The 144,179-nt window shown below is 37.0% G+C and overlaps 1 protein-coding gene across 1 annotated transcript; it reads right to left on the reverse strand.

Annotated features, from left to right (window-relative positions):
- Positions 1 to 50,815: 50,815 nt before the first annotated feature.
- CD2 (CD2 molecule) lies at positions 50,816 to 92,137 on the reverse strand. Its single transcript, XM_051992922.1, has 5 exons — positions 91,773 to 92,137; positions 91,166 to 91,477; positions 88,499 to 88,747; positions 67,614 to 67,724; positions 50,816 to 51,656 (listed from the first exon to the last, which is right to left on the reverse strand). Exons 1-5 carry the CDS (start codon positions 91,831 to 91,833, stop codon positions 51,337 to 51,339), a joined length of 1,053 nt encoding a protein of 350 aa, XP_051848882.1. The 5' UTR covers positions 91,834 to 92,137; the 3' UTR covers positions 50,816 to 51,336.
- Positions 92,138 to 144,179: the final 52,042 nt, after the last annotated feature.

Below are 144,179 nucleotides of genomic sequence, written 5' to 3' on the forward strand. Positions count from 1 at the left end.
AACCTCAAATAGGGTCACAAAGAGTCAAGCATGATTGAAAAATGATTCAACAAGGGTAAAGCCAACATGGTGGAGAGCAGACAGGTCTTTATCTGAGCTCTTCCTGGTGTCCCTCAAGATCAACACCAGATCAAGCCTCTGAAGTGGTTTTGGAGTGACAGAACCCACAAATATTTGGAGTGTAATAAATTTCCAGCAGAACTTTGGAAGAACTTCAGAAAAAGTCTGTTCCCATTGGGCATGGGGGTAGGCAGCCAAGTGCAGACTTAGTGCAGGGACCCAGAGTAATATGGCATCCACATAAAGTTGGGGAATCTGCAAGGAGGTTCTTAGCTAAAATACAGTAAGCATTGGATACTCTGTCCTGGTTACAAGCCAATGAATCAGCAGATTAGCTGTGAGGCATCCAATGCAAATACAAAAGGCAAATAGTAAGCCTCTGAACCCCAGAATAATGTGGGACCAGGCCACACCCATCCAGCACAGGAAGTCACCAACACTGGCCCAAGGCAATTTAAAGCTGCTGTCACTTGTAGAGGAAGGTTGGGGCAATTTCCCCTTTGCCTTAAGAGCAGACCTCAACCTTTAAAAAAAAATAAGCAAAAAAGCAAAAAGAGCTCTGATCATAGATAGCTTTTATGGAGAAAGAGGACAGATCTCAAACCCTGAGGATCTTAAAGGCAAATCATCTTCAGACGAAGCCCCAAAGGGTGATATGAGTTGGCTCCCATCTCACAAGGCTCCTAGAGGAAGAATTCAAAAAGAATCTTAAAAGAGAATTAGAAGATTATGTTATGTTAATCCTATTTTAGAAAAAGAAATTGAACAAGCTATTAGTTTTTTGTGTTTTTTTTTTTTTACTGGTATTGCTTTTATTTATTTTTTATCATCATTATTTTTTTATTATAGTTTTTAATATACAAAACATATGCATGGGTAATTTTTCAACATTGACCCTTGCAAAAACTTCTGTTTCAGCTTTCCCCCTCCTTCCCTCCACCTTTTCCCCTAGATGCAGGTAGTCCCATACATGTTAAATATGTTAAAGTATATGTTAAATACAATATATGTATATGTATATGTGTATATATATATATATATGCATATATATACATATCATATATATATATATATATATAGTTACCTTGTTGCACAAGAAAGATCAAATTTAGAAAGAAGGTAAAAATAACCCGAGAAGAAAAAAACAAAAATGCAAGCATACAAAAACAGAAAGAATGGAAATGTTATGTTTGGTAACTCATTTCCCAGTGTTCTTTCTCTGCATGTAGCTGGTTCTGTTCATTACAGATCAATTGGAACTGATTTGGATCCTCTCATTGTTGAAGAAAGCCATGTCCATCAGAACTGATCATCATGTAGTATTGTTGTTAAAGTATATAATGATTTCCTGGTTCTGCTCATTTCACTTAGCATCCGTTCATGTATGTCTCTCCAAGCCTCTCTGTATTCATCCTGCTGGTCATTTCTTATAGAACAATAATATTCCATAAACTTCATATACCACAATTTATTTAGCCATTCTCCAATTGGTGGGCATCCCTTCAATTTCCAGTTCCTAGCCACTACAAAAAGGGCTGCCACAAACATTTTTGCACATTTGGGTCCCTTTCCCTTCTTTAATATCTCTTTGAGATATAAGCCCAGTAGTAACACTGCTGGATCAAAGGGTATGCACAGTTTGATAACTTTTTGAGTATAGTCCCAAATTGCTCTCCAGAATGGTTGGATCTGTTCACAACTCCACCAACAATGCATGAACAAGCTATTAATTAACCCCTAAGAAAAATTCTCCAGTGCCAGATGGATTTACATGTGAATTCTATCAAAAATTTAAAGAACAATTAGTTCCAATACTATACAAACTATTTGAAAAATAGGGAAATAAGGACTCCTACCAAATTCGTTTTATGACACTGACATGGCACTGATACCTAAACTAGGGAGGATAAAAACAGAGAAAGAAAATTATAGACCAATTTCCCTAATGAAAATTGATGCAAATAACTTAAATAAAATACTAGCAAAGAAATTATAGCAAATTATCCCTAGGATAATACACCATGACCAAGTAGGATTTATACCAGGAATGAAGGGCTGGTTCAACTATTAGTAAAATTGACTATATCAATAACCAAACTAACAAAAATCACATGATTATCTCAATAGATGCAGAAAAAGCATTTGATAAAATCCAACACCCATTCCTATTAAAAACACTAAAGAGTATAAGAATAAATGGATTTTTCCTTAAAATAGTCAGTAGCATTTATTTAAAACCACCAGCAAGCATCATATGTAATGAGGATAAACTGGAATCATTCCCAATAAGATCAAGTGTGAAACAAGGTTGCCCACTATCACCATTATTATTCAATATTTTATTAGAAATGCTAGCTTTGGCAAATAAGAGACGAAAAAGAGATGAAAGGAATTAGAGTAGGTAATAAGGAAACCAAATTATCACTCCTTGCAGATGATATGATGGTATACTTAGAAAATCCTAGAGAATCAACTAAAAAACTACTGGAAACAATTCACAACTTTAAGTTGCAGGATACAAAATAAATCCACATAAATCATGAGCATTTTTATATATTACCAACAAAGTCCAGCAGCAAGCAATACAAAGAAAAATTCCATTTAAAATAACCATAGATAATATAAAATATTTGGGAGTCTACCTGACAAGACAAAGTCAGGAACTATATGAACACAATTATAAAACACTACACAAATAAAGTCAGATCTAATCAATTGAAAAAATATCAAGAGTTCATAGGTAGGCTGAACTAATATAATAAAAATGATAATACTACCTAAATTAATCTACATATTCAGTGCTATACCAATCAAACTGTGAAGAAATTTACAGAACTGGAAAAAATAATAAAATTCATATGGAAGAACAAAAAGTCAAGAATTTCAAGGAAATTAATGAAAAAAATGCAATTGAAAGTGACCTAACAGTGCCAGACCTAAAACTATATTATAAAGTAGCAGTCATCAAAATCATTTGGTACTGGCTAAGAAATTGGATAGTCAATCAGTGAAATAGGTTAGGTTTAAAGGACAAAATAGTCAATGACTATAGTAATCTAGTGTTTGACACACCCGAAGACCCCAGCTTTTTGGATAAGAATTCACTATTTGACAAAAACTGCTGGGAAAACTAGACACTAGTATGACAGAAACTAGGTATCGACTCACACCTAACACCCTATACCAAGATAAGGTCAAAATGAGTTCATGATTTAGACATAAATAATGATATTATAAACAAATTAAAAGAACAAAAGATAGTTTACCTCTCAGATCTATGAAGAAGGAAGGAATTTGTAACCAAAGAAGGACTGGTGTACATTATTGAATACAAAATGGATAATTTTGATTATATTAAGCTAAAAAGATTTTGTATAAACAAAACCAATACAGACAAGATTAGAAGGGAAGGAATAAATTGGGGGAAAAATTTTACATTCAAGGGTTCTGATAAAGGCCCTCATTTCTAAAATATATAGACAACTAAACTCAATGGTCAAAGAATATGAACAGGTAATTTTCAGATGAAGAAATTGAAACCATTTCTAATCCTGTGAAAAGGTACTTGAAATCAGTAGTGATCAGAAAAATGCAAATTGAGATAATTCTAAGGTACCACTGCATATCTCTCAGATTGACTAGGAAAAGATAATGATGAATGTTGGAGGGAAAACTGGGACACTAATATATTATTGGTGGAATTGTGAACTGATCCAACCATCCTAGAGAGCCATTTGGAACTATACCCAAAGGGCTGTCATGTTGTACATACCCTTTGAATCCAACATTGTTTCTACTGGGATTATATCCCAAAGAGATCATAAAGGAGGGAGAAGGACCCATATGCACAAAAATGTTTATGGCAGCCTTTTTTTTTTTTAGTAGAAAGAAACTGGAAACTGATGCCCATCAGTTGGAAAATGACTGATAAGTTATGGTATATGAATGTTATGGAATATTATTGTTCTGTAAGAAATGATCAACAGAATGATTTCAGAGAGTCCTGGAGAGACATATATGAACTGATGCTGAGTGAAATGAGCAGAGCCAGGTGATCATTATATATGGCAACAGCAAGATGATGTGATGATCAATTCTAATGGACATAGCTTTCTTCAACAATGAGATTATTCAGGCCAGTACCAATGGCATTGTGATGAAGAGAGCTATCTGCATCCTGATAGAGGACTGTGGGAACTGAGTGTGGATCACAACATAGTATTTTCACTCTTTTTGTTGTTATTTGCTTGCATTTTTGTTTTCCTATTTTTTCCTTTTTGATCTGATTTTTCTTGTGCAGCATGATGATTATGGAAATATGTATAAAAGAATTACACATTTAATATATATATTGGATTACTTGTCTTCTAGGGGTGGAGGTGGGGGAAAGGGAGGGAAAAAATTTGGAACACAAGGTTTTGCAAGGGTAAATGTTGAAAATTATCCATGCATATATTTTGAAAATAAAAGTTTTAATTAAAAAAAGAGAGAAATGAATGAACAACATTAACATTTTATTTATATCTTCAGAGTTAATCTTAGTCTGGTTAATTATTCTAGCTAATTAAGATTTTTTTTTTTTTTGCTGAGACAATTGGAGTCTCAGCCCAGGATCACACAGCCAGAAGGTATCTGAGGCCAGATTATGAATTCAGGTCCTACTGACTTCAGGGCTGGTGCTCTATCCACTATACCAACTAGCTACCCCCCAATGAAGAATTTAAAAAAAAAACAACTTTTAAATCTGTCATGTAGTGTTGAATTATAAAAACTCTGGATTGAAAGGGACTTTGAGTATCATTTCCTAGACCAACTAGTAATGAAACAGGAATCCTCTTCATAATATACCCATAAAGTGTTATCTATCCTCATGAATATCTCTAGTGACAGAGAAGCTACTACCTCTGGAGGAAGCTTCTATATTTTTTTCTTCCTTCCTTCCTTCCTTCTTTCTTTCCTTCCTTCCTTCTTTCTTTCCTTCCTTCCTTTCCATCTTTCTTCCTTTCTTCCCTCCTTTCTTTCTTTTCTTCCTTCTTACTTCCCTCCCTTCTTCTTCTTCCTCCTTCCCTCCTTCCTTCTCTCCCTTTTTCTCCCTCCCTCCCTCCCTTCCTCCTTTCCTTCCTTCTTCTTCTTTTCTCCCTCTTTCTCCCACTTCATTCCTTCCTCACTTTCTTCCTTCTTTCTCCCCTCTCCCTACTCTCTCTTTCAACCTCTTTCTATCTCTTCTTCCTCCCTTCTTTCCTTCCATTTTAAAACTTTTTTCATTATTTATTTATTTTTAAAAGACTGTCTTCCTATGTTGCATAGGCTAAAGGTATAAGGATTACTGAAGGGCCTGGTCTCTCTCCAATCAGCAAGGAAGCTTTGGTCTGCTGCATTTTATTATTTGGGTCAGTTAACTCCTTCTTAGGAAGTCTGATGGCCTCCCATTCTTACTATATTAAGGAAAACCCAGTGTGACCACCTTTGTTGGTGATTGTAATAGAACTCCCAAGCTCAAGAGAAATCAGAATTAACCTGCTTCTATCTGGGATTATAATTATGTACTATCAGGTCCAATTTTCCACTTTATTTTTAACTAGATCTAATGTGTAGGACATTTCCCCTTTCCATGTTCATCCTAAATCACTCTCTTCACAACAACCATGCATTACTCCTAATTCTTCCTTCTGGGGCCAAACAAAACAAATATAATGTCTTTCTATATGACAGCCCATTAGCTCTCATGTCTTTCATGATCTTTTCTTTTTTTGTCTTAAAATCCCCAACTGACCATCCTACAGAAGGAACCAGAAGTCTTTTTCCCTCTACCACTATCGTTCTGCACATTCTCAAACTCAACAGTGTCAGTTGTAAAATACATTCAGCAATTCAAACAGTGATACTCTGGATATAGTTTGGTTTGACCAAGGAAGTGGGCAGAGGAAGTTACTGGAATCCTTCCTGAACACACTGCCTCTCTTGATTCAGCCTAGGATCACAATAGTTGTTTTGGCTACCATCTCACACACTAAACTTATCATTCACCAGAATTATCACATCTTTTGCAGAAATGCTTCTGACTAGCCATGTTTCTCCCATCTTGTACATGTGAAATTGATTTTTTTAAAATCCAACTTTAAGACTTCCCATTTGTCCCTATTGAATTTTATTCTAATAAATTTTGCTCAGTGTTCAAGTTTTCAAAGTTTTTTTTTTAAAAATTCTTATTCTGCTGTTCAAGATGCAGTTCATTCTTTTCCTCTTTCTATGACCTTTAATTTGATAAGGGAGCCATCTATGCCTTTGTCTGAGTTATTGACATAGAAGTCATTGTATTAGAATATCATTCATACATTTGATGTGTGTCGCATATTTCTTTCTGATAATCAGCTTAGGAAACATAGACAAAGCATCATGCTAAATTATGAAGGACTTTAGCAAACAAAGGAATATGAGATATCAACTTTCTGGCTATGATCTACTATATTAATATATCTTATTCATTCATCATCCAATCAATGGACACTCACTTTGCTTCCCAATTTGGGGAAAGTTGGTTTTATTGTAAAGTTGAAAAAGGGAATTGAATGTCCTAATCTAGGATTTAAAAAAATAGCCACCCTCAAACACTCTTGTGTTACTGTAGGTCAGATAATCTAAAGATAATGAAACAAGTCAATAGAATTTCTCCGAATTGGGATCTGTACTAACAGTTGTGTCCAAATCTTCATGATCCCATTTGGAGTTTTTTTTGGCAAAGATACTTGATTAGTTTGTTCTCTAGCTCATTTTACAGATGAGAAATTGAGGCAAATAGGATTAAATGATTTGTACAAAAACACATAGCTAGTTAAGTATCTGAGGATATATTTGAATTCAGGAAGATGAGTCTTTTTGACTTCAGAACCGGCACTTCATACACTGTGCTATCTAGTTTCCCTCTGTACTCATGGACTTATTCATTAATCACTTTAACTGTTCTTATCTATGTTTTTCCTCCTCTTGGTGAGGAGGCTATTTCAGCTATCTTGCACTCAAGGACCATTCATTAATCAGTCTAACTGTTCTTATCTGTATGTTTTTCTTCCTCTTGGTAAAGAAGCTATTCCAGTCATCTTGCTTCAAAATCATTGGTTAAAAATGTTAAACAGTACAATGAAGGCCAGAGCCCCATGGCAAACCATCACACATGTCCTTCTATATCAGGATTTCCTAATAAAAACCATCCTACAGACTGGTAAAGAATCTGGTTTTCTCTACCTTCTGTAGCTTTAGTGTCATAGTTCTAGAAGAGGATTAAGGGTCAATAAGAATGAAGATCTGGGACAGGAAGAGCCAAATAGACGGAGAAAGATGAGAAGCAGAAGTCAATTTTTTTTTTAAGTTTTTGGATTGAAAAAAAAATAAGGAACTTTGATAGTAAAATTGTGATGGCCAATCAAATTTTACCATAGCTAGATGGTTGGATAGAAAAACTATTCTAGAATGATAAGGATCCATTAACAAGCATTCTTTGACTCTGTTTTTTTTTTTTTTTTTTTAGCCCAGATAGATGTATTTATTATCAAGTTCACATTCTTCTCTTCTTTTACATTTGTCATGAGAAATTTTTTTCCCTTGAGGCAATTGGGATTAAGTGACTTCCCCAGGGTCACCCAGTTAGGAAGTGTTAAGTGTCTGAGACCAGATTTGAACTCAGGTCCTTCTGACTTCAGAGTTGGTGTTTTATCCATTGTGCCACCTAGCTACCCTAAGAGATTTAAAAAAAAAAAGAAGTCCATTTCAAATCAAGATACATCATGCCTTGATCATTCTTTTGAACTAAGAGTCTAGTAACCTTTCAAAAAAAAAGAAATTAATTTAGTCTTGCTTGGCATTCTTGCTCTTTGCTTGGTTCTAGTGATCACCTTTATCTTTTCTAAGTCCTCAGACTTTATCTAATTAGTTCTTATAGAATTTTGCAAATGTATTGACATTTTTCTAGATCTTTCTCTTCTTTCTTTAAAAAATGGTAACATCAGTCCTCTTCTACAAAAGCACTTCCTCTTCCTTTTCTTTTGATGAGCTTCCCTTTTTTTGGTTGATTTGATTTGATTTTGATGATCACATCTTCAAGATCTTTCAATAATCCATCATGTAACTTATCTTAATTTGGAGATTTGAACTCATTTGAAGCATGACATCTTACTACTGTAGTATTCCCTCTTCATTCCTCCAATTCATGTTCATACTCCTTAGTTGGGTACCCAAGAGGAAAACTACTACCCCAGGATCTAAAGGTACTCTTTCCTGCTAAAGCTATGGTTCATGAGCTTCCACCAGCATGTTTATCTTTAATAGTCAACTTGTAGACATAATTAGCTCAAAGTATTAAGATGTCATGGTAAATAAATAAATGATTAAAACAATTTAAATAGTTATTAAACATTGTCCCTATAGCCTGGAATGAAATCTCTGAGAAATATGGCATGACAATCATGGGAGGAATGAGAACCCACATAGAATACTCTTTTAGCAAGACACATATGTAGTAAACAGATACCCAGGACTGCAAGATCCAAATACCCTTTATTTTCTTGTGAATGCCATACTATTTTTCCTGAGAAGGTCCCTCAATTGGATTTCCTGAGTCTGCTTCTATGTATAGCTCAATTACTGATTGCCAGTACAGTAACTGTCTCTGTACCTTCATAACTGGTTTTCCTTTCTGCTCCAGATGTCACTCTCCACAGAACTTTCTGTACTGATGTCTTTTTTTAAACTTTGTACTGTCTATGAAGTCTCCTAAAAGACAAATAACCCACTGCAAAGTTTTATAGTCAATGCAGAGGGAGGAGAGTAGAGGAATTCCTTCCCTCTCCCACTGCCCTCTAGTAGAGGTACAAGGAAAAAGGTAAAAAGCAATCCTAATAGCAGTCCTAGCTCAAAAGCTATGCTCCTACTACATAGGTAGCTTTTAAATTTGCTTCTAGGGGTCATACTTTATAAAGTATTCCTTTATTATCTGATTCCATATCTTATGAGCTATCATTTCAAAAAGTCATCATGGACACAGTCAATCTTTAATTATTCAGTGGTAAGCTGTTGTCCAATTCCATCAGAGAAAATATTTTCACACTTTGTAAAGAAGTAGCAGAGTGTATAAGGTGTTTAGCAAAGATTAGTACTTTTGGAGTGAGGGCTTGCTGAGCCCTTTTCAGGACTGCTCATTTACCTTTGATGTCCACCTTTCACCTTATTTTCACCTATGGCTCCAAGAAACTCTAATATATGCAGTAGCTACAGTCCAGTAAAAATTATTTCAACAAATGGCCTAAAACAAAAAGTTGGGGTTCAAACACATTGGTGAAGTTGGGGATGTCTAACCCAAGCATGTGAAGATTTCTCCAGGCAGAATGGGTCAATGAGAACAAAATTTGTTCTAATGGCCATGAAAGTCATTGAGGTAAGCACCATGGAACACGTGGAGCTTGGTCAGACATCAAAGATGTTAAGATCATCCATTGCATCCCAAGTCATTGGTTATCAATGGACTTTGTATTGGCACTGGACTTTGATGACTTGGAAGAGAGCATGAAGCTGATGACTTCTTGCAACTTGGTCTCACTTAAATCCAATTTATCCAAAAGGCAAGCTACTACTTGTGACATCATTGATCCTCTTGGGGAAAAAAAACAACAAACACAACAAAACAGGAGCAGGGTATGGTAATATCTTTGTATTTCCTTTAACCCATTCATGTCCAGTTGTCTCTGTTGTCCATCCCTTCTTTGATTTCATCAACTGGGCTGGAGACCGGGATGAAGGAGAGAGAGCAATTAAGATGGAGTTTCCTTACCAAATAGGTAGGCATTTTTTGGTACCTACTATCTTTTCATGGAATTCAGGTCCTGATCTAAAATGATTAACTCCTCTGAAACTAGGATGAGTGGGCAGAAGTTACAAAGAAATAGATTTAGTCTTGATGTAAGGAAAAACTTCCTGACAATAAAATGTATACAAAATTGGAATGGCCTGCATTTGGAGGTAGTGCCTAAAGATGTTGAGAACCATGCATAAGTGTAAAAGCCTCCACAGCTGTGAATCATAACACACTTGAAAGAATTGTAAATTAGCCTTTATTGATGTCGATGTTGCTTGTGAATTGGGAATAAAATAAATCTGAGGCAAGAGGGAAAAGGAGTGAGGTCAGAGAATTCACATGCCTCTCACTCTCCTTGTATAGTTATCCTCTTACATGAAAAGATCTATTCTGCTGGTCAGAATTAGATCCCCAGCAGCCATTAACAGATTGCTCTCATAACAAATGGTGCCCAATGTGGGGTACAAGAAACACAAGAAACAAAGAAGCAACAGTGCTTGAGAACTATTCATGAGTGGGATCCTCCTAGGAGAGTTCCTTTGGTAATCTGCAGGGAAGGAAAGAGAGAAGAGACCCAGTAATACTTTTTCAGTCAGGGTAATTCAAATGGGCCAATACATCAAAAGGCCGAGCCAGGAGACTGATGAGGGACTTATTAAAAATGCCTACTCTGACTACAATCCTACTTCTCTGTTTGTCAGAAAGTTTGCCTCCATGATGGACTATGCTAGAGCAAATTGCATCTCACAAGATTCAACAGGTGCTATAGCATTTTACCCTGCAATCATCCAGAGGAATAGGATGGAAAAGACTTTGATAGTGCTGTTTGCATTCCTCAGCATGCAGATTCAGATAACAGCTGCTTCACAATATTGGACAAATTTACTGACCATGATGTTGGGGGGAAAATAATCATGTTCCAATAAAACAAAAAATGGGAATTTGTTAAGGACCACGCCTAAGTGTGAAGGGAAAGGTCAATTCTCTGAAAGTCCCCACAGCTGTGAATCATAACACACTTGAAGGAATTGCAAATTAGCCTTTACTGACACAGATGTTCTTTGAAAATTAGGAATGAAATAAACCAGAGGGAAGAGGAGAGAGGTCAAAGAATGCATCTGCCTCTTAGTCTTCTTGTATCATTATCATCCTCTCACATGAAGGGATCTATTCTGCTGATCAGAATTAAATCCCCAGCAGACATTAGTAGATTTCTCCCATAACATAGAGAGGTTAAGATTCTTTCACCTGAGATCTTTAATCAAACACTGAATGTGAAAAGAGTAATATCTAACTTATGTAAGCTGGATTGCTTTTTCTTTAAGGCAGGAGAGAGGCCATCCTTGGGATTTGGATGATCTAGGGGAATTAGGGCTAGAGATATTGATATGATTTCCTTGTCTTCTAAAGCACAAAAAACCCTAGTCTTGGGAAACTAGCATGCTAGAATGTTACCAGAAGTCCAACTACCTTATGATACCTCTTTCTGACCCCAAATTGCCTTGATAAATGCAGAGTTAGAGGGGGAAAACATTCATTGGAGTTATTAATGACCAATTCTATTCTTTTGAATCTCTAAATTTTAAATAAATTTTATTGAATTTTACTACTGGTGATTTCTTTTTATATTTTACTCTCAGCCTGAGTTACAATACCAGCCCAAGATAAACCTGGTCCAGAACATTTGTGGGCATTTTGTAGCAAAGGAATCGGTTAAACTAGATAGACACCAAGGTCCTTTCTTCCAAAATTCTATGTTTGTATTATGCAGTTGGACTAAATGAACTCAGAGGTTCCTTCCTTCCAGTTCTAAAAGTCTCTATTAATTCAGACCAGATGAGCACTGACTACTCTGTCTTCAGCCTCTCCATAAAGGGAGTACCAAGCTGAAGTTCTTTCTGCAAACCACATCTGATTGCAAAGTGTGCCCCCAACAGTGCGGGATTTCTGCCTGTGCTAAATGCTCAGGGATTTGAAAAATCTTAAGAGCGGTGTGGGTAAAATGAGAGAAGAAAGTCAAGTGCCTAATCAAATCAACAAATATTTATTGAGCACTTCAAAAGCTCTTGATTGACTAGAATGTTGGCCCAAACTAACAAGATTAAATTTCTAAAAGGGTAAATGTTAAACCCCTACCCTTAGGTTGAAAGTAATTAGCTGAAGTAAAACAGGATGGGGTGGTCTGTTTTAACAACAATTTGTTAGAAAAAAAAAGTAGAGGCTTTCAATGATGAAAAGTATGATGCTCCCATAATGTTATTATTATACTAACAGTAGTACACTTATTTTTGCTTCCCAATTCCTTCCTTCTCATCAGCTCTGTCCCACCCATTAAGAAAAAATAAAAAAATAAAACCCATTCCAAATATGTACTGTCCAAAAAAAAGTACCCTGAGTCCATCAGCTTCCTATGAAGAAGTAAATAGCACGAGTCTTCTGAAATTGTGGTTGGTCATTATGTTTACCAGAGTTCCTAATTCTTTCAGGTTTTTGTCTACATAATTTTGTTATTTTTATATAAATTTTCTCCTAATTCTACTCACTTCACTTTGTATCAGTTCATAAAAATCTGCCCAAGTTTTTCTGACTCCCTTCCCTTTGTCATTTCTTACAAGAGCATTTTATCACATTAAATACCATTACTTGATCAATAATTTCACAATTAATAAGCACTGCTTTGGTTTCCAATTCTTTGCTATCATGAAAAAAAAGTTGTTACAAATATTTTTGTACAAATGGATCTTTTTTCTCTTCCTTTGAACTCTTTGAGGATATAGAACAAGTAGCAGTATTATTGAGTTAAAGAGTATGCACAGTTTAATAGCTTTTTGGGCACAGTTCCAAATTGCTTTCCAGAATGACAGCCCCCGTTTTAAAAAAATCTTTCAAACTGTGTTCAGGATCTTCTAACTTGTCAAAATAACCATATAATACTCTCCTCCCAGAAGTTCATGAAGTCATGTCCCTTAAAAATTCCAGTAGTGAATCTGTCACAAGTATTGGTCTGTTCTTCCCAGAATCCTTGAGTTAATCTTGGCAAAAACAAATTGAAGAATAACCACAAGTTCACAAGGCAACTCACATCATGAATGAAATCAAAGTATAAACTTTGCATGACGCCAAGAGTAGGTTTATAATTTCCATAACCATATGGGGATTATTTTTGTAAAAATGCCGAGATGTGGTTTTTGAGGTCCTTGCTTACACTGAGGAAGTTGGTTGTTTTGTTTTCCTCTGCTGGTTAGTTTAAAAACATCCAGATGCGAGGCCATCTGTTAACCTTACGAATTGGAGCTTAAGCTTCAGGTTTTTGTTGTAGACCCAGAAAAGGTAGAATCCTCACTGCTAGGGCAGAGGTAATTCACTTAGAAGAGATTCCTCAAAAGCCCGACCACCCACTACCAAATTGGTGGCTTTAGCACTTTTACAAGGGAATGGAAGGGGGAAAAGTAGCTTGAGTCACACTTGGTATTTCCTTCTAGTAGCCTCCCATCTTGAAAACTGAGTAGTAGAGTCAAAAAATGTCTATCACCTCAGTAGAACATCATAAACTCCTTGAAGACAGAGACTGTTATTTTATTAGTTATCTTTGCATGTTGTTGCTGAGCCATTTTAAGTTATCCTTGACTCTCTGTGATCTCATTTGGAATTTTCTTGGCAAAGATGCTAGAGTGATATGCCATTCCCTTCTGCAGCTCCTTTGACATATTAGGAAACTGAGGCAAACAGGGTTTAGTGACTTGATCACATAGCTAGTAAGTTTCTGAGGCTGGATTTGAATTCAGGTCTTTCTGACTCCAAACTCTGAACTCTATCTATTCTTTTACTTAGCTGTCCCTATCTATCTATCTATCTATCTATCTATCTATCTATCTATCTATATGCTCAGCATCTAAGTCACAGCCACCCAGAATACTGCCTTGTATGTAAGAACTAAGGAAATGCTTGTTGGATTAGGTTAGAATGATCTATAGGCAGTCACTCTTTCATATTCACTTTATGTTGCCCTCATATGAACATTTGCCTGGAAATCCTACCTTTCTTCTCCAGATTAATACAAATTTCCCAGACCTTCTTTGGGATTTGAAATGGAGGAGATGAGGTGGATGATGGAGAGAGGACAGAGAAGCTTATGGCTCTGCCAGCAAATTCTACATTTTTTGTAGATCATTTGGATCTCCTTCATTGCATCTTCTTCACCAGCAAGTTTAGTTCCAAAGACAGAGGCACAAGATTGCTGAATTTGGAGTCTGACAACCTGTATCTTGTTCCCTGGATGACTTTAGGCAAATAACTGAACTTCTATGGGCCTCAATTTCCCCATCTGTAAGATGGAAGACTCTAGAATTTGCCCTAGCTCTAGATCAATGACCCAATATTCTTAATAATGAAAATGGTACTAAAGGAAGGAATCAGAAGGCTAGATTTTGAACTCCAGCTCCTCATACTGATGACACGATCTTAAGCAAGATTTTATGTTTTTCTGAGCCTCAATGTTCTCATTCATAAAATGGAGGTAATAATACTTATATTGTCTACTTACAAGAATACTCCAATAAGCATTTATCAAAGGATTACTAAATTCAATGCTAGGTGTAAGGAATTCAAAGACAAAATGAGAAATATCTCTATTCTCTCTTTTTTTCTTTTCTTTTCTTTTTTAAATAATTATAACTTTTTATTGACAGAACCCATGCCGGAGTAATTTTTTTTTTACAACATTATCCCTTGCACTCACTTCTGTTACGATTTTTCCCCTCCCTCCCTCCACCCCCTCCCCCAGATGGCAAGCAGTCCTATACATGTTAAATATGTCACAGCATAGCCTCGATATAATATATTTGTGAAGAACTGAATAGTTCTCTTGTTGAACAGGGAGAATTGGATTCAGAAGGTAGAAATAACCCGGGAAGAAAAACAAAAATGCAAACAGTTTACATTCATTTCCCAATGTTCTTTCTTTGAGTGTAGCTGCTTCTGTCCATCATTGATCAATTGAAAATGAGTTAGATCTTCTCTTTGTTGAAGAAATTCACTTCCATCAGAATACATCCTCATACAGTATCGTTGTTGAGTTATATAATGATTTGGTTCTGCTCATTTCACTTAGCGTCAGTTCACGTAAGTCTCTCCAAGACTCTCTGTATTCATCCTGCTGGTCATTTCTTACAGAACAATAATATTCCATAATGTTCATATACCACAATTTACTCAACCATTCTCTAATTGATAGGCATCCATTCATTTTCCAGTTTTTAGCCACTATAACCAGGGCTGCCACAAACATTTTGGCACATATAGGTCCCTTTCCCTTCTTTAGTATCTCTTTGGGGTATAAGCCCAGTAGTAGCACTGCTGGATCAAAGGGTATGCACAGTTTGATAACTTTTTGGGCATAATTCCAGATTGATCTCCAGAATGGTTGGATTCGTTCACAGTTCCACCAACAATGCATCAGTGTCCCAGTTTTCCCGCATCCCCTCCAATATTCATCATTATTTTTTCCTGTCATCTTAGCCAATCTGACAGGTGTGTAGTGGTATCTCAGAGTTGTCTTAATTTGCATTTCTCTGATCAACTCTTTCATATGAGTGGAAATAGTTTCAATTTCATCATCTGAAAATTGCCTGTTCATATCCTTTGACCATTTATCACTTAGAGAATGGCTTGATTTCTTATAAATTAAAGTCAATTCTCTATATATTTTGGAAATGAGGCCTTTATCAGAACCTTTAACTGTGAAGATGTTTTCCCAGTTTGTTGCTCCCCTTCTAATCTTGTTTGCATTGGTTTTGTTTGTACAAAGGCTTTTTAATTTGATATAATCAAAATTTTCTATTTTGTGATCAATAATGATCTCTAGTTCATCTTTGGGCACAAATTCCTTCCTCCTCCACAAGTCTGAGAGATAAACTATCCTATGTTCCTCTAATTTGTTTACAATCTCATTCTTTATGCCTAAATCATGGACTCATTTTGATCTTATTTTGGTATATGGTGTTAAGTGTGGGTCAATGCCTAATTTTTGCCATACTAATTTCCAGTTTTCTCAGCAGTTTTTGTCAAATAATGAATTCTTATCCCAAAAGTTGGGATCTTTGGGTTTGTCAAATCTAGTGTTAGCTATAATAATTGTCTATTTTGTCTTATGAACCTAACCTATTCCACTGATCAACTAATCTATTTCTTAGCCAATACCAAATGGTTTTGGTGACTGCTGCTTTATAATATAGTTTTAGATCAGGTACAGAGAGGCCACCTTTATTTGATTTTTTTTCATTAATTCCCTTGAGATTCTCGACCTTTTGTTCTTCCATATGAATTTTGTTGTTATTTTTTCTAGATCATTAAAATAGTTTCTTGGGAGAATGATTGGTATAGCACCAAATAAATAGATTAGTTTAGGGAGTATTGTCATCTTTATTATATTCGCTCGGCCTATCCAAGAGCACTTAATATTTTTCCAATTACTTAAATCTGGCTTTATTTGTGTGGAAAGTGTTTTGTAATTTTGCTCATATAATTCCTGACTTGCCTTTGGTAGATAGATTCCCAAATATTTTGTGCTATCAATGGTTATTTTAAATGGAACTTCTCTTTGTATCTTTTGCTGTTGGATTTTGTTGGTGATGTATAAAAATGTTGATGATTTATGGGGATTTATTTTGCATCCTGCAACTTTGCTAAAGTTATGAATTATTTCTAATAGCTTTTTAGTAGAATCTCTGGGGTTCTCTAAGTATATCATCATATCATCTGCAAAGAGTAATAGTTTGGTTTCCTCATTACCTACTCTAATTTCTAGACTCATTGCTGAGGCTAGCATTTCTAATACAATATTGAATAATAATGGTGATAATATCTCTATTCTCAAAGATCTTATTGTGCAAGTAAAGATCTTAATAGTCATGTCTGTGATGATATGGAGAGAAGGAAATATAACAGTAACAGCAACATGAAAGGTTTCTATTAGAGATGAGCACCTCAACTAAAACTGAGATTTTAAGATGCAAAAGTAAATATCAAATGAGACCACTTTATACTCCAAAGAGTTACATAGATACCTTTAATGTTGCTTTTATCACCCAAACGTGTTCCTGATGACTGAAATTTACCATTAAGACTGATTTATAACTGATACAGAATTTTGTAAGATAAAATAGGCTTTTGACAAGTGTATATCTCAAGTATTTGAGATTGGTATTTTTTTTCAACATTTTATCTTTGAGATCTCTCTCCTCGTATCTTCTAATAATATAGAACATTGTGGACACAATGGTCAGAATTGTAAAAGTGATAAAGCCACTAAGATGGTTGTGGCTAGGCCTTTGGGGAATCCCTTCTGAGCAACAACATAAGTTATTGGAGATGGGGAGGGGAAAATTTTTGTTTAAGTCATCTTGGCTTTCTTTTTTGCTATTTCCTGCCCTTCTCACTTCAAGTAATGGCTTCTCTCTATGTGTATCAAAATATATTCCTAGACCTGAAATCTCAATTTCAAAAGAATTCTCCCTATTTCATTTCTTCTCTTCTCCCCATTTCTAATGGCAATTGTCATATGATGATAGCATCCATGCTACTCATCAAAATCTAGGGTACATGACTAATAATCATAAATACCTAATATTTAATTAGCTCCTTGATGTCAGCAAAACAATTTATATAAATTATCTCACTGGTTACTCAAAACAATCCTGTAATATAGGTGCCACAGGTTTAATCACTGGTGGCTTTCATGGGCACTTGTTGAGAGTACCATGCTTATTTGACCAATTTGTACATATACTGCTGGGGTGGAACCACTGAAGTAATATTGTGTTCTCTATGGTTGCCAGAGAATCCGAGACCTTTTATCCTTTGATTCTATCTCTCACTATGGCATTGGTCCTTTTTGAAGGATAAACAACAATATCACCTGTTGATTATGGGTATGTGGAGATAGAGAAGTCCCCAATCAGAATTTTTCTCTGAGTCTGTACACAATGAGTAAACCTACTTTCTTCTGAATATACTGTATTTTGGTGAGGGATAGATACATGAACTTTACATACATGCATGAATCCACAGATAGGTACAGACACATAAATGCACACACACATACACACATATATATATACATGTATATAGTTTCATAGAGAGATACATATATATATGTATATGTATATATATATACAGATGAATAGATAATTAAATACATAGCTATATAGGTAGAAAAAGAGAAATAATGTGTTATGAAAGTTGAAAATATTCATTTAAAGGGATCTCAGTGATTATCAAGTCTGATTTATACTTGCCAAGAATTCTGTAAAATGATTATATAACTTTTGCTTGAAACCCTCTGGTTGGGGGAGTCCATTCCCAAGACTTTCCATTCCCTTTCAGGATAATTATAATTGGCAGTAAATTCTTCCCTACACAGAGACTACATTTCTCTCTCTTTAACTTCACCCTCTACTCCCAGTTCTGCCCTCTGGGACCAAGTAAAACAAGTAGAATTCCTTCCCACATAATAACCCTTCACATACTTGAAGACAGTTAGAATATCCCCCTTGAGTCTTTGCTCATCCAGAGGAACTATTGCAATGTTTATTTTACTCACTAATGGATCGAATGGAAAATGTAATTATTTGCAATTGTTTTATAGACTTAGATTTGTAAGATTAGCACTGAAACTATTTACATCCTTCTAGGCATTTTGTGGGTTGTTGCAAAGTAAATAGCAATACTTTGGTTTAAGGCTGTGTTTGTCAAGCATCTAGGCTTACCTTAGGAGTGGTAATGCTTCATTATCCTAGCCTCAGAACAGCTGTCTGGGCATTAGTGAGTTCATGGATTCTCTTCACTGACAATAATAAGATCAATCATTGGATATGTAGAGTGATCCATGCACTTAGCACCTCTTTCAGAGATGGTGGACAAAATCTGCTCCATGGTCCTTCCTGCTCTAAACCCTGAAAAACCTGGATGACGCAGTTGCACTAGTATGATATAGCTCTTGAAATCTAAGTAATTCTGCCTTTCTCTGGTCCCAAGAGTTCTATGCCTTTTTGGAGGAATGAATGGCTAAATACCAGCAAGGCTTTCCTAAGCTGGTGGTCATGTAGCTTTCTGGTAGCTGACCACAATGAAGTCTCATGCACAGCATCCCAGAGGCAGCCAAGGACTAGAAGACAATTTGAGTCACAACTCTTGGCATCCTTAAGTATCCAGAAAAATGATACATGATTTCCACACTGGGTTTAGTAAGAACTGCCATCCTCCAGACAGATATGATTTGCTCCATTAATATTATGTCATGTCTGAATTCTCCTCTAGGCTACCTTTCTCACTCTTTGGACTTTTTCCACTATGTCACAGCAGCTCCTTGCTCTGATTGTTTGCTCTCCTCCAGGGTCTCTTTGACCAATTGGTCAGTTTCTCAGCTTTTGAGCCCAAGAAACTTAGAAAATCATAAGGAAAAGTTTGTCTCATTGGGGCAAAAGGGAACACAGCCCAAGATAGAAAGCATCCCAGCAAGCTGGCAGCAAACCAGGGGGAGATCCTGAGCCCATTTTGGTAGAACAGGCAAATGCCAAGATTAGGACCTTCCATATTCCTTAGCACAGCTAAGAAAATGGGCAGGCTCCATCTCTGAGAATCCCACATGCTTTAGCATAACTCTGGGCAAATAAGTAGATGTCAATCCTATGGATGCCTAAGTAAACAGGCAACCTCTAGTGGCCAGACCTCCATGTACTTCAGTATATCCTGGGGAAATGCAGAAATAGCCTGCCAGCCTCAGCACACACCAGACATCAACACTAAGAGCTTAGCTCAGCATCAGATAAGCTGCCAGGTACTATAGTCTTCAGCCATTGCTCACCCCACCTTCTCAGCACAAGTCCCTTAGGGGCCTCAGAGTAACATCAGGGTAGTACCAGGTAAATAGTCGAGGCTCAGGAAACTTGAGACAATGCTCCTTCTACCCCAGAAGCAGTATTCATTTTTTTTTAAAAGGGGAGAAAAAGACCAAAAAAGATAAACAAAAAACAACAGAAAAAAATTTGACCAAAAGAAGTTATTGTGATGACAGAGAAAATTAAGACACAAACTCAGAAGAGAACAACAATGTCAATAACACCTATGGGAAAAATCTCAAGTAAAAATGAGAAATGGTCTTAAGTCCAGAAAGAACTCACAGAAGAGTTCAAAATCATGTAAGAGAGATAGAAGAAAAATTGGGAAAAGAAATGAGAGTGATGCAACACGATTATGAAAAAAAGTCAGTAGCATGGAAAAAGCAAACAATTGTTTAAAAGTAGAATACATATAATGGAAAAGGAGATAATAGAAATATGCTCAAGAAAACAACTGCCTAAAAATACATTTGATCAGCACCAGCCCTGAAATCAGGAAAACCTGACTTTAAATCTGGTCTCAGACACTTAACACTTCCTAGCTGTGTGACCCGGGGCAAGTCACTTAACCCCAATTGCCTCGGCAAAACAAACAAACACAAACAAAAAAATCAAACAAACACAAAAGTACATTTGGTCAAATGAAAAAGGAAGTACAAAAGCTTATTGAGGAAAGCAACTCCTTAAAAGTGAATTGGTAAGTGGAAGCTATTGACTCTATGAGATATCAAAAATCAATCAAATAAATTCAAAATAATGAAAAAATGGAAGAAAATGTAAAATACTTCATAGGAAAAACAAGTAATCTAGAAAACAGATCCAAGGAGAGACAATTTCAGAATTGTTGGACTACAGGAAAGTTGAAATTTTGGACCTGGATAGCATCTTTTAAGAAATTATCAAGGAAAACTTCCCAATATCCTGGAAACAGAGGGCAAAATGGAAATTGAAAGAACTGAAGGACAATCATCAGAAAAGAGATTTCCCAAATAAAAACACCAGGGAACATTATAGTCAAATTTCAGAATTCTCCGGCCAAAGAAAAAGTACTTCAAGCAGTTGGAGTAGGGAATACTCAAGCATCATAAAACGAAGGATGTTGGGAGTGAGGAAGGTACTGAAAGGATTTCTTTTCCCTTCTTCCTAGGAGCTATGGGAAAAACTCATACGTGTCAGTGAGAGGACGTGCTTTTCTATGTGAGCCTGAGACAGTATCTCAATATTCTGTCTTGTCTTCTATGCTGTATTTGTTTCCTTGATAACAGGAGTCTAAATAATGACGCTAAAATGGTTGTTCTTAGATGGCTTCCTAGTGATAAATTTGTTAATTCAAGAGGTTAAATGTTTCTGAATCCCATGCTTTCCACAAGATGGTAAAGAGAAGATAATCTCTACCTGAAAGATCAGTTTTGCATGCCTAGCCAGCCATAGCATATGATAGATTACTGAGTTGTTTAGACAGTATAGATCCAAGGTGAAAAATGAAACACCTATATAGCAGTACCATATAGTGGTTTCCCCTCACCCTGAGGCAGCTGGAGTTGTGACTTGCTCAGGATCACACAGCTAGGAAGTGTTAAGTGTCTGAGGCCAGATTTTGAATTCAGATGCTCCTGACTTCAGGGCTGGTGCTCTATCCACTGTGCCACCTAGCTGCTCCTACCATATGGTTTTTATATGTAATATAGTTATTTATAACCATATAGTATTTTAATATGTAGGGCAGCTAGGTGGTACAGTGGATAATCTGGCACCAGGACTGGCATCAGAAATACTTGAGTTCAAATTTAGCCTCAGACACTTCCTAGCTAATGTGAAACTGGGCAAGTCACTTAACTCTTTTTGCCTCAGTTTTTCCCATCTGCCAACAAAACCCCAAAAGGAATCACAAAGAGTCAGACACAACTGAAAAATAAACAGAAAAAGTATATTGGAAGTTGTGTGAATACTATTTTAGATAATTGTTAATCAATTCCAATTTTATGTGCATTGGCTAGAGATATAATCCTTGCTTTGATGACAAAAGGAGAGGAACTCCTTACCACTAGGACATAGGCATTAATACTGAAATGAAATGAAATACTGCTCATGAATCTAATGGCTCTTGATCCAAAAGACATGCTGGAGGGAAATTCCTTGTTATTAAAGCATAAGTTTCAAGTCTTAGCCTTTCTCTCTTCAATGAAGGCAAGGAGACTTGGCCAAGAGATAAAGCTTCTGAGACTCCTTGTGCTGGTGACTCATGGATCTAAGAAGGAAGAAATTACATACTACTTAAACACAAAATTCAGTGACCTATCTCTTCCATTCTCTGGAGAAAACAGAGAATAACAGTGGTGTTCCTCATCCCTCTTCAGTTTGAGACCCTCCAGTTTTGTTCCAGTTTTGGTCAGTGGCTAATAAGTTATATGGAGGTACCAGTGGCACTTTACTACCCATCCAGTGATATCAGATAGATTCTGATGAGAAGAGATGACTCCAAGAGTCATTACATGAGATACTAATAGTAGCCCACTATCAGAGATCAATGGACACAGAGAACAGCTGTATGAAGGGAGAAAAGAGGAATACCTGGAGGAAGGTAGAGTTCTACACAGGCAATTAACTATTACCTAGGGGGAAAAAAGCTCACCCTCATATATTAGCTGAGGGTAGGAGACAGTTATGCTGTCAAGGACCTGACAGTGATTGCTCCATTGAGTGGGGCTTTTTATAAGAGTCTTCATTGAATGAGTTTTATAGGATTTTTCAAGGATGCTTCTTTTGTCCATTTACACAATGATGGTGGTAGTACCCATCTCTAGGGGCAGAACAAACAAAATCTTACCCAGTGTTTCAATCTTGATCATCTTGATGATGATGGTTGAATATCAAAAGACAGAGTAGGAGATGGTCTGATTGCCTTATGCCAAGAAACAGGGTAGGAGATGATTGCTTACCATTATAAACAGAGAAGACCAAGACCCATGAGCATGTATGTTTGGAAAGTAGGGAGGATCAGCAAAACAGTTAGAAAGTTTCCATAGTCAATTAAAACTGTGTCACAAGTCAGAGTTAAAAGGCAAACCCTAAACCACAAAATGGAATCTAAAAGACTTCAAAGGAATACACAATAAGACATATTTCCACTACAAGGTGTCTTTTTAAAAAAAAATGTTTCTTTTGTGATAAAGAAAATTTAAAAAAAACTGCCCTGTGCCACAACTGCTTTGCATGTTGAAGAACTTTTTAGAAGGGATATTATTAGTGCCCTTTGGGGAGATCCTAGAGGTGAGCCCAATCTAAGCTTTAAGAGGTTTTCTCTGAGGCTCTAGAAGTGAGTCTGAGTCAGAAAGAGTTTGATTGTCCCTCTTTGCAGTAAGGGATCACTAGAATTGAAATAGGTGTGTGTGTGAGCCCAGAACAAGAGCTTGTTAGTTGGTGAAGATATCCCAGAAGCTCTTGATCTTCTTTATACTATGACAAAAATTGTGCTGATATAAACATTTATTTATTTCATAAGCCCTTTGTCTCCATTTTTGACTTCTTTGGGGTTACATGCATAGAATTGGTATCATTCTTTGAAACACACGGTGGCTTTGGAAGTCTATCACCAAAGTATTTTTTGGTTGGACCAATCCACAAAACTCTACCAGTAGTGAATTAGTTTATTTGTTTTTCACAAACTGCTAACAAGTCTGAGACTCCACCATCAGAATTGTTTTAATGTACGTTTCTCTTAATATTGTAATTTGGATCATTTATGCTTTTTTCCCCTAGAGGCAACTGGGGTTAATTGACTTACATAGGGTCACACATAGGTTCCTTAACTAGGAAGTGTTAAGTTTCTGATATCAAATCTGAACTCAGGTCCTCCTGACTTCAGGGCTGATGCTCCATCCACTGTGCCACCTCGCTGCCCCTATGCCTTTTCTTTATGCCTCTTCTGACTGAGAAAATTGTCATTTGTAATGTGCTAAAGCCTATTTTTACTCACTACACTGTTTTTTTTTCATTTTATTGAAGTTTTTAATTTATTTTCAAAGCATATGCAAGCATAATTTTTCAACATTGATCCTTGAGAAACCATTACACTATTTTTAATGTGAAATTTTCCAAGATCATAGCATTCCACTATTCACAACTATAGAGCATCAACAGTTAAAAATTAGCATGAAAGAGATGGGCTTTTGTGTTTGAGACACTCTCGAGGTCGTAAAAATACTATATAACATCCCAAATACAATTCAGTCCCATTTTATCCTTCAGTTTAATTCTTGACTATTGTCTACCTGGAAAAACCAGTCTGGAGTTAAGATGATTTGAGTTCAAATTTGAACTCAAAGCCTTACAAACTGTGTGATTCTAGGCAAGCCACTCAATCCTGTTTGTCTCAGTTTCCTAATCTGTAAAATGAACTAGAGAAGGTAATGACAAGTCACTATAATATCTCTGCCAAGAAATGGGTCATAGAGACTTGCTCAAGACTGAAAACAGCTAAATAATATAACAAAGCTGCCTACCATATGCTGGAATAAGTTTAGAGGAAGCCGTATATCACGGAATTTACAATCTGATGAGGGAACATGACATACATACAGAGCTGCAATGATAAGTATATTACAGGAGGCACAAATTTTATGCATCATACAAAGGAAGAAGGGTTGTTACTGTCTAGGAAACACCATGTTAGCTGTGTCCAAATCAGTCAATTAATCTACACTTATTAAGTGTCTACTATGTATCAGGCTTTGTTCTAGTTAGAGGGGATACATGTATAATGAATAAAATCATCCTTACTCTCAAAGAATTTACAATCTAACAGGAATCAACAACAGGAAGATATAAAGTAGCACCGTGCTAAGCACTTTCAAAATACCACTTCATACAATCTCTGGAAGTAGGTTCTATTATCTCCATTTTACAATGGAGGAAATTGAGGTAGTCAGAGGTTAAATGATTTGCCAGGGTCACACAACTAGTACCTGAGACTGGATTTAACTCAGGTCTTCTTGACTCTAGACCTAGTGTTCTATCCACTGAGCTACCTTGCTACCTAGTAACAAGTTCATGTGTAAATATATATAACAAATGTAAAGTGAAAATTACAAATATTTTAAAAGTAGAGTATTTAATTCTAACAACAGATAATCTAGAGCTAACTCAATATTTATCCAATTAGGGGAAACAGTTCTAGGTTGGACCTGAAATGCAGTTTTAGCATTGGTTACTCTAACTCTGGTGTCTTCTGTGTGTGAGCTGTAGAACAAAATGTGTCAAGAACTCAAGATATAGAAAATCATCAGTATACCCCCTTTCACTACAATGAACACACATGGAGAGAAAGAGAGGCTCCAAGACTGCAACCATCAAAACTAAACAATTCTCTCTGTATTTCTCTGTTTCTGTGTTTCTGTTTCTGTCTGTATGTCTCTCTGTCTCTATCACTGTCTTTTTCTATCTTTGTCTAGTCTCTTATGTGTCTCTATGCCTCTTTCTCTGTTCATCTCACACTCTGTCCCCGCCTCTCTCTGCCTCTTTGTCTTCCTCTCTGTCTCTCTGTTTCTGTTAGTTTCTGGCTCTGTCTTTCTCTCTGTTTTTGATACTGTGTCTCTGTCTCTGTCTCTGTGTGTCTGTCTTTCTCTGTGTGTGTCTCTTTGTCTCCATCTTTGTCCAGTCTCTTTTGTATCTCTATGTCACTTTCTCTGTTCCTCTCATTCTCTGTCTTCTTTCTCTCTCTCTCTCTTTCTCTTTGCTGAGGCAATTGGGCTAAGTGACTTGCCCAGGGTTATATAGCTAGGAAGTATTAAATGTCTGAGATCAAATTTGAACTCACGTCCTCCTGACTTCAGGGCTGGTGCTCTATCCACTGCGCCACCTAGCTGCCCTTGTGCTAACTACTTTTTACAAATATTATCTCATTTCATCCTCACAACATTTCTGGGAGATAATTGCTATTATTATCCCTATTTCATAGTTGAGGAAACTGAGGCAGGCAGAGGTTACACAATGTGTAGGATCATGCGTCTGAGACTGGATTCCAATTCAGGTCTTCTTGACTCCAATCCCAGCCCTTCATCTCCTGCACCATTAACCTTGGGTTCCCAGAGAGTCAACCTTGCGGCTATACTTTATTTTGAGGCTCCTTGATATGGGGAGAGACATACATTTAAACTATTCACAACTGTAGCTCCTAAGCCTCAACTGTTATACCTTTCACTTAAAACAAATTATCCAAGGTGACACCATTAACAATCATGAAAACTTACTAAACAAACATTCAAAATCCATCCATCATAATCATAATGATCCTCTCCTAATCTTAGGTCACACTCTCCCACCAGTGTGTACAATTTCCATGGAGAAGATGTCTATAGGTACAGTATCCATGGACATAATGTGTATGAAAAACTAGCAGAGAAACACACGAGAAGGTAGCAAGGTACCAAGGTCCAGGGGCCTTGATGTCCTTGTTTCCCGTAGGGCATAATCTGCCCCACACATGAGCTCCTGGGTGAAGCTGCTCCTTTTCTAAGCATCACTAGTCTCCAGCTAGACAAAGCCATTTGTCTGCTACTCTGGGGCTAATTTTAACAAATAGTCTTAAGTCTGAGATGCTCAGAGTTTCTCATGTTTATTCCCTTTTCTGGGCACCAAAGTCACATCTCACTCTTATGCTTAAAAGCAGCTTCTTTAAGTCTGTGATCACTAATGCCCTTCTCATCTGCACTCTAGTTTTGAAGGATTTCTTCTCTGAAGTCATAGTGAGAACTCAAGGGCAACAGAACCTCTGAGAAGTTTCCATTCTAGCAAGGTAGAAGATTAAAGGCAGCCTTTCCCTTCTCCAATTTTTCACACAGTGAAAAATTCTCTTTTCTTTGATCATCTCCCAGAATCAATGTTCTCTTACAGTCTGATGAGTTCCATGCCTCTGTCACTCTTTAGTCATATTGTATTCAATAGGCCCTGCCTCTGTCAGCTCCTCAATTCCATGTTCTTCTGATGTCTGTATAACACTCCTCAGCTTTTGTTCTTGTTTCTCCAATATCTTCTCTGATTTTTGCTTCTCAGTAACATTCTTGCCTGAAAATTAGCCTCCTTTGTACATAGCAACCTACCTCAGTCTTAGATTGAGAAACTCCAAATCTTCATTTCTGTCAGATTAAGAAAGTAGTCATGAAACAATTTTCCTTAGCTCACCTAAACATTTGGGTATGAGAAATGAGGAAAATGACTCAGACATAACACCAAGGTTTCAAATGTAAAAGGCTGATGAATGGAAATAACCATTGACAGATACTGTAAAGTACTGAAAGGAAGTGTAAGTTTACAGTAAAATGTGCTTAAATATATTTGTGTATAGGTTGAGTTTGAGGTGTAAGTAGGACATCCAAGTAGAGATGCCCTTATGCAGTTAGAGTCTAGAGCTCCAAAGCTGATAAAAAATAACAATAAATAGCATTAAACAGTGCTTACTTACTGTGTGCCAGTCACTGGGCAAAACATTTGCACAAATATTATCTCATTTGATACACATACACATATATCCCCCCATATAAAAAGTATATGTGAGTGTCTCTGTGTGTATGTATATATATATATACATATATATGTATATATACACACACATTTATACATGTATACATATACACACATACACACACATACATACATATACACACAAACATATCTATTTATCTATACACATACACAAACACATTTATTTGTATCTAATGGTAGCCATCTCTATGGTGGGGAGGAGAGGAGAAAAGAAGAAAAAAAAGAAGTTTACATATCTTTATTATATATTTTAAAGGAATAGCAAGTTGTACCCAATAGATTTTCAGTTTCATGTGCAATCATATTTTTAAAGCTTTTTATTTTTTAACACTTTTTATTTTCAAGATATGTCCATAGTAGTTTTCAAAAGCAGTTTGCAGAATCTTGTGTTCCAAATTTTTTCTCCCTCCCTTCCCTCCACCCCCTCTTCTAGGTGGCAAGTAATTTAATATATGTTAAACACGTGCAATTCTTCTATGTATATTTCAACAATTATCATGCTACACAAGAAAAATCAGATCAAAAAAATTGAGAAAAAATGTAAACAAACAACAACAAAAAAGTGAAACTACTATGTTGTATTCACTCCATCCCCAACGTCCTCTCTCTGGATGCAGGGGGATCTCTTCATCACAAGACCATTGGAATTGGCCTGAATAATCTCATTGTTGAAAAGAGCCATGTCCATCAGAATTGATCATCATATAATCTTGTTGCTATGTATAATATTCTCCTGATTCTACTCACTTCACTTATCATCAGTTCATATACATCTCTCCAGGCCTCTCTAAAATCATCCTGCTGATCATTTCTTATGGAACAATAATATTCCATAGCATTCATACACCATAACTCATTCAACCATTCTCCAACTAATGGAAATCCACTCAGTTTCCAGTTCCTTGCTATTACAAAAAGGACTGCTACAAATATTTTTGCACATGTGGATCCTTTTCTCTTTTTTATTATCTCTTTGGGATACAGGCTCAGTAGAGACACTGCTGGATCAAAAGGTATACAGAGTTTGATAGCCCTTGGGGCATAGTTCCATATTGCTCTCCAGAATGGTTAAATCAGTTCTCAACTCCACCAACAAGGCATTAGTGACCCAATTTCCCCATATCCCTTCTAATATTCATCATTATCTTTTCCTGTTATCTTAGCCAATCTGAGAAATATGTAGTGGTACCTCAAAGTTGTCTTAATTTGCATTTTTCTGATTAATGATGATGTAGAACATTTTTTTCATATGACTAGAAATGGTTTTAATTTCTTCATCTGAAAATTATCTATTCATCTCCTTTGATCGCTTATCAATTAGAGAATAGTTTGTATTCTTATAAATTTGAGTCAGTTCTCTATATATTTTAGATATGAGGTCTTTATCAGAACGCTTGAATGTGAACATTTTTCTCCAGTTTACTGCTTCTCTTCTAATCTTTTTTGCAGTGGTTTTTTTATACAAAACCTTTTAAATTTAATGTTATCAAAATTATCCATCTTGTATTTCATAATGTATTCTACTTCTTCTCTGGTCATAAATCCCTTCCTTCTCCACAGATCTGAGAGGTAGATTATCCTTTGTTCTTCTAACTTGTTTATATTATCATTCTTTATGTCTAAATCATGAACTCATTTTGACCTTATCTTGGTATAGGGTGTTAGGTGTGGGTCAATGCCTAGTTTCTATGATACTAATTTCCAATTTTCCCAATAGCTTTTGTCAAATACTGAGGTTTTATGCCCAAAGTTGGGGTCTTTGGGTTTGTCAAACACTAGATTACTATAGTCATTGACAACTTTGCCCTGTGAACCAACCCTATTTTACTGATTGACTACGCTTTTTTCTTTCTTAGCCATTACCAAATGGTTTTGATGACCACTGCTTTATAATATAGTTGTAAGTCTGATACAACTAGGCCACTTTCATTTATATTTTTTTCATTAATTCCCTTGAAATTCTTAAAAAAAAATTTTTATTATATCTTGTTATATATGCATATATACAAGTTATATGCATAGGTAATTTTACAGCATTGACAATTGGCAAACTTTTTGTTCCAATTTTTTCCCCTCCTTCCCTCCATCCTCCCAATGGCAGGTTGACTAATACATGTTAAGTATGTTAAAGCATATATGTCCTAACAGTTAATTCCCTTGAAATTCTTGACCTTTTGGTCTTCTAGCTGTACTTTGTTATTATTTTTTCCTAGATCTGTAAAATAATTTCTTGGAAGTTTGATTGGTATGACACTGAATAAGCAGATTAATTTAGGTAGAATCATTATTTTTATTATATTAGCTTAGCCTACCCATGAGAACTTGATATTCTTCCAGTTGATTAGATCTTACTTTATTTGTGTGGAAAATGTTTTGTAATTGTATTCATATAGTTCCTTTGTCTTGGCAGATAGACTCCCAAATATTTTATATTATCTACAGTTATTTTAAATATAATTTTTCTATCTCTTGCTGCTGAAGTTTGTTGGTGAAATATAGAAATGCTGATGATTTAAATGAATTTATTTTGTATCCTGCAACTTTGCTGAAGTTGTGAATTGTTTCTAATAGTTTTTTTAGTTGAGTCTCTAGGATTTTTTAAAGTATACCATCACATCATCTGCAAAGAATGATATTTGTTTTTTTCATTATCTACTCTAATTCCTTGAATTTCTTTTTTCTTCTCTTACTGCTAAAACAAATAGTTCTAATACTATATTAAATAAGTAATGATGATATTGGGCAATCTTGTTTCACCCCAATCTTATTGGAAATGGTTCTAGTTTATCCCTATTACCTGTGGTGCTTGCTGATGATTTTAAATAGATGCTACTGATCCTTTTAAGAAAAACTCCATTTATTCCTATATTCTCTAATGTTTTAAATAGTAATGAGCATTGGATTTTGTTAAATGCTTTTTCTGCATCTATTGAGATAATCATATGATTTCTGTTAGTTTGGTTATTGATGTAGTCAATTATGCTAATAGTTTTCCTAATATTGAACCAGCCCTGGGCATTCCTGGTATAAATTCTACTTGGTCATGGTGTGTTATCCTAAGGGTAACTTGTTGTAATCTCTTTGTTGATATTTTATTTAATGTAATCATCTTTTTAAAAATATAATGTTATGTAATTGCTTGTTTTAGTCCATAAATTAAAAATAAAATTGACAAAAAAATTTTTAAAAGAGAATAAGTGTAGGTTGTGAATGTATTTTTTTAAATTTGGAAGCAAAGAGGAGAGAAATGAGATCAATTTGGTTGGGAGAGAAGGGTTATGCAAAGATGTTTTAGGACTGGGAAGACCTGAGTGTGTTTGCATGCAGGTGGGAAAAAGCCAGCGGAGAAGAGATTAAAGAAGCAGGAAAGAGAAGGTAGCAGATGCTAACCCAAACAAAGATAAATCAAAGTGAATTAGCCCAAGTGAAGAAGAGGAATAAAAGTTCCTCTGTGACCAGAGAGAAGAGAAGAGTAAGTCTGAGAACTATGAGACTAGGAGTGGATGGGAAAAAATGGGAGTTTCTGCTAGATAGCCTCATTAACTAAGAGGTTAAGTGATGTGCTCTAGCTGTGGGGTGTGGCATTGTGACTGTGAGTTTTTGGAAATATGAATATTCTATAGGGATTGAGAAAGGGAGTCAATCTATTGAACAATTGGTGAAGGACCAGCTGAGGTTATGCAGTATCAGTCCCTACTGGGTAAACCCTTACTGAATTCATGACTTTCTCCAATGATTTTCAGCAGCTCTGCAGCAGGAAAAGAGAAATTGGATGCATTAATTACGTAGGGGTGAGGATTCACAGGTTCAGAACAATGAAAAATCACTAGTATAAAGGATTTCAATGTAGTGGTTAGTGAGATATTCATTTGAGGAGACCCGTGAAATCAAAGTAGGAGGAAAGGACCAGAGCATGGGGTGGTTATAGGATTAGAAGTGAAGTAAGGAAAGGATTGATCATATAAGCAAGAGGGGAAATGAGAAAGAAGAAAAAGATGTTGTCTTTAAGTAATTAAATCATTAAATTTGGGATCTTAGAGTTATTACCTCTAAGACTAAATTGAGGCAGAAAATGAAGCCATGGAGCTGAACAGACTGATAAATTATGTGATTAAGAATGCAAAGAAGATTAGAAGGGAAGCAACAAACTGGGAAAACATTTTCACAGTTAAAGGTTCTGATAAAGGCCTCATTTCCAAAATATATAGAGAACTGACTCAAATTTATAAGAAATCAAGCCATTCTCCAATTGATAAATGGTCAAAGGATATGAACAGACAATTTTCAGAGGATGAAATTGAAACTATTACCACTCATATGAAAGAGTGTTCCAAATCATTATTGATCAGAGAAATGCAAATTAAGACAACTCTGAGATACCACTACACACCTGTCAGATTGGCTAAGATGACAGGAAAAAATAATGATGAATGTTGGAGGGGATGCGGGAAACCTGGGACACTAATGCATTGTTGGTGGAGTTGTGAACGAATCCAACCATTCTGGAGAGCAATCTGGAATTATGCCCAAAAAATTATCAAATTGTGCATACCCTTTGATCCAGCAGTGTTTCTATTGGGCTTATATCCCAAAGAAATACTAAAGAAGGGAAAGGGACCTGTATGTGCCAAAATGTTTGTAGCAGCCCTGTTTGTAGTGGCTAGAAACTGGAAAATGAATGGATGCCCATCAATTGGAGAATGGCTGGGTAAATTGTGGTATATGAATGTTATGGAATATTATTGTTCTGTAAGAAATGACCAGCAGGATGAATACAGAGAGGACTGGCGAGACTTACATGAACTGATGCTAAGTGAAATGAGCAGAACCAGGAGATCATTATACACTTCGACAATGATATTGTATGAGGACATATTTTGATGGAAGTGGATTTCTTTGACAAAGAGACCTGAATTTCAATTGATAAATGACGGACAAAAGCAGCTACACCCAAAGAAAGAACACTGGGAAACGAATGTGAACTATCTGCATTTTTGTTTTTCTTCCCGGGTTATTTATACCTTCTGAATCCAATTCTCCCTACGCAACAAGAGAACTGTTCGGCTCTGCAAACATATATTGTATCTAGGATATACTGCAACATATCCAACATATAAAGGACTGCTTGCCATCTAGGGGAGGGGGTGAAGGGAGGGAGGGAAAAAAAATCGGAACAGAAACGAGTGTCAATATAAAGTAACTATTAAATAAAAATTAAAAAAAAAAAGAATGTTTAAAGGAAACATTGAGTGACCCACATGGTACACAAGTACCCACTCATCCAGAATCCACATGAAGCAAGGATGCCAAACAAATGTTAGAATTAATGTCAAATATTCTAAAATATTTACTATGGAAGAACAATGGTATTATATTTCATGTAACGTATCAGCAGAAGTAGTCAGCAATAGTCAACAGCATTCAGCAACAATGGACAGCTATAGTCAGCGGCAGCAGTCAATGGTAGTCAGCAGCAATCAACTGCAAGTCAGCAGCAGTAATTGTAATAGTAGCCGCAGCAGCAATCAATAATAGTCAGCAGCAATCAACAGCAATAGTCAGTAGCAGTAGCCAATAGGGGCAACAATAATCAACAGCAGTAATAATAGTATTAGGAACAGCAGTAGTCAGTCAACAACAGTCAAGAGCAGTCAAAGGTCAGCAATAGTAGTCAGTAGAAGTCAACAGGAGTCAACAGTAATAGTAGCAGTAGTCAATAGCAGCCAACAGTAGTAACAGTAGTCAGCAGCATTAATAGTAGTAGTAGCAGCAGCAGCAGCAGCAGTTAGCAGCAGTCAGCAGCCATAGTCAGCAGCAGCAGTTAAGAGTAGTAGTAGCAGTAGTAGTAGTCAGCAGCAGACAAGAGCAATAGTCAGTAGCAGTAGTCAATAGCAGCCAACAACAGCAATAATAGTCAACCCAAGTAATAGTAGTAATAGTAAGAGCATCAGTCAACAGTTAGCAGCAGTAGTTAACAGTAGTGGCAGCCAACAGCAGCAGACAGATGCAGTAAGAGTAGTAGTTGCAGCAGTCAACAGTCAGCAGTAATAGTCAGCAGCTCTCAGCAGTAGTAATAGTAGTAGTAGCAGCAGCAGGAGTAGCAGCAGCATGTCAAGGTTTCCAAAGTATGTTGTTTGTGTTATTGATTGGTTCATTCCCATTAACCTGAATTATATGTCTTCTTTCTTTTTTGAATAAACTTGAGAAAACCATCAACCACTGATGCTTCCACTTCCTCTCCTATTGCTCTGGCTTCCAGCCATGTCATTGAACTGGAACTGGTATCTCCAAAGCAGCAATGATCTCTTAATTGTCAAATCTAATAGCATTTTCTTAATTCCCAGCCTTTGAAGTCTCTGTGGCCTTTAAAAAGGTCAATCAATCTCATATTCTGGGTATTCTTTTTCTTTTTTTTTTTTTTTTTTTGGTGAGGCAATTGGAGTTAAGTGACTTGGCTAGGAACACACAGCTAGCAAATGTTAATTGTCTGAGGCAGGATTTGAACTCAGATCCTCCCGACTTCAGGACCAATGCTCTAGCCACTGTGCTATTTAGTTGTCCCTGGGCAGCTTTATCTCTTTAAGTTTTCATAACACTCTCATGAGGTTTCAGGTGGCATTTGAGGTATTATTTCAGACTGGGCATTAGAATCAGGTCAAATAAACCTAAGCCATTATTTGTTTTCATGGGTGACCAGTCTAATCTTAAATAGTAGGTGGTTTAAATGACTGACCCAAGAGAAGCAAGAGGATTATAATAGAATGTTTGCTTATCTTATAAGAGCACAATCGTCAAGCATAGGACAACTATATATGCTGGAATTCTGATTCAGCTGAACTGAGTGCCAAGACCTCTTAGGCAATGCCCTTTCTCTGCATGGAGAGTTTTCTTACATATTAACAAATGAGTCAGAAATATAGTGGAGAATCAATCCACCAGATTTGAGAAGATAGGAAGATGTCTCAGTAGGAGGCTTTTCACAAGGTCAGGGAGCAGGTCACCAATGCAAATCCTTTTTTTATGCATAAAACAAAGACACATTTATACTCTAGCTGCCTGTGAGGCAGGGGCTGCTATCAATCAACATTTTCTAATTATTATGTGGTTTATAATTCTATCTTCCTCTCAGTTTAGTTTCTCCTTCCCTATATCCCACTTTAAAATCCTATTCACACCATAACTTAGGAACTCCCCTCTTAAAATTCAATATTCTTCCCATGTTCTTTCCTTTCCTTTATGATATCTATAGGACTAATCATAACCTAGTATATCACTCTTAAGCCCATGGGTTTTGAGGTTTTGTTTTTGTTTTTGTTTTTTTGACCCCACTTTCTCTCCCTCCTCCCTCTGTTCATAGGATATACAGCCACCAGCTTAGCTGTACCATAATGGCAAAACACTAATTGTCTATGTTTATCTGGGGCTTTATTTGTTAAATTTTCAGTGTGAGCATTTATACCTAGGAAGTTGGCAAATGTTACCAGGGCTTGATTTATTGCTTTGTTGATTGTCTAAACCAGAGGTGGGAAAACATTTTCCTGCCAAGGGTCATTTGGATATTTATAACATCATTTGGGGGCCATACAAAATTATCAATTTAAAAACTCAAGCAGTGGGAGGTTATTGTGCCTAGCTTTCAGCTCATCATCACCTTTGATTGCCTTGGCAGGACCAGATCAAATGATTTTCCAGATCTTATACCACATTCCCCACCCCTGGTCTAGACTTAAGAAAGTGACAGAGAAAATGTTGATAATAACAGATTAAATTTAAAAGTGTTGCACATGCACTTTTTTCAACCTCAGGGAGCTGGTTGTTAAACATTTATCAGCATATTTCTGTTTCTGTGTTGTATGTGTATATAATTAATATATTCTATTATATACTCTATATTAATTCTCTGAGATAATTGTTATATATATACCATATGTGGTATGTGTGTATCCCATATGCATATATAGCTCATATCCATACTCTATATTTGTGAATGTTTATGTGTGTGTATTTATGTGTATATGTATATGTATGTGTGTTTATATAAATGGATATACATTTTTTCTTTAGAATTGATTGTATGACATGGGAGACATTGGCACAGGACTGTCCCCATCAGAGAAAGTTCTGTGTTCTATGAGCAAAATAGAAATGAATTGGCTCAGAAAAAAATGTAAGATGTGCAAAGTTAGAGAAGCACCCCAAATGTTCATAGGGACAATTTGTGTCTGACCTTTGCCAACATTTCCACTTACTATACATACATGTTTTTAGAATCTAGAAAGGTCAATAGGTATCTACCATGATCATTCTAGATTGTTGTTTCTTTTCTTCTCTATGACAATGGTTTCTCTTTGTAGCTTTAGATTTTCACTTTTGAGATTTTCTTCTCCCTCTTAGGCTTACTTCCGCCATACAATTTTAGGTTTTAACTATCCTTCCTCTGAATTCCCTAATGTCTCCTCCCCCAAATTCCTAAATATGTGCTTATATATGTGTTCAGTTTTCTTTCTTCTTATTTATCATAAACTTAGTTATTAGAACCCCAAAGATCCCACCATTTCTATTTCATAAACTAGTTTTTTTTTGTCAGTCAAAATCAGTTCCTAAATGCTCATTCCATTTCCTTTCTTTGTAAAAATGCAACCATTAGAAATGCTGAAAATCAGAGAAGAGATTAATAAAATGGAAAGTACAAAAACTATTGAACTAATTAATAAAACTAAAGAGTTGCTTTTATTAAAAAAAACAAAATAGATAAACCTTTGGTTAATTTGATTAGAAAAAGAAAAGAAATAAACCAAATTACCAGCATAAAAAATGAAGAGGGTGAACTTACCACCAATGGGGAAAAAAAAAAAACTAAAGGAATAATTAAAGGAGCTATTTTGCCCAACTTTATGCCAACAAATCTACAATCTGATTGAAATGAGTGAATATTTATAAAAATATAAATTGTCCAGCTTAACAGAAGAGGAAATAAATTACTTAAATAACCCCGTTTTAGAAAAAGAAATTGAACAAGCCATCAACGAACTCTTTAAGAAAAAAATCTCCAGAGCCAGATGGATTTACAAGTGAATTCTATCAAACATTTAAAGAACACTCAATCCCAATACTATGTAAACTATTTAGAAAAACAGGGGGGGAAAAGAGTCCTGCCAAATTGCCTTCCATGACACAAATATAGTGCTGATACCTAAACCAGGAAAAGCCAAAACAGAAAAAGTATTTGAGAATACTAAAATTAGAATGGGATGATACAATGTTTTGATTGGTCAGTTTCAAAAAGGGAAAAGTTACATGACTAGTCAAGGAGAAGAAGTAACCAAAGGAAAGAATTCCCATATTTTGTTCAAGTTAATGTTCATCAATACATAATGGGTTAATTAATCATAATTCTTATCCTAACAGCATTAACTATCAGAATTTATTTAAATTTAAATCTAATGCTACTTAATTCACCAGTACAATTACTGGTACTTATTCAATTATAATTACAATACCAATTAAATTACAATGAACTTATCAAATTGAGTATAAGTATAAAAACTCTCACATTAGAGGTGACCAGCATATAACAACAGAAGAGGGAGCTTTGAGCGTTCCTGCCTCATTGAAATGAAAGAAACGAAGTGTAAAGAGAGGTATCAGCAAGAGAGGTTGAGGGTAGTTTTTCCTTCCTCAGAAACAAGGCAGTAAAATTATTATTGATCCTTCTGCCCTGAACAAAACAACCAAAAAAAAATCTCTCTTTGTCTCTGTGTGTGTCTGCCTGTCTGTCTTTCTGTGTCTTTCTGTCTCTGTGTCTCTCTATCTCATTGTTTCTCTGTCTCTGTCTCTGTTTCTCTTTGTCTCTGTCTGCCTGCCTATCTCTGTCTCTCTCTCTCTCTCACCACTGACTGACTCCATCCTGTGATGAGAAGAAATTAATTCTAACCAAAAGCATGGGTAAAGAAGAGCTAGGAACACGTATAGTACAATGGGAAAAACACTCTTAAAGTCAGGGAACTTCAGATTCAAATATCAATTCCTACCAATACTAGCTGTTTGAACCAAGTAAATAATTTCCCATCTCTGAGACTTACTTTTCTCATCTGCAAAATGGGACAATAATGCACTGTGTACATGCCCGGGTAGCTCTGTGAACCTTCAAGCATGGAACCCTATAAATATTCCTTCTCCTATTGCTATCTTTTTCCATAGGGTTCAGATCAAGACAACTCCAGGACAAGACAACTCCAAGTTATTCTCTTGTCAGTGTTAACTTTTGTTATCTTCCTAACAGGACCTTTTTGCCCACTAAGAAGTTTCTTCTCAGTGCCAATAAATCCCTTTTTCCACACAGATTTCGGGACTGCAAATGCTTTTGCATTGGACCTGTGCCTCTGACCACAGGGGATTTCCCAATTCTCACACCTTTTCACAACTACCATTCACCCCATCATTTAGTTCCTTACACCTCATCATAACTATCTGGCTATTTAATGTTTTAAAACTAACACACAGCTGGATAAAATAATTGCTTTTTGTAGTTTAGTAAGAGTATTTGAGTGTAAACTTGTCTTCTCTTGACTCATTGGAAGCCTTCCTATTTGTTACAATGCTAATAGCAGAGAAGCTAACAGGGATGATGGATCATTATTCTACCATCAGCTTCAGAATCTCCAGCAGTCCAGCTCCTGGCAGACTTCCCGAGGTGCCTGTCCAGAGGCGACTACAATGCACTGCAGCTGAGAGGAGTTTCCAGAATGAAGTTGGGAATGGGTATCTTCAATAGAAATGTGAATAACAGTATTGGGTATTGTGGTGAATGGTTTTTCTTGTCTGCCTATTTAAAGATATAGGGGAGGGTCCTGCAAAGTGACTTCTGTGAAAGTAGAAGGAACTCACTGGGGATTCTTTTAATTCCATGTGTCATTACTCATCATTTGGTACTTTCTTGTCACTCCTGATTCTAGGACATTGGTGGCTTGGAACTCTTCGCCAACAGCTCCCAGTCATAGTTTTAGTTGCATCTCGTAGCCAGTGCAGTAAACAAATATATTCCTCTCATGGAAATTTTGGCTGTGTTTCCACCTTGACAACATCTCTTATATAGGTCTTCTTTCTGCTCACACAGCCATCTTCCTAGTTCAGGCTCTCATCACTTTTGATCAGGGTTATTGCAGTAGCCTCCTAATTGTAGTAGCCTCCTGGCCTCAACCTTCTCTTCAGTCCAATACATTCTCCACTCAGCTGCCAAAATAAAAGACATGACCAAGTCTCTCTCTCTCTGTCTCTCTCTTCCTCTCTCTCTTTTCTCTGTGTCTCTCTCTCTTTCTCTCTCTCTCTCAATCTGCCTTCCTCTCTCTATTTCTGTCTCTCTGTCTCTCCCTCTTTCTCTGTCTCTCTGTCTGCCTTTCTGCCTCTCTGTATCTGTATCTCTCTTTCTCTGTGTGTCTGTGTGTCTCTTTTCTCTACCTGTTTCTGTTTTTCTGCCTCTGTTTCTGTTTCCCCTTCTCTCCCCTCTCCTACACACACACACACACACACACACACACACACACACACACACACACACACTAAACTCCAATTACTTTCTATAATGATCAAGGTTAAATAAAAATTTTTCTGTTTTGCATTTAAGGCACCTTTATCTGACTCCTTATTGCCTTTCCAATCTTGTTCTTCACACCCATGTGGTGGAGTGAATAGGGCACTGGCCTTGGAATTAGGGGGACCTGATTTCAAATCCATGCTCAGATACTGAATAGCTATGTATCTTGGGTAAGTCATTTAACTGTTTGCTTCAATTTTCTCATCTGTAAAATGAGCCAGAGAAGAAAATGGCAAACCATTCCAGTATCTTTGCCAAGAAAGCTCTAAAAAGGGTCTCAAAAATTGCATGTAACTGACAGGACTTAGCAACACAATCCAGTCATAGTGCCTACTTGTTCCTCAAACTTAACACTTTGTCACCCAATTTTGCTTTGCTTTTGATTGACTGTTCCTCATACATAGAATGTATTCCCTTTTACTTCCACTTCTTTTTATTTTGTTTTTTTAACATCAACTTTTATTAATATATTTTGTTTTTCAATAACCTAAATACTCCTCTACATTCTTCTCCCCTTCCATTTTAATATAGAGGGTTCTTTTTTAAGAAAAAGAAGAATATTTTAAAAATCAGCAAAACTGATTCAGATATTTGAAAAAAAATCAAGATAATATATATGTATGATCCTGGTTTCCAGCCAAGCCTGGAACATTTTTTTCATGAGATTCTCTTAATTGGTGGAGAGAATGCTGACTCAACACTTCATGCCTGCATGAGGGATGGAATTGACCCAAAAACTTTGGTGAAGAGAGATATTCTTTATTCTTTGGAAGAATCACTCATAGTCTCAGCCTTTCTTTCCTGCTTATTCGAGTTTCAGCAAAAATCTCACTTTCTCTAAGACCCTTTCCCAATCCTTCTTTATTTTAGTGCCTTCTCTCTTCTGATAATTTCCTATTTATCCTCTACATAGTTGTTTGCATGTTTTTTCCCCATTAGATTGTATACTACTTGAGGGCAGGGACAGCCTTTTGCCTTTTTATGTATCCCGAGTGCCTAGCATACAATTAGCATAAGTGCTAATTGACCACCTTTCAGGATAAATTTTAGATTCCTTTTAACCATTAATGTTCTTTACCAGATTAAGAATGATTCTTCCTGGCTGTGAAAACAGAGGCAAAATAACAATTGAATAATAACACTGTCTTTTCATTATTTTTTACTATTCTACTATACCGCCTAAAGTGATTCTCTTCCTTCTTTGAAGTGGGAGACAAGATTGCCACACCTCCACCCAAGATCTTTGAGGGATAGAAAAAAGACAGTGGAAAGAAATGTCACAATATGAGACAGACAAATATTGTCCCAATTTAGAAAAAAAAGTACAATAGAATTTGAACACTTGAAAACAGTCAGTAAGCTTGACTTTAATTCCTGGCAAAATGGTTTATTACAGGAATGGCTTTTGAACATTTAGATTGAAAAGTAATCATCCCTAAGAGCCAGAGTGAATTCAAGAACAAAACATGTCATTTCCTTTTTTTTTAAAATAGTTGCCAGATTAGAGAAACGTTGTAGATATAGCATACTTTGTTTTTAAAAGAGCACTTAAGAAAGTTTTTCATGCTATCTGTGTTTTTTGAAAGGCATAATTTACAGAAATAAGAAGCTAGACACACTGTATTCTGGACCACATCTATGGTACTGTAATGAATTATGGGCATCATATTTTGGGAAGGACATTGATAAGGTGAAGAAAGTCTACAGGAGGACCACCAGAATGGTGATGGGCCTAGGGTCAATGCCATATCAATCAATCAAAAGATATTTGTTAAGTATCTATGATATTAGATGCCAGGGGGCACCTGGGTAGCCCAGCAGATAATAGTATCCGGCTGGGAGGCAGGAAGACTCATCTCCCTGAGGTCAAATACAGTTTCAGACACTTACTAGCTGTATGATCCTGGAGAATTAATTAACTCTTTTTGCCTCAGTTCCCCATCTATAAAAAGAGCTGGAGAAGGAAATGGCAAATCCTTCCAGTATCTTTGTCAAGAAAACTTCCAAATGGAATCATGGGGAGTTGGACACAATTGAAAAATAAATTAACAGCAACAAAATATGTTAGGTCCTATGCTAGATATGTGAAATACATAGTCCCTGCCCTCAAGGAGTTTAGATATTTGTCAGGAACGACAACATAGGAACATATAGTTCCTGCCCTCAAGGAGTTTAGATTTTATCAGAAATGACAACATAGGAACATAAAATAAAAATAAGATAATTTCACATGAAGATAGGTTGAAGGAAATAGGGATATTTAACAGAAAGAAGAGAAGAAAAGATAGTTATCTTCAAATATTTAATAGGTTGTCACATGGAAGAGAGATTAAATTTGTTTGTCCCCAGGAGGCATAACCGAGGGATAAAATAGATAAAAATTATAAAAGTCTAGTTTAGGATTAATATCAGGAAAGATTTCCTAACAAGCAGACCTAGCTGCTTTGGAAGTGGAAGGGATTGACTTGAGAATAGTGGATTCTTTCTCACTGGAGGTCCTTAGATGCTAGATAACAACTTCCTACATGTTTTGAATTAGGGATCCCTTTTTGGGACATGAATTGAACTGAGATCACCTTTGAACGCTGAAGTTATATGATTCTGTTCTCGCAAAGATGGAAATATGTAGCCTCTATGACACTAAAGGTAGACTCAGAACTGGCTGAATGGCCAGAGTTAGAGTTGATGTTAATGGATTGAGGATTTTATTGGAGTACCCCAAGGATTTGTTCTTAGCCCTGTACTGTTTAAATTTTTGTACCAGTGACTTAGATTCAGTCTCAAATGCCAATAAGCAGGTGACTTGAGGAGCCCACAAGTTGGATATCAGAGTTAGGGTCTAAAAAGTCTTTGCTAGGTAACATGGTATTATGGAAAGAGGGTTAGTTTTGGAGTCAGAAGATTGAGATTCAATTTCTAGTTCTGCCACTTACTACTGATACAACTCTGAGTATGTCACTTAACTGTTTTGGGCTTACTCTTCTGAAAAAATGAAGAGGTTTGACTTTGATGGACCAACTCTAAATCTATGATCTGTGCTTTTATGAATGAAAGATGAAATCTAATAAGATGCAATTTAATATTTTTACCCCAACTAAATGTTTATTGTTATTCTTTCCTTTATGCAATTTAATATTGATAGATGCAAAGTCCTATATTTCGATTAAAAAAGTCAACTACAAGTATAACATGGCGAATATATGATTATATAATAATTTATATGAGGAAAAAAGATCTAAGAATTTTAATAGACTGAAAACCCATAAGATAATTTATAATATGGCAGTCCAAAAAGGACATGTGAGCTGTGATTGAATAAATGGAAATATATCCAGAATGAAAGAGATGATGGTCCCTCTGTACTCTACCCTACTCAAAACATACCTTGTGTTTTGTTTAGTTTGGAACTAGAGGAGTGCTTTGGTAATAGGATCCTAGTGTAAGATAAGGCTCAGAGGATCAATTATGACACACAAAAATATCCCTAAGGGGTGATCTCAAGGCAAGGAACAGGGATGGTAGATGCTGTGAAATGGGTGATTGTTGGGATGGTGCCTCCTGGAAAATAAACTTACTTCTCTTGGTACCCTGAGCAAGGGTAATCTCTTCTAGTTATAACTATATGACCTACTAGTATGAGTGATATGCAAAAGGGCTCAATATAAGTGACATGTCCTCTAAAGAGAACCTGCTTGTGAATGTCTTCAGATAGATTTATATGTAAAAGCAAATCTCATTCAGTTATTCAGGAAGAGACAGGACATGAAGGCAAAAGAGGTAAGTGGAAGAGAGAGGAAGCTAGAGAGTTAGATGGGATGATGAAGAGGACCAGAAGGAAATGGAAGGGTACCTCTCTTATTCTTCCCTCCCCCCATATCTTTCTCCCCCCTTCAAGCATATTATATTGTTATTTCTTGGCAGCAGAAGATCCTCTTGAGAGAATTGTTTTATTCTGAGCAATGAGGATTTCAATAAGGATGAAAACAATGGGGAAGATGAGGATACAAACAAGACCAGCTGCCTCTTTCATATGAGGAAAAGGGGCTGTAACTTCCCAGATCTCCCTATTCAGGAGATGCTTCTATCTTTCTTGGGTAGCAGGAAGATGGATGGCCATGATTTGAGCCTCATGTTCATAAGCAGTATCATTTTCCCCATGATCTCCAGGGCTCCCCTTTAATGGTAATAATGAAGACTAGCAATACTTATGCTAAGTACTGCCTGTTTGTTATGTGGACAATTTGGCTGGTGAAAGAGTCAGGAAAAAGGAATATTTGTGTGTGAAATACTTAAAAAAAATAAAATTTAGAAAAAGCACAACCCATCAAGTAAACATCCTTGTAAGAAGACATCAATTGTTCTGAGAACAGTCTCTCTCACAGACAAAAGTCTGAGCTTAATATGGGAAGGGCTACAAAGCATTGTTGCCCAACCATTCATTTATATATGGCTGTTTTCAGAAGTTTTGAAGGATAAAACTGAGAAATATTAATCACAGAACTACCTGCATCCCATGACATTTTTTTTTGTTGTTTGTTTGTAATATACCTAATGGAATTGTGGATTTTTAAATCTAAGTTAGAAATGGATCACTATTTATGAATAGGCCCCTGATTTGAAGTATTAGAGGTCACAGGTGACTAGATGAAGATTGAATATGAGAAACCAGAGAGCAGTAGAATGAGAAGATATATTAGGTATCTGAAGAGAGAAGCTGACAGAAAACTGCCCCTTGTCACTGTGAAGAGAACAGGAACATCACAAAATGATAGCTGTTACTTTGGATGTGCTCTCTGACACTATGTGCATCAGTGAGAGAATATGACCCAGGTTTATGAATGGACCGTGTTCAAGTTATTTCTAATTTTGCTTTCTATTGAGTAAATGTTAGGCTTTTTTCTTATGTTTGCATTGTCATTTAGTCAATTTCTATGTCTAATGATTGATACAATGATGTCACCGTGATTGATTTTGTGCAAATTGAAGCACATTAATGGGGGCTCAAGAGCTAAAATGTGTATTGGATACACATAGGGAGGGGTTATCCTCCCTAGACCCTGAAAATAGATAGTTGCTCTTTGGCTACCTTAATGGGAATACCACTCTGACCCTCTAATATTGGCAAACTAGTTCCAAGCCCTGGGAGAGAGGATTTAGGGTAAGTGGAGGTTTTATTTGTAGGCTATCTATATACAATCAGCAGTCTTGTAGGTTATCAGTTACACTAATCCCTTCAGAGTGTGCTAAAGAGTTTTCCTTAGTCAAAAATGAGTATGAATTCATGCTTGCAGCACCGGGCCTGGGGAGGAACTCTCTGCTCTGCCTCCCTATTTGATGGCTAAGCCATCATTCCTAAGCACATTCCTCGTCCTATGAATTGCTTAATATATTCTTCTCCTGGTGAGAGTTATTGACACTCAGTAGTCTAGAGCATGTAAACCTTTCTTCTTTCTAGGGGAGGTAATGCAGCTGAAACCACAGGGACAGAAAGGGAGTACACGTGGACATTGTCTCTGGATATTGAAATGGTATTTCTGCCTTTGCCAAATTTCCATCCAGTCTGCATATTTAAGTGATGGGAGAACAGTCAATATTACTGTTGACATTCTAAAGCTGATCCTACTGAAGGTCTTAGGAGGCAGAATAGTTTAGGGATTATTAAATCAATCCACTTTCCAGTCAAGGCTTTTAGGGTGAATTATTTTCTCTATTTCATTTTCCTCTTCTGTGAAATGAGGGTATTGGCCCTCATTTTCCACAAAAGGCAGATGAAGTCTGGAAAGCTCATAGGACTTGTTCAAAATCACACAGTAATTTTAGAGACAGAGCTGGGGCTTGCAGAGGGGTTTCCCAATTCCTGGTCTAATCCTCCTTTAAATGAATGAATAAGCATTTTTGCATACTATTTGTTGTTGTTCAGTTGTGTCCCACTCTTCTGGACCCCATTTGGGGTTTTCTTAGCAGAGATACTGGAGTGTTTGCCATTTCTTTCTCTGGTTCATTTTATAGATGAGGAAACTGAGACAAACAGGGTAAAGTGACTTGCCTAAGATCATAGATCTAGGAAGAACCTGAAGTTGAACTCAAGAAGATGAGTCTTCCTGATTCCAAGCCCAATTCTCTATCCACTTGGCCATCTAGCTTCCCAAAATGAGCTCCCAAATGCTAACTGCTAGGGATAGAAATAAAAAGACTGCCCTCAAGGATCTTATGGTTTTTTTAATATAATTTTTTTTATTTTTTTAAACAAATGCATAGGTGATCTTCAACATTCACCCTTGCAAAACCTTGTATTCCAATTTTTTTCTCCTTCCCCTAGATGGCAATCAAGGGAATCTTATGTTCTGCTGGAAACAATATATATATATATGAATGAAGGGCAGGAAAACAGAAGGACATTATGAGATTTTTAAACACATACACATTTCATAAAATGATATTATTAAAGACCAAGGAGGACCAGGTATGAAAAATAAATTTGGCAAAAAAAATTAATAATAAAAAATTAAATGAGGGAATTCAAAGCTTTGTAATGATCTTTCCAACTCTGACAGTTGTATTGTCTGTACTACTGAAGTACTGTACTGTTCTGTACTCTGTACTGAAGCTCAGTAATGGGATGGAAAGCATGGAAGATTCAAATCCAGATTTGTCTGGACTTCAAGTCTAATATTTCACTGTCACCTAAGTATAATTGATAATAGAAACATGGCAAATAGGGACTCAGACAATTCTTTTATGGACCATATGACCAGTTCTCGCCAGCAACAAGTCCTTCTAATCAGACTGATAAAGCAACAAATCAATAAGGATTTATTATGCACCTACTATATTCTAGGACTGTTATTAATATCTTCTATATTCCAGATACTATGCTAAGCACTGAGGATACAAAGAAAGACAAAAGACAGTTCCTGTTTTTTGGAGTTCACAGTTTAATGGGGAGATAACATGCAAAACAGCCATATGAAAAAGATACAAGATAAATTGGAAGTAATCTTGGAAGGCATTAAGATTAAGGATAATGTGCTGCCAAGGGAAAGTCAGGAGCTCTATGAACGTGACTACAAAACACTTTACACAGAAATAAAGTCAGATCTAATCAACAGAAAGAATATCAAGTGCTTATGGATAGACTGAGCGAATATAATAAAAATGACATTACTACCTAAATTAATTTACTTACTTAGTGCCATACCAATAAAACTCCCAAAAAATTATTTTACAGAGCTAGAAAAAATAGTAACAAAGTTCATCTGGAAGAACAAAAGGTCAAGAATTTCAAGAGAATTAATGGAAAAAATGCCAGCAAAGGAGGCCTACCTGTGCCAGACCTAAAACTATATTATAAAGCAGCGGTAATCAAAATGTTTGGTACTGGCTAAGAAATAGTCAATCAAATCAATAGATTCACAGGACAAAATAGTCAATGACTATAGTAATCTAGTGTTTGACAAACCCAAAGACCCCAACTTTGGGGATAAGAACTCATGATTTGACAAAAGCTGCTGGGAAAATTGGAAACTAGTAAGACAGAAACTAGGTATTGACTCACACTCCTAACACCCTATACCAAGATATGGTCTAAATGGGTTCACAATTTAGACACAATAATAATTTAGACATTATAAGCAAATAAAAAAACAAAGGAGTGTTTACCTTTCAGATCTATGAAGAAGGAATGAATTTGTGGCTAAAGAAGAACTAGAGTCCATTAATGAGCACAAAATAGGTCATGTTTATTATATTAAGGTAAAAACTTTTTATATAAACAAAACTAATGCAGACAAGATTAGAAAGGAAGCAATAAACTGGGAAAACATTTTTTACATTCAAGGGCTCTGATAAAGACCTCATTTCTTAAATATATAGAGAATTGACTCAAATTTATAAGAATTCAAGCCATTCTCCAACTGATAAATCGTCAAATGATATGAACAGACAATTTTTAGTTGAAGAAGCTGAAACCATTTTTAGTTATATGAAAAGGTGCTCTAAATCACTATTGAACAGAGAAATGCAAATTAATGCAACTTTGAGGTACCCCTATACACAAATGGGAGAAAGGGGGGAGGGAACCTTGGAGCACAAGGTTTTGCAGGAATCAATGTTGAAAAATTGTCCATGCATATGTTTTGAAATTAAAAAGCTTTAATTAAAAAAAGATTATGGAAGATATCTAGAGGAGAGAAAGGAGAAAATTACAGATTTGGGGTAGCTCCAGGGAAACTGAGGGAAAATTGTTAGACCTAGGAACCAGAGTGTCTTATGCAAGAAGGTCATTGTGGCTGGATTACAGATATTTCTAAGACAAAAGTTTTGTGAATGAAGATCAAAAATAAGTGCGAGATCCAAAAATAAGTCCTTGTCTAAGAAGGGACATTTGAGGTGATCACTAAAGATACAATGGGTAGTTAGTCACTGGGAAACTAGAGTATGTGTCAGGAATCCCATTTTTGTTGTGAAACAGGGCATAATGGGATCTGAATTATGGCTAGCTTAATGCTAAAACTTGTCGTAAAGAGTTCTTATACATGGCTTGTCTGCCCAAGGCCAGGACTAGTTCTAAAGAAGGCTGCAACTATCACGTCCTTCATTCTGGATGTGAGGGATAAATAGAATTTATGTAGCCAAAGTTCAGATTAACTTTATTGGTAGTCATGGGATATCAATAACTCAAACTGATTTTCAGTTCATTGATATTCTTAGGTGTTTTTCATAAACAATTGAATAACTTTGCCTCTTTCATTCTGTACATGAAACTGATTTTTTGAACTCAAGTGTTGGTTTTCATATTTACAAATATTAAATTGCCATTAAATTAATGGCACAGTGGATAGAAGGCTTATTTACCTCAGTTATCTCAGTTGTAACATGGGCTGGAGAAGGAAATGACAAATTACTCCAGTATCTTTGCCAAGAAAACCCCAAATGACATCATAAAGAGTTGGATATGACTGGAAAAGTGACTGAACAATAACTAACTGATTAACATTAAAACTGAAAGATCTGAATGGAAATTTAAAAGATGGAGAGTTAGGCAGGAAATTATAGAAACTAAGTCTCTTTTTGTTCTTCCATGCCTTTGCATGGACTGACAAGTCTCAACAAATTATGAAAAAATTTCAAAATGTGGCTGACTTCATTTGAATTGTGCTTCATTGCCAGAACAGTGCTGGATATTTTAGATTCTTTTTTTCTTTCAGAACTACACAGTCAACATGGTAAAAACTCAGAGTCTGGCCATTTGTTTTCTTTTTCTTTTTTGCTAAGGCAATTGGGGTTACGTGACTTGCCCAGAGTCACCCAGCGAGGATGTTTTAAGATTTGAACGCAGGTCCTCCTGACTTCAGGGCTGGTTCTCTATCCACTGCACCACCTAGCTGCCCTTAACCATTTGTTTTCAATTGGCATTGTAACCACTGGACTATAAGATGGGATAAGTGGGTCTACAATTGCCACCCAGATTTACTGTACTGTGTTAAGCAGTGGAGGCAGAAGAGATAGTAACTTCAGATCAATATGAATCTTATTTCCAAAGATCTTTTTAGTCTGTTGAGGTGGATGAGGTTTGAAGAGAATTAAAAATAGTTGGGTAAAAAAAAAATAAAAATTATCTTTGTCTAAAAAAAAATACTTGGGTGTGGTTGACTCTTTGCAAAGCAAACTCCAATGGGGCAGTGACTTTCAGTATTTACTGTGATGCTGTGACTTCAAAACTGACAGATATGATGTATTAAAGTTTTTGTTTCATATGAATGATGTTTGTTCACTTTAAATCCTTAATAATAAACATTTAGATTTATTGGGCTGGGTAATGTGGGCAAATACAAATCTGGATGATAGTCTCATCCCTTGAGAAGTTACAGTTTAGCTTGAAAGATCAGAAAGGAAGGTAAATAATATGAAGGAGTGAATCAATTAATCAACAAGCATTTATTAAGCAATGACTATGTGCCAGGCACTAAAGGTATGTAGATAACCAGGTGTTCTGAGAAAGAGAGAGATTTCTGCATGTTGATGGATTACAGAAGACTTCTTGAAGAAGGTGGAGTTTGATCTGGGTCTCAAGGGAGGGGGAGGATTCTTCCTTTGCAGGAGAGAGGATCTAGGGTCCTCTTGTATCCAGCTGAGCAAATGATTGGCTTAATGTTGTTATTTTGTTGGTTCTTGTCTTTGCATTCCAAATGAATAAATGTGGGGTTTTAACTTTTTTAATGAGCGACTCTAGATGTTCAAATTGGAGACTCGTATCAAGTGGGCAAAGCACTCAACACATACCAGGGCTCTTACAGGAAGTTTTAAGTGCACAGAGAGCTTGTGGTTTAGACCTCAGTATTTCCTGGCAAGGCTGAACAAGTCTGAGAAACCCAGGGAGAGATGGGACCACAAATATCACACTGCTGTTTCAAAGAACTGACTTTATTGTCTCCATTTTAGAACTTTAACTGACAATTTTTGCTCTTTCCTGTTTCTTCTCTCCTCCCTGATCCAGGGTACCTGAATATCAAGTCCCATATGGGAGTGAGCAAAGACATGCAGAGGGCATGGGGTCAGCCCCAAGCTCTCTTCAGGCTTGGCTAGGGTGGGGAAGGCAGGAAGGGAGGCTTTTGACAATGACCCATTAAGGCTATTTGATGGAACCAAATTCATTCTCATCTCTGCTGCCAGCTTCTTGCCCTGAATTCTAGTCCAGAGTGGACTTGAGTTAGTTCACAAGAAACAGTGGTACAATGAAAACATTACTGCATTTGGAACCAGCAGACCTAGGTTTGATCGTCACCTGTGCTGGTTACTGTCTATGGGCTCTAGAGGAATCCTACTGTCTCAGGCTTGGTTTCTTCACCTGCAAAATGAAACAGTTGGACCAGGTGACCTTTAAGATTCCTTATAGTATCAAAGTCCTTTCAAAGTCCTGCTGCTTTCTACTAGTATGACTTTGGGCAAGTGATTTCATCTCTCTGGACCTCAGTTTCCTCATCAGTAAAATGAAGGGGTTGGGTTAGATATCCTCCAAATTCCCTTCCACTTTTTTGTGTTCCTGTAAAAAAAAAACTATGATTTTCCACTTTGTAGAATTTTTGTGCAGGGCAGCTCTTAACAGCACAGGGGAACCAAACTTAAACTCCAAGTGATGTTGCTCCCAGCATGCTGTGGTTTATCTATGTAGCCAAGCTGGGAAGCCAACACCTCCTGTTACAGTTTCATGTCACAGGATGTGTGTGTGTGTGTGTGTGTGTGTGTGTGTGTGTGTGTGTGTGTGTGGTGGAGAGGGGGGATATTATAGATCTACTGATTAGACTAGGACACCAGTTTTCTTCTCCTGTTATACAGACCTGGTCTGTCTTGATTTTATTCTAATATCTTAATGCTGGAATCTGTCTGACAAAAAGCAGATTGAGAATGTCACAACAATGATTTCTTTCTCACAAAATAGTAGATAAACACAAACTCTTCAATAGGAGGCTTTTCTCATTTAGTTACATGTATTCACAACATCTGCATGGTGTATTAAAGCTTTTTTTTTTTTTTTTGAAACCAATATCCATTATTCTCTATCTTCCTTCAAGGCTTAGTTTCTGTACTATCTCTTAGGAGAAGTATTTTTTTGATACTCAGTTCAAGGGTTTGTAACTTGGGGTCTATAAGCATTTTTGAAATGTTAATAACCATTTCAATATCACTGGTTCCTTTTGCATTTCTCTTTGTTTTATCTCATTCATTTAAAAACATTATTCTGAGAAGGGTCCATAGGTTGCCCCAAACTATCAAAAGAATCCATAACACAGAACCCCTCCCTTACTTGGTTTTCTCTCCCTTTTCCTTTCTCCTCAAATGACCATGTATTTCCTTGTCTATGTGTTGTATTAACCCAAAAGGATCTATGTTTCTAAAGGACAAAGAGCATTTTGTAGTTTATTTTTTGTCACACTAGTGCCTAGCAAAGTAGCTTACTTGTTGGATTGAACAAGAAAACATCAAGGAAGTCTCTTGTCAAGGGCAAGAATTGCTGCTTGGTCATCCTGGGGTCCTTTCTATGTCCACTTCAATGATGTCAGGATCCTTCCTCTTAATGGTTGCAACATCAACTGCTTTTTTCTCTTTGATATCAAAGTAGTCCTGTCATAAGGCCACGTTACTCTGGGTCAGATCAACAAGTCTTCGATCACTCCGGTTTCCATCATTTCATATTTTTTTCTCTCTCCCTTTCAAAAGAGTAGATAAGCCCCCACCTGTGGTTCATGACCAGTGATACTTAGAAAAAGGAGTAGCCCAACTGTAGAAAATTCTCATAGGAATTTGCACCATGAATAGGTACTTTTGCAGTATTGTTTATTTGGAAAGATCTTTTTTTTCTGTTCAGAGGTGGGGCAAAGAGAAATTTCCCTCAGGAGAGATAATTATTATTTTTCCTTTTCCTGATGAGAAGGTTTTTGCGGATTCCGAGGTCTGGGCAAGGGAGGGCCAGTTTGCTGCTGGACTTTTGGAGATCTTTTCTGCTGTGGCTGAGGACGATGACCAGGTACTGCAGGGCTGTGGCCAGGTACCTGGAGACGGTGACCAGGGCCCTGGGGATGGTAACCAGGAGTCTGGGGACGGTGACCACCTGATTGTTGAGGATGGCGACTACTAGGTGGTTGTAGATGTTGACCTGGACTCTGAGGAAGCTTTTGTCCTCTCCCTTCCACTTTTACTCTGGAGATGTTCATCTCAACATTTTGATCTGTAATAAGAAAAAAATATCAAGCTTTTAAAGAAATAGAATATGGAACAAATGTGATATAATATAAAGCCCCAAGGGATGCAAGTAGGAGAACTACAATGGAGAATTGTTATGATGCTGCTTCTAGGGACTATGCTATTAGACTTCCCAGAGTCAGGGTTCGTAGCCTAGAATTATTCTGATGACTGCATTTAAATGTAATTGTTTTTCTTCCTAATTCTATGTATTTTATTTTATGCATTCAAAAACGTCATTCTGATGAGCAGGGTGCTTTCAGAAAAATATGGAAAGATTTACATGAACTGAAACAAAACAAAATGAACAGAACCAGAACATTGTATGCAGTAATGGCAATACTGTTTGATGATCTCCAATGAATAACTTAACTCTTCTCAGCAATGCAATGATTCAAGACAATTCTGTAGGAACTTATGATGAAAAGCGCTATCCATCTCCAGAGAAAGAACTGGTAGAACCCGAATGCAGATCAAAGATATTTTTTCTTTACTTTTTCTTTGTTATTCTTGGAAATTTTTCTTGGTCTATGTTTTTTTTTCACAGAATGACTTACATGGAAATGTGTTTTGCATGATTATTCATGAATAACCTATGTCAAATTGCCTTTCTTTGTTAGGGGAGGGAGAAGAGAATTTGGAATTAAGAATTTAGGGGAAAGAAAAGAATGTTAAAATAACTGTTTTTACATGTTATTGGGGAAAATTAGCAATTAGTGAGATTAAAAAAAAATAAAAGCAGAAACATTATTCTGAAAAGAGTTTTTTTTTGGTTTTATGAGAATACCAAAGGGGTCTATGACACACACACACAAAGAATCCCTTATTTAGAATAAAGTAGGATTTTATGATTTGAGAGCTGCAGGAAGTATTAGAGATAATCAAGTTTATTTTTTTCATTATCTATATTTCACTTCAAAATATATTTTCATTATATTTATTTTTTCAGGAGGAAGCTAAGAGATAGATTGAGCTATTCGCAAACTCCATTCTATAACGTGTTCCAGGTTGGAGTGTGTTTGTTTGTTCAGGGTATTTTTGATTGGCTCATAAGATTTTTATTTGTTTGTAGGTTTTTTGCATGCCATTGGGGCAAAACAGCTTGCCCAGGATCACACAGTCAGTTAAGTGTCAAATGTCAGAGGCAGGATTTGAACTCAAGTCCTCCTGATTTTAGGACCAGTGCTCTATCTACTGTGCTACCTTGCTATTTCACAAGTTTTTTCTCTTCACTCAGTCCTCAGAAGGTCACAAATTATTTCAGTTCTGAGGTTCTTTCCCCTCTCTTCCTTGGAGTAAGAGGACTTCTAAGCTTCCAGTATGATTTCAGGAATAACAAGTAAAATCCACAACAGAAATCTGGTGACTGTCATCAGAAACTACTACTGTGGGCATCTTGTCCTCTGTGCCATAGAGATTGAAGATTAAAGTTTATCATATCCATAGCAGTACCAGATCATGGTGCCCCCCCCTTTGTTATTTCCAAGAATAACAAAGCTGTCTCATCAGCTTTCATGAATTTGATTATCTTCTCTATAAAGTTTCCCAAATCTTTATATCTAGCCCTCTCTTCTGGGATCCATTCAACTAACCAGTTGTACAACAGAGCTGGATGTCCCATAGCCATCATTCATCTTCTCCCATCGAAATCTTCCTCTCTTCCAAACTTCCCTATTATCTTCAAAGGCCTTGTCATCCTCCCAGTCACCCAGGTCCGGAACCACAATCATTATACTTGATTCCCCATTCACACTCATCCCACGTATCATATCTGTTGCCAAGTCTTGTCATTACAACATGTACTACATGCCTCCTACGTGTCCCTGTCGCAACTCACACAGCAAACATTGTGATGAGAGTCCCCGTCACCTTCCAGAGTCCACCCATTGGTCTTCCTGCCATCCTCCACTCAGCTGTCAAAGTGATCTTTCTAAAGTATGGTTTGACATGTTACCATCTCACCAATACAATAAACCCCAGGAGTTCTCTTCAAGATTTTCAGATTCAAATATCTACTTGACTTTTTGGACAGCTAGGTGGTACAGCTGATAGAACACTGGTCCTGGAGTAGGATCTTAGTTTAAATCTACTTACAGACATTTACTGTGTGACCCTGGACAAATCACTTAATCCTATTTGCCTCAATTTCCCCATCTGTAAAATGAGCTAGAGAAGGAAATGACAAACCATTCCAGTATCTCTGGCAAAAAAACCCAAACAAAACCCCAAATGGAGTCACAAACGGTCAGATGTGACTGAAAAAATGACTGAACAACAACATGGTGATGTAGCTTTCTCCTGACATTAAATCTAAATTGGCTTTACTGAAATTTCCCCCCATTGTACCTGCTTCTTCCCTCTTAAAAGAAATTGAATGATAGCTCCTCAGATCTTTGAACACAATAATCATATTTCATTCCAGAAGGTTGGGAACCTCCAGTTGCTTCAACCAATCTTCAGGTGGGGGGATTTGAGAATTGTGCTTCTCGGTAAGCTCTCTAGCTTATCAATGTCCTTTCTAAATTGCACACCGATAATTAGGCACAATATTCTAGGTGTGGTCAAGTTATTAGGGAGCTCTCATCATCTTGTTCCTAGAAACTGTGACTCTACCTATATGGCCCCAGATTGCATTTTTTTTTGGTTGCCACATCACAGTCCTGACTCATATTGAATCTGCAGTCCATAAAACCCCCTGATATTTTTTCAGATAAAGTGCTGTCTAATCATTCCTCCCCCATATTATACATGCAAAAAATTATTTTTTCTAAAAAAAAAAATAAGCCTTAGCATTTACTCTTATTGAATTTCATTTTCAGTCCAATGTTGTAGCCAATTAAGATTTTTATGGATGCTGGACCCATCATTCAGCATGTTAACCGTTCTTCCCAGTTTTGTGTCATCTGAAAAATCTGACAATCTTGCCATAATCATTAATAGGATTGAAGGCAGCACGAGGTCAAGGGCAGAGCCCTTTGGCACTCACATGGAGACTTGCTGCCAAATTGTCAACAGCTGCTCTTTGTTCTTGGCCTTTCTGAGAATTAGAATCCTTTGGATGGTGTTATTACCGAGTTCTCATCTTTCCCACAAAATAGCACAAGATTCTTTATCAAACCCTTTATTAAAATTTAGGTGAACTATGGGCAACAAAGTGGCAACAGCTGGAGTTAGGAAAACTAACTTTTGTGAGTTCAAATCCGACTCCAGACACTTACTATCTGTGTGACACTAAGCAAGTGACTAGTTTGCCTTAGTTTCCTCATCTGTAAAATGAACTGGAGAAGGAAATGGCAAACCATTCCAGTATCTTTGCCAAGATACCACAAATGGGGTTACAACTAAAAAATGACTGTGACAATAAAGGTAAAATATATCTAGGTAATCTCTTGGGATACCAATTAATTGTCAAAAAATAAGGGTTTTTTTGGTCAGACACTATCTGTCCTTGTTGAAATCTTTCTTGTTTTGTTTTGTTTTATTTATTTTTTCTTGATGAAGTCTTGATAGTATTTTATAATCATCCTTTCAAGATGTGTTCTGCTACCAGTCTTGCCTTTATTCTACCATATTGAGTTCACCTCCCCTCTGATGCCAATCTTAAAAAGGCTTCCTTTTATGTTTTAAAAAATTTTGGGGGGTAGGCAATTATGGTTAAATGACTTGCCCAGGATCACATAACTAGTAAATGTCGAAGGCCAAATTTAAACTCCGGTCCTCCTGACTCCAGGGCTGGTGCTCTATCCACTGGACCATCTAGCTGCCCTCTTTTGTTATACTTTAAAAGCAAATATCATCATTTTTACCTAGTACAAATTACCTCAATTCCCTCATCCTCCTCTTAGAATTTTTATTTTCTATTCCATTATCCATTTCTTTAATTTTCACTGAATCTAGTAGAATTTTAGAGGCAATATGGCAAAAGTGCTGAACTTGGGAGTCAGAGTCAAAGTCCTGACTCTTGACACTAATTTTAGCTGGGTGACCTTGGTTTTTTAATTTGCAAAATGAGAATAATAATACTTATAATCCCTATCTCAGAGTTTTTGTGAGAAAGCGTTTTGTAAATCCCAGAGCAAGATAGAGATGAGTTATCTTTTACTCCCTTTAGCCATCTCAAGAAATGAAGCTAATACAATTAAGTTTATATTATCTAGAGGCTGAAAATTATTTTGTATATTGCTCTTTGCTCCCTCTTCCCTGTTTCTATTCCCTACATTTTAAGGTATTTATCACAATAAGTAAATTGTGTAAAAATACTCTGCCCACAGCTAGTCAGTTCTAGGTAAAAATTAACCACAAGATTTTGTTTGCCCAAAGACAATGTGTTCTAAACCACATAGCGAATACAAGTGTTGCTCTGAGCCATTGGGAAGTTCCTTTAGAAGTTGGATTTTGTCTGAGAAAAACCTAAGAAATCCAGCTACACAACTGGGTGGCCACAATGATTAGAACATCAAACCTGGAAGACCTGAATTCAAATGTGACTTCAGAAGTTTACTAGCTATACATTCCCAGACAAATCACACAATCTTTGTCTCAACTTCTTCATCAGTAAATGAAAGTATCAACAATAGTTACTTCCTACAGTTGTGAGGACAAAATGAGATAATAGACACAAAGTGCTTTACAAAACTTAAAAGCTATATATAAATGCTAAATATTATTAAAGTAGATCTTTCTTTGTTTTTTTTTTATTTGTTCATTCATTATTCATTTAATGAAAGGCAAGTGGGGTTAAGTAACCTGTCCAGGATCACACAGAAAGTATTAAGTGTCTGAGTCCAAATTTGAACTCAGATCCTCTTGACTCCAGGGAGTGCTCTATTTACTGTGCCATGTAGCTGCACCGGGGTTACCTTTCTTTGGATCTATCCAGGTGATGCAGTGGATAGATCTGGAATCAGGAAGATTCACCTTCATCACTTCAAATCCAGCCTCAGACACTTACTAGATGTGAGGTCCTGGGCAAGAATTTTTTTCTCATTTATAAAATGAGATGGGAAAGGAAATGGTACAAATTACATCCGTATTTTTGTCAAGAAAACTCCAAATGGAGTCAGAAAGAGTCAGAAATGGCCAAACTGGGTCTGACTGAATCAGGTTTAAAATTCCAAAGACATTTAGAGGATTATGAACTATGGAAGGTAAGAGTTGGAAGCCTCTGGGAGGGCTCTAGCTCTTCTATAACATCTCCCACAAAAGGTCATCTACCCTTTCTTTGAAGATACCACATTTCCTGAAGCAGCCTATACTACTTTAATTTCTAATTAACAGGAAGTTTTATCTACCTTAATATGAAAGCCACGTTTCTACAACCACCACCCATTGCTGATCCTAGTACTGATTTCTAGGACTAAAAAAACCCAAACATCTAGTCCCTCCTTCACGTGGTAGCAGTTCATATACCCAAAGACAAACATTGTTCCCCTATCTAGTTCTTTTTTAGATACTCTCAGTTCTCTTACTTGTTCCTTTTATGACATAGACTCCAGTCCACATCACCATTTTGGTTGCCTTCTTCCCGAATTGTCTTCTGATTGTCAATATCCCTACTAAAATATGGTGGTAATGACGGTAATGATAATAGATAATTTTTATATTGTGTTTACTATGTGTCAGACATTGTGCTAAGTGCTTTATAAATATCCTCATTTGATCCTCATCACAACCCTGGGAGGTAGATACAATTACTATTCCCATTTAACAGATGAGGAAAACTGAGGTAAGACGTTAACTGACTTGTCCAAAGTTACACAGTTTGTAACTTTTTGCATTTGCAAAATGACTTTTGCATTTGATTTTTGCATTTGAACTTGAGTCTTCTTGACTCTAGGTCTGGTGTTCTATCCACTGTGTCACCAGCTGCCTTTCAAATCCAAATTAAACACAATATACCAAAGACTTGAGATAGAATGTCCTATGATCAATATACCATATGATCAAGATAAAATACAGAGGAACTCTCACTTCATTCAAAACACCATGTCTCTCAATACAACCCTAACAGGGGAGATAAAACTTTACATACGTGTGTGTGTGTGTGTGTGTGTGTGTGTGTGCTCTGCTGGAGATCATAGAAAATAGCAGCTGTAAATTAAAAAGAATGGAAAGAAAAATTCCCATTAAGGGGAATTTTAAAAAACCAAGAAAGAAGCTAAAAATAAAGTCTAAAACCTTAGCTGTCTACACACAAATGCCCAACATATTAGTAATAAGTAGAGTAAACTAGAAAACCTAACAGAAGGAGGCATATTTAACCTCATCAGTGTCACCGAGACTTGATAGAATGAGACTCATGGCTGACATAAGGGTCTGAAAAAACATACTTTATCCATAAAAAATGATGATGATTCTCAGTCATTTTTAATATGCGTCCAACAACACTCTGTGACCCCATTTGGGATTCTCTTGGCAAAAATACTGGAGTATCTTTTTATAACTCATTTTACAGATGAGTAACTGAGGCGTACAAGCTTGACTTGCCCAGGGTTGTACAACTAGTCAGTATTAGAAGTCAGATTTGAACTAAGAAACATGAGTCTTCTTGATTCCGAGACCAATGCTCTATTGTATCCTCTAGCTGCCCTGTCAACCAAAAAAAAAAAAAAGGAATAGATAAAATGGGAAGTGAATAGCATTATATATTAAGAAGGTATATTTGTGTGAAGATATCAAGGTATCAGGGTGGGGAGCCTAGCGGGAAATTTGGTTGAAAGTCAAGAAAGGGACAACCTGAAGAGATATCCTGAGAAGGCGGTTACTATATTCCAGTATAATGAAAGTTCCTTTAGTAATAAACTATCTTGATATTTATTTGTTTTTTCATAGCACATAGTAAATGCCTAAGAAATGTTTGTCACTTTTTCTGCAATTCACCTCCCAAAATGTCAACTATTACACTTAGGGTTCAAAATAAAAGTAGGTAAACTTTAATAGCTCAAAACCCCACCAGCGAGCTTCCCATCAGCAGTCAATCAATAGACACAATTAGCTCCTAGAGAAGGCATTTACTAATATGATGCAGTAAGAACACTAACTAATTACAAAAAAGTCCTTTATAAATCTGGGACACATTCTCCCTTACATACACACAAGGCCTATGGAAAAAGCGAGGGGACACTTAGAATATATTGGCAATAAAACATGTAGGAAACAATTGTGGTATTGCAGGGGCCTGAGAGTTTCTCTCTTCTTAGGGTCTTCATATACCTCCACCCTAGTACAGTATCTCTGGTAAATGGGCTACATAATCAAGTTCCTAAGGTCTTTCCCTTCTACTGTACTCCAGAACTCATTATTTATTGCCAAGCAAAGCTCTCTAAATCCACAGCTCTTCTCTACTGCTAAAGGTCCTACTCTTGGAAGTTGTTTCCTCCTTCAAGTTATTAACTCTGTTTCAGGATTGTATAGCCTACATCTTGAAGCAGTGTCTCCTATTCATTGAGTAGCTGCTCGATGAATGCCTTATAACTTCCAAGTTATATGGCTAATGAAGGGATGGTGGGAAGTTATCTCTACCCCCTACCTACCCATGATGGTCTCCTCTATAGGTAGCTTCTGGTATATAATACTTCTGAATTAATCCAGGGTTTATTTATCTAAAGTCCTATAAAACCAAATCCAATGATTACTCCCTTTAATTCCATTATAGAAAGGTGTTCACATTTCACAAAGGTATCACTAGATGCTAATGCCTTCTTAACATATTAATACACTATTACTTGTGTTATACTTGCCTTTTGAGACTATATTAACTATGACTATTAATTCTCTTCCTTCCCTTATTTGTCCATTGATTATATCATGGACTGATCATTGAGTTATCAGGAAATCTACTGATCCTTAAAGGATGAATGATCTTTCTTTTCAAGAGAGCTATATCATTGGTCTTTGGAGTCAAGTCAACAAATATTTAATAACTACTTACTGGGTATCAATCAAGGCAGTTAGGTGGGGCAGGGGTCATGAAGCTCAAACATTAACTGAAATAAGTGAACTACAATAGATGCTTTCTATTTATTATTGAGCATATCAGCAAAATATTAACAATCCCTGCCCTCAAAGAACTTACAGTCTAATAAGGGAAGAGTAACACTTTAAAAAGAGATAAATAGTGGAGGAGGAGAAGGTGCCACATGAGGACATGGCAGAGAAAGAAGTCTGCCAGCCAGCAATGGAGCCCAGAGAGAAATGGAGGAGTGACCATGGCTGACCTAGTCACCTTTCTTACAACAAATTCTGAGAGGAACAAACAGAACACTCAGAGGAAGGCATGCAAGTTTAGAATCTTGTTCTAAGGCAAGAAACGGTTTCCTCCTCAAAGTATCCAGTAACCATTGTGCAAGAAAAGTCTCACACCTCATTTAGCTGGTCTATTCTACTACTTCTAATATCCTGACATGTTTCAGATCTTCCTTCTGTCTCCAGATTCCTTTTTTTTTTTTTGAGTTTTTTTATTAGGACTGGATTAGAATCCTGGCCCTACTAGCATCTATCTTTATCATCTTGGTCAAGTCCTTTAACCTCAGGTCCTTAACCCATGAAATGGAAATGGATTTAGCTTAACCTGCTGAATTGTCCTTCCAGCTCCTGGTTCTATGACTGGGTGATCCCTATGGCCTTGAGAGTGGAGAGACTCTTCTCTAGTCTTTTTGCTTTCTCTCTCTCTCTCTCTCTCTCTCTCTTTCTCTCTCTCCCTTTGTTTGTCTCTCTCTGTCTTTCTGTCTCTCTGTCTCCATATCTCTGTCTCCTCCATCTCTCTCTATCTCCATCTCTGTGTGTGTGTGTGTGTGTGTGTGTGTGTGTGTGTTTCTCTGTCTATGTTTCTCTCTATGTCTCTGTTTCTCTCTATTTCTATCTCTGTCTGTCTATCTCTCTCTGTATATGTGTTTCATCTCTTTCTCTCTGTGTCTCTCTTAGTGTTTTATTAATGTTCTTTTTATGTCACTATCACTTCACAATGATTTCCTTACCCTACTTAAAGTCATCTTTCTAGCAAAAAAGTACAGTTAAGCAAAACAAATGAACAAATTGGACATATCTGACAATGGATGCCTCATTGTACAGCTAGAGTCCTCTCTTTCCTGATAGGAAGGAGGATCACTTTCATGTCAGTCTCCTGGAGTCATGATTGGCCAATGCATTGATCAGAACTCTATTTTCTCTCAGTGTTGGTTTTCTCCCCCTTGCATCATTTTAGTTATGCTATGATTTTTTTATCCTGGCTTCTTTCTCCAACTGACCCTTTGTGCTTTATTATTATTCAGTCATTTTAGTCATGTTGGACTCTTCATTACCCCATCTGAGGTTTTCTTGGCAAGGAACAAGAGTGGTTTGCCATTTAATAGATGATGAAACTGAGGCAAGGAGGATTAAGTGTCTTGCTCAGGACCAAAGTCAGATGTGAATTTGAGAAGATGCCCCCTAAAGACTGAGGCCAGAGTTCTATCCATGGAATCACGGAGAAGCTCTACTTTGTGCCTATATAGCAGTTCTTTGACAATAGTAGTAAGATAAATATCACTCTCTTTTTACACTATTGCAAAATTTCCCTTGTCTAATAATAATAATTTATGTAGTACTTTAAGATTTACAAAGAACATTACAAATTTCATTTCATCTGTTATTGAGTCACTTCAGTCATATCCAACTCTTCGTGACCCCATTTGGGGTTTTCTTAACAAAAATACTAGAGGGGTTTGTCATTTCCTTCTTCAGCTCATTTTACAAAGGAAGAAACTGAGGCAAGGAGGACTAAATGTCTTTTTCAGGGTCATACAGCTAATGTTCAATGTCGGATGTGAACTCGGAATGATGCATCCTCCTGAGTCTGGAGTTCTAGCCATTGAATCACCTTTGTGCATATATATAGCAGTTTTTTGATAATAGCAGGAAGATAAATATCACTCTTTTTACTCTACTGTAAAATTTCACTTGCTTCATAATAATAATTAGAATTTATGTAATACTTTAAGATTTACAAAGAACATTACCAATTTCATTTTAGCACTTATTGAGTCACTTCAGTCATGTCCAACTCTTCGTGACCCCATTTGGGGTTTTCTAGCAAAGATACTAGAGTGGTTTGTCATTTCCTTCTCCGGCTCATTTTACAGATGAAGAAACTGAAGCAAACAGGATTAAATGACTTGTCCGGGATCACACAGCTAGAATTTGAAGTCATAAAGTTGAGTCTATTCACCGCACCCTATCTACCTGTAAATGCTATTATTATACTCATTTTATAGCTGAGGAAACTGAGGCAGGCAAGTGCAAAGTGACTTAGCTCAAGGTTACACAGTTCTGAAGTTGGATTCGAACTTAGTTCTTCCCAATCCCCAGCCCAGTGCTTCGTCCACTTGCACCATTTTGTGCATCTTCTTTCTTTCTGGAAGTAAAATTGTTAGTTCTCATCCGTCTGTGTTCTTGTGCACAGACTCATGGAAGATTGCTGTGATGAATTAACTGCCTTTTACTGATAGCTTATTCAACTACCTGAATGCAAATGAGCATTTCCTTCCAAATTCTTGCCGATGGATTAATATCACAGACTGATCATTGAGTTATAAGGATGTCCTATGTGATACCAAATGAGCAAAAATCCTGCCCATGAATCATGAGGAACCGACCCCGGCTGATGTGTGTGTGAAGGGGTTTCTCACTGAATCCCGTGACCGCCACTTCATTCCTCTTCTGACCTTTTCTATCATCTCCCAATGACTGGAGAACATCTTTCTGCTCCTTTGTTGCTCACCATCTGTTCTCTCCTGGAGAAGCAAGTCACACTTGGAAGAGGACCGGTAGTGGATTCTGAACCAAAACCCTAAGGGAGAATCAGTTAAACATTGATTTATTTATTTTTTTTCCCCTTGGATCAGTTGGTTCAGAAAAGTTTTCACTCCAGGCAGTGATGAAGTGCTATCACCTGGCCACTATGGGGATATTTGAATGAATAATGCATTACCCAGTCGCATCTTCTCTCACACCTCAATATTCCTGTTCTCACATCCTTCCTTAAGCTCTACATGCATATATAAACAATAGAGAAGCCTTTAAAATCTTGCTCCAAGGAAGTGAAGATGGGATCATAGAGAGAGTGTCTTATGTGAAGCCATGGAAAGCTAGATTTGAATTCTAGCTCAGATACTTGTTATCTATGTGACCTTAGTCTTATGAATCAGGATGCTATGGTTCAGAGCAACCAGAAGTACCCCCTTCCTTCCCCCCACCTCACATCTTTTAATCCCAGATACTGAGGAGCATCCTGGGAGGATGCTCACCATCCCTTCCTCACCCTAGGATTGTTGAGAGAAGGACAAGTGGAACAAGTCCGGGACAATCTTGAGTTAATTTTGCCACCATTCAGAGTAACCTAAAACACAGCTGCTGTGCCTTTGGGCAAAGAGTATAGAAGGACTACTGAAATGCTTGATTTCAATTAGAAGTCAGTGAAAATAAAATATGTAATTTTTTCCTTTCCAAATTTGCAGATCCCCTGAAATCTACTGAGGGATCCCTTTGGGGGGGGGGAGTCTGTGGACTCCAAAGTAGCAAACTCTGCCTTAAAGAAAAAATATATTTCAGCAGATAGAAAAGTGGGGGTTATATGGAAGAGACCATTTCAGGAATTCCCTTTGTTACTCCCAGATCTTTGCCACTGTTCCCCATTTCAGGAATATGGGGAACAGTGGCAAAGATCTGGGAGTAACAAAGGGAATATTAGTTGGGGGAACAACAAGCTCCATGGCTTTCTGCCTAGCCTAGCACTGAAATCTCCCACCTTCTCTCTTTATAGAATTATCTCCCACTCACTCCTCTCTTATTCCTTGTACTCTAAGCACCAGAAAAAAATGGATAATTTACCACTCCCTGAACACAATCCCAAGCTTTTTCACCTTCTTGGCTCATAACGTTCCTTACATTTCCTTCTCTCTTTAAATTTTCATTTTTCCACGTCTCAGATCAAATGCTATTTCCTCAATGGAAGTTTCTTTGAACTCTTCCCCTGCCCCAGTCAAAGCTGGAAAAAATCTTTCTATGATCTGAGCTCAGAACAAAGTAGCATATTTTATGTTCTTGTATTTCAGTTTTATTGTAGTCATTTGTATACATTTAGGGATGAACTATTTTGATTAGTGACTGAGTACAAGCTTCCATAGCTTATGATATCTAGCCAGGTCCAGACCAGACCATGATTCACACATCCCATTCTGGCCGTCTTCTTGCCATTTGTCCTGCTGAACCCTTCCCTGTTCCCATGTGCAGCTAGACAGTGCAGCGGATAGAGAGGGCCTGGAGTCAAATCCATCCTTAGATATTTATTTAGTAGTTGTATCATCCTTGGTAAGTCATGTAACCCTGTTTGCTCAGTTTCCTCATATGTAAAATAAGCAGAAAAAGGAAATGACAACCTACTCTGGTATCTTTACCAAGAAAACCCCCAATGGGATCAGGAACAATCCTTCTCCCATTTCTTTTTTACTTCTAGTTCTGGTCAAAGAAATTAGATCAAGATTATCATTACGTCTAGTAAATGTGTGTCAGTTGACTAGTCCTATAAATCAACTCACCATCCCTGTGATTCAGAATTAAAATTCCTGTTCCTTTACATTTATGTGTGGGTGTATATGTGTATGCATGCAGAGTATATACTCCTCTTAGAATGCATTAAATCCAGTGGCTCTTTCACTTTTCGTATTCACATCCCTAGCTTTTAGCAACAGCATCTCACTCAGGAGACATTGGCGCAGGACCATCCAACATGGCGTGCTCTCTCAGAGAAGATGCTGTGCTCTATGAGCAAAGCGGAACTGAAGTAATTCAAAAGAATCACAAGAAGCTCAAAGTTAGAGAATCCAACCCAGATGTTCATATAGACTCTTTGTGCCCAACCTGTGTAGAGCATTTCAAGTTTATATTAGTCTGATCAGCCATAGTTGGACACGCTGTGTCTCTAACACTAGAGTCTACACTGTGGACTTGAACATACTTATGTCATTTTGGTCTTCTTCAAGGATGAAGGGCACTCAATTATTAATTAATCATCTTCATCATATATTATCAGTCTCCATGGCTCAAAAGAAAAAAAAAAGGCCGTCAAGGTGTTTGCCTTCTTCTGGAGGCATCCAACACATATCCAGATAATTAAATGCAAGATAATCTGAGCAATGACAGACAGAGCAATGGCAACTGGGGGTCCTGGGCAGGTTTCTCATCAGAGATATCATCAAGAGCTGAGGTTTGAAGATAAAGATGTGAGGAAAGGAGGAATGCCTTCCAGGGATACAGAATCTGGGAATAGCTGGTAAGAAGATAATTTGGCTGGAATATAGAGTACAGGAAGGGGAATATCACAAAATAAGTAAATGAAGGGCTTTAATTGGTAAGACAAAGTGTTTGTATTTTGTAAGTCAAGCCCTGTTTTTGAAAGGTAGACAGCACAGTGCATAGAGTCCACAAAACCTGAATTTGCATCCTGCCTTAAAGATTTAGTAGCTGGGAAAATCATTTAACCTTTCTCAGCCTCAGTTTCCTCAGCTATAAAATGGAAATAATCAGAGCATCTTGTGAGACTCGAATGAGGTAACATATTTAAAGTGTCTTGCAATTTAAAGTGTAGAAATCTGTCTTCAGACATTTACTAGCTTTATAACCCTAGTCAAGACATTCTCTGTATACCTCAGTTTCCTAATCTATAAAATGGGAATAAAAATAGCGTTTACCTTCCAGGGTTGTTGTGAGGATCAAAATGACAAAATGCTGTTGCTGTTACTTGAGCTTCATGAGATTACTTAGGCAGTGGTGGGGAAGATGGATTAGAGAGAGCAGATACTCAAGCTAATGAGAATAATTAAGAAGCTATTGTGATAATCCAAGTAGTAGGTAATGGGGATCTGGATGAGGCTAGTTAGTCCTGTAAATGGACAGAAAAGGACAGATGCAAGGTGTGGTGTAAAGGTAGAATTCACGAGATTTGAAAAGAGATTGTATACAGCAAGTGATGGGGTGACTGAGAGCACCATAATATCTGAATAGAAATAGAGAAACCTAGAAGATGCATAAACTGAAGGGAGAAGTTGATGAATTCATTGGACATGTTGAATTGAAAATGTCTACAAGACATCCGGAGCAGTTAGGGCACAGTAGATAGAATGCTGAGTCTGGAATCAAGAGGGTCTGAGTTCAAATTCAGCCTCAAGTACTTACTAGCTCTGTGACCCCCAGGTAAATTTAAGCTTCTTTGCCTCAGTTTCTTCATCTGTAAAGTTATCTGAAAAAGGAAGTGGCAGACCACTCCAGTTTTTTTTTCTTTTTAGGAGACTCAGGGAAGGCTTCCTGAAGGAAATGACATTTGAACTGGGTTTAGAACATAGGTAGAATGACGGCAGGAAGAGATGCAAAAAGGGAACATTTCAGAAAGAAAGTAACCTAAATAAAAACACAGGTAGAAAGGCCGAGGGCATGTATGGGTCATGGCAGAAAGCCTGATTTCATTGGATTGTAGAGTGCTTGAAGAAAAAGAATTGGGAAATAAGATTGGAAGGGTTGACTGGGGTCAGCTCTGAATGCCAGACTTTGCATAGTACTTTATAGATCAAGCCTTAAGTGTGTAGCAAAATTGAATCTCCTAAAAAGAAGCAATCATTACCTCATACAACCTCACAAGAGCTTACTTTTTTCTTATCTACTTATTTTCATCCTGTATATCAATAAGTGACTTATTTTCCCCACCCTCACCCCAGATCATAAACTATTCAAGAACAGATATTATATCTTACTTATTTTCCTTTAGTACCTAGCATAGTGTATTACTCATAAAATTACTTTACAAAATTTTAAAAATAAATGAATGAAAGAATTAATCAAAGTTGTAGTTTATTGCAAAAGTCCAGCCACCAGACATTTTGACTGGTCTGAGACAGTGAGGAGACTGGGAAAGAGGCAGAGTTGGCCAGAACCTTTATGCCAAGGTGGAATTGAACCCGACCTACATTTTGAGACGTGTGGAAAAAAATCCCTCTAATACTCTCTACTATCTTTAGAATCTATGGCATTCAAAATTTTACCATGAGCAATACAATGACTAAACACAAGTCAAGACTACTCATAGTGAAACATGCTACCTACTTCATGATAAAGAACTGATGGAGTTAATGCAGGGGAGGGAAGAGGAAGGGAATAAGTACTGAATTCCCACTTTGTGTTAGGCACTCTGCTAAGTGTTTTAGAAATATTATCTCAGTTAATTCTGTAGATTGAAACATATTTCCTTCCCCTTCTCTTTTCTTTTTCTTCCTTCCTTCCTTCCTTCCTTCCTTCCTTCCTTCCTTCCTTCCTTCCTTTCTTTCTTTCTTTCTTTCTTTCTTTCTTTCTTTCTTTCTTTCTTTCTTTCTTTCTTTCTTTCTTTCTTTCTTTCTTTCTTTCTTTCTTTCTTCCTTTTTTCCTTCCTTTTTCTTTCCTTTCTTTCTTTCTTTCTTTCTTTTCTTTTTTAGAAATAATATGCAGGGGTTTGTTTTATTTGGCTAAACATATTTACAACAAGTTTTTTTTTAATATTGTCAATGTCTGGAGGGGGGGAAAGTTGGAGAGAATATTTAGAGTTAAAAATAAAATAAAATTCAGTTTAAAAAGTAAAAATCTTTTAAATTATTTTAAAAACTTTCTTCTCTTTTTCTCTCTGCCTAGGAGTAGAAATAAGTCATCTGCTATTCTGGATCTCATTTAAACTTAACTTTTTTTTAAAAATCTGCCCCACCATTACTTATAAATACTTGATTTTCACAATTAAGTAAACTATACAATGTCCTACACAATCACAGTTGCCAGCCCCACCAGTCAAAGTAGCCCAGCTCACCCATCTTTTCTTTATCATTCCTTTTCATCACAGGGAGTCTGCTAGCTCAAGCAGGTGTTCAACAAGTGTATTGAACCAAAAGCTTACCATTTTGGTTTTTCCTCCTCCGGAAATAGAAAATGAGCAGAACTGCGGAGATTGACAGGATTATCCCACCTCCACAAATACCCAGGATATGATAAATGTTCAGAGTTTTCTCTGTAAGAAAAAAAAGGATAGTTCACTGGAGATAGGGGTATAGGGACAAAAGTCATCATTTAATTACTCAGGTTGGATGCATGTCATCTCTTTCTTAAATAAGTCAATGAGAAAAAGTTGCTTCAATTTCATTCTGGGCTGGTTGAATCACATAAGAGTGAGTTAATGTTTCAAAGTATCTTGACAGAGTCAACATATGGAATACAACCCTAAGAATCCTCTCTTGGGCATTGTTCTTGGTGACTAATAACATGTTATTTATATTGCAAACTGAAACTACTGGACAGTCAACAAGTAGTGAGAGTATTTGCTACGAGTTGTTTTCCAGCAGGGATGAGATGTGGCAACGAGCCATCCACTTTCCTGCCTCCACATGATCCATTTGTGAGGTAGCCAGCTGGGGTCAGGAGGAAAAAACATGGCTACGTGAATCAGATCAAAGCTACTGGGGAGGTAAAGAGATCGAACTCATAACCTTGACCTTAGCAGAATCATTTTACAACTAATACAACTATCAGTCTAATAATGTATCATGAAATCTGATCCAATAAGGTATCAAAACAGAAATAGCTTCTTCAGCTAAACGTTTTCATGAAAATCAATATGAGAAAGAAATTTGCTTACTCTTTTGCAGGAAACATGATGGACTCCAGAGGGAAAGTTAAAGGAAAATAAGTCAGATTTCTTACAGGATTTTCCTTATGAAGAGAAATCCCTTCCAAATAGGAATTCCAGTGGCTTATTAATTGTGGCTTTGCCTTTTTAAACTCTTGCCTTTTGCCAACAAGCTCTATTATGTCTTAGGTTATCCAATGGGAAGAAGAAAATAAAACTCATCCTAAGCTTTGGTGAAACTGGGCTAAAATATTAAGGATCTTTTGAGTAGAGATAAGATGAGGAACTAGGGTTCCTCATTAACTGAACCCAACATTAACTGAAGGGAAATGGTTAGCTTGCTGGACCCTCCAAGACCTTTATCTCATCCTTGGAGTACTCTATTTCATTTGGTTACTGTAGTTCTGGTTTTAAAGAATTCAGAGGTGGGCTTGGTCCATGACTACTGCACTCTCATTGGAGCTGATAGCTCTATATTGATCCAGATTCTTAGATTTTCCCAATCTGAACCTAGAGTCCAGGAGCAAAGCTAAAAGCAATTTAAGTAGAAGGATGGGGAGCAGAGAGAGAGAGCATTGCTAACTACTGTGTGTTGTCTGCTAATCATAGGATGAAAAACTTAAAGACAGAAGACACTTTAAGGATCATTTAGTCCAAACTCCCAATTTTACAGATGAAGAAATTAAGACTTGGAAAGAGCTTATTGAACATCACACAGGTAATAAGTGATTGAAACTGAGTCTGGGATTTGAATTAAAACTAGGTAATAACTAGATAACTTAAAAAATGAGATATATAAACCTACTCTTTTTTTCCCACTGTACCAAGCCTCTGGTTTGGGATGATGATCAGGGACTACTATGAGTTTAACTTACAGTACAGAGGGCAGGAGAAAAATTCAAATAAACTTACATACGTTAAATACTGAGCCTTTAAGAAAAAATAAATATTTTAAGAATCTATTATCCCTACATAACCCTAGAGAAGCATTATGGCATAGCATAGAATAGGCCTTTGAGTGGAAAAGATCTGGGTGTCCTGTCTTTTGTATGCAATGGCTGTGTGACTTTGGACAAATCATTATCCTTCAAAACTGAACTGATTTCACCTTCTATAGGCAAGATTCCTTGGTTTCCGCCAGATGCTAGGGGAAAATTTCCTCTGAGATTACTTTCATCTACTCTGTATACATAGGGTACATACCTAGGTGTTTACATGGTATTTCAACATTAGAATCTACCCTCCTTGAGGTGAGAGACTTTATTTGCCTTTGTGTAGAGATGGGATAATTGACTTACTCAGCCTCACTTCACTGAAAATAAGATGTTCAATCCATTAGGTATGCTTTAGACATTTAGACTTTAGACAAAGTGTGGGGGAAGTCATTCAAATTGTAATGACATTACTTAAAAATGTTTGAATATGCCAAAGAAACTTAATGATTGTTAGTGTATAAATTAACCAGGTAGAGAACTGGAATAATTCTAGAAAAGCAAATATGGCCTTCTAGAACACTCTTGAGGAAGAATCACCTTGGAGTAGGAAGGAAGGAAGGAAGGAAGGAAGAGAGGGAGAGAGGGAGGAAAGGAGGAAGGGAGGAAGGAAGGAAGGAAGGAAGGAAGGAAGGAAGGAAGGAAGGAAGGAAGGAAGGAAGGAAGGAAAGAAGAGAGGGAGAGAGGGAGGGAGGAAGGAAGGAAGAAAGGAAAGAAGAGAGGGAGAGAGGGAGGGAGGAAGGAAGGAAGGAAGGAAAGAAGAGAGGGAGAGAGGAAGGAAGGAAGGAAGGAAGGAAGGAAGGAAGGAAGGAAGGACGAGAGGGAGAGAGGGAGGGAGGGAGGAAGGAAGGAAAGAAGGAAGGAAGAGAGGGAGAGAGGGAAGGAGGAAGGAAGGAAGGAAGGAAGGAAGGAAGGAAAGAAGGAAGGAAGGAAGGCAGGAAGGAAGGAAGGAAGGAAGGAAGGAAGGAAGGAAGAAGGAAGGAAGGAAGGCAGGAAGGCAGGAAGGAAGGAAGGAAGGAAAGAAGGAAGGAAGGAAGGAAGGAAGGAAGGAAGGAAGGAAGGAAGGAAGGAAGGAAGGAAAAGCTTCAGATTTAGATTTTGCTACTTTATTTTCTACATCCTGTATGATCAGGACCTTGAGAGTTTTTAGAGTCTGGAAAATGTTGGACTTTTTTTTCCATTGATGTTCTTGATGAATCCCCACATCAGCCAAAGCCAAATTAACCTAGCTCCATTACATAAGAGAAGCTAACTGAACACTTAATGAATGAGAGAAAAGGACTTCAAAAATCAGTCACAAATACTTTCTAAGCTTGAGTCCACTTTCCCATGGATTCTGCATGTACCTGTGGGGTAATGTGTCACAGACATTTGGATGGGATGTATGTATCATATCACCTGAGTAAATCTCCTTTTCTAAAAGCTATTTAACACTGGCAAACTAGAGAACTGTCAGCCGATATTCCTAGTTGAAATCATACTGGTGGGGGTACAAATCAGTGACATTAAAGAATCACTCCTACCTTCTCAGAGGTATTCTTAGAACCCTGAGAAAGAAATATAGTAATGCTCTGGAAATTCCAATCATTGGTGGCAGTAAAGTTTAGGCGAAGGATGTTTCAGAGCTCATCGGGCTACAGTTCTATCACCAGAGTTTGACATGGCACAAAGCAGGCGTTTTGGGACTGCTTATAGACTGACTAATACATGTTCTCACTGCCACAAGCTAACAAGAGTTATTATAAAAAGCTTTGTCCACCTTTATTAATTGAATTTTTTTATTACAAGAATTTTCGACATTAAAGAAGTTACATGTCTGGACCCTCTCAATAATCTCCCCAAACAAGTTTAAGTTCTAAGGTAGAAACAATATATATGTATGTGTGTACGTATGTATAACCCTTACATTTTAAAGTTTGTAAATACTTTACTTGTTATCTGATTTGATCCTCACAACAATTCTATGTGGTAGATGCTATCATTACTTACATGTTATAGATGAGGGAACAGATAAGATTACCTAAACAGGGTCAAATAGCCAGTAATGTCTGAAACAGGATTCAAACAAGAGTGTTATTGATTCTGTGTCCCTGATCACATAGAATATGTTATTCACATTAGAGATGAGATTTGAATCCTTGTCCTCCAAGCTTTTTCCTCTGTACTGTACCATACTTGGGACTGAACTCAATAACTGCAATAGTTACTGAAATAAAAAGTTGATGGAATACTGAAGCATGCTGTGGACAAGAACAGTCGCTGATAATTAGCTCTTTTTTTGCCTCCTAGCTAAAAGCAGCTAAGAGTGGAAAGACCTCAGGGCTTGAAGTTAGGAAAACCAGAGTTCAAATCTGGCCCCAGACTGTTACTAGTTGTGTGACCCTGGACAGGTCACTTATGTCTGCCTCAGTTCCCTAATGTGTAAAACAGCACCTGTAAAAATAGCACTTATCTCACAGGTTTATTATGAAGATCAAATGATATAATATTTATAAAACCCCTGGCATATATTTAATAACATTTAATGCTTAATAAATGTTAGTTCCTATACCAAAGAGCTATAAAATTATGCACACACTTTGATCCAGCAATACCGTGACTAGATCTGTATCCCAAAAAGATCATAAAAATGGAAAAGGAAAATATACAAAAATATTTATAGCAGCTCTTTTTGTGATGGCAAAGAATTGGAAATTGAAGGGATGTCCATCAATTGAGGAATGGTTGAACAAGTTGGAAGGCATGTTTGTGAAGGATACTATTGTTCAAAAAGAAATGAAAAGCAGGTATATTTCAGAAAAACCTGGAAAGATTTACATAATTAATGTTGAAAGAAGTGAGCAGAACCAGGAGAACATTGCACACACTAATAGCAATGCTGTGTGATGATCAGGTTAGACTTAACTCTTCTCAGTAATGCAGTGATCCAAGAGAATTCCAAAAGACTCAGAATGGAAAATGACATCCACATCCAGAGAAATACATATAGAGACTAAATGTGGATTTAAGCATACTGTTTTCACTTTTTTTTGTTTTTTGTTTTCCTTTTTCACGGATTTTCCCTTTTGTTCTTATTCTTCTTTCGTAACATGACTAATATGGAAATATGTTTAATATGATTGTACATGTATGACCTATATCAGATTGCTTGCCATTTGACAGAGGGAGGGAAGGAAGGAAGTAAAAATAGAATTGGAGCTTAAAAACTTATAAAAGTGAATGCTGAAAATTATCTCAACATGTAATTGGAAAAAACAAAACACTATTAAGAGGGGAAAATTAAAAAAATAAAACGTAAAAAAGCTTAAAAAACAAAAAAAAATACTAGTTTCCTTTCTCTTTTCACTCTGCATAGATTGACAGATTTAAAAGACTAATAGCATGAGGGGAAGAGAAAAAAAGCTCTTTGATCTTGGCTATAGATGCCATGATTAAATACATGTGGCCACTGTGTCTAGATATAAACCTAAACACAGATCCCCTAAATGAGTGAGGGGTGGGAAAGGGTTCAGGCTCTTTTTCTCTACCAGTTCCTCTTGCACGGGAGAAAAACATATATTAAAAAGTACACACTCCGAAACAAAGACATCACCACACTGAACCAGGCTCATGGCCAAGTAAACTCCGTTTTCTTTCATCCACAGATGCTCCATGGGGCATGTTCTGGAAGAAAAGGCCTGTCGATACTAATGCCCACCTCAAAAGCTCAGTATATAACAACAATGCCCGTCTACAAGGTACATCACAATTACAAAGCACTTTACAGACATTTTCTCATTTTATCATTCTACAACTCTGAAGTAGTGAGTATGCTCTGTGGAGGAGGGATTCCTTTTACTAGAAAATTTGTCCATTGCTGAGCACAAAATGGTCATTGGTGCCCCCGCTCATCCTAGAATTATGCGATATGGTCAATAGCCATAGCATTCATGATTTTCTCGATGTCCTCTCTCAGATGTTACGGACTGAAGGAACCTAATCTTGCAAGTCTGACTCAGTATTGTAATTCTCTTCTCTTAGTAGCCACTAGTTAGCTGCTTCTCTAGTTTCATTTAATTATCTTGAAAGGCAGCCACCAGTACTATAAACACTCTTCCATGAAACCAAAAACATACACAGATAGGAATAGAAGCTCTCCAACATAGAGAAAGAAAGAAAGAAAGAAAGAAAGAAAGAAAGAAAGAAAGAAAGAAAGAAAGAAAGAAAGAAGAAAGAAAGAAAGAAGAAGGAAGAAAGAAAGAAAGAAAGAAAGAAAGAAAGAAAGAAAGAAAGAAAGAAAGAAAGAAAGAAAGAAAGAAAGAAAGAAAGAAGGAAGGAAGGAAGAGAAAGAGAGAGAAAGAAAGAAAGAAAGAAAGAAAGAAAGAAAGAAAGAAAGAAAGAAAGAGAGAAAGGAAGGAAGGGAGGAAGAGAGAGAGAGAGAAAGAAAAAAGAGAGAAAGGAAGGAAGGAAGAGAAAAGAAGAAAGAAAGAAGGAAGGGAGGAAGAGAGAGAGAGAGAGAAAGAAAAAAGAGAGAAAGGAAGGAAGGGAGAGAGAAAGGAAGGAAAAAAGGAAGGAAAGAAAGAAAGAAAGAGTGGAGAAAGGGAAGGGAGAAATGAAGAAAACAAGCTGGTGGGTAGATAGAGATTCAGGGGATGTGGATCAATGGAAAGGATGCTGGCTACAGTTAGTCAGGAAGTGGATTCAATTCCGCCCTCTCATGCCCAGTATGTGGATAACTTTGACCTACTCACTAAACCCCCCTGTGACACACATTTTTTCTCTTGACTGCTTCTCATGGTGTCTGTATCCCCTCTAAACCCATGTGCTTAATTTGCATTCTGGTCCATGATTTTGGGCTTGCTGACTTGATACTATGTAAATGCTCTCTTATTTCATGTGCTAATACATTGCCTCTCCAATCAGAAGCAGAGACAGTGTGGTATAATTAAAACAACATGGAAATGCAAGTTGAAGGCCTGCAGCCTAGCTCTGCCTCTGTCGCTCACCTAGTACTGTGACCTTGGGCAAATGATCCAGGCCTCCCAGAGTCCCTATTTCCTTAAGATCATCTCCAAGACCCCTTGAGCTCTAACACTCTATGACACAAGACACATAAGGACATTTTATGTTCCTTCCCCTTTCCATTATTTTATCTTCCTTTCCCGTGTCTAGGACAGAGCTCCAAGCCTTAAGAAGTTGCTGGAGCCCTGGGCAAATAAAAACAGACTTTGTAACTGGGCCCCAAACCTCCAGGGTCATCCAACATTTAAAATGAACATAAAAGAGCAGTTTTGGAGGAAAACTATATATGGAAGCTCTGAGTGAGGGAGAACTCACTCCAATCCCAAGCCTTCTGGAGGAAATAATCTTTATGAATTAAAGACCCTCCCCTTCTAATTCACCCTCAGGGAGTCAATTATAGGATCATAAATTGAGAGCTAGAAGGGGGCCTCAGAGACCATATAGACCTTATATTTTATACATAAAAAATTGAGGTCCAGTGAAATTAAATAATTTACCTAATGCTGCCCAGGAAGTAAGCCTGGGAGATGGTATTTGAACCTATCCTGACTCTTGTGGGGTCTGGACTCCAGGCCTTTACAGGCCCTTTATAGGAAGGGGCCAGCATTCTCAGCCTGCTGGGATGGCTTGTGAGAACCCAGAGTCACATCCGTGCTAGGATGAGTTGTCAAAATATGAGTTGAGAGAGGCTGAGAGGAAGCCACAGAGCTAAGGAGAGGTAACTCACTCCATCTTAGTGACAAAGGGGAAGGGGAGCGTTAGAGGCTGATGATGTGATCCTTTTATGAATCGTCAGTGAAGTCTTAGAATTTCCACCTGGGCTGCCTCTACTCTCTTGTTGGCAACCCAGAGAGTACCCTAAAAGTCAGACCAAAAAGAAAACACTGCCCCTGGATCCGTGATTGCATTTAATAATAAGGAAACTGAATCTTAGTGAGATGAAGTGGATTGGAGAGAAAGGTAGCTTGGGCTGCTGGATCAGGCGTCCAGAAGACCTGTGGTCAAATGCCATTTTGGACATTTGGAAGATCATGTGTAAATGAGCATTAGCCTTGCTCATTCTCAGTTTCTTCACCTAGCATTCTCAAAATTACTTTTGGTTGAGAAAAAAAAAGAGTTTTTCAGATTCATCTTGCAAAAGTGACCAATTCTTTATGATACAGGCTTGGTTGGAAAGCTAGTTAAGTCTGACTTCCTCTTATCATATCCCCTCAGCAACTTTGTGCAAAAGGAAGAAGAGCGTGGTTCCAGTGTCTGCCAACAACCCCTCCCAAATTTCTTCATACACTTTCATCATTTCTTTTTGGAAACTGACTCTATCTTCTTGGTTTGGAGAGGGGACAGTATGGTCTGATCCTTCCCTCTCTAGAGTCCATTAACCCCAGTGTTCGTATAAAGCTTAGGAAGGAAGAACAACAATCTACTCTTCAATGCCTCCCATTCCTTTGTGAAAGTGGGGGTCCACTGGTGTGGAACATAAAGTATCAAGTCAAATTTTTTTCAATCACTTTTTCTGAATTACTTGTCTTTTCTCCTATTTTTCTTTAAAAAAAAAAGTGAGAACATGACCAACATGGAAATAGGTTTAAAAGAATTGGACATATTTATTCTATATCAGATTGCTTGCTGTCTTGGGGAGCAGGGAGGGAAGAGAGGGAAGGAGAAAATTTTGGAACTCAAAGTCTTACAAAAATGAATGTTAAAAACTGTCTTTACATGTATTTGGGAAAATAAAATGTTACTAAAATGTTTTAAAAAGAAGTGAGGAAAGATACTTTTTTGTGAATCCTTCCTTTTCCCTCCTTTTAGGGGACTTGCCTTCAGCACATCCAACAAGCAGATATATAGACTTTGTTTGAAGCTCTCCAATAGAGACTCTATCGACCAATCAATCAATTAATACTGATTGATAGATTTTTCATCACTAATATCATCTTTACTAGCATTTAGATAGTTCTTTAAAGACTGCAAAACCTTTACAAATATGATCTCATTTTATCCTCACAAAAATTCTGAGATGTAAATGCTATTATTGTTCTCCAGAAGAGGAAACTGAGGCAAGTAGGCTCAAATAGCTAATAAATGTCTGAGACTGGACTTGAACTCAAATCTTTTTGAATACAGAACCATCTAGCACTTTCTCCACTGTCTCACCTACATTTCCCTTATGAAAGCTATAATACTTGCATGACCTTGGACAGGTGTTAGGATTTTTACAAAGTGATGTCAGTTATCTAATTTTAGCATCATGCTTAGCAGTTCTCTAGCTCAGAATTCACAGTCCAAGGGTCCTCAAACTTTTTAAATAGAGGGCCAGTTCACTGTCCCTCAGACTGTTGGAGGCCGGACTATAGCAAAAACAAAAACTTTGTTTTGTGGGCCTTTAAACAAAGAAATTTCATAGCCCTGGGGGAGGGGGATAATCGTCCTCAGCTGCAACATCTGGCCCGTGGGCCATAGTTTGAGGACCTCTGGTTCACACCTTTCACACCTTTAAGAGTTCACACATTAGTTCACACATTAGCCTTCGAGATTCACAAGTCAGGAATCCACAATCCTACTCTCTCAGAGGAGGAGTCAACCTTTGAGTTCACACCTCTAAAAGAGCATATAAAAGGACAAGCATTAGAGACTTTGAGAGATTGAGAAAGCAGGAGTCAGTTGGAGAGATTCAGAACTGGAGATTCAGAGGGAGCTGGAGGCTGAAGCTGGCAGAGGCAAAGGACAAGCAAGAAGAGCTCTCGGAACCAAGGAAAGCTTACCAGGCTATTTTGAAAGAAACAATAAAGGATCTGAACTTTTAATAACTGGCTGCATTTGAGGTGATTATTACTTGGAACTGAAACTAAGGCTGCCTCCAGAAGCCCCCCAAGAAACCTGCTCCCAGAGAACGATCATATTTTAGAAAAGAAGAACACTACAGACAGGTCATTTAATCTTTTTTTTTTTTTTTTTTTTTTTTTTTTTTTTTTTGCTGAGGCATTGGGATTAAGTGACTTGCCCAGGGTCACAGAGCCAGGAAGTGTTAAGTATCTGAGACCAGAGATTTGAACTCAGGTCCTCCTGACTCCAGGGCTGATGCTCTAACCACTGTGCGAAGTCACTTAATCTTTAAGGGTTCTTAGTCTAAAGCATAAAATGAAGAGACTATTTTTGGTTCTGTTCTTTGGGACTAAGTGAGAATAGATTTATCTATCTTTTTAAAAATGAGGGCCCTTTATATCCTTGAACACAGCTATCACATTCCCCCTCCTAAATCTTCTCTTCCCCCTAAACCAAACATTCCTATACCTTTACTTGACCCTCATAAGACATGACTCAAACTGACCTTTCTAGAAATCCACATCTTAACTCCCTCAAGCTTCTCTATATGCTTTGCCAAACGTGATCCCTAGAACTGAATATAATATTCTAGACACAATTTGATTAGGGCAGAGCATACCTTCCTCTTAGTCCTGGATCTTTGGCTTTTTTCATCGTCGGCTACTATCACTTTAACTTTTGTAGCCACCGAGTTTGCACCCACTGAATTGTGGTCTCCTCCAGCCTAGTTCCTGTAAAGTTGACTTTTGGAAAATAAGAGTAATACTCTCCATTCGTGATTGTTTGATTTCATCTTAGATTAGCTCATTGAGCTCTTTCGGATCCTGACTCTGTCATCCACAAATTAGCTCTCCCTCCTAAACTGGTACTATATACAAACTGGAGAAGTCACTCACCCCTGGCACTAGTCATGCCATTGATAAAAATGATAAATAATACTCAGGACCCCAGGCATTTCTAGCTATTTTCAATTTTGTTCAATCCCATTCAAAAAGTATTTAGTAAAGGGGCAGCTAAGTGGTGTAATAGAGCACCAGCCCTGAGTCAGGAGGACCCAAGTTCAAATCTGGTCTCAGACACTTAACACTTCCTGGCTGTATGACCTTGGGGAAGTCACTTAATCCCAATCACCTCAGGAAAAAAAAACAGTATTTAGTAAGCTTTGATCATATGTCAAATACCGCAAGACTCCAAGGATGCAAACAAAAATGAAAGCCACTATGTTTAAGGAACTCAAGTGGAAATCAACCAGTATACAAATAAATTGTTGTCATTTAATTATTTTAGTCATGTCTGATTCTTCTTGACTTCATTTGGAGTTTTCTTGGCAAAGGTACTAGAGAGGTTTGCCATTTCTTTCTCCAGGTCATTTTATAGGTGAACAAATTGAAATAAGTAGGATTAAATGACTTGCTCAGGGTCACACAGTTAGTAAGTATCTGAGGGCAGATTTGAACTCAAAATCAGACCCAGCACTCTATCTACTAGGTCACCTTACCACCCCACATAAGAAACTACATAGGAAATGTATACAAAAATAAGTAGAAAGTGAATATTCCATGGGATGATCATGAGACCCCCTGCTCAATCTGATAAGTCTCCCTCAGTCTCATCTCCTTGATGGGATTATAAGGCATGGACTTTTGTTTTAAGGACCTCATGTCCCATGAAGTTACATATGTAGGTGCTGGAGAGACACAAGTTCCACTCAATGGGTAACAAATGACTAAGCTGAGAGGTGAGATTTGAGCGAGGCAGCAATTGCTGAATCACATCAGAGGGAATGTCCCTACTTTGTGGCCCAGAAGGAAGTGCTAGGAAAGAATTCTGCTTCTGCCATTATCAAAAGTTTTCTTTCCCTTAGACTGTTAGCATGGCTATGGCCTACGTCTAACTCCAATTGAGAGACATCCTATTATCTCATCAAGTATATTGAAAGGACTCCTAGAATTGAGGTCTGTGTTATCCTGACCACCCCTGATATAGTACAGGGTGTCCCGAATGTCTTCATGTGATTTTAAGAATGTTTAAAACTTCACTAAAGTCTTTTGGGACACCTTGGATAAAGTAGATAGGTGGGGATTAGGAAGTTGTGTTAACATAATTTGTCAGAGAAATAGTTTTTAATTATCCTTCTTTTATTTCATAGAGAAAAGGGGTGTGATTGGGCAAAGACATTTCCTAGGTGCTTGTTAGTTTGAGTGCTATAGGGAATTTCCAATAATAGTACCTATAACAAATTTGGCAAGCCATTTTCCTTGCAACTTGCCTTAAATATTTCATCTCATATTCCAGGCAAAATGATAGTTCAAAACAAGAGCTCAGTCATGCCCAAAATCGTTAGTCATCTTCAATAGAATGTAAATTTCCTGAATTTTGTGTCCCTTGTACTTAGCACAATGTCTAGCAAAATAGTAGGCACTTCATAAAATACTTGATCACTTGATTGATCGAAATTGGCCTTTCCAAAGGGATGGGCATGTTGTCTTTGGGGACAAAAAGGCAACAAGATATAATGGATAATAGACTAGTCTTGGTCCTGAGTTCAAATCTTATCTGTGACATAAACTAGCTGTATCATAATTCATTCATTCTCTCAATATACCAGACAACTTTCAGTCTATAAGAGGCAGGAGGGGTAAAAAAAAAATGGAGCCAATTATATCCCAAAGAGATCTTAAAGAAAGTAAAAAGATCCCCATGTGCAAAAATGTTTGTGGCAGCTCTCTTTGTAGTGGCAAGAAACTGGAAACTGAGTGACTGCCCATCAATTGGAGAATGGCTGAATAAGTTATGGTAAATGAATGTTATGGAATATTATTGTTCTGTAAGAAATGACCAGCAGGATGATTTCAGAAAGGCCTGGAGAGACTTACAAGAACTGATGCTGAGTGAAACAAGCAGAACCAGGAGATCATTATACACGGCAATAACAATACTATATGATGACCAATTCTGATGGCTGTGGCTCTCTTCAACAATGAGATGATTCAAACCAGTTCCAATTGTTCAGTAATGAAGAGAGCTATCTACACCCAGAGAGAGGACAATGGGAACTGAATGTGGACCACAACATAGCATTTCCACTCTTTCTATTATTGTTTGCTTGCATTTTTGTTTTCCTTCTCAGGTTTTTTTTTTTCTTTCTAGATCAGATTTTTCTTGTGTAGCAAGATAACTGTATAAATATGTATATATATCTTGGATTTAACATATGTTTTAATATATTTAACATGTATTGGAGTACCTGCCATCTAGGGGAGGGGTGGAGGAAAGGGGGGAAAATTAGGAACAGAAGGTTTTGCAAGAGTCAATGTTGAAAAAATTACCCATACACATGCTTTGTAAATAAAAAAAGTTATAATTAAAAAAAAAAAAGATGGAGTCAAGATGGCAGAGGAGAGATAAGAACTCACCGGAACTCTCCCAAATTCCCCACCAAATAACTTTAAAAGAGCACCTCAAATAGAATACTGGAGTTGCAGAGCCTACAAAAAGTTGGGATGAAACAATTGCCCAAGAAAACTTAGGAAGTCAGCAGGAAGGATCTGTCATATCTGGGTGATAGTCACTGACTTTCATATCAGTACCCTTACAATGAATGGTAGTAGCAGCTTTGGAAACTCTTAGCATACAGTTGGTAAGGGAGGTCAGACAACTGGTCAAAAAGATTTCAAGGGATCCTTTACAGGAGCTGGGTGCAGAATCCTGATTGCCCAGATGCAATCACAAGTTGAAGTTCAAGGGTAAAGAGCAGTGACTGCAAGGACCAGGGAACCTGGTCACAGTTTCAAGGCAGAGAAGGGTGCTTGTAGTCACTCACAAGGGAGCAAGGGCCGGAGTCTCAGTTCTAAGGCAAAAGGGAACACTATAATTAGCAGCTATGGGACATCAAGGGCCTAGTTTCAGGGTCTAGACTGCAGGGATCCTCAAACTAGGTCGCGGGCCAGATGCAGCAGCTGAGGACATTTATCCCCCTCACCCAGGGCTATGAAGTTTCTTTATTTAAAGGCCCACAAAACAAAGTTTTTGTTTTTACTATAGTCCGGCCCTCCAACAGTCTGAGGGACAGTGAACTGGCCCCCTATTTAAAAAGTTTGAGGACTCCTGGAGAAGAATAATTGCAGCTGGCAAACTCTCTTTCTGGATAAAGACTAGAGCACAGGCCAGGAAAGCATCAACTCCATTCTTCCTTGGATCATAAAAATTTAGAAGCACAGAAAAGTTACAGACTCCTAGAACTAGCTCTAAAAACAGTAGCATGAAAAACCTGAAACTTGGAACAGTGGCCCTTATACACTGAGAGCGGGACTCAACTTTAACATATAGTTAAAAGTCATGAAATAGGCTAGAAAAAAAAAAAGAATAAACAATAATAATAATAAAGAACCTGACCATGGTGAAAGACAAAAGCAAGACACAAACTCAAAAGATAATTAAATAAAAAACAGCTACAAGTAAACTTCAAAGAAAAAAAACCCTGTGAAATGGCCATAAACCCACAAGAATTCCCAGAAGAGCTCAAAAAAGATTTTTAAAATTAAATAAGAAAAATAAAGGAAACATTGAGAAAAGAAATGAAAATGATGCAAAGAAATATGAAAAGGAAGTTAACAACTTGGTTTAAAAAATTAATAAAAACCCAAACAGAATTGGCCAAATGGAAAAAAGAAGTACAAATATTCATTTATGAAAAAAAAAACTCCTTAAAAAATAAAATTGGCTAAATAGAAAAAGAGGCACAAAAATTTATTTTAGAAAATAATTCCTTAAAAATTAGATTGTGTAACCAGAAGCTAATGTCTCCATGAGACATCAAGAAACCATAAAATAAAGTTGAAACAATGAAAAAAAAATGGAAGAAATGTGAAATATTTTGTTGGAAGAACAATTGATCTGGAAAGTAAATGAGGAAGAAATCATTTAAGAATTATTGGACTACCTAAAAACCTTGATTTTTAAAAAGACTAAGACATTATTTTTCAAAAAAAAAATTATCAAGGAAAATTCTCTTGATATCTTGGATCTAAGTAGAATGGAAATTGGAAAAATCCACTGACAAGCTTCTGAAAAAGATCCCCCAGTGAAAATAGCCAAATTCCAGAGTTCTCAAAAAAAATATTGCAAGGAGTCAGAAATAAGCAATTCAAATGTTGTGGAGCCACAGGCAGAAACACAAAAGATTTAGCAGCTTCCACATTAAAGGATCAAAGAGTTTATAATATGATATTTTGAAGGGCAAAAGAGATAGGATTTTAACCAACAATCACTCACCCAACAAAACTGAGTATTATTTTTTAGAGAGAAAAAAAGAATATTTAATGAAATAGAGGAATTTCAAGCATTCCTATTGAAAATCTCAGAACTGAACAGAAAATTTGGCATTTAAAAAAAGATTCAAGACAAGCATAAAATGGTAAACACAAAAGAGAAATCATTAGAGATTCAATAAGGTTAAACTTTTTACATTTCTCTATAAGAAGATGAATATTTATAATTCCTAAGAACTTTATCATCATTAGGGCAATTATAACGAGCAAGACATGGGACAAAGGTATAAGTTAATTATGATAAGATGATTTAAAAAAATAATTAAGGGGTGAGAAAAGGAAGAGATGAAATGGGGAAAATTATTTATCTTAGAAGAAATGTGAAAAAATAATTAAAAAGTAAAAAATAGCATTGTAGAGAGGAAAATGGGAGTGGGTGGCAAGCAATACTTGATTGAATTCATCAAAATTGAGAAGGGTGTGGAGCTGATAGAAAGGAAAGTATATTAAAGAAGACAGTAATGAGAAATAAAATAGACTTTTGAGGAGGGATGGGACCAGAGGTGAGGGAGAAAAGGAGGGATGGAGGAAGAGACAGAGGCAGAGAGACAGAGAGAAGGATAAACAGGAGAAAATAGAATGTAGAGCAAAATATAGTAATCATAATTATAAATGTTGTGGTGTTCTCTTCTTTTGTATAATATACAATGATTCTCTCTGGGAGCAGGTTTCTTGGGGAGGTTTTCTGGAGGCAGCCTTAATTTCAGTTCTAATTAATAATCATCTCAAATACAGCCAGCTGATAAAATCCAAACATTTATTTTCTCCTTCCAAGTCTTATAGCTTTCCCTGGGCCCAGTTAGCTTTCTTAGAGGCCTATCTCCCTCCTTGGTTCCAAGAGCTCTTGCAGTTTGTCTTTTAACTCTTCCAGCTTCTGCCTCTAGCTCAACTCCGACTCATGGCTTCTCAGTCTCTAACTGACCTCTCAATCTGTCAGTCTTCCAAATTGACTTGACTTCATTAACTCAGCTCCTTTTTATGCTCTTTTAGAGGTGTGAACTCAAAGGTTGACGCCTCCTCCGAGAGTGGGCTTATGGGAGGTGTGAATTCACAAAGTTACAAAGTTAACTGTGTATCTCTCGTACTTGTGAACTCCAATGTGTGAGCCAATGTATGAACTCTCAAAGGTGTTAACTTAAGCATTGTTTCTACCAATACTAGTGACTTAACACCTTGTAAGGATTTGCTCTAATATGTGAACCAATAAGCATTGTATTAATTTCATTGAGTTAACACTGGGATTCTAACTAAATATGAATGGCATGAACTCACCCATAAAATGAAAGTGAACAGCAGAATGGATTAAAAGTTAGAATTCAGCAATATATTGTTTTAAGAACCCCACATAAAAGAAAGAGACACCCAAGAGTAAAAATAAGACTGGACCAAAATCTATTATGTTTTAGATGAGACTACAAAAATCGCAGAAGTACAATCATGACTTCAAACAAAGCAAAAGAGAACTAATTTTAAAGGATAAAAAGGGAGACAACATTTTGCTAAAATGTATCATAGACAATGAAGTAGCATCAATACTAAACATATATGCACCACATTTTTAAAGGAAAAAATTAAATGAGTTACTGGAGGAAACTATTGTAGTGGGGGATCTCAACTTTCCCTTTTCAGAACTAGATCAATCTAGCAATAAGATAAAAAGAAACCAGAGAGAATAGAACTTTAGATATGATATACCTTTAGAGAGAATTGAACAGGAATAGAAAAAGTATATTTTATTCTCAGTGGTGTACGTGGCACATTACAAAAGACTTAAAAACCTCAAAACCAAAAGCAGAATGTATCCCTTTCACACCATAATGCAATAAAAATTACATTCAATAAAGAGCCATGAAAACATAGATTAAAAACTAATTGAAAACTAAATAATCTAATACCAAAGAACGAATGAGTCAAAGAACAAATCATAGAAACAATCAATAATCTCATTAAAGAGAATGACAACATTGAAAAGAGAATGACAACATTGAGACAGCATACCAAAATTTATGGAATGCAGCCAAAGCAGTACTTGGGAGAGAGGAGGAGCAGGAATCTATGTCTCTAAATGGCTACATTAATAAAATAGAGAAAGAACAGATCAATGGATTGGGCATGCAATTTTAAAAATTAAAAAAAAGAACTAATTAAAAATCCACAATTAAATACCAAATTGAAAGTCCTGAAAGTCAAAGCTGAGATTAATAAAATTGAAAGTAAGAAAATCATTGAACTAACAAGTAAAATTAGAAGCTGATCTTAAAAAAAAAAAACAGATAAATTCTTGAATAATTTGATTAAAAAAAAACCCAACAAATTACCACTATCAAAGATGAAAAGGATGAATTTACTATCAATGAAGATGAAATTAGGAACTATTTTGTCCAATTATATACCAACAAATCTAACAATCTAAGTAAAATAGATAAATATTTACAAAAACATAAATTGCTCAGATTAACACAAAAAGAAATAGAATACTTAAATAACCCTGTTTTTGGGAAAAGAAATTGAACAAGCCATAAATGAGCTCACTCAGGAAAAATCCCCAGGACCAAATGTATTCACAAAATGAATTCTACCAAACATTTAAAGTATGATTAATTCCAATACTATGTAAATTATTTGGGGAAAAAATAGGCAACAGAGTATTACCTAATTCCTTTTATTCACAAATATGGTGCTGATAACTAAACTAGGAAGAGCAAAAATGCAGAAAGAACATTGTAGACCAATATCCCTAATGAATATCAATGCAAAAATTTCAAATACTAGCAAGGAGATTACAGAAATATATGATGAATATATATATGCATATGATGAAGAATATTATATTATGATGATATTATGACCAGGTGGGATTCATACCAGAAATGTAGGGCTGGTTCAATTAGGAAAAAGTAGCATAATTGACCATATCAGTAACAAAAACAACAGAAATCATATGATTATCTCAATAGATCTAGAAAAAGCCTTTGACAATATTCATTCCTACTTGAAAACAATAGAAAGTATGAATAAATGGAGCTTTCCTTAAAATGATATGTAGGATCTATATGAAACCATCAGCAAGCAATATTTATAATGGGGATAAGCTAGAAACTTTCCAGTAAGACTGGGGTGAAGCAAAGATGTTTACTCAATTATTCAACATTGTACTAGGAATACTAACTATCGGAAAGGAGAAGAAAAAAGAATTGAAGGAAGTAGAATAGGCAATGAAGAAACAAAAGTATCACTCTTTGTAGATGATATGATGGTATATTTGGAGAATCCTAGAAAATCAACTAAAAAACTAGTTGAAGTAATTAACAACTTCATCAAAGTGACAGGATATAAAATAACACATAAATCATCAAAATTTCTATGAATCACCAACAAAGTCCAGCAGGAAGGGATAAAGTGAAATTCCAGTTAAAAAACCTGCTGACAACATTAAGCGCTTGGGAGTCTGCCTGACAAAACAAAACCAAGAACTGTATGAACACAATTACAAAACACTTTTTAAACAAATAAAGTCAGATCTCAACAATTGGACAAATGTTAATTTCTTATTGTCAGGCCAGCCAACATTATAAAAATTCTATCTAAATTAATATATTCAGTGCCATACCAAAATACCAAAAATTATTTCACAGAGCTAAAAAATAATAATAATAAAATTCATCTGGAAGAACAAAAGGTCAAGGATACCAAGTACATAAGTAAAAAATGTGAAGGGAGATGGTCTAGTAATACAAGGTCTCAAACTGAATTACAAAACAGTAATCATTAAAATAATGTGTACTGACTAAGAAATAGAGTGATGGATTAGTGGAATAGATTAGATATACAATACACAGTAGTATTGTGAACATAGCAATCTGATATTTGATAAACCCAAAGATCCAAACTCTAGGAACAAGACTTACTATTTAACAAAAATTGTTGGGAAAACTGGAAGTCAGTTTGATAGAGACTAGATATAGACCAACATCTTACATAGTTATCCCAAATAAAGTCAAAATGGATACATGATTTAGAAATGAGAGATGATATCATACACTAATTAGGGAAACAATATTTTACCTATCAGATATATGGATGGAGAATCAGGAAAAATCCCCAGGATTTTATTTGATATTATGATGAAGGAAAATTTCACAGCTTTCTCTGATAAAGGTCTCATTTCTCAAATACATAAAGAAATGATTTAAATTTATAAGACTACAAGTTATTCCTCAATTGCTAAATAGTTAAAAGATATAAAAGCTATTTTCAAAAGAAGAAATTACAGCATAGTCATATGTATATGTTCATATAGTCATGAAATAGAGTTAATCACTACTGATTAGAAAAAGCTAATTAAAACAACTGAGTTACCACCTAACACCTATCAGATTTGTTAGTATGACAGAAAAGAAAAATAATAAATGTTAGAGAGGATATGGAAAAACTGGGACATTAATGCATTGTTGGTGGAGTCATAAACTGATTCAAGCATTTTGGAGAGCAATTTGGAGCTATGCCCTTTGATTAACTAATACTACTATTAGGTTTGTATTCCAAAGAGATCAAAGAAAAAAAAAGAAAAGAATCTATATGTATAAAAATATTTATTAAAAAATCTTTTTGTGATGGCAAAGAATTAGAAATTGAAGGGACATCCATCAAGTGGGAAATGGATGAACTAAGTGTAAACAAATATGAACAAACATATGATTATGATGGAATACAATTGTACTATGAGAAAGGGTGAGCAGGATGATTTCAGAAAAACCTGGGAGGCTTATAAATATGATAGAAAGAGAAATGAGTAAAACCAGGAAAACACTATACACAGTTACAGCAATATTGTACAATGAACAGCTGTAAATGATGTAGCTATTCTCAGGAACACAATTATCCAAGACAATTCCAAAAGATTTATGAAGAAAAATGCTACCTATTTCCAGAGAAAGTACCGATGGACTCTGAAAACAGAGCAAAGTATAGTTGTTTTACTCTATTTTTCTTTGGTTATTGAATTTTGGTTTTTGTTTTTGTTTTTCTGTCTGTGTCTTTCACAATATGGTTAATATGGAAATATACTTTGTATAACTTCACCTGTATAATCTATATCAAATTACTTGCCTTCTCAAGGGATAGGAAGGGAGAGAGGGAGAAAACTTGGAACTCAAAAATCTTGTCAACATATATTAGAATTTTACATGTAATTGAGTAAAAAATAAAATAAGAGAGATAAAAATTAAATTTAAAAAGATTACCAGAGACACAATATTGTTAAGACAGATAACTTCAAAAAGACTTAGGAACTCTGATCAACTCAGTGGAATCAACCACAATTCCAAGGCACTCATGATGAAACATTCTATATAGAGCTAATAGACTCACAATGAAGATTAAAGTATAATTTTCTTATTTTTTTTTTACTTTTTTTACAAGGATAAGATTATTGAAGGAATTTGTTTTGCTTGACTATATATGTGTGTATTTTGTTTTTCTTGTTTCCTCAATTAGTGGGAAAGGAGGATCTAAAGAATTGAAAATAAAATGAAATTGAATTTTTTTAGTGACTATGAGAAACATAACTAGCTGTTGATCTACATAAAGTTTCACTATCAGGAGACACAGGTCTAAACCCAAAGGGGAAAATACTAAATCTGCTGGCATAGTGGATAGAAGACTACATAGAGAGATGCAAGTCTTAGTGCAGTAGCTTGACCTTAAAGTCAGGAAAACTTCGATTCAAAATCTGCCTCTGACATTTACTAATGCTTAGCCTCCAATTCTCCACTTCTTCATCTGAAATATGAGGATAATAATACCTGAAAAGGCTCCAATTAGATAAAGTATAGAAACTGTTTTTACTTATTTAAAAGTATTATCTATCTTTATATCTATATTTATACACACATATATTACACATATATCTATAAACTATATAAATGTATCTAAAACTATACAATTATATAAATGTCAGTTGCTATGATTATTTATGAACATGGTTATTTCATACCCACTGTCAACTGCACACCTGTACAGGGGTTTTGGCTCACAGCCCAGTCTTCGCTGACTCGGTTTTTCACCACACATTTGAGCTCCTTTAGTGGTAGGTTTCTCCAAGTGTACTTGAGATGCATTTTCTCTGTTTTTAAGGTCCCCTTCTTCAGAGGCTGCATTTCATTGTCAAACAAGGTCAGCTCGGCATCAGATCCATTCTGAACCTCACAAGTGACAATTTTTTCAGTGCAATTCCATGTTATTTCTGGCTTTGAAATAGCCTCTTTGAAAAGAAAAATAAAAAAAAAATCCCATTTACTTTGAGAACTTCCCTGAATGGAAAATGTTTTCTAGCTTTTGTAGCCCATATGGGGTCCCAGAGCAGGGATTGATATAATAACTCTCAGGCTATAGTTAGGTGTGAAAATCCTGTTGGTGACAGACCACTCCAATTCCATTTTGTTCAACAAATATTTTAATGTCTGCTGCAGTGAAGTAAATTCTAAGTTCCACGAGGACAGGGATTACTTATATTTGTTTTTGTAGCTTCAGCATCAAGCAACTATGCTCTGCATATGATAGATGTTTAATAAAGGTTTGTTGAATTAAAATTTGAGAATACCAAGCTACGTGCTGTGAGTGATGAAAGCTTTAGATAAATCAAGCTTTTCCTCATGAAACTTACAGTCTAATCTGGACATTTAAGAATAAGTATTTCCCCACACCTGTTAGACTGGCTAGAATGACAGGGAAAGATAATGCGGAATGTTGGAGGGGATGTGGGAAAACAGGGACATTAATACACTGTTGGTGGAATTGTGAATACATCCAACCATTCTGGACAGCAATTTGGAACTATGCTCAAAAAGTTATCAAACTGTGCATTCCCTTTGATCCAGCAGTGTTTCTACTGGGCTTATATCCCAAAGAGATACTAAAGAAGGGAAAGGGATCTATATCTGCACGAATGTTTGTGGCAGCCCTCTTTGTAGTGGCCAGAAACTGGAAACTGAGTGGATGCCCATCAATTGGAGAATGGCTGGATAAATTGTGGTATATGAATAATATGGAATATTATTGTTCGGTAAGAAATGACCAGCAGGATGATTTCAGAGAGGCCTGGAGAGACTTACACGAACTGATGCTGAGTGAAAGGAGCAGGGCCAGGAGATCATTATATACTTCAACAACAATACTATATGATGACCAATTCTGATGGACCTGGCCATCCTCAGCAATGAGATGAACCAAATCAGTTCCAAAGGAGCAGTAATGAACTGAACCAGCTACGCCCAGCAAAAGAACTCTGGGAGATGACTAAGAACCATTACATTGAATTCCCAATCCCTATACTTTTGCCCACCTGCATTTTTGATTTCCTTCACAGGCTAATTGTACACTATTTCAGAGTCCAATTCTTTTCATACAGTAAAATAACAGTTTGGTCATGTATACTTATTGTGTATCTAACTTATACTTTAATATATTTAATATCTACTGGTCATCCTGCCATCTGGGGGAGGGGGTGAGGGGAAAGAGGGGAAAAATTGGAACAAGAGGTTTGGCAATTTTCAATGCTGTAAAGTTACTTATACATATAACCTGTAAATAAAAGGCTATTAAAATAAAATAATTAAAAAAAGAATAAGTATTTCCCAAGACATAAAATGTAAAGAACTTAACTAGAATGTGAATGTATATCTATAATCAAAATTAAGATTGTTTCCTATAGTTTCTAGGGAAAGAAATGGTGCTTTGAAAGTAGAAATGTAAAGAAAGAGGTTATCTTGTACTATTAAAGGAGTAGAGGGGAGTGATAGGGGAAAGGATAGGTAAGAAGCTTTAGAGAGAAAATATAACACAATGTTTCATGAAATAATAGACTTCTAAACCTGGAAGAGTAAGAAGTAGTTGAATGACTATATATTAATGAGGTTATAGAAGGGATGATATCACAGATATGATATTGAACTAAGTGACCTATAATGTCTTTTAATTGAGATTATTTGATCCAGGGAACACATTGTGTAATAACAGAGAAGGTTGACTTTGGAGTGAAGAAAATCCAAGTTCAAATGTTGCCTCTGGGGCAGCTAGGTGATGCAGTGAATAGAGCACCAGATATGGAGTCAGGAGACCGGAGTTCAATTTGACCTCAGACCCTTACTAGCTGTGTGACCCCCAAGTGCTTCCCCCCTACACAAAATGTCTTGCCTGTATTTCATAATGAATTTTCAACCCTGGACAAGACACTTAGGGGTAACTCTGAGACTATTAAACACAGATGAATCAGCAATCTTCCTTAGTATAGAGAACATCACAACAGCACTTTCTGTAGCTGATGGAATCATAAAGTCTAGGGAGATTTAGGGAATTACATTCTTCCTTCTATAGCTATAAGTTGCCTCTTGTAGAAACCTAGGATTAGGTTAGTGAGAATTTAGGAAAACAGACCAAGACAAGAATGGGGAAGGGAGAGACTACATCAGGAATCAGACCACTAGAAGATAGCTTCTTTGTGAAGTACCTGATGTAAAATTTCAGCCAGAACATCTGTCCCTGGACAGCATTTTACCTGCCTCCCACTTGCTTCTCCACTAACCAGTCTTTTATTAAATTCCCTAGCAGGTAGAGACCATAGAAATGTCCACAGTCTGATCGGCAACTACCAATGAAGGAGACAGAGAAAAAGACTACTCACCTAACACATACAGAATCAATATTTTGTCCAACAGGTTTTTCCCATCTTTATCATACACTGACACCTTGTATTCTTGCCCAGAGTCTTTCTCCAGCTTTTTAATTTTCAGGGTTCCATTTTTGAATATTTCATAGTCTGTGTTCTCATTCAAGGGTTTGTTTTCTTCTCCATTTAGTTTTATTTTTGCAATCAGAGTCTGCCCTTTAAACCACCTTATATCATCTACGTTTTGGTACTTCAGGAAATCAGGGATATCCAAAGAGATGGATTTGGTCAGCGTCCCCCAAACCACAACATCTTCTACCATGGCATCTGTTAAAGAAATCAGGGACATTGTGAAATCATCAAACATTGGAGTACCATTGGGAAGAGTGAGTCCCTGCAAGATCTCAAAGCCAAAGAATAAGAGATTAAACTGGATCTAGACTGGGTCTTCTGACTCCTATTCCAGTTCTCTAAAAAAGAAGAAGACATTCACACAAGGAAAAGAATCAGTTTTAGACCCATTTAGATTTCCACACTCAGAAGTCTGATAGAAGTTTTAAAAGCAGCTTGTTAAAATATGGCAGGAAGAAGGAGACATCAGAGGTCCAAATAGTTTACTTACCTCTTGGATAAAAGAACAAAAGAAGCAGGTGACTGACTAAAAAATGACTTTGAAAGTCCATCTTGGGAAAGTGCCTCCAACTTGTGTTATCAAAAGTTTATAGAAGAGAGAAGTGGCAATTCTCTAGTCAGAGCTCAAGCACTGCTTCCTCTTGTCTTTCTGCTTCTTCTATATTTGTATTCAAGAGTTCAAACTACACATAGTACAGTATTCTAATTCAGCTGGGTGGGGATTGGAAGGTGGAGATCAGGGGAAGGATGACAGCACATTGTGGCCTCAAAGGAAGAAAAAGAGTTCTCTAAGCACAAAACTGCCTTCAAATTTTCAGTAAAGGGAAGCAGCAGGATTCTGGGAAGGAAGTAGGGTGTTCATGTGCTTCCAAGCTCATTTTCTCCTCCTACTCCCCTATTGGTCCTTTCTTTTTTCACATGGGCAAGCAGGAAACAGAGCTGGGGGGGGGGGGCACTGTGGTCTCACAAGACTTGATCTGTTTAAAAAGTATTTGAGTGTTAGAAATGACAACATTGGTGTCCGCAGGATACTTACTTGTTTCTGTGGCTTCTTACCTTTAAATGCTTAAAAAATCCTTAACTCAACTGTAAATCCCTAGAAGATGAAGGAATGGTCTATTATTTTTGTGAATGGTCTTACTAATAACTAATATTTAATGTAGAGTTTGCAGTGTACTTTTCACATTGATTTTATTTGATCCTTACAGCAACTTTTTTTTTAATTTGGTGTAGCATATTTTTGGTAGTACATTTTTGTTGTACTGTACATACTATTCATAAGCACTATATTAATCCCTCTAGTTATTTAAGTCATTCTTGTAATGTTGCCTTAGCTTAATATATATTTTTAGAGCAGGGATTCTTAACGCTTTTTGTTTCGTAGATCCCTTTGGTAGTGTGGGGAAGTCTAAAGAACTCATCTCAGAATAAGAAATAGCAACATTTTTGAAGTAGAAGTAGCAGGTATTATTTTCAATATTTTATAGATTGAAAAACTGAAGGTCAGAAAATTTAAGTGACTTGTTCCATGTAAGTGTCAGAGATGGAATTTGAACTCAGGTCTTCCAAATTATATCTCCTACATTCTATCCACTATTAAATTATATACTGCTTTTGTATCCTCTCCCTCACTCACCCATACTGTCCTCACTCACAAATACCACTTTGAAAATCCCCTGTCAGACAGGGTCTGTATGCTAGCTTTTGACCAAAGGTTTAAGCCATGGGTTTTTAACCCTATTTGTGCCATGGATTCTTTTGACAATCTTGGGGAGTTCATAGACTTCTTCTTAGAGTGATGTTTTTTTAAATACGTAGAATAAAATACATGAATTACAAAGGAAATATGAAAATATGGTTATTAAATAAAAAAAAAACAAATACCATGATCTCAGGTTAAAAATCCCTAAGCTATAGCATTCCTTTCATGTCAATTTGGCAAATATTAAGGGCTTCTCTGAGTACTGAGTTACGTGCTGGGGACAGTTGCACAGTATAAATGGAATAATGACACTCAAGTAGGGGAAATATGATAGATGACCAAATAATTATAATGCAAAATGATAAGTGATAAGTTCCTAAGAGAGATGCAAAAGTTATGTGATGTCGAAGGGAAGAAAAGTCAACAGTGACAGGGAGTATCATGGGGCTTTCTGGAGGAAATAGGCCAAGATTCTTCTGTGTTGCCATCAGAGAAAAACTAGCAGATCAAAGGATTACAGATTTAATGTTGCAAGGGAATTTAAAGGTCATCTAATCCAATACCATTCTTTCACAGAAAAGGGAGCTGAAGTCCGGAAGGTGTTTTATTTGTCACCCACACAGTTATTAAGAAGAAAAATCATCATTTGAACCCAAGTCCTCTGATTCTGAAAGCAGTACTCAGCCTGGAATGCTAGGATTAGCTTCTGCCCTTGGTAGAAACTTAGAACTCAAGCCAAAGTCTGTGTATACACACTAAGCTCCAGGAGCTTCCAGAGGAAGGGGAAGCATAGTAAAATGCTACTTTTACTAATGGCAAAAAAGCAAATGGCTGTGGATAGAGAGTGGGAGATGAATATACCTGGAAAGCAATCAAAATCAAGAAATCTAACTCCTTAAGATAATAAACCAGCTAGACCCCAAACTTCCATTTTAATTTACTCAATTATTTATTGGATGTCTCGAATATCTAACATGGTGCTCCTCACAAAAAACCCGCTGGGATACAAAATTGGGAAATCATTTTTTGATATCACTATGGGCTACATGAGCAATCGACAGGTGCCAGAATTGATAGAATCACAAAAGTTTAGAGTTGGAAAAGTGCTCAGTGACCTTAAATAGAAGTCTGATTCAGGCTCAAAAAGAAACTCTTCTAACACAAATCCCCCAAAGTGTCATCCAGCCCTTGAAAACTCAATGTCAGGGACACCTGCAGCCACCCACTCTGGCAGGCCATTTCTGCTTTTGGATAGCTCTCTTAGGAGATCTTCCCTGACATTAGACCTAAATTCACCTCTTTCCTACTTTTGCTTATTGCCCCTGGTCCTGTCTCCTGAGGTCAAACAGAACAAATTGAATCCCTCCTCCACTTGGCAGACCTGAAAATATTTAGTGATCACATTCCCCACTGAGTCTTCTCTTCTCCAAGTTAAACAGTCCTAGTTCCTTCCACTTACCCTGTCTTTGATAAAGCATGGATTAAATCAGAAAGTTCTAAAAGAACAAGAGAGGAATAAGAATGTAGTTAGAATCTAACCCAGATGAATGAGCATGTAAAATGAGCTGCCCTTGAGTCCAGACATCATCCAAACAAACTGCCTAGGGCTTTTTAAACTTTTTCCCCTTATAACCTCTTTTCAGCTAAAATTTTTTACATGAAACCAGGTATATATAGACATATAAAATAGATATATAGGTATATAAAATACACTAGGTATATAGTATATTAAATAGATATAGGTACATATAGTATATACCAAGTATATAGGTATATAAAATAGATATACAATCAAACATTTACTGATAATAAATTTTGGAACCCCCAAATTCAGTTACAAGACCCCAATATCTACAGTTTAGAAGCTTTGCTCTAAAATAATTCATTAGATAGAGCTCCTTTTTTGAAATCTCTGAATGTATTTAGTACTTATAAGGGAACTGATACCCATAGAAAATCTCATTTAACGGGGGAAATAATGAAACGAAAATCAAAACTCGGGGTTGATTGTACATGGTGTATCAGGAACTGCCCCTGGCTGGATCACCTTGAATGTATCAGAGGACTTGGCTTCAAATCTCTGTGTGACTGTGAACCTCCCTTATCCTTTGTTTTACTCATCTTTAAAATGAACAGATTTAACCAAACAGTTTCTGAGGTCTCTTCCATTTTAAAATTTATGATCCAATGAACCTTTTTCTTCCTTTGGCTCAATTTTTTTCTCTGTAAAATGAGAGGTGAACTCAATCACCAAAGTTCCTCATGTCTGAGATGTAATAATTCTGTGATTCAGTTCACCTAATCTCCTCAACTAAAAAGAAAAGGTTTCTTCTCTACTTATCATTTGGACTATCTTCATCTGTGTAGGAAAGCTAGGAAACATCAAAATAATAATCATAACATGAGCAGACATACTCTCAATGCTGCTGATCTATTCAATGGTCTCCAGATCATTTTCTCTTTAGAAAAAGGAAGATTTTTAGGGGGAGATTCAGGAAGGCCACCTGGGATCAATCAATACACATCTTTATTAGGCACTTTACATATGTGTTTATGGGTAGGTAAAGGTGTAATAATATAAATATATATACACAATCACACATAGAGCTGGGGGGCAGCCAAAAAACTCAGTGAATAGAGTCTAAGGTCTGAAGACAGGAAAACTTGAGTTCTAATCCAGCCTTAAAGACTTACTAGCTGTGTGATGCTGGACAGGTCATTTAACTCTGTTTGCCTCATCTGTAAAATGATCTAGAGAAGGAAATTACAAAACTCTCTGGTATCTTTGCAAGAAAACCCAACATGGAATATCAAAGAGCTGAACACAACTGAAAACAACTAAACAACAAATCTCCCCAAAAGATCTTGGGGAAAAAAAGATACTTAGTTTTTTGTTGAATTAAATTGAATCCTGTGTCTCTGTGGCTCCCTCTACATTGTTCCTCTATTCCTTTCTACTTCTATCTCTATCTGTCCTATACCTTTCTTTACTTCTCTTCTCTATTCCCCTTAATTAGCCATAAAATAAAATTGAAGCATATTTTTTAAATTATTTATTATATAACATCAATATGTTGCATATTTTATTATATGTTTTTTAAAATATCTGTTCTGGTTAGCAAGCACTTATTATGTGCCAGGCACTGTGCACACACATAATACTAATATTTTAAAATTATCTGTTGTATAAGATTAACATCCTCTCTCTATGTTGCATTTTACAAAGTGTTTTTCTCACAACCTTATATTGTGAAGAGATTATTATTATCATCCCCCACCTTCAGGTATGGAACCTAAAGTTCCAAAAGGAATGTTATTTGTTCTTAGTAAGCCAGATAATATTTGTTAGAGTTAGTTATGGGCCCTAGGTCTTCTAAAATGAATTCAATGTTCCTTCTAATGTATATCACATAGTTTCTCCAGAATCACTTATATAGTTATTTATGTATTTAAATTTTATGTTTCCTATCCTTAAAAATGATCACGTTCTCTGAGAGATAATCAAAGGATATGAACAAACATTTCTCAAAAGACAAATTGCAAACTGTTAACGACAATGTGAAAAAATGTTCCAATTCCCTTTTAAGAAGAGATATGCAACCAAAATCAAAACAAACTTAAGGTTTCACCTAATATGTAGCATGTTGGCAAAGATACAAAAAAAAAAAAAAAAGAATACCAAAAGTCATTGTTGGAAGAATTGTGGAAAGACAGGTATACTTAAACCAGAGGTGTCAGATATTCCAGGTGGCCTCAGATTCCCTCAATACTCTCAAGTGCCCCCACTCAGATTAAAATGTAATTGAAAAATTTTTAAATTCTTTTTGTTTTTTTATTTTTTTTAATTGGGAAATTTTAATAAAATAAATAAAAATACAATAAAATATGGCTAACATTGCATTTTTTATTATAGCTTTTTATTTAGAAGTTATATGCATGAGTAATTTTATAACATTGACAATTGCCAAACCTTTTGTTCCAATTTTTCCCCTCCTTTCCCCCATCCCCTCCCTCAGATGGCAGGATGAGCAATATATAACATTGCATTTTAAAACTAAGTCAATATGTGCTGCTATCCCCAACCAGGAATACTTTTCAATGGATGAATGACCCTTAGTTTCTATTTTAATTTAATAATACTGTACTTATGTATTGCTGGTGAATCATTTTGGAAAATAATTCGGAATTATACTAATAAAATCATTCAAATGTTCATACCTTTTGACACAAAGTTTCTAATGCCAGGATTATACATCAAGGAAGCCATTAATAAAAAAAAGTCTCCAACAGAATATTTATAATAGCAAGTTTTGTGGCAGTAAAATATGTGAAACAAAGTAAATGTTCATTGATTAGGGAATGACTAAAAAGATTGTGGTGCATAAATATAATGAAATGTTACTATAATATTTAATTTCTTTAAATCCCAGCTAAAATCTTACCTTCTATGAAAAGCCATCCTCAACTTCTTTTAATTCCAGGGACTTCCCTCTGCTAATTATTTCCTACCTATCCTGTAGATAACTTGCTTAATACATATTTGTATGTTGTCTTCCCCCATTAGAGTTCTTTTGCCTTTTTTTTTTTATTGTATCCTCTGAGTTTAGCACAGTGCCTGAAACGTAGTAGGTGCTGTCTAGTGGAGGGGATGGGGAGAAGGGAGGGAAAAATTTAGAACACAAGATTTTGCAAGGGTGAATGTTGAAAAATATCCATGTATATATTTTGAAAATAAAAAAAAAATAATTAAAAAAATATAAGACCTGAAATTAAATTGTCTTTTACTTATGCATGGTGCAATGCAAAGATCACTAAGGTTAAATCAACATTATTGATTAATTACTGTGCTCTAAGAAATGGCTAATATGATTAATAAAGAAAAGCATGAAAGACTTACATTAACTGATTCTGAACATACAACTGCAGCAATATAAATGGGGAGAATGACACAATTGAAAATGACTACTACCAGATGATAGAGTACAAATATAGCAACAAAGCAGATAAGAGAAAATAGTTCCCCATATTCCTTTGCGGAAGTATAGGTCTCCAGACATGAAACACTTCATATATTTTACAAGTTTTTAAATACATTGATTGATCAATTTTGTTATTGTTTTTTCTTCCTTTTTACTTTTAAAAATAGTGTTTATTATGTGGTGTGATTTTTCTGGGACATATTTTCAATAAAAACAAACAAAAAGATATCTATAATAGTGATTTCTTAAAAAGTTGATTAAGTACAATTTCTTCCTCAAAACATAATATTTACTGCCACACACCACTCAGATTGGTTTAGATGACAAGAAACATCAATAATGATGAATGATGGAGAGGATGTACAAAAACTAGGACATTAATACATTGTTGGTTAAGTTGTGAACTGATCCAACCATTCTGGAGAGCAATTTGGAATTATGCCCAAAGGTCTATCAAACTGTGTATGCCCTTTGATCCAGCAGTGTTTCTACTAGGCTTGTATCTTAAAGAGATCTCAAAGGAGGAAAAGGGACCCATAGGTGCAAAAATGTTTGTGGCAGACCTTTTTGTAGTACAAGAAACTGGAAATTGAGTGGGTACCTATTATTGGGGAATGGCTGGATAATATGGTATATGAATGTCATGGAATATTATTGTTGTATAAGAAATGACCAGCAGGATGATTTCAGAGAGGCCTGGAGAGACTTACATGAACTGATGCTGAGTGAAATGAGCAGAACCAAGAGATCACTATACATGGCAATTGCAAGATTATATGATGATCAATTCTGATGGACGTGGCTCTTGTAAACAATAAAGTAATTCACCAATTCTCCCTGTGCAACAAGAAAACTGTTCGGTTCTGCACACATATATTGTATCTAGGATGTATTATTACCTATTTAACATGTAAAGGACTGCTTGCCATCTGGGGGAGGGGGTGGAGGGAGGGAGGGGAAAAGTCGGAACAGAAGTGAGTGCAAAGGATAATGTTGTAAAAAATTACTCTGGCATGGGTTCTGTCAATAAAAAGTTATTTTAAAAAAAACAATAAAGTGATTCAGAGCAGTTCCAATGGCTTTGTGAAAGAGAGCCATAGACACCCAGAGAAAGGACTGTAGGGACTGTGTGGATCACAATATAGTATTTTTACTCTTTTTTGTTATTGTTTGCTTGCATTTTGTTTTCTTTCTCATTTTTTCTTTTTGATCTGATTTTTCTTGTGCAGCATGATAAATGTAGAAATACGTATAGAATTGCACATGTTTAACATATATTGGATTATTTGCTGTCTAGTGGAGGGGATGAGTAGAAGGGAGGGAAAAATTTAGAACACAAGATTTTGCAAGGGTGAATGTTGAAAAATATCCATGTATATATTTTGAAAATAAAAAAAATAATTAAAAAATATAAATATATATTTATATAAAAATATAAAATATAAAATAAAAATAAAAAAATAAAAAATAAAATATATAATGAAATTAAATTGTCTTTTACTTATGCATGGTGCAATGCAAAGATCACTAAGGTTAGAGAATGTCTGAATCCAAACTCTGCCTCTGATGTTTTTTTACCTGTGTGACTTAGGAGCCACTCATTTTATCTCCCTGAGCCTCAGTTTCCTCACTTATACAGAATGTTGAACTTCATGATCTCCAAGGTTCCTTCTAATTTCAGATCTCTGACCCTTTAAGTGTTCAGTTCACCTCTGACTTTTTTGATGGAAATTAAGTAGGAATATGGGAAGTGCATGTCGCCCATTGGGTTACAGAGCTGAGATGTCCTTGGCACAAAGTGGGGGAAAAAGTCTCCCCCTCCCTCTTTCCTATTCGTTTTAGCTCCAGCCTACTTTCTCCCTTACTTTCCCAATGCCAAGGTTAGCTTCAGATAAAATTGTTCAATAAGCCCTCTAGGAAGGGGAATCACCTCATGGCTCTCTGCTGCCCTCTCCTGGGATCAAGCACTATTACCTTACCAACACAGGTTGTCTCCTAGCTGGCTAAATACCTGGCTCCCAGGAATAAAGATTTAGAATGGGAAAAGGTTTGTAGATGTGAATAAATCCAGCTTCTCATCTGATGTACAAGGGAAATCGTGTGTTCGAGGTAACACAGCAGTATAGCCAAGATTCATTTTTACCCTCATTGTGACTCCTGTTTCATCCCTATCAACCTCTGACCTTCCTTTCCTCCCTGATCAATCTTATCTTCATTGATCTCTCACTTTGATCATGACTTCTTCTCCACTCCTGCCTTCTGCTTCTCTTTCTGCCTTTTCTACTCCAACTCTTATTCAACGGCTATCATTCATTCACCTTTCCTTCCTAGAGATAGGTAAGTAGCTCGCGGGGGGCAGCTAGGTGGTACAGTGGATAGAATGCTGTGCCTGGAGTCAGGAAGACCTAAATTCAAATCTGGTCTCAGACATTTTTTAGCTGTGAGGTCTTAAGGAAGCCATTTAACCCTGCTTACCTCAGTTTACTTATCTGTAAAATGAACTGGAGAAGAAAATGGTAAACTGCTTTAGTGTCTCTGCCAAGAAAACTCCAAATGGGATTTCAAAGAGTTAGACATGATTAAAATGACTCAAAAATAATAGGTACTCAGTGGAAAGAGCACTGGACCTGGAATCAGGAAGACTTGATCAAATCTAGCATCGAATGCTTACTAGCTAATGTGATTCTGTCTCTCTCAGTTTCCCCAACTGTAAAATGGGGAAAATAATGTTGTGGGCATCAAATGAGTTAATTAGTAAAATGCTTAGTATAGTGTTTAGTATATAGTAGATACTTAATCAGCGCTTCTTTCCTAGAATTTTTGTGAGGATCAAATGAGCTAATTTGTAAAATGCTTAGTATATGGCAGGTACTTAATCAATGCTTTTTTCCTAGGGTTTTTGTGAAGATCAAATGAGATGATTTGTAAAATGCTTAGCATAATGCTAGCTCTCTCTCTCTCTGTGTGTGTGTGTATGTGTGTGTGTGTAGAAAGAGCAAGAGAGAGACAGAGACAGACAAAGAGATGTGATATGCACAATGACACACATAGTAAGTGCTTCCTATTTCTACTTTGAAGTTGTCCAGTTCTGCTAGGGGAAATTATGAAATTGTGCTGACTGGGTCTGCTACAGATTTAACATAAATCAGAAACTCATTGCTTTTTGACAATTCCTTCAAAACAGCTGTTCCTAAAACCTTCTCCTCTCTTCTCAAGCATCCAGTTCTCCCCTTTCCCCAACTTAATCGTAGCATATGACTTCACCTCCCATTGTAATGAGATGATGAAAGTTATCTGAAAAGAACACCCTCAATTCTTCTCCTCTAACAAATCAAGGAATTGACACACATTTATTAAGCACCTACTACATAACTGTCACCCTTCTTCTCTAATCTTACCAAAGTCCATGGCCATCCTCTCTTTTCTCTAGCTTCAGAGAAAGAGGAGGTCCTATTCTTTGCTAAAGCTAACCTGACCACCAGTACTTTTGATACACCTCCTACTTATGACCTTATTCCAACCTTCCATCTCCTGCTTTCATGCTTTTTTCCTGAAATGCTCTTCCCCCTAAATTGGGTCTTTTAGAACTCCTTGCTCCCTCAAGGCCCAGCTCAGGTTTTTCAAAAGGCCTTTTCTGATTCCTCCAATTGTTAGTGCTTCCCCCTCCCAGGGGATTGTGTATTTATTTATCTATGTATATGTTGTTTTGCCCTAACACAGTAGGGCTAAACTTTTTCTAAGTGTGATAGACTGTTTTGGCAAGCTGGTGACGCCTATAGCTTCCTTCTCCAAAGAAAATCATGTATATCGAAATTCAGCTATTTTTTTTTTTAATTTACAAACCCTTTGTAAGCTCCTTGAGAGCAGGGCAAGTTTGATTTTTATTCTTGTATGCATAGCTCCTAGAGATTTATTTAACTGGGCTTATGATTTTACCTATACTGAAGTCATCATCAGCATTAGCCCTGCTATGAAAAATCCCCACTCTTCCCCTTGGGTCACTGAGAAGTCCAAAAAATTGCCCAAAGTCACAAAGCTCTATATGTGTCAGAGAGGGGATTTAAATCCAAGTCTTCCCTATTCCAAGACCAGCTCCCTCTCAGTTTTACTTTCCAGTGCTTAATGTATATTTGAATTGAAGTTGAATTGAATTATCACTATTCCCAAGCATTTTCAATCATCCTCTCTCCATTCCTTCCCCTCAGTTTACAAACCTGCTCATGAAAACCTCCCTTTGACTTTTCTACCCTCTTAAAATATGATTCACTTTGCTCTTTGTTCCTGCCAAACCATTAGAAAGAATAATTTGTTCTCACTATTTTTTTTTTTACCATCCCCAATCCTTCACTCTTTGTAATCTAGATTCTCTCCCTATTTTTCTATTAAAAACAACTGGATCCTAGGTCGCTGGTGATCTCCTTATTGCCAAATTCAGGGCTTTTTCCTTTTTCTGTGTTCCATGAGAATTTGCTGAATTGTTGAGAGCAGTCACTGAGCAGGTTGACAATGTGAGATCTGCCTCAGAAGTCAATAATCACAGCATTCAGAAGTCTAGGTCAGTGTCTGGTACAGTCATTGAGGATAGTAATGGCAATGAACCGAAGCTGCCAAAGTCTCAGCACGTCTGCTTTGTAGCTTCAGGGAAGGCTCACCCACCTGGGATTTGCCTCTGAATGGCAGAACACCTCCCACACAGAATGACACTCCCTGAGCCTGTGGCAACCTGAGGGCAACTGCCTCTCCCATCTGGGACTGGCAGTGCAGCTAGTAATTGTGAAAACTAGATCTAGGAGCCTTCCATGCTGGTTACTGAAAAACTGGCCTCTCTCCAGAGGCAAATGAGAGAAAGAAAGGCAGTGGGGATGATTGCAAATGATTGCTTTGGGAGCTATGCTCCATATAACTTCCTCCCAACCCCCAACTTGAACTGGGGTTGGAAACCCAGGTTTTCATATTCTAAGAATCTTTCCTCTTCATCACATAGCCTTTGCTGGCAAGTCCCTCCCATCTCTTACTGTGAGACTGTGTTTTTTCCTGGGTGAAATTGTCTGCCCTTCTGTATCCCTGGGGAGAAACTGGGAGGTCTCTGGCTTGACTGAGTGTTATTTCATGACACCAAAGGGTTCTGAAGGTAGTTCTTGAGCTGATCCCTTGGACCAAGGGTTAATGATTGCTGACAAGAGTTGACCTCAGCTTAGCCCATAGACTATTGAGTGTTCTAAGTACCATCTCCCAGTAATATTCAGGGAAGATCCAGCTTCCTTATTTTGAGATTTCTCTAGGAGGAAGGTTACCTTTCTTTTTTTCCTTTTATTCGCCAGACATGTTCTGTTCTATGACCACTTAGCATAACAAATATGAGGGCTGTGTCTTGTAAGCACTTACAGAGCACATGCCTGGGAAGTGAATCTAAACAAGGGGGAAAAAATTCAGGATCATTTTTGGTGCCCTGCTTGGCCAAGACCATTCATTGATATTATGGTTATTATTATTATTACCATTAATTATAATGATCAATAAAATAACAACATATTTCTCTGATGTTTTGAGAGCAAACACTTTGGCTCTTTTCCCAGTCCCAGTCCTAGGGTGATTCTACAGAACCATGGCCAGCTGCCAAAGATAGTGATGATGCAATAGAAAACCCCTTAGCTTTTTAGAAGACCTGCATTCAAATCTCAGCTCTGTCACTTAGGCCTTTGATCCTAAATCTGTGCTCCTGTAACACTGCTCTTCCTCTGTTTCTGTTTCCTCACCTACAAAACAAGGGAGTTATATTCAGTGACCTCTAAAGTCTCTTTCAACTATAAACCTATACTCCTACTATGGTACCTCATTTAGGGTCTCTCCCCCAAGTGGGCACTCATACTCAATTTGGGGTCCTGAGAAGAGGACTAAGTATGCCTTGCTCTCTTTTTATGATTCTAGGAATATCCTGCAGTGGCTGGTTTCTAGCTCTGTCATTCACAAGTCTCCACTATTATGCTTTCCATTGATAATCAGCCACTGGCTCAATCAATTTTTGGCAAAAGCATTTATGAAGTATAATAATAAGCATAATAAAGCATTCCACCAAAACCTGGGGCTCACTTTCCCACAAAATGATATAATACCCATGAGAAGAGCTCAAACTTAAAATACAATGATAGTAAGATACATGTATAAAGAATATGTGTTATATTTTAACATATTTAACATGTATTAGACTACCGGCTAGCTAGGGGAGGGAATGGGGGGAAGGAGGGGAAAATTTGGAACAAAAGGTTTTGCAAGGGTCAATGCTGAAAAATTTCCCACGCATATGTTTTGTAAATAAAAAGTTTTAATTTAAAAAAAAAAGAATATGTGTGACCATGGGGATGCTTCCCAAATCCTGGTCTTAAAAGCTCCTTTCTCCCTTTTGAGAGTATTCATGAAGTTAATCAGTCAACAAACATTCATTAAGAACCTATTATCCTTCACAGGTTAAGGGTACATTATTTCAAAGTCTGATTCTTCTTGTGCAGCAAAATAACTGTATGGACTGTATGGATATACATATATATATGTATATACATATATTGTATTTAACATATACTTTAACATAGTTAACATGGATTGGTCTACCTGCCATCTGGAGGCGGGGGGAAGGAGGGGAAAAATTGGAACAAAAGGTTTTGCAACTGTCAGTGCTGAAAAATTACTCATGCATAGATCTTGTAAATAAAAAGCTATAATAATAATAATAATAATAATAATAACCTATTATGTACCAGGCACTGTGCAAAGCACTGATACAGAAAAAGACAAAAATAGCCCTTGCCTTTAAGGAGCATACAATCTAACAGGGGAGTTCCTCTTAGATATAGCTCCTTCCTGAGTGGATAATCCAGTTAGACTGTGAGGGTTTGGCCTACTGTTTAATTCATAGGCAATACTCTCCAAGAAATCACGCTCTCTGAAACTTTCTTCCTACTGGTGGCTATTGGTCCTTGTCCATATGTCCTTAGTGTAACTCTTTTCCTGCTGGAGACAAACTGATCTTTTTTTCATTCGCAAAGGAATTTTTCATTTACCTCATTTCATTCAAAATGAATTTTCATTCATTCATTAATCACTGATGGCAGCCCTGATGAGTCCTCTGAATCTTCCCAAACTCACAAGTTACCCTGAGCACTTCCTTCTTGGAATGCTAATTTATTTAAGATCAAGAAAAAATATATACAATATTCTTAGAGATGCCTCGAGCAGTTAAGAGACTATGATGCTCTTCCCTCTATCCAGCTCTCAGAGACATCTTAGAATTGTCCTGTCTCCCCACATTTGTGAAGGAAACAGAAAGATGAAAAGAATGGATTGCCCATTTTATTTACTTATTCAGCAACAGCTCTAAAGTCACTATCGAATTCAGTGACTGAGCTCCATTTCACTAATTCACAATCTACCCTCGTCCGTTTTCCTGCAGAGACCACTCAGCTTTGTTGCTTCCTGTGGCCCCACACTGGAGTTTTAATATTGATCAGTCAGAATATAGAAGAATAAATATAAATCCATCCATTATTCCTAAAAAAATCAAGAGCAGCCTCTCAGTGGAAGGTAAATAAATTAATGAATATCTAAAAGAACATTTATTTGTTGTTGTTTATTCATGTCCAACTCTCCACGAATGCATTTGGGTTTTCTTGGATTGGTTTGCCATTTCTTTTTCCAGCTTGTTATACAGATGAAGAAACTGAGGCAAGCAGAGTTAACTGACTTGCCCAGAGTTAAGTGTCTCAGGCCAAAATTGAAGTCAAGAAAATGAGTTTTCTTGATTTCAGGCACAGCACTCTATTACATCTCCTAGTTTCTGGAGCATTTAAGTGTTCACACTGGGAAAACAGATACAAAAAGATAATGCCTGTCCTCAAGGATCTTACATTTTAATTGAAAAAGACAATGCTTTTGGTGGCCAGGAAAGTGTGTTTTGCATATTTAACATGTATGAGATTGCCTGCCATCTAGGAGAGGGGGTGGAGGGAGGAAAGAGAAAAGTCGGAACAGAAATGAGTGCAAGGGATAATGTTGTAAAAAATTACCCAGGCATATTAAAAAGTTAAAATAAATTAATAAATAAATAAAACTGAAATGAAGAAGGAAAAAAAAAGAAGAAGAAGAAAAGAAAGTATGTTTTGGCTTGAGAATTGATAGGGATGATGACTGAAATCATATGGTAGTTAATTGATATATACACTCCAAGGCTGTCAATAGAGTCAGTTTGACTAATGTTCCCAGAGCTAGAGCTGGAAAATGAATTAGGAGTATACAGAGATAGCCACAAGCCATGAAGATTGCTGGAGAACAGCCTAGTAGGTTTGTTTTGGATTAGATAGGGTAACTCTCACTTATCATGATGCCCTACTCAAGGTAGGGAATGGAATGCTGGGTTACTGGTAGAAGGAAACTCTGTAGCTGGGAGAGCAACATCATCATCCCACTGACATTATTACTGTGTGTAACAATTCAGTACTTCAAAGAACCAGGATTTCTTCATGTTGGGTACTCCCTGATGTGAAAGGGATCACAATGTTTCTATAATTTCATACATAGTATTTGAGTCATTATTTGATTTTTAAAATCGTATCTCCCTGTGACCATGATCAACAACAACAGTCACACAGTCCAATAGTGGGTCCAAACTCTAAACCTTTTTAAGTTCATAGAACTTACCAGACCTGGCAAAACCACCTAGGGTCATCTCTACTCTATAATGAAACATTAATGTAGGACCTTAGCAGAGGTTTTGTGTACAAATCTTTATTAAATTCTAGAAGCACCATGACACCAAAAACTACTTTGCACCACACTTCAGGGCTTGGTTATGAGTCCTGAGCGATCTATTTAAAGAGATAGCTTTTCTTCTATTCCATCAGAGCTCCTTCAGCTTAGATCTCCCACATTCTCCAGCATGTGAGCACTGGGGAAAGCTCTGGTAGAAGCAGGACAATTAGGTGTCTGGTGGAGAGAGGGCTAGATTTAGAATAAGAAAGGCCAGTGTCCAAAACTTGCTTCAGACACTTAGTAGTTCTGTGACTCTGGGTAACTTATTTGACCTCCCCATGTTTCAGTTTTACTATCTGTAAAGTATGGCTATTAATCCTAGTAGGATTGTTGCGAGCATCAAATAAGATAACATGGATAAAGCACTTTGCAAACTTCAAATGCTATATAAATGCTAGCCATTATTAATAATAATAATTAAGTAATTAGGTGGTACTATAGGTAAAGTGTAAATCCTATTTGCCTCAGTTTCCTCATCTATAAAATGAGCTGGAGAAGGAAATGGCCAACCACTCCAGGATTTTTTTCCAAGAAAATCCCAAATGGAGTCCAGAAGACTGAAAATGGTTGAGCAACAAGTTAGGAATTGAACTCAACTAAAATTTAAATTCAGGTACTTTGACTTCAAAGCCAGTAAGAAGCATGGCAACTGTGAGGTTGTTCGAGAATCCAGTTTTTGTATTCGATTTCCCTTCTATAGAAAGGTGGGCCTTTTCCTTGCGGGCCATGGATAGTATAGTCCAGAAATGGGAAATAAACTAGGGGCCCTGATCACACGTAATATGAGGGGGAGACCATGGAAATGGAGAATTAATTTCATGAATAGGCTTAGGACTTCCATTGGGTGGAAGGTCTACTATAGAGGAAGAAGTGAACCAAGTTGGTTAGGGAATGTACCTCAACAAAATGAAAACAAACTCCATGATACAGTCCAATGTTATTATCAATCAAAGATGGAGGGGAAGACAACAGAGTTTACATCAATATGCTTGACGTTTTCTTAGGGATTCTTAGCCCAGACAGATAAGTGCATTAGATGATGGATAGATGTAATGTTGTATTCATGGTCACATAAATTCCAGGGTGATGATATGCAGCATTTCTACATGAATTAATAATAATAGCTAACATTTACATAATACTTACTGTGTACCAGGCACTGTGAAGATCGTTTGATCCTCATGACAACTCTAGAAGGTAATTGTTTTATGATTGAGGAAACTGAGGCAGACAGAGGTTAAGTGACTTGTCTAATAAATGTTAGAGGTCAAATTTGAATTCAAGTTTTCCAGGCACCAGCCCCAGGTCTCTATCCACTGATCACCTAATGGCTCCTAAATTACCACCAGTCTGCCACAGCAGAGACAGAGTACAATCTATTAAGCTTCACCAGAGTTTGAAGAAAGAGATGCAGGAGCTGGCAGAGGTTCTGGAACCTAGCAGAAATTAACTTTTAGGGGCAGGAATCATACTAGCTCGTCTGGCCTGGTCTTTGGAATCTTGTTCATACTGCTAGAGGCCTAGAATCCAGAGAAAAAGAAGGACACAGGAGGAAAACAATGATGAGGTGGAAGGGAATAGGTTAATCTCATTAGAAAATTGGATTTCATTTTATATTTTTGTGAGAATTAAATTAAATTTTATGTGCTTAGAAAATAAGACTTCATGTCCACTCCATCCTCATTCTCTTTTCTCAAGAAGTAAAGGACATTTAGGGAAACAAAGGGCAATATCTAGAGATTATCAACAGAGTAAAAATGGTGTGAATAGAGCCATTGGTTTTCCTAGCATTATAGATTTTTAGAGCCAGAAAAGATCCCAGGAATCACCTAGGTCAAACCTCTATTTTACAAATAACAACACTGTTCTACCTAAAAGCTTCTGGTACAACTGGTAAGAGTGCCAGACCTGGAGATAGGAAGATCCAAGGTTAACACTTGAACACTTTTTAGTTGTGTGACCCTTTGCAAATCATTTAAATTTGTCTGTCTTGGTTTCCCTATCTGTAAAATGGGAATGATAATAGCACCTACCTCCCAGAGCTGTTATTGAAAATCAAATGAGGAAATATTTTTAAAACTCAGCATAGTTCCTGGTATATAGAAAACACTTAATAAATGCTTATTTCTTTCCTTTCTTTTCTTCCTTATTTTCTTTCTCTCTCCCTCTATCCTTCCTTCCTTCTTTCCTCCCTCCTTCCCCTTATTCCTCCCTCCTTCCTTCCTTCCTTTTTTCTTTCCTTGCTCCCTTTCTTCCCTTCTTCCTCCCTTCTTTGATGCATCTTTTTTTCCTTTCTTCCATCTATCTGGACTAACTTATTCCGAGTCATAAAGAGTAAGTGGCCAAATCGGATATCAAACTTAGTCTTTCAACTCCAGGCCCAGTGGACTTCCCATTACGACATGTTGACTCCTACATCTTGAGTGCTTATATCTACTAAATAAATGAAATGCTTCCTCTCCCCTTCCCCCTATTTATAACACACACACACACACACACACACACACACACACACACACACCTCTATGCACACAGTTGGGGAAAGCTTATTGCCTAAGGGATTGATGGAGAGGATCTGGAGGGAAGCAGCAAGGTGAAAAGAGGTGGGTAGATATCATTAGCTTCCTGTCTGACTTCTTGCAGCTCAGAAATTTTGTGAGTTTGTTAAAGTGTGTCACAGCAGTTAGCCAAAAAAGTGTTACCAAAAACGAACAAAGAACTGCCAATCTTGCTTCAAGCAAGTGTGGAGGGCAAGGAAAATCTTGCAATTACCTGTCGAGAGTATATTATGTTTGTGTTTCTGCCAGTAGCAAGTAACACCTATGTGCATCTGCAAAGTTCAAGTTTGTGTCAAAATGAAAGAACTATAGGAACACATCTCTGCTCTCTAGGTTGTCAGGATGAATGAAGTGTTCTTTGAAAGAAAGGAAGAAATGCTTCAAGGCAAAAACGATGAAGAAAAAAGATGTGAGGCAGAAGAGAATTTCAGACACTGTATCAGCTTGGTACAGTGACTTGCGAGGGCTTTGTAGAAGAACTGATTGAGCTATTCGACTGCTGAACACAAATTTGGGGCATGTGCATATATGTACATGTGTGAGCATGTGCATATATGTACACGTGTGAGCATGTACATGTGCGTATACATTGTTTATCTTTTACTTTGACATACAATATTGGAAGTATAGAGTAGAGGGCAGGGACAAGAAAAGAAAAAAAAACAGAAGAGCATTAACTGCTATTTAAACTAAGACAGAAGCCAACACTGTAAATAGAACCCAGCAGGGTAGGAATGAGATATAGCCAGACATTTTGGTAGCATCTCAGGTATGATGGCTTTGAAACCATCGCAAGGGAAATGTCCATTATGCTCCTTTTGATAGACTACAATCTATCACAGTTGGCCCACAGTTTCATCACTGTGAAGTTCCACTTCAGTGGGTAGGACCCCTGGATCAAGTATCCCTCCATGAATCCCAGACTTTCAAGGATGCTGAAGACAACTAGATGTTTGTTGGGGAAGGGTCAGATTTTGCCCAATTGGTTAGGAGTTTCTAACATAAAAGTTCCTACCTAAAAATGAGTCAATAATAATAACTAATATTTATACAGGACTTAAAAAGTTACAAAACTTTTTACATGTCTAATAGAAATTAGAACATGTACAGAATTGCTTGAAGACATCTCCCAACAAGGAGAACTTAGAAAGACAATTGGCAAGACCATAGAGTATCTATAGACAATCTCAATCTGGTCTAACATATTACTCCAAAAATTGTTCTATCCATCAATGCATGAGTATTTTAAAACAATTTCTGATTTAGGATCTGAATGTTTGATCCTCTGTGAATCAGGGATCATGTGTGAGAGCAATCAACTTTTGAGAAGGGGAGAATTTGCCTGATCAAAAGAGGCAGAATCTAAATAGGTTGAGAAAACTAAGTGTAACTAATAGACTGGTTGCAGTCTAACTACATAGTGGATGATAGCCTCTTTAATTGGCTATAGTTGAGGAACCGGAACTAGGTGTGCCTCCAAAAGATCTTTGGGGGCTTCAACAATCCTCTTTGGGCTATGTTATTTTCAGTTGCTTTCTCTTGGATTGATCCCCTTACCGATAGTGTCTAATGAGAGAATGCTTTAAGCAGAAAGGTCTTGGATCTTCCCTCTCGGGGGCTCTGTCCATTTGTCTTAGCGTTTATTCTTTTTCATTAGGTGAAGGGGTTAGAAATTCCAATACTGTGAATTGGAAAAGGTCAAGAAAGCTAGCATACTAGTTTATTAGTGTTCTAGTATCCCAGAGTCAGTTTTGTAGCCAGCTCAGAATCAATGTTCAAGGAGCAAAGAAAGACCTGTGAGACTCATCCCGCTAATAGCTGAGGTTGGAAAGGGCAATGGTATCAGGATACCTAGAGAATTGTCCCAACTCAGCTTGGTGCTCTCATACCAGGAGAAAGGGCGACTTGGTGACCAAGAGGATCCTACTGGCCAGAACCCAGCTCCTGAGAGGAAGATAATTGAACAACTGGTTGGCCCAATTCTCTCCCGGTAGTGCTAAAAATACTCTGGCAATCATAGTCATGGGAAGGAGACTCTGTTTTCATGGGAGCCAGAGATGGATGGAATGTATCAGCCCCAGTCAGTATTTCCAGCAACGCTGGAGGCAGATTATAACCTTCTCCAGATCCTGTGCAATGACTTCATCATTCATGACCAATCAGGGATCCCTAGCATCCTTGAGAAAAGGAGGGGTTGAGTCATATTTAGTTTGAATATCACAGACCCACAAAGTTTTAGAGCTGAAAGGGACCTCAGTCTCCATTTAATTCTCCCTAACTCTCCATGACATACCTAATAAATGGTCATTCAGACTCTGAACACTTTGAATGAGGAGAACTGGCTGTTAAATTTTTAGTGAGAAAACTTCTATTTCAGAAATTGATAAACACTACAAATCAGAGCTTGCCTTATTATTTTGTTGATTGTCTAGACTTTAAAAAGTGATGGAGAAAATATTAATAAGGGGAAGCAGAGAGAAAGAAAGAAACAGAAATTTATGAAGTGCTTACTATGTGCCAGGCACTATGCTAAGCATTTTAACAACAGCAACAATAGCTAGCATTTTCGTAGTGCTTGTATATGCCAGACCTGATCTCTATACTGGTTAGTATGAAAGTTTTAATCTGCAATTTTTCTGACTTGGACTTAATCACTCCATCCTTCCCCGGCCTGGCAGCCCTTTATTCTCAGGGACTTAAGTCTAGTACCAATATGCAGTATAGATATCAGGCCCATGAATGACTGCTGCTGTACATCTAGTCTGGGCAAGATAGGGAAACTTAATCTCAAAAAAAAGTTTTTTTAATGAACCAAAGTCATGTTATAATCATCGACAATAAGTAAGAATACTTTATCCCATTTTTTGTGCTTTGATAAGTAAGCTAGTCTCTGGATAGTTTGATGCCATAGATTGTTCAGACTCTAAGTAGCAAGTGGGAGAGCCCAAGATGATATTCTTTGAGCTTCATAGGCAGATCCCCATAGTGTTTTAAGCTGTTGGCAGTTAAGCTGGGAGAATATTACAGAAAACACCCTCAGCTTCAACTATAAATGAAGCCAGATCGCAATCTGGCCTAACATATAACTCCAAAAATTGTTCTATTCATCAATATATGAGTATTTTAGAACAATTCTTGGGTTAGGATCTGAATGTTCGATCCTGTCTGAATCAGGGACCATGTGTGAGAACAATCAACTCCTTTTGGGAGGGGGAGGATTTGCCTGGTCAAAAGAGGCAGGCACTAAATAGGTTAAGAAAACTAAGTGTAAACTCAAAAATCAGATTGGTTTGGTCCCAGGATATCTGCAGAGTGATAGAATCCAAGGGATTATGATAAATGGGAAGATTAATCACTGGAGCAGTGATTCAAAATATTAGATCAAGAAGTCAAATTACAGAAGGTTCTAGAGTGCTGTTTGTGTGACTCAACCTATCTCCCCCAATCATTGGTTTTTTGATAACTGTTTCTTGCCCCTACCCAACTTCATATGGTCAGGAGTAGGAAGTATGTCACTTCCTGTTTAAATCAATGCCATCAGAAGTCCCAAAATTCATACAGTAAAGATACTAGCATATTCTACAGACCCTTGTTCAAACTGCTTCCCAATAATCCTTCCTATCACCACAGCAACCCCAACTTAGAATGCTTTTTACCTACATGAAAAAGATTCCTACTTGTAACTCTGTCTAGCAAGACTCTCCCATTTTCTTTGCCTTGTCTTTCTGGTGAGAGGCTGACTCTATTCTAGATACTCCCTTTTCCTCTGCCTGATACCTTCTCTCTTTTCTATTAGCCCATTTGACATAATAGGTAGAAAAATAGTATTGGAGTCATGGCAGATGAATTCAAATCCTCTCTCAGATATTTACTACCTGTGATCCTAGACAAGTTACTTAATATCTGAATCTGAGTTTTCTCATCTGAAAAACCAAGAAACTAAAAGTAGGGTTATTATAATGATGAAATGAGGTAAGATATATGAGATAAGTACATCATAAGCCTCAAGGTATTACATAAATTTTAACTATCATTATAGTTGAATTTTTTTATTCTTGGAAAATTTCAGACTAGAATCATCTATTCCCTGGGAATTTTGGATTAAGGGTAGATGTCAAATGTCTCTTTGAGGCCCTAGAGCAGGTCACAGATCCCCACTGATTCATGTATAATCTGTCATGGATTATAGGGGATCCATGAGGATGGATAATGGAAAAATTTATATCTTGGTTTCCACTAACTTATAAGTGAATTATAGCATTTCCTTCAGTTATGAATGTAAGTAACAAACCACAGCACTAACAGCAGTGTCTGTGACTTTGTCACCAATGGAAATCACATATATTTTCAAATCACATTACAGCTATTAGACCAACTGCCAGCTCCCACATGATTGCAGCTTGCCTGCCTAAAGATGCTTGAGAAAACTGTATCCTCCCCTTGCAAAAAGAGCTAGGGGAGCTTTAATTCTATTTGCAAAATGGGATTTTCAACACTTGTAACCATCAAGACAAAAACCAAAATCAACTTGACGTTTGTTACCATAACAAAAACCACCCTACAATTGAATGTTCTCATTTAAGCTAAACAACAATGGCCTTCACACTGCTGTCTTGAAAAAAATTTTTAACTTCAACATGACTATATTTTAAATGTATTATTGTTATTTGAATGCATTAATACAGAAGCACATAGGTTACTATTTTAATATTTTGATAACTGTATTTCAAGATAATTGTGTCCAGTGAGGTGGTACAACAAATAAAATGCCAAGCCTGAAGTCAGATTCATCTTCCTGAATTCAAATCTGGACTCAGACACTTACTAGTTTTGTGACCCTAAGTAAGTCATTTAACTATTTGCCTCAGTTTCCTCTTCTGTAAAATGAGGTAGAGAAAAAAATGGCAAACTACTGCAATGTCTTTGCCAAATAAAACCCCAAATGCTATCATAAAAATTCAGATATGACTAAAACTACTGAACAACAAGAAATTTCAGCACAGTTTTTTGGTAATCTTTTGTATTTTGTTCATTTAAGAACATTATTCTGAATAAACATGACCCAAGGACTTCACCAGTCTACCAATAACCCTAGAAAAATTAAGAACCCCTATCTTAGGGGAATCTTCACATATTATTCAACAGGGAGCTCTTTTCCATGAGGTAAGGCTGGCCCAGTGAGTAGTCTATATTATTAGACTGAAAACTTTGAAGGCCCCCTTTCTTCGGGGTCATTGGGTGGGCTATAGAGACTGGTAGAATTGGAGATTAGTGAAGAAGAGGTGCTAGTGTAACCCCTTTGCTCATTACAGAAAGTAGGTGGTTCATGAATGATTCCATACATAGTGTTCAGAGCTTAGCCAGCAAGGATGAATTAGACTCAATATTTTTATCTCTAGTCCAACAGCTGCAAATGTCCTATTCTATGAGAATTCTCTGGGAGTAAGAGTCATAAACAGTTTGTTTTAGAAACCCTGGGATATCTTCTATCCATACTGTGAAATATTGTGTGGGGCCAGTAAGCAGGCCCTGCCTATGACTACTTATTCCTTCCCTCTGAGGTATCAAGTGTTGCCTAAGAGCAGCCAACCACTACATCCTGAGCCATAACCAGTCTTCCAGACTTTTGACTTGCCACTAGACTTCCAGTGATTCTGGAAGAGAGAATGAGATTGTCTGTCTCACTTAAATCTAATTGCAAGAGTCAAGATCACCCTGTGATATCATTAATCCTCTGAAAATAAAAAATGAACAACAGAAAGGGAAGCCAGATCTACCAGAAAGTGGGAGGTGGGAGGTTGCCTTGCAGGAAGGCAAGTGCCTGAGCCATGTTTGAATAAACTAAGAATCTACTCCCTAGAGAGAACATAGGGTAGAGAATGGGGATTTCAAGATATAATGGTGAATGGAAGAACTTAATGTTTCCCAAGGAAAAGAATCATCCTGGGGAAAGGGGGAATGGAGCAATAATTTGAGAATGCAAACAAACAAAATTGAGGCAAACAATGATTCTAAAGCCAGGAAGCTAGCACAGAGTTAGGTAGAGTTCCCAATGAAGAACATCAGTAGACATCTGTGATATAATGGTTTGTCTCCCATAGCACCTAATCCTGCCTCTTTCCACCTATGGGAGCCCAAGCAATTCATCTCTTTTCTCTAGGCTTCAGCTTTCTCAACTGTAATATAAAATTATTGTACTAAATTCTTAACCTGGAGTCAGTGAAATTGTTTATAAAACAATATCTTGATAATTGTGTTTTTCCAGTATAATTCTTTTCCTTTGTAATTCTATATATTTTGTTTTATGCATTTTAAAATATTATTCTGAGAAAGGATCCACAAGAGGCTTCACCAGGCTACCAATGGGTCTATGACCATCAAAAACATTAAGAACCCTTGTATAAAATGTTCCCTGTTTCCCTCACTGACTCTGCTTCTATAATTCTTATTAAAAAGAAATTTTAAGATTGTTGTTTCATCCCAGTTAATGAATCTCCAAACAGTTGCTTGTGACCTTTTCAATTAATTGATAAGAACTAATTATCTACTAAATGACAGGTGCTGGCCAAAAGAGACTTGAAGACAAGATTGAATAGTCTCTGCCCTCAGGGAGATTATAGTCTACCAGGAGAGGCTATAGTTGTGTGTGTGTGTGTGTGTGTGTGTGTGTGTGTGTGTGTGTGTAAAAACAACAACAAAAATACAAGGTGGAGGTCAGGGGAGAGAAGGACAGGGAGGCATTAGTAATTGGAGGATCAAGAAAGGCTTCATGTAGGGAGTTGCTCTTAAGATGGATCATTAAAGAGACAAGAGACTGTAATAGGTGAAGGTGAGAAGACATGAGAGACAATGATACAAAGTCACAGAGACAAGATATATAGTGTCATGTATGAGGAATAGTAAGAAGGCTGGATTGACAGGAAAGGACATAATACATAACAAGGCTGGAAAAGTAGATTGGAGGTAGGTTGTGAATGGCCAAATGGAAGAATATGAATTTGACCTAGAAGGAAAGGGACCAAAGGAAACCAGCATCTATTTTATAATACCTACTTTATGCCACGCATGGTGCTAAGTTCTTTGCAAATGTTATCTCGTTTGATTAGAAATTATTGCAAACCACTGGAATTTATTGAGCAACTAAGTGACATAGTCCTGAATCAACATCTGGTGAATTTAAGCTGAATCAGCATTGAGAATCCTTTAATATTTCTGTGTCCCCTGACACTAGTTGGCTTAATTGTCCATCAGCACCTAGTCAGTGGCAAATGTAGGGCAACCAATTACAATCATTGTCGAATGGCCAGATGCTGATGAACAAATTAAGCAGCCAGTGACAATGCTGAAAAAGGAGAGCGGATGTGGCCTATTTCCACTGCATCTTTAAGAGGATCATTGTTCTTCCTGGGCCCTATCAGGAACAGTTATAATTCGTTAGCACAGAACTTTACTCACAAAAGCCATGTGAGAAACGGTGCAAATATTATTATCTTTGTTATACCAATGAGAGCAACTGAGACCAAAGGGATTCACTGACTTGCTCACGTGCACATAGCTAGTAAATGTCAGAGCTGTGCCTTATTCAAGGTTCCTAGGTCCCTCCAGTGCCAAGGAAACACTATTGATCAAGCAATAAATGAAGTGGCAAGGAAGTGTAGTGTATACTTGGCCACCAGGTGGTGCTGTCATTAATCATTGTGCATGTGTCAGCTTCAGCTTTCCCAAAGAAAGGTGCCATTCTCCCTGTTGTTCAACAGAGGACCTCCCATCTACACTTAATTCCCTTTTCCTATCACTCTGCGTTCACATAGCTTCTGATTTGACCCAGGATTCAAGATACTGATCTAGAATATGTTCAAAAGTAACCAAAAAAGGATTCTTTTTCATTTTTTTCACTAAATCCCTATATCAGATCTAGGAAAATTTTTGCATTTTACTTATGAACCTCATTTATAAGACAAAAAATGATATTTTGGTGGTTATAGAATTTCTTTTCTTTTTTGTTTCTTTCTTTTTTTTTTTTTTTTTTTGGTCTCAGAACTAGATATGATTTATTGAAGTTGCAAAAGGACAAATTTAGAAATGATATTGAGGAAAACTTCCTAACAATTAAAGTCATGCAAAAGTGGAATGGATTGCCTTAATAAACAGGCTGGCACTCAAAGGTGCACATTATTTCTTTTTTTTTTTTTCATTTTAGTAGCATTTTGTTTTTCCAATAATATGTAAAGATCATTTTCAGGTTTCATTTTTTTAAGATTCTGAGTTCCAAAACTTTTTCTCTCCTCCTCCCTTATCTCTCCATTTCCCAAGACAAAAAGCAATACATGATTTATTTTCAAAAAAACATACAGTAGATGTAACTGTAGAACAGCATCCACAGAACAAAAAATGTTAAGAAATCACTTTATCTGATCATTTCCTTTTCAAAACCTTCTGTTTCTTGAAAAAGAATTCCTGCACTCGCCACTTTTTGTCTCCTGTAGTAAAATAATTAGAGACAGGAGATCTGTGTTTGAAAACTCTTTTCAAAGACCAGGGACCTCAATTACCTGGAGCAAGGAAGTGTCAAGGGAAGGGAATTTGTCCTCCTTCCTGCTTACTATCTGCCATGGGCTTTCAAAAACTGTTCATCCAGGTGCCCTGGAATCTGTCTTCACTATGGATTTCACTCCCCATTTCTTTCCTCACCAATCCCCTCCAGATCTGACTGATATAGCCCCAGATGGAAACTAATGTCTCAGATCCAGATCCCCTCTGAGCTCTGGCTGGTTCCAGTCACGGAAGGTACAAATGCTGGGTATTTCTGGCATGATGGACACAGCTGAAAGTGTCAGTCTGTGAGCTGGGGTTGCTTGCTCCCTAAGGCTGGTATTGGTGATCAGCACCCAGCTTCACATATGTCCTCTCCAATACCAGCTGTATAGGAAGAAAGGAAAGGAAAGGTGGAAAAAGTGTTCACCTGTAGGGAAAGTCCTAGAAAAACATCTTAAGGGGAAGGCGAAAATTGAGCAGCACATCCCTAAATAAACTCTCCTCCTACATCCTGACTCTAATGTGCCTTCATACCAGTCTCAAGCTTAGAGGAAAGCATCATCATAGACCTTGCTACCCATACTTAGGTGAAGGATAAAGGTAAGAAGTTTTTATTAAGTGCCAACTTATACCTAGTGCTTTACAAATTTTATCTCATTTTGCCATAGCCCTTTGAGTTAGGACAGCAATGAGGTAGGTACTTTTGATATTCCCATTTTACAGATGGGAATAATGCTATTAAGTATCTGAAGTCAGGTGTGAATTCAGCTCCAATGTTTTAACCAGTGTACCACCTTTTTACCTCAGAAAAGGAGAAAAGAAGGAAGGAAGGAAAGAAGGAAGGAAGAAGAAGGAAGGAAGAAGGAAGGAAGGAAGGAAGGAAGGAAGGAAGGAAGGAAGGAAGGAAGGAAGGAAGGAAGGAAGGAAGGAAAGAAGGAAGGAAGAAAAAAAGGAAGGAAGGGAGGGAAGGAAGAAGGAGGAAGGGAGGGAGGGAAGAAGTAGGAAGGGAGGGAGAGAGGGAAGAAAGAGGAAGGAAGAAAAAGAAGGAAGAAAGGAAGGAAAGAAAGAAAAAGGAAGGAAGGAAGGAAGGAAGGAAGGAAGGAAGGAAGGGAGGGAGGGAGGAAGGGAGAGAGGAAAAGAGGGAGGGAGAGAGAGAAGGAGGGAGGGAAGGAGGCAGAGAGAGAGGGAGGGAGGACAAAGAGAAGGAGGAGAAAGAGAGGGAGGAATGGAGGGAGGGAGAAAGAGACAGAAAATAAGCACTTATTAAGTGACTACTATGTGCCAGGTACTAAGTGCCTTACAAATATTATCTCATTTGATAAGGGAAGGCAAGACTATTAGAGACCTAGTTCTTAGAATTCCCATAAGTCCTAGAAACGCTCTGGTTTTTATACATAACATTCATCTTGATGTATCTCTGGGGACAGGTTAGGGTTAATACATCCCAAAGTTTTATAGAGTAGACTCCAGCATCCTTTCTCATAGCACCTGACTGAAGGTCGAATATTTTGTCCAGGCTGCATAAAATGCCCCAGCAGTCCCTGAGTAGAAGCAGGTCTGCCTCTGTCCTTGATCCTCTCTCCATGCTATATTAATATACATATGGATCCCCCTCCTCCTTCCCCCCCTTTGCCACCCCCAGGGACTGTGTGCCAAACTCATTGCTAAATATATATTAATAAACTCTGATCCATTATGACTGTCTCATGGTTTCCCCTGCCTTTTGCTGCCTGCAAAACATTTTCCCGATTAGAAGGCCACCTGCTGTTTCGTCTATTACTAGTGAAACTGGATGAGTCTCCTTGGGTCCACTGGGGGTTGGCAAGTAAAGCTATTGTGCAGGGTTGAGAGGGAAAGAATTAAAAAGGAAGTTAATGCCGTCACAAGGGAATAGCTGGGAAAGAAAATGCCACTCCAGGAAAAGCAAAGCCACATGGTGATTTTCTGAACCGTGTAGCCTCACATGGGACAGTCGGACTTTGAGGGACCTGGAGATTCCCAACATGACGATTGTTGCAGAGAATTACACAATGGGAAGTGACTTGAAAGGGGGCAGAAATGGGGCATGGAGACTTCTTAATTGTTGGTTAAGATTTCATGGCATCCATATATATGATTTTCTTTCTTTCTCTCTCTTCCCCCCCAAAAAGGCCAATAATATAAAATAGGAAGCTTTTTAAATTACATTCATCACTGGAGAAATTGTATCATTTGAGACTAAATCAATGTAGACCCATTGCTTAATGCTGCCTTGTGGATTAGGAAAAGATCTGTGCTATAGGCTTTCTGTGTCATGAGAAGAGATTATCTCTCTTTACGTCTGTCAGTCTATCCAACATAGGAAAAAAGAGACTGGGCCTGGAGTCTCGGGGCCTGACTTTGAGATCTAGCTCCCTTGCTCACTAGCTTTGTGCACTGGACCAATCATAGAATCAATCAGTTAATCAATCAATCGTCATTCCCATTATCCTATCTCAAAGATGGACTTTCAGTAGGTTTAGGGAAGACAAGCATACATTTTAATACTTTGCACATGCATAATCTAAATAAAAGGAATTGCCTTTGCAAGGCAGGGAAAGAAGAGGGAGAGAGGGAAAGAATATAGAACTCAATTTTTAAATAATGCTTTTATTTAATTACAAAAAAGTCATTTTATCCAAATGCTCAATGGTCTACCAAATAATCAACCTAAAAAAGTTAGATAGTGATTTGTCTGAGGGATATTTCTATCTAAATTTTGTAGAATACAAAATTGAAGGCATAAGAAAGTAATAATTATCAAAATCATGTGGGAATAGAATGAAATATATTTTGACAGAAACAGCTAGGAAACATAGTAGATACAATGATAGACCTGAGATACCAAATTCAAATCTAAACCTAGATTTCTAGCTGTGCAACTCTGATTAAGTCACTTTAATCTCTGCCTCAGTTTCCTCATCTGTAAAATGGGGGTGATAATAGCATCTGCCTCCCAGGGTTGTTATGAAAATCAAATGAGATAATTTTGTAAAGTACTATAGGATCACTGGTTACCATTGTAATCTCTGACATCTTATCAGTCACTGGGGTTGTACCAAAGATGCTTTCAGCAAAACTACAAAAGATGAGCTTCCATACTAGTATTTTTGAAAGCAGTTGTTTAACTACTCATTTAATAGTTCACAGAACATTGAATATAAAAAAATAATAGCAGAATAGGTATTTGTTCCAAGATTATTATTAACTGAATTCCATTAAATAAGATGGAAATGAATGATTTTCCTATTGGTCAATGTAGATTATACAAAGAAAAAGTAGGCAATGTGTGAAAAATCTCTGCATTAACCAAAATTTAACACCTGTCAAATATTTAGAGAAACAACATCAATCAACAAATATTAATTAAGCACCTACTATGTGCCAGGGATGATGCTAGGCACTGAGGATAAACATCCAAAAAATAAAACAATCACTACTTTCAAGGAGTTTATATTTTAATAGGGGAAGAAGTACATATAAGTATATGTGTGTGGATATATACATATATTTGTATATATCCACACACAGTGTGACTAAATATAAGGTAACTGGAGGGAGAGAATTAGCAGTGAAGGGATTAGAACAGGTTTCATGAAGGCAATGATAATGCTTGAGGTTCTTCTAGAAGGAAGAAAAGGGACTTTAGAACCCACAGGAGCACTCTGTCCTTCACAAACTAACAGATGACAACTCCTCATACTATAAATACAGACAATTAGTCCAGGTAATTAGTTACAAAAGAGTTGTTGATATGAATCACTGAAGGGAAATTGCCCTGCAGAATTTCCTATGCTGATGACATCTTGGGTCTGGAGTTAAAATGAAACAAAACAGTAACAATAATAATATGAGATAATAGAGTATAATCTTGTATACACACACACAGGAAGGAAGGAAGGAAGGAAGGAAAGAAGGAAGGAAGGAAGGAAGGAAGGAGGGAAGGAAGGAGGGAGGGAAGAAAGGAAGGAAGGAAGAAAACAAACTCTGAATGGAGTCCCAAAGAATTGAATAGGATTGAAAATGATTGAACAGCAACAAGATCATTGCCACTTTCCAAAGTGACATGCTTTGTCAACCAGGTTTTGTTGTATTTATCGAACAACCAGACACTGATTATTCATGGTAATTGACCACAGAGTAGTGTGGAGAACTGTCATCCTTTTAGCCATTAGCTTTCCTACCATGACACGCAAGCAATTGCTAACTAAATGTCAACTAATCTGGACTTCCTCTCTCCTCTCTGGTTGCCTCTGTCCCTGCAGAAGGAGGTCAGTCCTCCCTATGGGTCTGGCTGTGAGGAGGGCTAACTCAGCTGGCTCCTGAGGGGAGTGGGTTTCAAGTGGGAATGTGTCTGAGGAAAATTAAGGCCCAGTCCAGCACTTCTTGGGAACAGAGCTGCAAAATGCCACTACTGCAACTTCCCAAAAGACTAGTGAGAGATCAAGGGAGAAAGAAATACCGTTCTGAGTGTGAGAACTCAACAGAATATGCTATGTCAGTTAAAGCTTCCCAGGAAAAAAGAAGAGTGGAGAAAAATCAGAAGTTGATAATGCTAGCCAAAGCAATTAAGGAGAATAAGATGTGCTTTTACAAATATCATGGGGAAAAAAGATTATAGAGAGGAAATAAGACTTAATAAATGCAGAGGACCATGAAATTGATGAGGACCATAAAATGGCTGAAATACCCAATTCATTCTTTGTTAGCCTTTAACTGGAAAAACAAAGAAAAGACATTTGGGCAATTAGGAAGTAACTGAGACTTGAAAAAAAAATAGTTAACAATAAAATCCTGATGAGGGGATGTTTAATCTGTGTCTACCCACCAGTGGTCTTCAAACTTTTCAATCTGCAAGCTACCTCAGTGGGCAAAATTCACCACCATCAATACCCTCCCCAAACACAAATCACTTCCCATGGGGCTATGTCCTGTGATACACTCCCAAGTTAGAGAAGTTTTATGGCTATTCATAGAGTTAGATGCAATCCATAACTAGGACAGAGTAATGGGGCCTTTGCATCAAGGTGGCAAAATTTAGAGGGTGAAAAAATTTAGCATGTCTTCCTTTAGCGGTACAGAAGCCACTAAATGCACTAATTCTCTTTCCCTCAACTAAATTTGTCTTAATTACTCTTTGTATTAATTTTTAATCATGAATTTAAAAGTCTATATGAGGATGCTGCAGTTTGCCCTGGGTGCCTTTTATACTGCTTGCCTGCCTCAGTCACCAAAATTCCTATTTAGGGTTTATTAGAGAAGCTGGAGTTCAACTTCCTCATTTCAAATAGAATAAATTACTCAAGGTCACACAGTAAATCAATGGCCAATCTGAGATTAAAACTGAAGTCTCTTGACTCTAATTTGGTGCCATATTCCATATTATAGAGTCATTTTTCTATATGAGGAATGAAAAAAACAGAGGAAGGAAGACACAAGGGGAAAAGAAGATAAGTCTGTCCAATATTCTTTTTCCTTTTTTAACATTTTCAATATTATTTTATATTCTCCAAATACACATAAAGATAGTTTTCAACATTCATATTTGTAAGACTTTTTGTTCCATTTTTTTCTTGTTCCTCCCTAACCTCCCCAAGAGAGCAAACAGTCCATCTACCCAATATTCTATGTTATTCTTTATTATTATTAATTATTATTATTATTATTATTATTATTATTATTATTATTATTATTATTATTATTGCTGAGGCAATTGGGGTTAAGTGACTTTCCCAGAGTCACCCAGCTAGGAAGTATTAAATGTCTGAGGTCAAATTTGAACTCCGGTCCTCCTGACTTCAGGGCTGGTACTCTATCAACTGTGCTACCTAGCTGCCCTCCAATAGTCTTAAGTATTATATAGCAGGTCATAGGAAGTTGGTTCACTGACTATTCCAAATTCCCTAAAACCTCCAGGTTTTACCATGTATTTTTCATAAAATCTACAACTTTCTCATCAGAAAAAAAAATGCAACCTGAAAAATAAATGTTTTACCTCTTCTAAGAACACTAGTAATTTTTTTTAAAAGTCCGATTAAGTAAGGTTAGGCTTACCAGTAAAAAAAAAAAAAAAGTATTCTACAATGGGGAAAGACAGGAGAAAATCCTCTAAGACTATAAATTATAGAGTAGTTGTCAATCTGCATTGATGAATGACCTTTCTACCTCAGAGAAGGAGGAAGGAAGAAAGGAGGAAAGAAGGAAGGAAGGAAGGAAGGAAGAAGGAAGGAAGGAAGGAAGGAAGGAAGGAAGGAAGGAAGGAAGGAAGGAAGGAAGGAAGGAAGAGAAGGAGGGAGGGAGGAAGAAAATAAGGAAGAAAGGAAAGAAGGAAAGAAGGAAGGAAGGGAAGACGGAAGCAAGGGAGGGAGGGAGGGAGGAAGGCAGGTAGAAAGGAAGGAAGAGAGCAAAGAAGGAAGGAAAGAAGGAAGGAGGAAGGAAGGGAGGGAGGGAGGGAAAAAGGGAGGGAGGAAGAAAAGAAGGAAGAAAGGGAAGAAGGAAAGAAGGAAGGGAGGGAAGAAGGAAGCAAGGGAGGGAGGGAGAGAGGGAGGGAGGAAGGCAGGAAGGAAGGAAGGGAGCAAGGAAGGAAGGAAGGAAGGAAAAGGAAGAGAGGGAGGGAGGGAAGGAGGAAGAAGAGGGAAGAAGAAAGTATTTTGACTGCTTATTATCCCTTGTTGAAAAGCCTACCAGACACAGATTTTACATGTTTATTATAAAAAGGAGCTTCTTTTAAAATTTCATTGTAATATATTTACAGATTATCATTTTCTACTATACTAAAACTTTTATATTTTTCTTCACTTTCTTTCATTTCTTTTATAACATAAATTGTCTTCTTAATGAAGTCACATATTATCTTACTCTGAGAGTTCATTATTCATACTCTCCTGTAGTCTTTCAATTACTATCACATTAACTAATCATATTTCCCCTCATTCTTCTTTTTAAAATATTAGTCAGGCAATTTATAATTATGCCATTGCCCCTTTCTTTACACAACAGTTACGTTCATCAAGAATTTCCTCCTTTTTTGGTCAATTGAACATGATTTCATATGCCTTATTACAACAGAGATCAAAATTAGCACAAAGCTAGAAGAATTAAAAAAAAAAAAAACCCACTGCGTACATTTAAAAAGACTCAATCACTGCTGACCTATTCAAACAAGTCATTGAAAATGAAAATGGCACCAAACAGAAGAATGACTATAAACATTAATCATAATAATTTCTTACACTAATTTGATCACTGTAAATTAATTGCCTAACAAGGAAACCTAAAAAGCCCACCAAGCATTGAAGGTGGCAAACATTTGACTTATTGGTCAAGTAGAAAGAGATACTGGCAAAGGTAACACCACTTTAAGATATAAACTCATTGTAAAATATTATAGCAAAGGATAATGGATGATTATGAACAACAACACTACATAAAATAGAAAAAAGCTGTGAAGGGAAAAACCAATTTAAGAGAGCCAAGTGAGAGGCCCAATTAAGGATATGTTACCCCAAGGACATCAAGGATGAAAATGGACAGAAGAAAACGGAAGAAAACTTGAAAAGATCTACAAAAAATTTCCCCAACAAGATGTTTTCACCAGCAAGGTCACAAGAACCACCACAGAATTGCATTCTACTGTCACCATCTTGGATGTGCTTATGGAGAACAGAGATGGAAAAGCAACTGGATTAAATAAAATGTAAACAGAGAAGGTGTGTATGAGAGATAATACAATTGTCCTGGTGACAAGAGACAGGTTTACAAAGTGTCTGAAGGAGAAGAATATAACAAAGTGTTGGAGAAAAAATATATACCTGATTAACAACAAAAAAGAGCTATTAGGTGATACAGTGGATACACATCCAGGCTTGGAGTCACGAAGACTAGAGATCAAATCTGGCCTTAGATATTGATATGAGCCTGAGCAAGTCACTTCATCCTGTTTGCCTCAGTTTCCTCATCTATAAAAGGAGATGGAGAAGGAAATGATAAATCACTCCAGGATCTTTGTCAAGAAAATCCCAAATGAATACTCACTAAGAGTTAGACAAGACTAAACAATGGCTAAACGACAGCTTAAAAAGATGGCTGAAAGAACATCTGAAACTACTGATGCACATAATTATATTCTCATCACTACACAATTTCTACAAGAATCAAGAGAATTCTAGATAAGGGCATTAGAAGAAAACACAGGATCTCACAATGATGGACCTTGTAATATTGTATAATTGTATAATATTGTATATTATATAATTATATAATATTGTAATAATCACTTAAGTGATTGAAAGATGTTTTATTATTGTTTTTTGGTTATTTCAGTCTTGTATGATTCTTTGTGACTCTATTTGGGGTTGTCTTGGCAAAGATATTGGAGTGGTTGCCATTTTCTTCTTCAGTTCATTTTACACATAAGGAAACGAAGGTAGGCAGGGTTAGGTGACTTGCCCAGAATCACACAGCTAGTGAGGGTAGATTGCATTCACAAAGATGAGTTTTCCTGACTCTAAGCCCAGCACTTTATCTACTAAATCCCTAAAAAGCTGCTCCACTAAAATATGTAAAAAAAAGGGGGAAACTTTTTATGCCTTTGTTGTTTGCTGATTTTTTAAAAAAGTATTCAATTCAGTAAGACAAAAGGCTGCCTTAACTAAGCTCTTTCAACAAAATGTCACCTATCCCCATACATCAGAATCACTCAAGATTGATTGAAAGCTGTGATAACAGAAATAATCTTGTTCAACAACCCTCTGATTATAAACATCAGAGAAGGCATGAAATAGAAGATAATGAACACTCTCTGAAGATAGTCGTTAATCTGAGGGAGGAGATCCTGAACAAAGTCCAAGTGAAGGAGGAATTCCCTGGGGAAGATGAGGTTCTCCCAGCTGCTCCTATTTGTAAATGACATTACTCTGATTGCATCAAGCCCCAGTACACTGGAAAGCTTCCTAGAAAAGATCTGTAACACTCAAAAGAGTTTGACTAAATTATTCACATAGGCATCCAGGATTAGGGCTCAGAAGATAGAACACCAGACATGGAGGAAGACTGGAATTCAAATTCATTCTTATTAGTCACTTAACCTTGGAAAAGTCATTAACCTGTGTTTGCCTCAATTTTCATATCTATAAAACGGGAGTAATAATATCATATCTCTCCGGAATGTTGTGAGGATAAAATGAGATAATATTTCTAAAGTGCATTGCAAACTTTTAAACACTAACAAATAAGGTTTTTAAAAATAATAATAACAAATAATAAAACATTATTATTGGGGGGAAGTAGGAAAAAAAAGAAATTCACATGATAATTTTGTGGTATATTTGAAAGGAATAGCAAGTTGTACATAGTAGATTTGTAGTTTCATGTGCAATCATGTTTTTTATTGTATTATGTTATGGAAATGCTTACTTTTTCCATAAATTAAAAAATAAAATAAAAATTGAAAAACATCATTATTATTGTGATTATATTGATTATGTTATTATGTAGGAAAAACCAAGGGGATGAAGAATGCCTATTGCCCAGATTATGCCATATCGCTGACTTATAGATCTTATCCATCAGCATGCATATGACAAAGAGTGCCATAAATTGGCCCCGGATTTAGACAGGAGGAAGAGAGTGGCCTGATTTACCTTTGGGAAACTTCAAAACACTTTTAATAATTCCAAACTTCTCCCATCTGCCAAAATAGGCAGAATGCAACACAGAACAGAGGAGGAAATTTGAAGAATGAACACAAAGGATAACATCTGGGAAATGTATCATCAAAATAGAAAATAGGCTGATTGTGTAATGAAGGTGAAAAAGAGGAGATGAACAACCTCAGGAGAAAGGGGAAAATGGTGGATTTCCAATGACAACTATATGAGAGGATGAAGGATCACCCAGGATGAGCAGGAGAGTTGGTGATCCACCTGATGGAAAGAATGGCCAAACTCATGAAGTGTGAGTTCCATTTGATGATTTGAATGTTACTATTAGGTTTGGAGGCTCCATCAACCTCAAGATTTCTAGAAAAAAGGATCAAAAATGCTGTGGGGTTGATTCTTAGACTCCACTTCATCAAGGGATGGATGGGAACAAGGATAAGCAAGCAGAGGACGTTCCCCATACTGGCACATGGGAACAATCCCATCATATAAGACTTTCAAGATTTAACATGACTTCATTCCCAAGCTCTTGCTTTTTCAAAGACAATCCCCTCAGTCCCTGTTACCTAGTCTCTATTAAGAAAACATTCTGAGACAATGAAACATCTTATCTTGAGAGGGAGCTGCTAAGATCCTCCTACTGAGGATTGAATCTTTCATGCATTTAGCTCTATCTTCAAAGCAGATAGACCTTAACCTTTGCCCAAGCTGTCCCCATGTTTAGAAATCCTCCCTCCTTACCTCTACTTCTTTCAAAACATAATCTGGTGTGAACTCTGACTCACCTTTCCTTATCTTCCCAGTTGTTCTCTTCCCCTTAAATAATAATCATTTTAAAAATTATTTTTAAATTATTTTTAAAATTTTTATTTTAATTATTTTTAAAAACACCTTGTTTATTGTACTGTTATAGAAATGCTTGTTTTGTTCTTTTAATTGAGAATAAAATAATAAAAAAAGATGATGTCCATAATAATAATTCGCATTTATGTGATACTTTAAGGTTTACAAAGAACTTTGCAAATATTATCTCATTTTTTCCTCATTACAAATCTAAGAGATATGTGCTATCATTACCCCCAATTTACAGATGAAGAAATTGAGACAGGCAAAGAGTAAGTATTCTAGGTTTATTACTCTACTCACTGAGTCACCTAGCAACCTCTTGAAATTATTTTGATTCCATATATTTATTATTTATATATTTATTCCATTTCATTATTATATTGTGTTGCTTGTCATATTTATTATGTTATATACCTTCAATCTGGTTTAACCCATCAGTCAAGACAGTTTTATTGAGATGTAGCCACTGCCCATAATACAGCTTCTTGGAGTCACAGGTGAGAGTTGGGTGAAAGGTAGATACCAAAGGTATCTTTGAGGTAGATGAGCAACCCTGGAAAGGACTCAACAGGCCCTCCTAGCAGAAATTCTAGTCTCTCTGAACACTCTATACAGGCCTTAAACCTGTTTGTGAGTCAGGGGAATATTTACTCCCAAAATATATAGATTTCCTCTGGTGGAATGGGGAAATGAGAACAATTGTCCTAATGGTAATGAAGGCGGCAGAAACAGGTATGGAGTGCTTAGAGCTTGGTCAGACATCAAAGATACCAAGGGAACTGCATCCTGAGCCATCAGCAGTCATTTTGACTTTCATCTTGCCACTGGAGAGTCAGACTAATGACTTTGTATAGTTCTGCTTCACTCAACTCCAATTCCTGTACAAGTCAAGATATCACCCCCTGATGTCATTGATCTTCCTTGAAAATGAAGGATGAATAACTTTTATGATTATGTTATATTTTTATGAGATTTTACATATTTTCATACATTTTTCTGTTTCATACATAATATCCTGGCTTTTTACTTATAATCTGCCTTAAAGTCACTTTTCTGATATATACATACATAAATATAAATAAAAATAAATATACATAAATACAAAATATAAAGAGTATGTGTGTTTAGGTACACAGTGGAACCTCAACTCTCATTTGCCTTGAAACTGTACCTGATGCATTTTGAAAAGGAAAAAATACTTTAGCACTTGATGTTTGTCCTACACTCATTACATTTGGCGGTTGTCTTGATTGGGGAGTAAGAATGTGAGGTTGGTTAGGTGTACCACCCAGCCCCAGCAACTGCTGCTATTGCCCTGGGCAGTGGCCAGCTCCTCCCCACTGAAGGCAGAGGTAGGCAGGACTGTCAGGGTGGAGCCCATGATGCTCAGGTTGTGTGCATCAGTCAGCAAGTCTCAGGCATTGCTGCAGATGATGTGGCTTCAGTATCTAGTCTCCCAGTTCCCAAAATGGTAGTCCTGAAAAGAACACAGATAAGCCAACATGCTCAGGGAGAGGAGAAAGAGCAGGAGCAGCTGCAGGGGTTTAAGGAGCAACATGGAGAGCCCAGGAGGTAGTGTGGAGGCCCAGGATGCCTGGCAACTCTGAACTCCCTTCCTTCCTTCCTCCTTCCTTCCTTCCTTCCTCCTTCCTTCCTTCCTTCCTCCCTTCCTCCCTTCCTCCCTTCCTTCCTCCCTTCCTTCCTTCCTTCCTCCCTTCCTTCCTTCCTTCCTTCCTTCCTCCTTCCTTCCTTCCTTCCTCCCTCCTCCCTTCCTTCCTTCCTTCCTTTCCTTCCTTCCTCCCTCCTCCTTCCTTCCTCCTTCCTTCCTTCCTTCCTTCCTTCCTTCCTTCTTCCTTTTTTCCTTCCTTCCTTCCTTCTTTCCTTCCTTCCTTCCTTCCTTCTTTCTTCTTTCCTTCCTTCTTCCTTTTTTCCTTCCTTCCTTCCTTCCTTCCTTCCTTCCTTCCTTCCTTCTTCCTTCCTTCCTTCCTCCTTCCTTCCTTCCTTCTTTCCTTCCTTCTTCCTTTTTTCCTTCCTTCCTTCCTTCCTTCCTTCTTTTCCTCCCTCCTCACTCCCTTCCTTCCTCCTTCCTTCCTCCCTTCTTTCCTTCCTTTCTTCCCTCCTTCTTTCCTTTCTTTCTTCCTTCCTTCCCTTCCTTTCTTCCTCCCTTCTTTCCTTTCTTCCTTCTTTCTTTCCTTCCTCCCTCCTTCCTTCCTTCCTCCTTCCTTCCTTCCTTCCTTCCTCCCTCCCTCCTTCCTTCCTTCCTTCCTTCTTTCTTCCTTCCTCCTTCCTTCCTTCCTTCCTTCCTTCCTTCTTTCCTTCCTTCCTTCCTTCTTTCTTTCCTTCCCTTTTTCTTCTTTCTTCCTTCCTTCCTTCCTTCCTTCTTTCTTCTTTCCTTCTTCTTCCTTCTTCTTTCTTCTTTCCTTCTTCCTTCCTTCCTTCCTTTCTTCTTTCCTTCCCTCTTTCCTTTCCTTTCCTTTCCTTCCTTCCTTCCTTCCTTCCTTCTTTTCCTCCCTCCTCACTGCCTTCCTTCCTTCTTCCTTCCTCCCTTCTTTCCTTCCTTTCTTCCCTCCTTCTTTCTTTCTTCCTTCCTTCCTTCCTTCCTTTCTTCTTTCCTTCTTTCCTTCCTTCCTTCTTTCTTTCCTTCCTCCCTCCTTCCTTTCCCTCCTCCCTTCCTTCCTCCCTTCTTTCCTTCTCTCCTTCCTTCCTTCTTTCTTTCCTTCCCTTTTTCTTCTTTCTTTCCTTCTTTCCTTCCTTGCTCTCTCCCTCCTTTTTTTCTTCCTCCTTTCCTTTTTTTTTTCTTTTTTTCCTTTTTACTTCCTTTCATTTCTTTCTCCAAAACCCAAAACTAGACTGTATATCTAGTAGGCATTTTGGACAAATGTTAGTTATTAACAAATGTAATGACAATCACATGAGTTCAACCCCCTCGTTTTACAGATGAGAAAACTGAGGCATAAACAGAAGTGGCTTTTAGATAGATCATAAAAAGCCAGAATGTGAACCCTATTCCCTTGCCCCTAGATCCACACCTTGTGCTCAGTAGTATCCTCAGACACTATGGCTGGCATTAGATTCTGTGGAATATGAGTCTGTCCAATCTAAGCAGCATCCTGGAGTTTGTGGATTCTCTTTTTCAGTTCAGGCTCACTTTTCTTTCTGCCTCTTTTGACATATGCAAATGTGTTTTAGCTTAAACCTGATCTTTTAAAAGGTCTTAAAGAACAGAGCTGTCACAAAGTCAATTTTCAAGGGGAACACATTTGCATCTTTTTCTCGGTTAGTACATTAATTGCAGATAATAAAGATATTTAGCAACAGAAGAATGGTTGATGATCCTGAACTATAATAAAAAAAGACGTTGCCAAGAGCCGTTTCCTTTGTCAAGAAAGAACTTGCTCTAAGAAACTGGGAAGCTGTGACTCATTCCTGTGCTTTGGAGATTTTAGTATAAGTGATTCAGAGCATTTGACTGATGGCATGATCTGCAGGCCAGTTGGGATGCACACAGCTCACCAAAAGAGTCACCTTAACAAGAAAGGTCTCATGCAAACCAGTGTTCTTTTCTGGAGAGCTGCTTTAACCTGAAGACACTGTTTTGTGTTGATCCTTTGCAAATATATTGCAGCAGGTTATCCTGGGAGGGAAGACTTATGGCATTCCCCTGTGAGGTGATCACTTGGGAATCTTTAGACAAAGGTTCAATCCCTATCATGATTTCCCAAATGAATCAATCCCAAGACTAGACTTTTTCTTTTTCTCTTTTTTCCCTTCTCTATTATTTTATCTTTCCCATTATATGTAAAAATAGTTTTCAACATTCATTTTTGTCAGATTTTGAGTCAAATTTTTTCTCCCTCCTTCTTTCCCTCTCTCCTCCCCAAGACAGAAAACAATGTGATATAGGTTATGTGGGTGAACCGTTCTTGAACTATGTCTATGGGAGGACACCATCATAGTGACTGCTGCTTCTAGGTCTCTGCTTATCCCATTGCCAGGTGGACAAATCATGGTTGATCAGTTCAACCAAGACTGACACAGCATGGTTTGAGCAGTTCTCTGCCACTACATGCAGACTTTTAAAAGAACAGATCAAGGGCAAATATGCTTTTTTTTTTTTTTAATGTGGAAGAATCTTCTAGACACAGGGAGGGGACTTTCCAGTTTGGCAACATCTCTGCTGCTTATTACTTATTTGACCTTGAGTAAATTATTTATGGTTTCTGGATGGTGCTGTGGAGAGAGCACTGGGCCTGAAGTCAGGAAAAATAATCTTCTTGAGTTTAAATCTGGCCTCCGACATTTATTAGCTGTGTGAACCTGCTCAAGTCACTTAGCACTCTTTACCTCAGTTTCCTTATCTGTAAAATAAGCTGGAGAAGGAAATGGAAAATCATTCTAGTGTCTTTGCCAAGAAAAGTCCAAATGGGGACATAAAGAGTAGGACACCATTGAAAATGACTAAATAAACAATAACCACAACAACAAAAACAATTGGGAAATTTAACTTGGTTGATGAGTTCCCTGGATAGTCACATCAGTTTCTTAAAGTAATTCTCTTTTTCCCCCTTTCCCACTTCTCATCAGAATGTTTCCCTTTGGATCTTCAAAAGTTTACTCTTGTGAGGCTCCCACTCCTCCTGGGATGACTTCTCCTGTGGTATTTTAAACCTACATACACTGCATCTGAATTTTTCAGAATCTTCTCTTCTCAAATCTAGGGCATAAATCAGACTATGGATAGTTTTTCTCTGTTTCTTTCAAAATAAGTGATCTATCCCGGGGGACACTTCCATCATTTCTACTCTTGTAAACAGTCCCTTCTTTTTTGGAAAATTTTATTTCTTTTTTCTGAACTTATGAAATAAAACGAGAATTTCCATAACATAATAGAATAGAAAAAAGATGATTGTACATGAAACTGCAAATCTATTATGTGCAACTTGCTATTCCTTTTAAATATATAATAAATTATGGTGTAACTTTTTTCCTTTTTTTCTTCCCTCTCTCCCCTGCTATCATAGAGATGGTTATTATTAGACATATATAATATGCACATATATGTATGCATGTACATATACATGTGTATACATATGTAAATACGCATATATATGTAAATCTATACATACTTCTATTTATCAGTTCTTTCTCTGGATGTGATAACATTTTCCTTCATTGGTCCTTTGAAGTTAATTTGGATATTTATAATAGTCAAAATGACTCAGTCCCTCAAAGTTGTTCTTAAAACCACATTGTCCCTGCTCATTGGTTCCTCCACAATGACCCACATAAAATCGATTGACAAATTTTATGGATTTTATTCTCACCACATTTCTCACCTCTTTCTCCCTATCTCCACTCTCCCAGCCTTCCTCCAGTTCAAGCTCCCATCATGTATCACTTAGAACATTGCAATAGCCTTCTAATTGGTTCCTCTGTCTCTAGTCTCACCCTTCTCCAATCCATCCAGCTGCCAAATGAGTATTTCTCAACCATAAATGCCACCATGTCATTTCCCAACTCAAGAAGCTCCACTGGTTCCTTATTGCCTCTGGGATAAAGTACAAACTGTTTGGCATCTCAAGTCTTTCACAATCTGGCTCCAGTCTCTTTCCAGGTTTATTGCATATTACTTCCCTTCACACAATACTCATTTCAATCAAGCTGACCCACTTGCAATTCCCCATACACTACATCTTCTCTCCCAGCTTCATGCCTTTATGCAGGCGCTGATACCTTGAATGCACTCCATAATTTCTGCCTTTTTAGAGAATCCCAAGCTTCTTTCCAATCTCATTTTCAATGCCAATTTGTAATACAAATCCCCTCCTATCCTACCCGGCCCCACCATAAATATATGCTTCTTGCCCCCTTAAAATTATTTTGTCAAAACTTTGTATTTTCTTATCTGCTGACAGAATATAAGCTCTTTGAGGGCAAGGGGGGCGCTAATTTTATCTCTGAAACCAAGAGACTATCTATGCTCTGGAACAGAATAAGTGCAAACTGTGTGACCCTGGGCAGGTCACTTAACCGCGTTTGCTTCAGTTTCTTCATTTATATAATGCACTGGAGAAGGAAATAGAAACTATTCCAGCATCTTGGCCAAGAAAATCCCCTAAAGGGGAGTTATAAAGAGTAGTACATAACCAAAAACAACTAAACAGCAAATGCTCGTTGAATTGCATTGAAAATAAAATTATCATTAAGATATTATTAGCTACTGTGCTATGGGCAGAAAGAGTTCTAGTTGTCTGTATTAGAGATTGAGGATACTTGGAGGGGTTTCCCAGTCAAAATGAACATTTGTCTGAGACTTTGGAAGGCCCCTTTCTTAATAAAGTATGGAGGTGCATATTGTCACTTTGTTAGGAAAATAAGGAGAAACCCTGATTACATCTCAAAGACTCAGGCTGCCCTGACATGAATAGGCTAGTTGAGAACTATGCTCCTGGATGATGAATTTCCATGAATGGGGGCTGATCTCCAAGATGATTTGATTGGTAAGGACTCTTAGTGGGACAAACTCTTGTCAAATGAGATCATTATGTAAAGGACTTTGTAAAATTTAAAGTGCTGTATTAATGCTCTGTTATTGTTGTTCAGTCACGTCCAATTCTGGGTGACCCCATTTGGGATTTTCTTGGCAAAGATCCTAGAGCCATTTCCTTCTCTACCTTATTTTACAGATGAAGAACAGGGGCAAATGGGGTTAAATGACTTGCACAGGGTCACACAGCTAAGTAAGCATTTGGAGCCAGATTTGCACTCAGAAAGATGCATCTTCCTGACTTCGGGTCTAGCACTCTATCCACTGGGCCACCTCGCTGATCTGCATTAATGCTAGCTATTATTATTGTTATTTTCAAAGAAGCCAAAAGAAAGCTATCAGACTATTCTCAGCCCTTTTCCTTTTATTATCTCTTCCACTGTGATTTTCTTCTGAGATATGAATGAGGGAGTGATTTTTCCTTCCTCAGCTACCCCTCCAAGGGTCACTAATGATTTGTCTTTCAACGGAAATTATGTGCTTGCCTCAGGTTCCTGGGTAATTTATCCCTTTTCTTAAAACAGGAGAGAAAAAAAAGGAGATCTGAAAATGGACTTTCCTGGCCTGAGAAATGGAAGTTTCATCTGGAAAGCACCAAGAATCCCTCAAAGTACACATGGCCCAAGAGGGATATTCACAAGTAATGCCCTGGATTCCCAAACTCCTATGTAAAGAGGACAGAGAGGTCATAGTTATCTAGCATAGTCAGATTACATAAATTAATTCACTTGCTTCTCACAACAATGTTGTGAGGTTAGTTCTCTTATTATCCCCATTTTATAGATAAGGAAACTGAGGTCATGAAAGTTGAAATGATATGCTTAGGATTACTCAGATTTTTTTTCTTCTTTTGAATATTTTATTTTTTCCAATTACATGTATAAATTTTTAACATTCATTTAAAATTTTTTGAATTCCAATTTCTCTCCTCCCTTCTCTTTACTTTACTCTCCTTGAAAAAGCAAGCAATTTGATAAAGGTAACATATGTGTCATTATGCAAAACATATTTCTATATCAAGTATGTTGTGAAAGAAAAAACACACCAAAAAACCCCAGAAAAATAAAGTTAAAAATGTATGCTTCAATGTGCTTTCAGATTCCATCAATCCTTTATTCTGGAAGTGGATGACATTTTTCATCATGAATCTTTCAGAATTGTCTTAGATATTTGTATTATGGAGAATAGCTAAATCATTCATAGCTGATCATCATCAACATGGCTGTTGGTGTGTACAATGTTCTCATTTCTGCATCAGTTCATATAAGTCCAGATTTTTCTGAAAGCATGCTAGTTGTCATTTTTTATAATACAATAGTATTCCATCACATATCACATTTTATTCAGCCATTCTCTAATTGATTCCCCTAAATTTCCAAATCTTTGTCACCACAAAAAGAACTGCAATAGTTTTACATATATAGATCCTTTTTTTTTTTTTAAAGAAATCTCTTTGGGATTCAGATCTAATAATGCTATTGCTGGATCAAAGGGCAGGTACAGTTTTATAGCCTTTTGGGTAGAGCTCAAAATTGTTCTCCTGAAAAGTTGGATTAGTTCACAACTCCACCAAGAGTGTATTAGTATCCCAATTTTCTCACATCCCTTTTTCTGTCCTTTTAGCCAATTTGATGGCTGTAGGACGGCATCTCAGACTTGTTTTAATTTGCATCTCTAATCAATAGATCACACAGATTATTAATAAATAGCAAAGAAAAGATTAGAACTTATGTGTTCTTGACTCCAGATCCACCGATCTAAATGTTATATTTTGCTGTTTTTCTATTTTCCGGCAGTGTAATCCTAGAATCTAGACTTCTCACAGAGAAGAAGCATTTGTTGGGCAGTGCCAGCCTAGGAGATTCTCTCAAAGGTAACATAAGTTTACTAGTTTAGAAATTAAAGGAGAGCAAGGCTTTCTAAGCAGCGTGGATACTGAAGAAAAGTGAAAATTACCCACATCTTCTCTCATTGCCTTGGGCCCAAAACACATAGACAGTAAGAGTTGCTGGCTCTTCTACCCATGTGGCTCCAAAGGAGAGTCTCTATCCCTCAGCAACTGATTTGCCAACCACCTCTGCCTCAAGCTCTAAAGATGGCAGCAGTCAAAGAAGTGGTGCAACATCAGGAGTGTTTTGGAGCAGCTCCCAGAAGCTACCTGTGGTTATTCACACGACCATGGACAGTGCTCCTGAGCCGCATCCTCCTGCATAGAGAAGGGGGCAAATCTTAAATTGCTAAGTGGTATAGCTTATAAAACTAAAACGGCATCTCATACATCATCCTATAAATGTGAGGTTGATTTTTTTTAGCCCAAGTATAAGACTTGACCTTTACCACTACTAAATTTCATCTCATTAGATTCAATATAGTGACCTAGTCTGTCAGGAACATTTTAGACCCTGACTATTTCTTGTCACCCAGGATATTAGCTATTCCTTTTAGTTATTAGTATAGACATCTGACTTTGGGTTTTATTGTTAATTCCTTTCTTGGATGTTGTCTCTAGTCCTATTCTCTCTACACTGTAGTTATATTCTTTGAATCTGGATATATATAAAATCAATTTTCCCTCTTTCCTTTTCTTTTTCACTCTTTAATGAAAACTTTTAAAGTTATATTTATAAGACAAGAATAGACAAGAGAATACTTTCTTACCAACATTCTCTTGGATATACTCAATTTCTACTTAGGAGTCTGTCATTCCTAATATTTTATGCCCAGGTTCAGCACACCAAATCTTGTTTTCAGAGACTACTTTCTTAATCAATTATCAATTTTTCAAATAGGTCTTTCTCTTCCCAATATCTCATCTTATCTAGATGACAGCAATGATGAAAATGTTACCTGCTTCTAAGATCTTCATTTCTTTCTCATGACTTCATAATCTTTGCTAATGCTTTATAATTTTCTTTTAGTATTATCCTTTATATGTAAATAACCAGAAGTGGGTACTAGTAAATTGGTTGGACAAGTTTAGGAGGTAATCTATGCTTTCCTGGACAGTATGCCATAGAAATCTAGCAGACCTCCCTATTTTTATTGTCAGATAAACAGTATCCTTAGTGCCCCTCAATAGGGAGCCACCAACCATTATTACTCATCTCTTCTCCTCTTGACCTTTATGCAATAATGTCTAACTTGAGAGGACCTATGTATCTCTATATATGTATCTTTATCATCATTCCAAGATGGACCCTCAAGACAATCTAATTCTCTCTGACAAAGAAATTGAAATCGAGGGGATGCCCATCAATTGGGGAATGGCTGAATAAGTTGTAGTATATGAATGGAATAGAATACTATTGTGTTATAAGAAATGAAGAGCAGAAAGATTTCAGAAAAACTGGGAAAAATTTGCATGAACTGATGCTAAGTGAAGTGAGCAGAACTGTACACAGCAACAGCAATGCAACATTGTGCTATGATCCACTTGGACAGTCTTAGCCCTTCTGAGCAGTACAATGATTTAAGAGAATTTTTAAAGGCTCAAGGTAGAGGATTCTATCCACATTCAGAAAAAAAGAGTTATGGAATCCTAATACAAATTAAAACATATTATTTTTACTTTTTTGGCTTGTTTTTTCTTTCTCATGGTTTTTCCCTTTTGTTCTGATTCTTCTTTCATAAAACAACTAATGTGGAAATATGTTTAAACTAAAAGAACATGTATAACCTATAACAGATTTCTTGCCTTCTTTGGAAGGGGAAAGAGGAGGGAAAGAAATTGGAATTCAAAATCTTATAAAAGTGAATGTTGCAAATTATCTCTACATGTAATTGGAAAAACTATTACAAAGGGAAAAAAATAATAAAATAATGAATGCTAATGGAGGAAATACAGAGATTAATTACATTATCTAAGTGCCCAGAGATGGTAGCCTCCGTATCCTCTGGTTAGATCCCATCTGGGGGAATCGAGTCTAATTCTGAGGTTCTAACTTTAGGAGAGGTGTTGACAAGCAAGAATAGCTAGAAAAATACCAGCAAATCAGTTCCATTTAACACTGGTTTATTGTCCCCTTTTCATCTACAGATGATCTAAAGATGAACTGGCAGAATTATTGAAATACTGATCAGTTACAGTTGATGTCTTTATTTTTATACATTTGCTATTTGGGGAGAGGCAGTTGAAAACTTTATTTTAAAAAAGTTTTGGAGTAGAATTTTAATCCCATGCAGTGTTTTCTCTTGTCCTTTTTCCTTATTTAGATTCAATGCCTGTTGAGAGCGCTTTCAACTCTCAAATGCCATGATTGTCTGTGTCCTAAGATGACCTAGGCAGAGGGATGAACTGAAGCAAGGGTACAGATTGAGTTCTGGGCAGGCTCCTAGCTTGGAGGTGACGAGGGAGCAAAGCTGCAGTGAATATTAGCATGTTCTAATGATGCACAAAAACCTGCAGATGGAAAGCAGAATAACAACCCAAAGTTACAAAACTAGATTAATAAATAAATGAAAAGGCATTTATTGCCTATTATATTGCCATATATTTCCACATTAGTTGTTTTATGAAAGAAGAATCAGAACAAAAGGGAAAAACCACAAGAAAGAAAAAACAAGCCAAAAAAGTAAAAATAATAACTTGTATAGTAGGATTCATCTGCTAGGAAAGGACTTGAGAGTCTGCAGAGTAAAGCTGCAGGGGAGATGGCAAGCCTTGGTAGGCTAAAGGGGCAGAGGCAAGGCAAACAAATGTCAAGGCTTCAAGCTCATCCCTTTGCCAAGAAGAGTCATGTGTTCCCTTATTTATTTTTTTTTTTTTTTGCTGAGGCAAGTGGGGTTAAGTGATTTGCCCAGGGTCACACAGCTAGGAAGTGTTAAGGAAGATTTGAATTCAAGTCCTCCTTTCTTCAGGGCTGGTGCTCTATCCACTGCACCAAATGCCCCTGATGTGTTTCCTTATTAAAGAGGAAAGAGATGAAGCATTCCTTCACTGTAGATTTTATCTTCTCACAGGGTAGCCCTAGCCCTACTGCTCCCCTCACAGGGAGGAGGCTCATGACACCTGCAGAACCTTGATCAGGAAACTTCAAAGCTGCCAAAGTGTTGTGCTACAATCCCCAGTTGCAAGTGGAAATCTAAATGGGAAGTAGATTCCTCCTGGGATTATGCTGGGAAAGAGAATGGGAATGCACTCATTTGAGGAATGGCTGCTGAGAATGTCTCTGATGTTTTTTCATTTCCACTTCTGTTCCAAATAAATGCATTTGCTCATTCTATGTTGCTGTTTGCCTAAGTTTCTGTTAGCATAAAGCAGTATATGCCAAAACAGACTAGGCAGAGAAAGCTCGAGGTACCGGGGATGCCAAATGGATTGTGTGAATTTTTGAAAACAGTACTTCTGAAGACTATACAACGTGAAATTAGCACAGTGTGCCGTGTGTGGAGAATACTTAACAAATGCTTTAGTCATGCATTTAAATATTATTTTTATTAAGTTTTATAAAAATACAGAATTTTTTTTTTTTTACTTAACTATTTTGGCAGTAACTGAGCCCTGAGTTTCCTTTACAGAATTCTCCATTTTCACAGTAGGATGTGGGCTGGTAGAATTGAAGAGAATGAACCTTACAAGCATGGATGCCTCCAAGTTCATGAAGGGATAGTGTCAACTGACCCATGGACAGTTACTTTAATAGGTCTCCCACTTGTTTCCTAAAGAAAAATATCTTTTTTTCTTCTTGTTTTTCAACACATTCAATTGTAGTAAAAATCCAAGATTCTCTCTCCCTCTCTTCTTCAGGTAATCATAAGGTGTGTGTGAGACGTTTGAGGGGTTTATCAATCAATCAACAAACTTGTGTCAGACACTATGTTAAGAGCTGGGGATCAAAAAAGAGCCAAAAGACAGACCCTGTCCTCAAGGATCTTATAATCTAAATGGGAAAAACAACATGCAAAGATATGTAAAGCAAGTTATCTACAGGATAAATTATTTATTGATCCGTCATTTTCAATAATGTCCAACTCTTAATGACCTCATCCAGGTTTGGTTGTTTTTTTTTAACAAAGATACAGGAGTGGTTTGCCATTTCTTCTCCAGCTCAATTTGACAGTTGAGGAAATTGAGGCAAACAAGGTTAAGTGACTTATCAGTTATGCAGCCAGTAAATGTCTGAGGCTGGATTTGAACTTACAAAGATGAGACTCCCTCTCTCCAGATCTGGTGCTTTAACTACTGTACCACGTAGCTGTTCTCGGGAAATAATTAAAAGAGGGAACACACTGGGAATTAAGGGAGATCAGGGAAAGCTTCCAGTAAAAGATGGGATTTTAGTTGGGACTTAAAGGAAACCAGAGAGGTCAGTAGTTGGAGCAGGAGAGCAAGAGGGTTTCAGAGATGGAGAACTATCAGAAAAAGTCTTTAGCCTCTTTTATTGCTTAATCCAAATCTTTGTTTTCCAACATAATTTTTGGTTGCTGTTCCCTGTGCCCGCTCTTGCCAACATTATCAAGTATCAGTGTATTTGTTGGCATAGTTCAGAAAATGTTCTCCAGTTTTTTAGAGACTTGTTCCACTTCTTCAATGTTAGAGGTGGATGCTGGTGAAGAAGCTGGAATTGTCTTCACAGTGTTGTCTTCATTGTTGCTTGTTATAGACACTATAAGTTGAGTTAAATATCCCATGAAAGTTATGCTTTCTAGGATTTGGCACAAGATCAGACCCACTCCAACAAATCCTTTGTTCAAAACACCAATAAGTAAACTCATTTTTGTAGACTTAAGAATATTGTGATTCTTAGCTTCTATGCCTCTTTCTACCCGCCATCATTGCAAAAATGAAAGGAAATCCTATAAAATTGAAACCCATTTTTAATTTTTATCAGGGCACTATGCCACTTGGTGACTGGAGATGAAACTCTCCTTACTTATTGAGATGAGAATGTCTTTGGTGAATAGACATAATGGATTATCACCTTCATACAAGAAGCCTTTACAAATTGGCAAAACTTCTCAGAGTTCTCACTGTCATAGAGTTTGAGATCCCACAGTAACCATCACGACACAATGAGGTAGAATAATAGAATCCTAGAGAAAGGGTTCTGGAGCTACCTCATAAATGTTTCTATTAATGCAACCTATGAAGATTTTAGTTTTCTAGTTGCCCATAACAGAGGGCAAGGATGAGAGAGAGACAGAGACAGAGACAGACAGAAACAGACAGACAGACAGACAGAGAGGAAAGAGACAGAAACAGAGAAATAGAGGCAGAGGCAGAGAGATACAGAGACAGAGAAAGAGAAAGAAGAGACAGAGAGGATGAGAACATGAAAGTGCAAGAGAGCATGCTTCAAATTTACTATAATCTCTAGAGCATTGGTTCTCAGTGAATGATCCAGAAATGCCCAGGGTCCTAAAGACCTTACCAGGGGGTCTTTATGATCAAGCCCTATTTTCACAATGGAATTCGTGTCCAAGATGAATAACAACATTTTCATAATATTAAGAGATTTTAATTTCTAATTCAGGGAAATGTCAATAGTTATAATCTATGTAATCTTGGCATGGGAATTCTCCATAATTTAAAAAAATAGCATTTTATTTTTCCCCAATTACATGTAAGAACATTTGTAGACATCTGTGTTTTTTTTTTTTTGTTTTGAAAAATAAGGAAGGAAGGAAAAAAGAAAGGAGAGGAGAGGAGAGGAGAGGAGAGGAGAGGACAGGAGAGGAGAGGAGAGGAGAGGAGAGGAGAGGAGAGGAGAGGAGAGGAGAGGAGAGGAAAAGGAAAGGAAAGGAAAGGAAAGGAAAAGAAAAGGAAAGGAAAGGAAAGGCAAAGAAAAGGAAGGAAGGAGGAAGGAGGGAGGGAGGAGGGAGGGAGGAAGGAAAGAAGGAAGGAGGAAGGGAGGGAGAAAGGGAAGAAGGGAGGAGGAAGGAAGGAAAGAAGGAAGAAAGGAAAGAAGGGAGGAAGGGAGGGAGGGAGGAAGTAAGGGAAGGAGGGAGGAAGAAAGAGACACATACACAAAGAAATAATTTTTTCTCTGGAGGCAGATGGCATTTTTCATCATGAGTCTTTTGAGATTGCCTTGGGATACTTAATAATTTTTAAGAGCATAAAGGGGGTCTTAAAAAAAAGTTTGAGAACTACTATTATAAGGTGGTAGTGTTTTTGTCCATATGAATCTTTTGTAGTTATATAAACATAATGGGAAAATAGGAATTGAGGTTAGGAGATACAAACTAAAATTTCAATGTGTTAAAGAATCCAAATGTAAATGGTTTTATATGTAAAATTGGGAGTCCACCCCCACCCTAACAATTGATGTAATCAGAGAAGGTCTAGACTAAAATCATAAAGTGTTAAGTATTCAAGACATTGGTAAAGTTTTGCTGTATAAATATGATGCATATCTATGTTCTTTGGGCACTACATTAGTACCTCTATGAGGTTCAAATGTATGTGATTGGGAAAAGAAGAGAATAATGTGATTGGCTGCAAAGGCTGGCCAGACATCTCTTTGATCCTTTTAAACACTTATAGCAAGTTTAGGAGCCAGAAGTAGAAAAGGATCTGGACCCCCTTTGTCTCAACTCCTGCCTTTGACCTTGTCAAAAGAAAGGCTGGACCAGTAGGAGATAATGCATCCAGCTGGAAGCAGACAGAAAGTTCACTTAAATCCAATTCACTTGCATGTCATGGTATCACCTCCCTGATATCATGGTCCACTTCAAGAAGGAAGGACAAACCACAATCCTATATATATACATATATATATATATATATATGTCTCACTACCATTATATCATTATACATTATATTTAAGTTTGAGCCCATTTAGCCCATAGTCCTATTTTTATTTCTGGGAGAAATTATTCTCCAGGGATTATGAGGACAGGAGGATCAATTGTTCTTACAATATACCACCTTAGTAAATGCTTTACTAGCTCTATGACTGTAGGCAAATCACTAAATCTCTGTTTCCTCATCTGTTAAATTTGGGATAATAATGGCACTCACCTCCCAGAATTGTTGTGTGAATCAAATTAGATAATAAAGCACTTAGCACAGTGTAATATAGTAGATACTAAATGAGTGTTGGTTATCATTCATTCGTTCGTTTGTTTATTTATTTATTTATTCCTCTGATACAACTGTTAATGGAAAGCACACTGGTAGAAGTCTGTAAGCTCTACTGTTTTATACAGTCACCCTTCCATTAGTGCTATCTTCAGATATAGGTTGAGAGAGTGTCTCATAAAGATTATTACAGTTAGAAGTATGGCATCTGAGATAGAGTGAAAGAAAGGGG

The sequence above is a fragment of the Antechinus flavipes genome, chromosome 4, assembly GCF_016432865.1.
Source record: "Antechinus flavipes isolate AdamAnt ecotype Samford, QLD, Australia chromosome 4, AdamAnt_v2, whole genome shotgun sequence".
Taxonomy (NCBI): Eukaryota; Metazoa; Chordata; class Mammalia; order Dasyuromorphia; family Dasyuridae; genus Antechinus; species Antechinus flavipes.

Bases quoted from the DNA above. Each gene is read 5' to 3' on its own strand.
- CD2 (XM_051992922.1), bottom strand. From the start codon at position 91,833: ATGGACTTTCAAAGTCATTTTTTAGTCAGTCACCTGCTTCTTTTGTTC. The intron at 88,748-91,165 runs GTGAGTAGTCTT...TTCTTTTCAAAG, and splicing joins ATTGATTCTGTATGTGTTAG to AGGCTATTTCAAAGCCAGAA. The intron at 51,657-67,613 runs GTAAGCTTTTGG...TTCTTATTACAG, and splicing joins GAGGAGGAAAAACCAAAATG to ATCAAAATGTTGAGATGAAC.